This window comes from Ranitomeya imitator, chromosome 3 (genome assembly GCF_032444005.1).
Source record: "Ranitomeya imitator isolate aRanImi1 chromosome 3, aRanImi1.pri, whole genome shotgun sequence".
Classification (NCBI taxonomy): domain Eukaryota; kingdom Metazoa; phylum Chordata; class Amphibia; order Anura; family Dendrobatidae; genus Ranitomeya; species Ranitomeya imitator.
In genome coordinates this window covers 439,150,583-439,281,674 of record NC_091284.1, presented here as the reverse complement: position 1 = coordinate 439,281,674, position 131,092 = coordinate 439,150,583, and the positions used below count along the sequence as shown (strand labels likewise).

The 131,092-nt window shown below is 43.1% G+C and overlaps 1 protein-coding gene across 1 annotated transcript; it reads right to left on the bottom strand.

Annotated features, from left to right (window-relative positions):
* Nucleotides 1–23,567: 23,567 nt before the first annotated feature.
* LOC138672139 (uncharacterized) lies at nt 23,568–107,822 on the bottom strand. Its single transcript, XM_069760170.1, has 11 exons — nt 107,695–107,822; nt 98,228–98,298; nt 94,695–94,790; nt 92,181–92,223; nt 80,583–80,664; nt 77,079–77,200; nt 74,749–74,900; nt 71,748–71,844; nt 59,238–59,288; nt 34,151–34,219; nt 23,568–24,039 (listed from the first exon to the last, which is right to left on the bottom strand). Exons 2-11 carry the CDS (start codon nt 98,240–98,242, stop codon nt 24,035–24,037), a joined length of 732 nt encoding a protein of 243 aa, XP_069616271.1. The 5' UTR covers nt 98,243–98,298; nt 107,695–107,822; the 3' UTR covers nt 23,568–24,034.
* Nucleotides 107,823–131,092: the final 23,270 nt, after the last annotated feature.

Here is a 131,092-nt window from a genome sequence, read left to right as displayed (position 1 = left end):
AGATGGGGTCCTGTACTACAACTGCCGCATATACACAGCTGGTACAATGAAATTGTGAATGATCATTAAATCAGTCAATTTTGAATAAATTTTTTCTAATGCTGGCTGCAAATCGCCATAAAATTATGAACCGGTAAAAGAATGCATGGAAAGCAGCTAAGCAGCTAGTATATTGTGGAATGGGGAAGAGATGTATGTGAACACTTATTTCCAGCAGATGATACCGATCTCAAACAAGAAGAAACACAAGAAGATGGCAAAAAGCAAGAACTTGATGGTCACCTCCACATCCCTTATTTGATGCTCTCATTTTTTTAAGTGGTTTTTAGGTAAAGCACTCCCGCAAACATGTTTGTAAATTCGAACATTTGTTTTTACGCACAGTACTGTCACAGACATGGGTGCATAAGAGTAGAAAAATGTGTTTTCACGCACATGACTTCCACAGACACTGTTGCCGATTAGGAAACATTTGGGTATGCACAGTACTATGACAGACATGGGTGCAGAGTACACATAGAAAGTCTGTTTGGAAAACTGTGCACACACAAAACTTAATATTGTCCGTCACTACAGCTGGGTCCTGTCCCTACACTAAGCAGAGCACAAATAAAATAATAATAATCTTGAAACAGGAATAAGAGGTCCAAGATTGTTTTGTTGTTTTTTTTTTCTTTATTTTGTGTTTTTTTGTTTGTTTTTAAAGAACTGGCTTAAAACAGCCTAGAAGTAAAATTAAAAATATCAATCTAGAAGCAGGAGGCATAGGTCCATGTGGAGGTGGATGTTGCAATATAGGTGTAACAACTCTGCTGGCATCACGGCATGCCCTCTCATCTCTCACACTATCTTACCCACTGCTCCAGGTCATGTTGCGGTTTCTGTTTCTAGCCAGCGCCATATTCTGTGCCTCTGCCCTCTGCATGCTTCCTGGCTGTGTGTATAGGGGGGCGGCGCCTGAACTCTCTGGTTCTTATAGGAATCAGGTGCACCTGTCTAATCTGTTCCTGACCAATTACCAAGAGGCCTCCAGTATTTAGTGCAGCTCCACCCAGTGGACTGCGCCTGTGCAATGTGTTAGCTCAGTTTGTGTTTAGCTTGAGTTTGCCAGGCCTTGCTCTGTGTTAAGGTACCGTCACATTAAGCGATGCTGCAGCGATATAGACAACGAGCCGATCGCTGCAGTGTCGCTGTTTAGGTCGCTAGGAGACGTCAAACACCGTCAACAGCAGAACGATGCAGGAGCGATCCAGTGACGTACTTATCGTTCTCACTGGTTGTTGCTCCATGAAAAAACATTGCAGGCATCGTTGCTTTTGCTGTCAAACATGACGAATCACGCCGACCTGACGACCAAATAAAGTTCCGACTTTCAGCGATGACCAGCGATGTCACAGCAGGTTCCTTATCGCTGCTGCGTGTCAAACACAACGAGATCGCTATCCAGGACGCTGCAATGTCACGGATCGTTGTCATTCTCGGAAAGTTGTTCAGTGTGAAGGTACCTTTACTCCCTCTCTGGAGGCTTTTCTCCTTGCCTTGCCTTGATCTTGTTGTCCGCCCTCCAGGCGGCAGAATATCCTGGTCCCTGTGTCTTTGTCTTTTGTCTTGTTCCATTTCCTTGTCTAAACTTAGTCTTATCTCAGTCTCCTTGTCTGTGGCTTCCTTTCCTGCTGTGTCTTTCCTCGTGTTCTCAGTCTGCTTACACTCCGCACTCTTGTGGCTCTGCCTGCTCTGTACCTTTGTGGCTTTACCTCTGCTCCGCACTCCTGCAGTTCTGCTCCTTTCCGCTCTGCTTAGCTTCTGCAGCTGCAGTAATCTCTTGCTGCAGCTCCTCTCCACATTCCTTGTGACTCTGCTCTGCTTAACTTCTGCAGCTGCAGTAATCTCTTGCTTCAGCTCTTCTCCACATTCCTTGTGGCTCTGCTCAGCTTAGCTTTTATTGCTGTGCTATCTCTTGCTGCTCTACTGCTCCTATTCGCAGCCTTGCAGTTCTCTTCCAGTCTGAACAGGTCCCAACCTGTTCCTTCTTTCTCCTTTCTTTCTGGCTTGTTTCCATACCTGCATCTTCTGTGAACAGGTCCCTACCTGTGCCTCCATACTACATATCCGTACCTGCACCTCCAGTGTGAACAGGTCCCTACCTGTTCCTTCATACACATCAACCAGCCCTGTGTTCTCCGCCGTGCCTCTGCCAGCCCTGTGTTCTCTGCCGTGCCTCTGCCAGCCCTGTGTTCTCTGCCGTGTCTCTGCCAGCCCAGTGTCTCAGCCGTGCCAGCCTACTCGTCTGAGTTTCAGCCGTGCTCTTCTGCCAGTCCTGCCTGATGCCCGCACCTGTCCTAGTGTTCCTGTTCTCCAAGTGGGATCAGCAGCCACAGCCAGACATCACCCTGGAGTAGCACCTGGCAGCTGCCTGCTGCACAAGCCTGACCTCACCATCAAAGACTCCAGTGAAAACCCAGGCAGCTGTCATAGTCACGCCCCTTCCAGGGTAGTCTGGTTTGTGGCACAGTGAGGCCACAAACCCCCCGAGCTCACGCCTACCAGTCAGGGCGTGAGCGTGACAGTAGGTATAAGAGGCAAGAGAGGAGTAATTCAACATTGTTGTTTTTTTTTTAGTGTTTTTTTTTTTATAGAACTGTCTTAAGACAACCTAGAATTAACAAAACTAAAAATAGCAATCTAGAACCAGGAGGTGTAGGTCTAAATGGAGGTGGACTTGGTGGTGTAGGTGGAAGAGGCAAAGGCTGAGTAATTCAGCACTGGGTTTTTTTCCTCTTGTTTAGTGTTGTTTTTTATGGGACTGACTTAAAACAACCTAGAATTAACAAAACTAAATACAGCAAACTAGAATGAGGAGGCATATGTGTAGGTCGAGGTAGAAGTGGATGTGGCAGTGTAGGTGGAAGAGGCAAGAGAGGAGTAAGGCTGCCGTCACACTAGCAGAATTTGGTCAGTATTTTACATCAGTATTTGTAAGCCAAAATCAGGAGTGGAACAATCAGAGGAAAAGTATAATAGAAACATATGCACCACTTTTGCATTTATCACCCACTCCTGGTTTTGGCTTACAAATACTGATGTAAAATATTGACCAAATACTGCCAGTGTGACGGCAGCCTAATTCAACAGTTTTTGTTGCTTTTTTTGTTTGACTGTTTTTTTGTGTCTTTTTTTATGGAACTGACTTAAAACAACCTAGAATTAATAAAACTAAAAATTGCAATCTAGAATCAGGAGGCATAGGTCCAAGAGGAGGGGCAGGTAGATGTGGTGGTGCAAGTGGAAGAGGCAGGGGAGGAGTAATTCAACTCTGTTTTTGTGGGGGGCTTTTTGAAGGTTTTCTTATTATTTCTTTTGGGGGGATGATTTCTTTAGGGACCAAATTTAAAAGAACATACAATTAACCAAAAAGGCATCCAAATGAAATCAATGGCAAATAGAGTTGAACACTGGCTGGATGCGGTTGGTATAGTTGTCTAGTTAGCCAAAGGTATGGACAAGGTGGGAGCCACACCTCATTCATTTTAATCAATGTTAGCATTCCCGTATTGGCTGTGGACAGGAGGATGTGCCTGTTTGTGATCATACCCCAGCTGTACTAAACAACACAACAGTACACTTGCCGCAGGACAGGCCAGCACCTCCAAAGCACAAAAGGTGAGCTCAGGCCATATGTCCAATTTGAAGACCCAGGGGTTAAATGGTGCAGACTCATCAGTAAGTACTGTATGTAGAGATGTATGGACATATACAGTACTCTTCCAACATTTTGTTATAACGCTGCCTTTTGCTATTACGAACCGTATCAGATGGTGGTGTCAGATATTGTGGCGTGCTCATAATGTTTTGCAGCATTTTGGCCATGCTAACCCAGCTGCGTTGGCAACTTCCTCCTCCGCCTCGTTCTTCCCATGAGCCCCTGCTTTCTGGTGAGATAACCATCAGTAGTAGCTCTACCAGCATGTGCTTGTATTCATGAATTTTGTGATTCCGCCCCAGTGATGGAAGTATTGATGCTACATTGTCTTGTAGCAGGGATCCAGTAGGGTGGCCACCAGTAATCAACACTGGTAACAATTGGAGCAACTTGGCAGTCATTGCGCAGGCACAGCAACATGTATTGGCTCATTTGTGCCAAGCGGCAATGACAAGCTGTCCTTGGTGAGAGGTGTATCATCTGGGTCCTCTGTATGCCCCTTAGCCATGTTCCAGTGATCCCTGTGAGCTGCTTTGAGTACCACCCTGCTGTGAACACGGTTGTTCCTTCTTCTCATCCTGCCAAACTGTCCCCTGGCTGGAAAGCTGGGTATCTGGTCGCTGTTGGGATAGCAACACACCCCACGAGCCATGTGTAGTCAACAGGCCTGATAAAAGTGTGAATTGGCCCTGCCCCTCCTATGTGAACACCTCATCCATTATGCTTGAAATTATTTATTCCAGCAGGCATACAAATGGTCATATTGGTGGAGTATTCATAGCAGCACAACACGACACAAACATCCACACTCATTGGTAGTGAAGTGGTGTTGTTCCATAGAGCGACTCAGCCATGCATGCTGCAGCTAAAACTCCACTATTGCCTGCTGCTGCTCTATCAGTCTCTCCAGCATATGCAAGGTAGAGTTACACCTTGTTGGTACGTTGCATATATGGCTGTGAATGTGTAGAATGCTAGCAGGTGCATAGGATGCAGTGACACACAGGAGACAGAGCAAGAGTTAACAGGTTCTTTATATATAACAGTGATGGAATAAGCAGGGGGTAAAGGATATGAATTTGCAGATGAGAGAAAGACAAATACAAAAGGTTAACTTATCAGTCTCTGTGCACTGGAAAAAAGTGGCTGGAAGATCCCTTGGTGGTGTCGTAGGCGGCGCGAGACATCTCCGATCTGGTCCCGCAGAAAGGCAATGCACTGTCTCCTTGCGGTGATGAATCCTCCAGGTCCTTCGGCACATGATCTCCAGGTCCGGGCACACGATGCAGTAAAGATGGAGGTCCGCGGCACAGCAGATGAAGCAGAAAGTTGAGTAGACAAGGCCACAGTGGAAGCGCACAGTCCAGTGGACGCAGTCAAAGGCGCGGTCAGGTTCTCAGCGGGTACCGCAGGGATATGACTAAGCGGTGCTTCCGCAATGGTGAGCGGAGCAAAGATATGGACTCTGTACTGCTCACTACATGGTGTAGATGTCTCTTTGGGCCGTAGGTAACCTTTTTAGCAGTTTTGCTAGCTGGGTGTGAAGGCACAGCTAGCTGGTGTGGGTCCATCGAGAGGGAGTCAACCGTCTCTCTGTTCACAAGCTTGTTCCCAGCCAAGTGTCTCGCCTTCCCAGGCACACTGCTATTTAAGTTGGACCACCCCCATCAGTCAGGTGTCCTGAACAACTCTGGTCAGAAATCTCTTCCCCCCAGAATAATGGTGACAGCCCTGATAGTTCCAGCCCAGACAAGCAAGAGGGACCGTTAGCCTGGCTCTCCTCCCTACAAGTGGGAAGGCAGAAGTGATGCTGCAATGCAGACAGGTGAGCAGCAGGGTGAGAACACTGAAAGCACACAAACACTGTCCGCACTTTCAGCAGCAGCTCTCACATATATGGGGAATTTCAACGAAGCTCTGCAAACACCAAATTCAGCAAATGCGCCAGGCAAGAGATGTGCATCATGCCAGCTAGGCTCATAGCTGCTAAAAGATTTTGCCTGTTATCAAACACCAACCACTCATCTGTCTGCTGTTTGATCTCTTTCCACAGCTCCTGCGCATTGTGGGATTAGTTCCCCAAACAGATGAGTTTCAGAACAGTCTGCTGTCCTTTCCCTCTGGCTGTGCTGAACTTGGTGATGCAGGTCTTACTGTGACCAGATGAGGAGGTAGTGGAGGAAGCAGAGTAGGATGTAACTACGATAGAGAAACGTCCAGCAATTCTCGGTGGAAGTAGGACATGAGCTAGAACACCTTCAGCCTCTGTCCCAGCCACCACTGTATTTAACCAGTGGACAGTTAGGAGTGGACAGTTAGGAAGATGTAATGTCCATGGCCATGCTTACTGGTCCACGTATCGGTGGTTATGTGGACCTTGCCACTGATGGCATTGCACAGTGCGAGACAGCCACCGCCATCAGGTTTTTAAAACTTTCTGTCTCCACCAGCTGGAATGGCAGCATTTCAAAGGCCAGTAATTTGGAAGTGCTGTCATTCGGTACCATAGCTTGTGGGTGGTTAGGGGGTTATCTCCGCTTTCTCTCGAGGGTTTGGGGGATGGAGAGCTAACCACTTCCATGGGATGGTGTGGAGATGCTCGGTGACACTGGTGGTGGTGCTGTCATATCCTCTCTTTACGAGGAGGCAGATGACCCTGTTGATCATGAGCAGGAGGAAGAGGCCGAGACCACAGCAGGAGATGGAGCAGGAGGCTCAGATCTGTTATGCTTTTTAAAGTGTGTACTCCACCTCATGCTTGCACTTTAGATTTCTTGTCATGCAGGTGATGCTCAGGTTCAGAAGATTTATTCCTCGCTCCAGGTTCTCATGGCACATCATGCAAACCACCTGTCACTTGTCATCAGCACATTGTCTGAAGAGCTACACCTTGGAGCTTTTTCGAACTGCCTTTGGTGTGCTCATTTCAGCATCGCTGTGGGCAGTAGCAACCTGCTCCCTCTTTAGCTGTGCTGCTGAGGCAGGATGACCACCTCCTCTTTCTCTGAACTGTGCATTTCACTAGGATGGCCTTTACTCCATATGGGATCTAGGACCTCATCATCCCCCGCATAATCTTCCACCCAATCCTCCCCCTGCCCTCTTTGCTGGTCTTCACACTACAGAAGAATGCTGCAGTTGACATCTATGTTTCGTCATCCTCTGTGATGTGCTGCGGTTGTCCACTGACTGTGTGTATTAGCACTCCCACGTACTCATCCTCCAACCTAACAAGTGGTTGGGGTTCAGTGAACTCAGTCTCTTCCACCTCTGGGGCAGGGCCAGGTGGACGGGCCACAGAACCCGAGCCAGTGGAGTCATCAAGAAGTAGAAGAGACTGCTGTATGGCTTGAGGCTCAGACTGTTTTGCCAATTTGCAACGGGGTGAGTTGGAAGCCAGATAACCATGGTCCTCAGGTGCCAACTCTGCACTTTCTGCAGTGGACCGGGTGGAAAATAATGCAAAGGAACTGGAGGCACTCTCAACCATCCAATCTATCGCCGCCTCAACATGTTCTGGTCTCACCATTTGTGTAGCGGTACTCGGCCCTACAAAATGACACAGAACGTCCTGTCGCCTCCGTGCACCAGAGGAAGGTGTTTAATTTGTCATGTAGCAGGCACAGAATGACCACGTCCTCTCCCTGCTGCAGCTGTTATGAAAGGTAATTCAGTACCACAATGGACATAGAGGTCAGCGCACATACAGTGACCTGGCAATAACCCAAAAAACAAGAACGAGCTCTGAGACGTGGGAACTCTGTTGACCGCAATCCCTAATCCTCTCCAACCACACTAAAGGCAGCCGTGGATTGCACCTAACGCTCCCTATGCAACTCGGCACGGCCTGAGAAACTAGCTAGCCTGAAGATAGAAAATAAGCCTACCTTGCCTCAAAGAAATACCCCAAAGGAAAAGGCAGCCCCCACATATAATGACTGTGAGTTAAGATGAAAAGACAAACGTAGAGATGAAATAGATTTAGCAAAGTGAGGCCCAACTTTCTGAACAGAGCGAGGATAGGAAAGGTAACTTTGCGGTCAACACAAAACCCTACAAAAACCACGCAAAGGGGGCAAAAAGACCCTCCGTACCGAACTAACAGCACGGAGGTACACCCTCTGCGTCCCAGAGCTTCCAGCAAGCAGGAAAAAACAAATTGACAAGCTGGACAGAAAAAAACAGCAAACAAATAGCAAAGAGGAACTTAGCTATGCAGAGCAGCAGGCCACAGGAACGATCCAGGAGGAAACAGATCCAATACTAGAACATTGACTGGAGGCCAGGATCAAAGCACTAGGTGGAGTTAAATAGAGCAGCACCTAACGACTTCACCACATCACCTGAGGAAGGAAACTCAGAAGCCGCAGTACCACTTTCCTCCACCAACGGAAGCTCACAGAGAGAATCAGCCGAAGTACCACTTGTGACCACAGGAGGGAGCTCTGCCACAGAATTCACAACATGCAGCAACATAACAACGAACAGCAGCAGTTCATCAGAATGGTCACATCCCCTATTTGATGCTCTCATTTTTGGAAGTGGTTTTTAGACACACTACTGACACAGAGAAGGCGGAAGAGTAAAAAAAATTCTAGGCCCTCAACTGGTACAGACACACAGGCAGAGTAGAATAATTTTTAGGCACGTTACTCATATAGATACAGCGACAGAGTAAAATTACTTTTTAGGCCCAGAAACAACTTGTACAGACACAGTGATAGAGTAAAATTAGTTTCTTAGGCACAACCTCAACACATACACACAGCGGTAAAGTAAAATTATTTTTTAAGCTCAGCCACAACTTGTACAGACATAGCAGTATAGTTAAATTATTTTTAGGCCCACAAATGGCACGGGCACAGCGGCAGAGTAGAATTAGGCACACTATTTGCAAACACATGGCTGCAGAGTAGTTATTTTTTAGGGACACTACTCGTACAAACACAGCAGTAGAGTAAAATTTATTTTTGGTCCCGGTCACAACGTATACAGACACACCAGTAGAGTAAAATTAGTTACGTAGGCACAGCCATAACTCGTACAGAGCCGCAACTCGTACAGACACAGCATTAAAATAAAAATATTTTTTAGGACCCTCCAAGACTTGTACAGACACAACAGTATAGTAAAATTATATTTTAGGCCCAAAAAACAGCACTGGCACAGCAAAATTATACAATACATCAGATGCAGCACATTACACAAGACATAACTAAATAGTAATAATAACATTGGGGCTGTAGATGGCAGCACATACATCACAGGAGATGCTGAAGGTGGAAGCTGCAGCACATCACAGGAGAGATTTGGGGTGGTGGTTGCGGCACATACATCAAAGGAGATGCAAGAAATGGAGGCTGCAGCACATACATCATAAAAAAACATTGGAGCTGGAGGCTGCAGCACATCACAGGAGACACTGTGGCTGGAAGCTGCAGCACATTACAGGAGACACCAGGGCTGCTGCTTCATTATTCACCTGTGGGACAGGAGCGTATCACATGCTAACTCTACCCAAGAAGTACATCCTGTCACGACGTAATCCTTCATTGCACACACTGCAGTGCACAGTACTTAATATTGTGTGCGCATACTTGCAGTGCACAAATGGCCGGCGGCCTGTCGTGAGCACTGCTGTCCCCTGAAAAGTACCCGAGGGCGGAAGAAAAGGTCAAACAGCCCACGGGCCAGAGGATCCCCACTCCTGCTATAAACAGTACGTTATAGACAGCGCATCACCTATTAACTTAGGATGATGTGCTACTAACAATTTTTTTAACCATGCATAAAAGTCAAATTACCTGACCAAAGATCTTAAAAGAAGAGCAAAACTACACAAATGACTCTTGGTTAAAGTACACTTACACGAAAAGATTATTATGAATGAGTGTTCCTAGGAATGCTTGTTTCGTGATAATCTTGCAGTGGAACAGGCTGCCGATCACCTGACGAATGCGCAAAATGCTCATCAGGTGAAATGACCTTTGTGTTGCACAGATTGTTGCTCTTGTGACCTTGTTGACTACTTGCAACAAAACTTTTGATGGTTCTGTGATCATATCCCAATATCTTAGCTATATCAAGTGTGCAGCATCCCTCTGTAAGACGTTTCACAATTTTTGACTTTTCAGAATCAGTTCATTTTCGTTTTTGACCCATTTTGCCTGAGAGAAACAAGGTGCCTAATAATTATTCACACAGGGTGTTGATTTCCTTAGGTCACATCGTTCCTCATTATTAATATATACACATTCCAATTTATACAGCTTGGAGTTGGAAATATGCCTAAAAATTATGACATGGTTAAAATACTCACTTGCTTAATAATTCTGCACACAGTGTGTACAAGACCGTAAGTAATTACATTAGTACAAAAATACAGCAATTATTTTTTTTCTGTATGGTCCTGTGGAAGGAGCAAACATTGGGGCAGAACCTCTCTACTAAAGTATATGTAAGGCAAGCTGAGACGTCTTTGCTTATTTGGCTTCTACAATATATGGGAGGACACAGCTTTTTCATATTGAGAGGCTTACTTACGGTTTTGACAGGCATTTGACTACCGAATTTAGTGATATCAGTACCCAGTCCAACAGAACTCTATTGGTATTTTGCACTTTCCTTAGTATGGGAATAACGTGCACTTATAGCAACAGATTTTTCCTTACATTTTCATGATGAAAAGAAATAACATCTTTACTTTTAGGCATAAGGAAGGTTTTAGCTACATATTCTTTCATCTTGAGATTCAAAGTCAGCAAGTTCCTATACGGAAACATGGAATAATTGCCATCTTCTAAGCGACTTTATCCTTGATATAAATTGCTCAGCAAAAACATTCAGTGATAACAGATTTTCATCACTAGTTATGTGTTAAAGGAGAAGCTTTGAACCAGATAAAATGCTGTCTGTTATCAAACCTCAGTAGGCTCCACATAAGAATACTAGGGAAGAAGGAAAATATATTCAGTCAGAAGGTAGAGCAATTTTTTATTATGTATTCCTTTATCTCATAGGGAAACGTTTCACCATATTTATGCAAATCAAGACATTTCCTTGCTTGCACTAAACTAGGAATAATCTGTAGGTTATGTAGTCACCAAAGATAAAAGGAGGTAGTTAGGATGAATCACATCTCTGTCGTAGGCTCTATCTGGAGACTTCATCAATGTTGTCATGTTCAATGAGAATGGCACTGCACGCCGCACTATTCCTCAAGTCAAAATGATGACTGACACCACAATGCCTTATCATAAGTCAATGAGGTTCATCTGGTGTTGTTGGTGTCTGTCACGTCATAGATCCACTACGCGTGGTATTTCTGGTTTTCTGTTCTAGAAAACCAGAAATGATATAAAGTGTGAACTTAACCTTACCATATGGAAACTTTGTATAGATCAGTAGTGTATGGAAATAAAAGAATCTTTGCAATTAATCCTATCGGAGAAATCAGCTTCATTCTCCAGTAATAGATTCAGAAAGTATAATAATGGATGTAATGTAGGTTTTAATACATAGTAACTTAGCTTTATAGATTTATAAATGGTCTTAAAGGGAACCTGTCAGCAGGATTGTGCACAGTAAGCAACATAGTTTCAGGTTGGCGCTGTTATACTGATTGAAATGATACCTTGGTTGATGCAATCATACTTGTGGTTGTTGCTAAAGGTACCGTCACACTAAGCGACGCTGCAGCGATACCGACAACGATACGGATCGCTGCAGCGTCGCTGTTTGGTCGCTGGAGAGCTGTCACACAGACCGCTCTCCAGCGACCAACGATGCTGGTAACCAGGGTAAACATCGGGTTACTAAGCGCAGGGCCGCGCTTAGTAACCCGATGTTTACCCTGGTTACCATCGTTAAAGTAAAAAAAACAAACAGTACATACTTACCTACCGCTGTCTGTCCCCGGCGCTCTGCTTCTCTGCTCTGGCTGTGAGCGCCGGGCAGCCGGAAAGCAGAGCGGTGACGTCACCGCTCTGCTTTCCGGCCGCTGTGCTCACAGCCAGAGCAGAGAAGCAGAGCGCCAAGGACAGACAGCTGTAGGTAAGTATGTACTGTTTGTTTTTTTTACTTTAACGATGGTAACCAGGGTAAACATCGGGTTACTAAGCGCGGCCCTGCGCTTAGTAACCCGATGTTTACCCTGGTTACCAGCGAAGACATCGCTGAATCGGCGTCATACACGCCGATTCAGCGATGTCAGCGGGAGATCCAGCGACGAAACAAAGTTCTGGACTTTCTTCCCCGACCAGCGATATCACAGCAGGGGCCTGATCGCTGCTGCCTGTCACACTGGACGATATCGCTAGCCAGGACGCTGCAACGTCACGGATCGCTAGCGATATCGTCTAGTGTGACGGTAACTTTAATCTGTAATTGCAGTTTTCAGTTAATGATATGCTCGTGCTTTGGGGCGGCCTGTGGGGGGTCTTCATGTGGTGCTCTGCTTAGGTATTCATAATGAAGACTCCTGACAGGTTACTCATCCCTCAGTTACCTCCCCCCTAGTTTACATAATGAATATTATATATATACACCTAAATAAAATGGGAATGGTTGATGATATCAACTTCCTGTTTGTGGCACATTAGTATATGGGAGGGGGAAAACTTTTCAAGATGGGTGGTGACCATGGCGGCCACTTTGAAGTCAGCCATTTTGAATCCAACTTTATTTTTTCCAATGGGAAGAGGGTCAGTGACACATCAAACTTATTGAGATTTTCACAAGAAAAATAATGGTGTGCTTGGTTTTAATGTAACTGTATTCTTTCATGAGTTATTTACAAGTTTATGACCACTTATAAAATGTGTTCAATGTGCTGACCATTGTGTTGGATTGTCAATGCAACCCTCTTCTCCCACTCTTGACACACTGATAGCAACACCGCAGAAGAAATGCTAGCTCAGGCTTCCAGTATCTGTTGTTTCAGATGCTGCACATCTCGTATCTTCACAGCATAGACAATTGCCTTCAGATGATCCTAAAGATAAAAGTTTAATGGGGTCAGACAGGGAGACCTTGGTGGCCATTCAACTGGCCCATGACAACCAATCCACTTTCCAGGAAACTGTTCATGTAGGAATGCTTGGACCTGATACTCATAATGTGGTGGTGCCCCATCTTGCTGGAAAAACTCAGGGAACGTGCCATCTTCAGTGCATAAAGAGGGCAACACATCATCATGGAGCAATTTCAGATATCCAGTGGCATTGAGGTTTTCATTGATGAAGAATAGCCCCACTATCTTTGTACCCCTGAAGGCAATTGTCTATACTGTGAAAATACGAGATGTGCAGCATCTGAAACAATGGATACTGGAAGCCTGTACTAGCATTTCTTACTACAGCGCTTCTTCCCCAGTGGCTGTCCATGTGGTACTGATGTGGCACATGGGTGGCATACGGTTGCCACACCTAGTACACAGATGGACACATGGTCACACGGACATCTCCGGTACTGTTTTTCCAGTACTGGAAATATCAGGAAGTGTGAAACTGGCCTTAGATGTAGCGTAGCCAGCGTCACAGTGTTAGTGAAGACTGAACTTCTTCTAGAGAAAAAAAAAATTGTACAGAGTAGTTTTATAGGTAGCAACGTAACACGTTAGTGCAGCCGGCGTCAGTATTAGTGATGACCGATCTTTTAGAGAGAAAAAAATCGTACAGAGTAGTTTTATAGGTAGCAAGGTAGCACGTTAGTGCAGCCGGCGTCAGTGTTAGTGATGACCGATCTTTTAGAGAAAAAAAAATCGTACAGAGTAGTTTTATTGGTAGCGTGTTAGTATAGCCGGGGTCAGTGTTTGGTGATATCCGACCTTGTTTTAGAGAAAAAAAAAAAAAGTAGTTTTATAGGTAGTCTTTTTTGTTTTGCACTAAAAAAAATGCTATCACGGTGTAATTTCTAGTGCTTTAGGAGAGGGTGCGTCACATTGTTGGTGACGCCTGTTTTTCTTTTGTAAAAAAAAATGAGTTGTGTCGAGTAAATTTTTAGCGAGTGCATTAGGGAAGCGAATGTCACATTGTTGGTGATGTTTGTTTTTGTTTTGTAAAAAATAATTGCGTCAAGTAAATTATTAGTGAGTGCATTAGGGTTGCGTTGGTAACATTCGTTTTTCTTTTTTTTTTTTAAATAATTATTTGCGCTGGGTAAATTTATAGGGAGGGCATTAGTGTAGTGGACGTCTGTATTTTTTTATAGGAAGGACCCCCAGCATGGTGCTCTAGGACCCAGGCAACTCCTGCAGCAATCGATCCCATATGGATTGCACCCCCCGAAAATTATCAGCACGTCATTCCGGATTCGATCAGCAGCTCAGGAATCCATGTTGACATCACTCGCCTCACTGAAATTCTTTTTCAGTGAGGAAATAATAAATCTTACGGTGGCCCAGACAAACCTGTATGCCCTTCAATTTTTCACCCAAAATCCCACGTCATCATACGCCAGATGGACCCCTGTAAATGCAGCAGAGTTGATGACATTTTGGGGAATTGTGCTGCATATGGGCATAATCCGAAAACCAAAGCTTTGGCAATACTGGAGTACTAATATTCTCTACAGCACGTTGCTATTCCGCATGGCCATAATTGAAGCGATCCAAAAATGTTTGCATTATAGTTATAATGCGCAGTGTCCTCCCCGAGACTATCCAAACTTTGATCGTCTATATAATATTCGGTCATTGGTTGAACACTTCAGCACAAAATTTGCTGAAGCGTACACACCCCAGAGGGATATCGCTATTGATGAACCTCTGGTTCATTTCAAAGGCTAAAATTCCGACAATACCTGCCCAGTAAGAGGGCCAGGTACAGAATAAAACGAACAAACTGTGCGAGAGTACCTCTGGAACCCCTGAATGTCCCCCGTCCTGGGGGTGAGTAGTAAAGTTGTGTGGGAATTGTTGCACCCACTGCTGGATAAGGGGTATCACCTCTACAATGATAACTTTTACACCAGCATCCCGATCTTCAAGACTTCCTCTGTCAGAGGTACAGCTGCATGTGGCACCATGCGAAAAAATCAGCAAAGCCTTCCTTAGCTGCTAATTGGGCAAACGCTGAGAAATGGCGAAAGCAGAGCCCAATGCAGCAACAACATGCTGGTGGTCAAGTACAAGGACAAAAGGGATGTCCTTATCTTGACCACCATATACCGTGACAACAGCTCCCTTGTTATTGTTCGTGGGACCACAAGACAAGTCCCAAAGCTAGATTGTGTCTTGGATTACAAGTGGTGCATGGGGGGTGTAGATCTTTCAGATCAAGTCCTCAGTGCCATGTGAAAAGCCAAAGTATGGTACAAAAAATTGGCCGTGCACATTGTACAGATAGCAATGTACAATGCTTTCAGGAGGTAGTCATCAAGTCCCTAATGTTTGGCACTCAGGAAGGTGAGGGTCCCAGTACTTCTGAAACTGATAGTGCTCGTATTGTCAACATTTCCCAGGGCAGGTTCCCCTAACAGCGAGGACAGGATGATCACAAAAATGGTGCAGACTATGGTCCAAGAGGGTAGTATGAAAGGACACAACTTACCATTGTGAAACCTGCCCTGAAAAACCTGGCCTTTGCATTAAGGAAAGCACATCCACAAGTGAATAAAATTAGTTTATACCCTGTTGACACAACACACTTTTATAATCTGATGCACCCCGCACATCTTACACATAACACTACATTATAAATTCCTATACCAGTAAAACCAAAAGCATTATAATCATTACTATAAAACTGTGTCTTTAGATAAATTCCTTCAGTGGTGTTGTTTCCAAAATGGGGTCACTTGTAGGGGATTTCCACAAAACATCACTCCTTCCATTGCAAGTCCTGCCGTGTGCCCAAACAGTGGTTTTACTCCACATATGGGGTATCGGTCTACTCGGGAGAAATTGAACAGCAACTCTTTCAGTCTATTTTCTCCTATTACCCTTGGGAAAATAAAAAAATCAGGGCTAAAAGATCATTTTTGTGGAAAAAAATTGTTGTTTTTTTTCACGACTCAACTTTATAATTTTCTGTTTTCCTTACATATGGGGTATTGCTGTATTCAGGAGAAAATGTGCAACAACTTTAGTGGTCTATTTTGTTTTATCACCCTTGGGAAAATAAAAAAAAGTGGGGCTAAAAGATCATTTTTGTGGAAAAAAATGTGTTTTTTTATTTCTTTCATGACTCAACGTTATTATTTTCTGTGAGGCACTTGGAGGTTCACGGTGCTCACCATATATCTACAGTAAATAAATTACTTGGGAGGTCTAGTTTGCAAAATGGGGTCACTTGTGGGAGATTTCCACTGTTTAGGCATATCAGGGGCTCTGCAAACGCAATATGACTCCCACAGACCATTCCATTAAAGTCTGCAATCCAAAACATCACTCCTTCCATTCCAAACCCTGCTGTGCACCCAAATAGTGGTTTTTGCCCATATATGGTGTATCGGCGAACTCAGGAGAAATATCTCAACGACTTTAGTGGAATATTTTCTCCTTTTACACTTGTGAAGATAAAAAGAAGTTGCTAAAAGATCATTTTGGGGGAAAAAATGTGATTTTTTATTTTCATGGCTCTACATTCTAAACTTCTGTGAAGCACCTGGGGGTTCAAAGTGCTCACCATGCAGCGTGATAAGTTCCTTGAAGTGTCTAGTTTCCAAAAAACATCCAGGCATCTTCTGAGCTTTCCCATTGACTTATATTGTAAAATGTAGTGTATATTCCAAATGGAAAACGCTGAAAGAATGGAAAAGTTACTTCCCTTTGTGTTTTAAGAAACCTGAAACAGTTAAAATACATTAAAAAGCCTGAACATGTGCAAGTCATTTTTTAAACAGAAATGCGTATGTTCATTTCTTGAAAGTTTCTTTTAAAGGCTTTTCAGGCGCGTTCTTTAGTGGAATCAACCTGAAAAAGATGTTGTGTGCACAAAGCTACTGAGTGAAAACTTCAAGTTTTTGAGGAGCTTTGTCACCCTACTCTTTTTAAACTCAGGCAAACCTGATGAGTTGTTCAAGCAGAAGACTCTTCAGGATTTTTTTTTCCTGAAAAGTTTTTGTTCCCTTTTTTCAAAGACATTTCCTCAAAGTTTTTAAGACTTTTTTAGAGGGTCTTCCCATAGTTTTTTAAGTCTTTTTCATTGCAGTTTTTTTCAATCCATAGCACAAAAGAACCCACTAGTGGCTTTTTAATAATAAAAAAAAACATGGCAAAATGCTACAAGAAACATCCGAGCATCGGGCTTTTCTATTGACTTGTATTGTAAACTACAGAGCATCTTCTGAGCAGCAAACCCAGGAAGAATGGACATATTATTAAATTTAACCGCTTGATTTTTAGATACCTCAATAAGACAAAAGACATTCTAAGGCCAAAATATATGAACAGCAAGTCAGTTTACATAGAATTGCTTATATATTTCAGGGGGACAAAGCCAGTAAGGCCGGCGTCACACTAGCGTATTGCATACGGTGCGAGAACATCGGATGCGATATGCTAATGACACTCGGCTCCTGCTCGCAGCAGAGCTCCTGCTCGCAGCACAGCAGGAGCCGAGTGTCATGCGTCTGTGCTGCGATTCTCTCGCACAGGGAGGATCGGAGCACAGCTGCGGAGGAGGCGGAGAAATGAATTTCTCCATCTCCTCCATTACTGGGGTCCGCTTATAGCGCACATCACTCGGATGATATCCGAGTGGTGTGCGCTGTCTCACTCGCACCCATAGGCTTATATGGGTGCGAGTGAGCCGAGAGTTTTCCTCGGTCCGAGACAATCGCAGCATGCTGCGATTGTCTCGGACCGAGGAAAACGGCCGACAAAAAGTCGACTGCTGGGAGCGGCCCCATATGTTAACATTGGTCCGAGTGCAATGTGATTTTTTATCGCATTGCACTCGGCCGTTTTAAACGCCAGTGTGACGCCGGCCTAAGGGGAAACTCCAAATGTTTGTTTCCACTCAGTATCTACTCGAAAAACTTCTTGAAAAACTCTGCGTGCACATAGCCATAGAAGAGTTTTCCAAAAGAATTTTTAAGCAGGTTTTCAGGAGAATTTTGGAGATGATCTGCCCAAAAATCTTCTAAAAAGCTGTGTGCACTTGGCAAAAGGTTATGTTCTTTTCCAGAAGATTTTTGAAAAATGCCTTGTAGAAAAAAAGAAAGTGCATGTCATTTCTTTGAAGAGGATCCTGAAAGTAACCTTTCCAAACTTAGCACTGTCCAATTAAAAAACTGCAAAGAACACTTAAGGAAAGAAAATCTTCAAAACTGCTTCAAGAAACGCTTCAGAAAAAGAAAAACTTCCCGATAAAGGAGAGCTTCCTGAAGCAGCTTCTGCTTCAAAGAAATATGGTTTTTGAATTCCTAACCAAACAGTACCAGAAAGAATGCACAGATCAGCAAAATGAAAAACACTTACATAATATTGCACAGCTTTTTTTTTTTTTTTTTTGCCAAAACAGCTATGACCCTCCAATGGGAGAAGGCCACAAGACTGCTAAAGGTGTCATGTAGTATTTAGCACCATGATATTAGCGGCAGATTCTTAATGCATTGTAAGCTATGAGGTGACTGAGGACCTATGAGGGCTTATTTTTTTTCAGCATGTCCCAAAGGTATTTTTCAGCTAAGCTATGCAAACACACTGGGTCATATAAGTGATATAAAAAAACTTCAAAAATGTATCATACCTGGCAGGATTTTCCATTGCTCCATAGTCCAATTATGATGCCATAACGATTCAGAGGTGGACAGGGTCAGGTTTTGAACTGAAAAACCATTCACAGGCAAAACAAATAACATTTTTGTCATAGCAATGAGTAATCAGTCTATATACAGTAATACACTACCTTTCTTAATTTTGCCTTCCTCCTCAACAGAACGTTTCATGTAAATCTGCGGTCATGGCAATATATATCTCTCTACTAATGTCCGGAATATCTTTAAAACAGTCAGAGAAAAACTACTCTGCTTCTACCCTCAAATCACTTGACTCCCGATGACTTACTTTTATGTCAGAGATCATGCGTAGACGTTTCACATCTCATACTTGAAACGTCTACCAAGAAGCACTCTAAAATCAAAGAAGATATTTTATGTCTCACACGTCAGACAATATAGATGAAAGAAGAAAAAGGCTACTCTGGCTTTCTCGGATTAAAGAGTTAGCCAAAAGTTGCTTCAATAACAAGACGACTGAACAAAGCCCAACACTAACAGAAAAAAGAGCAAAAGGTCAAATCATACAATAGTACAAACCATGACAGGTGCAAGCAATGACGTTTATGCCTAAGTTTTGCCACCTGTGGTATGCGTCCCTTTGGGTGCTGTGCATGTAATATTCAGCACATTCAGTGGCGTAACTCGAGGCTTGTAGGCCCCAATGCAAAAGCCCCAACGGGACCATCAATTATTCTAACTCTTTAATAGCACTGGTCTTTCACATAGGTCAAAGGGACATTTGGGGCTCCTTATGCTCGAGGGCCATAGTGTGATTGCAACCCATGCACCTACGTAGTTACACACCTAAGCACAATGCATTATTGCAGCATAGGGGTATGTTAATTTGGTTTTCCCGTAGAAGTCATTAAAACCCAGTGATAACAAGTTTTTTTGGGTCCCTGATTTGAACAAAGTAGTGATCGATCATGCTCACTATTGCTCTATTCATAGTATATTCGACTGAAGGTCCATTCACAAGCACTGACCGGCAGAACGATACAACCGCTGAACTGTAAACTCTTAGTGATCAGTGGTCATTTCAATGTCTGTTTACACAGACAGACCAAAGTAAATGATGGGCACTAGCGATCTTCACACAGGACGATGCGCCGCCAGGAACGATGATCACAATGTGCAAAAAGATCATTTCGCCCAGTGAACAAGCATTTTGCTCGATCATCAGGTGATCGGTAGCTTGTTTACACGGCGAGATAATTGTAAAACAAGCATTTTTAGCAATACACGTTGACTATTATCTTGCAGTGTAAATACCCCTTAATATTGCACACTGCTGTACTCCGCCACTTCTGTCTTTCTTTCAATGTTCTTTTTTATTGAGAAAATTAGCGTATTACAAACATTCCATAAAATAACTGTGACAGTGTAAAGTCAATTAAATGTAATACAAGCATAGTATACATCAAATATCTGTCGTTATTAAACTAAATCACCGTATTTTAATGATGTACGGTTATCTTCTTGTTTGTAAATGTATTTTAAGCATCAGAGTAAGAAATAAAGTAGAAGAGGCAAGGAGAGGGGCTCCGGGTAGAGGATATAGAGAGATGGAGAGAGAGGAGGAAGGGGGGAGGAAAGATGAGGGGGAAGTAGGTGTGGGGATATTAAGGGAGCACCTTGGGATGTGATGTAGTTATCTTGAAATTGCAGCAAAGAAGGTTGTTTGAGATCTATATTGGATCCATGGTGTCCATACATTAAGAAATGTAAAGATGGTGTGGTTAACCCTTGCCGCTAGCTCTTCTACATGAAACCCGCCACTTCTGTCAGTCCCGCAATCTTTGAAATAGCATTGATTTATACAAACAGGAGCAAAGGACCCAGATCTTATGATCATTCTTGGGTCTATCAAACACTAATCCTGTGGATAATTTATAATTTTTCTTTACTGGAAATTTTAATGTAATTTTTTGGAGCAGGAATTCTTGATTTTGCAACAATGAGAAACATTGGATTAGGCTGTAAAAGTGTCCAAAAATGAGGTTACAGAAGAAAAATAACATAAAATGCTCCGAAAACATAACACACTAAACCATAATAATCTGTTGCAGGACACAAAATCTCACAATGTACCCACCTTAACCAGGTCATGATCAGGCCATTTTTCCATTGTTCAAAGCCAGGCATGTTTTTTTCCCATACATGAAGGCTGTAATGTATTTTTCATTTGGTTTTGGATAGCTGTGGCTTCCCCCTTCAAAATTTTTATTTACTTTTTTTTCTTAATCTTTATTTATTATTGTATGTGTCCTGTAAGGTAATAAAATATCATAGGGGCATTCTAACATAACTTTTTTGTTATTGTTAATTTTGAAATCCTCCTAAGGTCAATTTCACACATCCTGATATTTCCTGTACAAGAAAAAACTGTACCGGAGATATCCGTGTCTGAGTGTGTAATACTTGTGGCACATGTGTGGCAACCGTGTGAATCATCAGTACTTCACGTACCGGCGCCAGAGAAACAGCGGTACAGTTAGCGTTTCGCCGCCAGAGCAGGGGAGAATGATGAGAGCCATCTTCATCACCCGGCACTAACGGTACTGATCATTCTCAGGTGCCGGTAAGTGAGTGCACGTGTGCGGGACGTTTTGCGTCCCTTGTTGACGGTAAAAAACGGGCATGTCAGTGTGTTTTGCCCATGGACACACAGTCCTTGGATACACACTGACATGTGCACAGACACATTCACTAGAATGTCAAAACTGTCACCACAAGTACTGGAGACACTGACGTCTGAAAGAGCCCTAACACAAACTGATGAATGATTTTAGTCTGCAGCTTCCTAAGGCCTCTTTCACACGTCAGTGTCTCCGGTACATGTAGTGACAGTTTTCTCACGTACCGGAGACACTGACACACGTAGACCCATTCAAATGAATGGGTCTATGCACACGTCTCCGTGTTTTCACGGACCGCTTATCTCCGGCAGCACGGTCCGCAAAGCGTCCCGCACACGTGCACACAGAGAACAGTGTGCACTCTCCTCCGTGTGCATGTACCGCCCGCAGGAGAGACAGCGCTACAGTAAGCGCTGTCTCCCCTGCGTGTGGTGCTGAAGGCAGCATTCATCTCTTCTCCCCTGCAGGAGAGAAGAGATGAAAAATACATTTTTTTGTTAAAAATAAAGTTTGGGGGTCACTTCACGCCTCCCACCCCCCGTACGCCCGCCCACTTGCAGAGAAATACCGTATTTTTCGCTTTGTAAGACGCTCCGGATTATAAGACGCACCCCAAATTTTGAGGAGAAAAATAGGAAAAAACTATTTTTTAATAAATTGGTGGGGCGTCTTATAATCCATGCGTCTTATTACTTACCAGGGGTTGTGGTTGTGGTGGATCAGGGTCCCAGGCTCGTTGCCGGAGGCAGGAGTGGAGCATTGCTGCAGGCTGGGATGAGGGGGTCTGCAGGGGGCTCCTGTGCTGCAGGGGGGCTCCTGTGCTGCAGCCTGGGATGAGGGGTCTGCAGGGGGCTCCTTTGCTGCAGGCTGGGATGAGGGGTCTGCAGGGGGCTCCTGTGCTGTAGGGCTGTCTCCGGTGCTGCGGGGGGCTCTGGTGACATTTTGTGAAAGACCAGAGCCCCCCGGCAGTTCTTCCATGCGTTCCAGTATGACTAATTCCGGGAAAATGGCCGCCGGAATCTCGAGAGATGAGATCTCAGCGCTGAAATCTCATCTCCCGAGATTCCGGCGGCCATTTTCCCGGAGTCAGTCATACTGGAACTAACTCCGGGAAAATGGCCGCCGGAATCTCGAGAGATGAGATCTCAGCGCTGAAATCTCATCTCCCGAGATTCCGGCGGCCATTTTCCCGGAATTAGTCATACTGGAACGCATGGAAGAACTGCCGGGGGGCTCTGGTCTTTCACAAAATGTCGCCAGAGCCCCCCGCAGCACCGGAGCCTTCAGCATCACCCGGGGCAGCAGCGGACAACCCCGGCAGTGGCGGCGGACGACAGCGGCGGCAGGCGGTAGCGGCGGCGGACACCCCCTCCTCCCAGCCTGTAATGGTAAGCGGTATATCCGCTTTGTTAGACGCACCCACATTTCCCCCCCAAATTTGGGGGAAATAAAGTGCGTCTTACAAAGCGGAAAATACGGTACTCACCCAGCTCCCGCGATGTCTACTCTCAGTGCCGGCAGCTTGTCCTGTGTGAGCGGTCACGTGGTACCGCTCATTACAGTGATGAATATGCAAATATTTCTCCGGTACCGGAATTATCTGGACGTGTGAGACTGGCCTAAGGTGATTGCTGGGATGAAAGGAGAATGCACCATTACTGCTTTCTGTGTACAAAGACCAGGAAGGCAGACAGCGATCTAAGTACCAAAAGCTACAAGAACACCCTGACGATATAAGACATTTGGTGGTCAGCAAAGAGTTAAAATAGGTAATATGGTTACGCTCATCACTAATCATAAATGATAAGCCCATAAGTATTTTCAATTTAATCAAGATTCATAGAATCAAAAAAGTATTCCCCCTACTAGTCGTCGTATCTGTCATGTGTGTCACTTCCAAGACTGATTAGTATGTTTCTGTCTCATATATTAGTCGTAATGATTGACACAGATTTCCTTGAGCAAAAACACTGCTTTATTATGCCTTAGGCTTATCCACCATTCTGCTGGAAAACACATCTGTTCACGTTATGACCAAATAGGAATTATCATGTGGTAGGCCTGAATATTTGTGACTATAATTAATCTCATAGTTAGTTGCATATTTTGAATTGGATTGTATCAAGTTCACAAAACATATAATCTGCTCCATAAATAACAAGGTGTTCTAGAAGTAATGGAATATTTATTTCCATAAAGGGAGCAAAACAAAAAAAATACACCAAAAAACAGCACAGAGCCATAGTGGTAGTCTACAGGTAAATACCACTCGTTTTAAAAGTGTAGCTGTCTAAGTTGAAATACAGCTGCAAGGAGAAAATTAAAGGGGTATTCCCATCTCCAAGATCATATCCAAATATGTAGTAGGTGTAATGATAATAATATTAGCAAAAACATTCAATTAGAAATGTAATATAGTTTTTCTGATTCACTTTGTCTCTTTCCTCAAGTGCAGGCACTGCACTGGAGGACTTTAGGTATCCATGGTTACAACCACTGATATAGTGACAGTTAGCTAGTTGCTAGTGGTCGTAACCATGGATACCTAAAGTCCTCCAATGCCTGCACATGAGGAAAGTGACATAGTGAATCAGAAAAACTATACTACATTTCTAATTAGAGGTATTTTCTAATATTATTATTACACCTACTACATATTGGGATAGGATCTTGTTATTTCTTGTTTATAACAATACAATATACAACATTACATTTTCATTACTGATCGTACGCCAAATAATGTCAAAGTGACAGGTTTGACAACACTTAAAACAAGTGAAACACTAATACATCAGATTGAGCTGAAATATTCTTGAAAGAAACACAGAAAACATAACTGGAAAATAAACATCAAAACAATATCTACTAAACAGCCACTGGAAACAGGGGGGCACAAATACACCAATTAAATGCCAACAAAGTAGTCATAAGCCATTAAATGGGAAGAAAATGTAGTTCTACTTCAGGAGCGTTATCCTAAAAGATAAAAATGAAACAAAGCTTCAGTGTTACAATTATAAATATATGCTTGTACGAGGAATATTACTTGAGAATTGCATTAACGTGTAGAATATCTACTATATAAAGCTGAATGTGTGTATGTGTGTGTATGTGTGTGTGTGTGTATGTCCGGGATTGGCATCTGCACCGTCGCAGCTACAGCCACAAAATTTTGCACAGTCACACGTCTGGACCCCGAGAGCGTCATAGGCTATATTGTGAGGCGAAATATTAACCCCACGCGTTCCAATTCACCAAACAATTTTGCCCCTATCTACATAATGGGGAAAAAAGTGAAAGGAAAAGTGTTGGAAGCGTCGCAGCTACAGCAACAAAATTTTGCACAGTCACACGTCTGGACCCTGAGAGCGTCATAGGCTACGTTGTGAGGTGAAATTTTAACCCCGCGCGTTCCAATTCACCAAACAATTTTGCCCCTATCTACATAATGGGGAAAAAGTGAAAGGAAAAGTGTTGGAGGCGTCGCAGCTACAGCCACAAAATTTTGCAGTCACACGTCTGGACCCCGAGAGCGTCATAGGCTATGTTGTGAGGCGAAATTTTAACCCCGCGCGTTCCAATTCACCAAACAATTTTGCCCCTATCTACATAATGGGGAAAAAAGTGAAAGGAAAAGTGTTGGAAGCGTCGCAGCTACAGCAACAAAATTTTGCACAGTCACACGTCTGGACCCCGAGAGCGTCATAGGCTATGTTGTGAGGTGAAATTTTAACCCCGCGCTTTCCAATTCACCAAACAATTTTGCCCCTATCTACATAATGGGAAAAAATGAAAGGAAAAGTGTAGGAGGCAAATTGACAGCTGCCAGATGTGAACAAGGGGGACTTAAAGAATGAGAGAGATGGCGCCAAAGAGTATATACCGTACAGTTGCTAAGGTGGGGCCTCGACATGGGATACTCACCACACACGGGGATATGAACACACACAAAATGCGCCACACACTACCACGTGCTTGAACATATATTACCCTCAGCACACATTTCACCACAAATACACCAACCTCGCCACATAAAAGTCAAAACACAAAAGTCGCCACTCAAAACTCGCCACGCGCAGAACTCGCCACATGCAAAAACTAGGCTCTTGCAAAACTCGCCACAAGTGCAAAATTCTCCTCATGAAAAACTCGCCACACGCAAAACTTGCACACACGGAAAAATTGCCACATGCACAAAAGTTGCAACACATGCAAAAGTTGCCTCACACAAAACTAGCACATACTCAAAAGGCACCACACATAATACTCGCAACGCGCAAAACTCGCCATGCGCAAAACTTGCTGCACACAACTTACTACACTAACCTGTCACATGTAACTCGACACACAAAAAGTTGCTACACGCATGTTGCTACACAAAACTCATCTCACAAAAGTCGCTGCATGCATGTCGCCACACGCAACTCAACACACACAACTTGACAAACGAAACTCGCCCTAAAACACACACAAGTCTGGTATTATCCTTCAAAAATAAAAATCTGATTAATAAGCAGACAAACTACAACAATTGCACCATATAGGAAATACGGCAGCTGTCAGTCACATGACCTGTCTATTATGTGTATGTGTGAGCTAATATATACTGCCCGGGGGAGGGCTTCCTGTTGGCTGGGGATTTATCAGGCTGCCAATTTAGCTTACAAATACTGAGGTAAAAATACTGAGCAAATAACGTGTGAACGAGGTCTAATACAGGAGGAGATGACACACAGGTATATACTATATACAGGGGAGATGACACACAGATATATACTATATACAGGAGAGATGACACACAGGTATATACCGTATATACTCGAGTATAAGCCGAGATTTTCAGCCCATTTTTTTGGGGCTGAAAGTCCCCCTCTCGGCTTATACTCGAGTCATATACCCGGGTGTCAGCAGGGGAGGGAGAGCGGGGGCCGTGTAATCATACTTACCTGCTGCGGCGCGGTCCCTGCAGTCCCTGGCTTCTCCGGCGCTGCAGATTCTTCATGTACTGAGCGGTCACATGGCACCGCTCATTACAGAAATGAATAGGCGGCTCCACCCCCATAGGGGAGGAGCCGCATATTCATTGCTGTAAATGATCAATTACAGGAAGAAGCTGCAGCGCCGGAGAAGCCAGGGACTGCAGGGACGGCGCCGCAGCAGGTAAGGGGAGCGCAGCGCTATAATTACCTGCTCCTCGCTCCGGTACGGCTCCGTCTGCAGCGTCCTCTAGCAGTGACGCTCAGGTTAGAGGGCGCTGTGACGTAGTCAGTGCGCGCCCTCTGCTGAGCGTCAGTGCTGGAGACGGAGCCGCACGAGGAGCAGGTAATTATTGAAAGCGCCGGCGTCCTGAGAAGAGAGGTGAGTATGTGATTTTTTTTTTTTTATGGCAGCACCAGCAGCATTCTAAGGAGCACCTATGGGGCCATAATGAAAGGTGCAGAGCATATATGGGGCAGCATTCTAAGGAGCACCTATGGGGCCATAATCAAAGGTGCAGAGCATATATGGGGCACAGCATTCTAAGGAGCACCTATGGGGCCATAATCAAAGGTGCAGAGCATATACGGGGCACAGCATTCTAAGGAGCACCTATGGGGCCATAATCAAAGGTGCAGAGCATATACAGTTAGGGCCAGAAATATTTGGACAGTGACACAATTTTCGCGAGTTGGGCTCTGCATGCCACCACATTGGATTTGAAATGAAACCTCTACAACAGAATTCAAGTGCAGATTGTAACGTTTAATTTGAAGGGTTAAACAAAAATATCTGATAGAAAATGTAGGAATTGTACACATTTCTTTACAAACACTCCACATTTTAGGAGGTCAAAAGTAATTGGACAAATAAACATAACCCAAACAAAATATTTTTATTTTCAATATTTTGTTGCAAATCCTTTGGAGGCAATCACTGCCTTAAGTCTGGAACCCATGGACATCACCAAACGCTGGGTTTCCTCCTTCTTAATGCTTTGCCAGGCCTTTACAGCCGCAGCCTTCAGGTCTTGCTTGTTTGTGGGTCTTTCCGTCTTAAGTCTGGATTTGAGCAAGTGAAATGCATGCTCAATTGGGTTTAGATCTGGAGATTGACTTAGCCATTGCAGAATGTTCCACTTTTTGGCACTCATGAACTCCTAGGTAGCTTTGGATGTATGCTTGGGGTCATTGTCCATCTGTACTATGAAGCGCCGTCCAATCAACTTTGCAGCATTTGGCTGAATCTGGGCTGAAAGTATATCCCGCTACACTCCAGAATTCATCCGGCTACTCTTGTCTGCTCTTATGTCATCAATAAACACAAGTGACCCAGTGCCATTGAAAGCCATGCATGCCCATGCCATCACGTTGCCTCCACCATGTTTTACAGAGGATGTGGTGTGCCTTGGATCATGTGCCGTTCCCTTTCTTCTCCAAACTTTTTTCTTCCCATCATTCTGGTACAGGTTGATCTTTGTCTCATCTGTCCATAGAATACTTTTCCAGAACTGAGCTGGCTTCTTGAGGTGTTTTTCTGCAAATTTAACTCTGGCCTGTCTATTTTTGGTATTGATGAATGGTTTGCATCTAGATGTGAACCCTTTGTATTTACTGTCATGGAGTCTTCTCTTTACTGTTGACTTAGAGACAGATACACCTACTTCACTGAGAGTGTTCTTCAGTTCTTCAGTTGATGTTGTGAACGGGTTCTTCTTCACCAAATTAAGTATGCGGCGATCATCCACCACTGTTGTCATCCGTGGACGCCCAGGCCTTTTTGAGTTCCCAAGCTCACCAGTCAATTCCTTTTTTCTCAGAATGTACCCAACTGTTGATTTTGCTACTCCAAGCATGTCTGCTATCTCTCTGATGGATTTTTTCTTTTTTTCAGCCTCAGGATGTTCTGCTTCACCTCAATTGAGAGTTCCTTTGACCGCATGTTGTCTGCTCACAGCAACAGCTTCCAAATGCAAAACCACACACCTGGAATCCACCCCTGACCTTTTAACTACTTCATTGATTACAGGTTAACGAGGGAGACGCCTTCAGAGTTAATTGCAGCCCTTAGAGTCCATTGTCCAATTACTTTTGGTCCCTTGAAAAAGAGGACGCTATGCATTACAGAGCTATGATTCCTAAACCCTTTCTCCGATTTGGATGTGGAAACTATCATATTGCAGCTGGGAGTGTGCACTTTCAGCCCATATTATATATATAATTGTATTTCTGAACATGTTTTTGTAAACAGCTAAAATAACAAAACTTGTGTCACTGTCCAAATATTTCTGGCCCTAACTGTATGGCACAGCATTATAAGGGGCACCTATGGGGCCATAATCAAAGGTGCAGAGCATATATGGCACAGCATTCTAAGGAGCACCTATGGGGCCATAATCAAAGGTGCAGAGCATATATGGGGCACAGCATTCTAAGGAGCATTTATGGGGCCATAATCAAAGGTGCAGAGCATATATGGCACAACATTATAAGGAGCATCTATGGGGCCATAATCAAAGGTGCAGAGCATATATGGCACAACATTATAAGGAGCATTTATGGGGCCATAATCAAAGGTGCAGAGCATTATATATGGCACAGCATTATAAGGAGCATCTATGGGGCCATAATCAACGGTGCAGAGCATTCTATATAGCACAGTTGTATATGGAGCATCTATGGGGCAATAATGAACGGTATGGAGCATCTATTTTTATTTTTGAAATTCACCGGTAGCTGCTGCATTTTCTACCCTAGGCTTATACTTGAGTCAATAAGTTTTCCCAGTTTTTTGTGGCAAAATTAGGGGGGTCGGCTTATACTCGGGTCGGCTTATACTCGAGTATATACGGTACTATATAGAGGAGGAGATGACATAGGTACATATATATACAGGAGGAGATGACATACAGTTATATACTATATACAGGAGGAGATGACATACAGGTATATGCTATATATAGAAGATGACATGCAGGTATATACTATATGCAGGATGAGATGACACTCAGATATATACTGTATACAGGGGAGATGACACACAGGTATATACTATATACAGGAGGAGATGACATACAGGTATATGCTATATATAGAAGATGACATGCAGGTATATACTATATGCAGGAGGAGATGACACTCAGATATATACTATATACAGGGGAGATGACACACAGGTATATACTATATACAGGAGGAGATGACATACAGGTATATACTATATATAGAAGGAGATGACATTCAGGTATATACTATATATAGGGGAGATGACACACAGCAGGTATATACTATATACAGGGGAGATGACATACAGGTATATACTATATACAGGAGATGACATACAGATGTATACTATATATAAGGGAGATGACAAACATGTATATACTGAGGTGATGAGGTGAAAATGAGAGGTGTGAGGTGAAAATGAAAAGGTGTGAGTGCAAAATGAGAGAAGTGAGGAAAAATAGTGGAGTGATCAGAAAATGACAGATGTGAGGTTGAAATGACAAGTGTTAGGGGGAATGAGAGGAGTGAGGGAGAAAATGAGAGGTGTGAGGGAGAAAATGAGAGATGTGAGGGGGAAAATGAAAGATGTGATTGGGAAAATGAGAGGCGTGATGGGAAAATAAGAGAAGTGAGGTGCTATAACTAACCACAGATATTTACTATGCCCAGGCAACGCCGGGCTCTTCAGCTAGTCTAATATATAAAGCTGAATGTGTGTTTGTGTATGTGTGTATGTCCGGGATTAGCATCTGCACCGTCGCAGCTACAGCCACAAAATTTTGCACAGTCACACGTCTGGACCCCGAGAGCGTCATAGGCTATGTTGTGAGGCGAAATTTTAACCCTGCGCGTTCCAATTCACCAAACAATTTTGCCCCATCTACATCATGGGGAAAAAGTGAAAGGAAAAGTGTTGGAGGCAAATTGACAGCTGCCAGATGTGAACAAGGGGGACATAAAGAATGAAAGCGATGGCGCCAAAGAGTATATACGTACAGTTGCTAAGGTGGGGCCCTGACATGGGATACTCACCACACACGGGGATATGAACACACATAAAATGCGCCACACACTACCACGTGCTTGAGCACATATACCACCCTCAGCACACATTTCACCACACATACACCAACCTCGCCACATAAAAGTCAAAACACAAAAGTTGCCACTCAAAACTCGCCACACACAAAACTCGCCACATGCAAAACTAGGCTCACGCAAAACTTGCCACACGTGCAAAACTCACCTGGAAAACTCGCCACACGCAAAACTTGCACACACAGAAAAATTGCCACATGCACAAAAGTTGCAACACATGCAAAAGTTGCCTCACACAAAACTTGCACCTACTCAAAACACACATAAAACTCGCCACACGCAAAACTTGCTGCACACAACTTGCTACACTATCCTGTCACATGCAACTCGACAGACAAAAAGCCCACACAGTATCTGACTAGCGGCGGACACCGCGTTAGACTATGCCCCTTACCATCCATATATGTTACAGGCACGCTGATCCACTTGGGGCACCCTCCTTAATGTTAGTGACGTCTCCTATTGTACTCTACAAACAGGGTGAGCCTTACATTTAATATATGATTCTGGTCCATACAACATGGATTGCTCATTATATGTATATACATTTTTTAGGTCTGGCCCATACATCCTGTATATCTGGTTCACACCATATGCTTACATGGTTACTGTTCCATGACAAATCTGAAACCTTATACCTTTATGTCTCATTAGACTACTGGTTACACTTGGTTAGTATACCACTTTTTACTAGTACATTGTTTCATGCTACTACATTCATATACCTTTTCCGACACTTTATCTAACTTTTTTAGGAGAGTTTCTCTCCCGTGAGGTCTCTCTGGGTCCAGCCCCCTTCACATATGGGCCTATATTGATGTACAGTGATACCTACTAGATACTGTATACCATAAGAGCAGTCGGGTATGTAATGTATTCCCTCTCTCCCTTCCAGATTTTTCCTACCCTCACCTCCACCACTATGCACTTGTTTGGTATGAGATTTACTTTGTTATTTATTTGTTTTTTCTACTTTTTTGTATACACGGATATGTATCCTTATTATTGTTTTTCTGTATAATATTTAAATGCAGTTTACTGAAGAAGGTCTGGCTTTGACCGAAACGTTTATTTTGGACTGCAGATAAAATTCTTTCAAAGCAACAGCCATACACAAGTTGAGTGCCAAATTATTTACTTATGTTCACTGGTTTTGGAGAACCTATCTTGTGCACCAACACAGCTGTGCCACGATATACTTTATTAGGACAGAGACAGACTGCCGTATTTCTCGTGCGAGAATCGCATTGCACTCCACCACTGGCCTGGCACCTCTCTGGTCATGAGCATGACAGAGTGATGGATTACTATGCAGCTTTCAAGCTCAGGTCAGTAGAGCCGACAGCCAGTACGAGGTTTACGATGCGATTCTCGCACGATAAATACAGCAGTCTGTCTCTGCCTTTAAGGAAAGACTGATCCTTCTCTATTCTTTTGTATTCACTCATTTAACTGCAACATAACTGCATGTCAATTTGTGCTGTATGGTTCCTGTATGGGCACTTGTAGGTCATGTTCCCACATAGCATAAATGATGCATTTATTGCCACTGTTTTTTGTGCCAAAAATCTGCTGTGTTTAACAGTTCAAGCAAAGTGGATGTTATTCCATAAAAAGTCATGCCACTGTACATTTAAAGACATTGCATTTCTTATTTTCCCTAAGGGCTTTGAAATTAAGAATCCCAGTATTTCTGCAGTAAAGAAAATGGTACATCAAATTTGCACCAAAACCACACAAAAAGGGATAAATGCTGCAAAAACTGCAGATTACCTTTTGGTACTTTGTTGCACAGAAAAAACCGCAGCAGTTTTGCTGGTGGGAACATGGTCTTAGCTTACAGATAAACTAAGCTTTCACAATGATGTTTCAACAAGAACAAGGACAACTGGTTAATCCCTACAGGACGAGGGCAGTACAGTTACAACCCCTGGCAAAAGGTATTTTATTATTCCATAATTTTTCCCCTATGCTTGGTTAAAAAAGTACCGTATTTTCCAGCATATAAGACGACCTTTTAACCCCTGAAAATCTTCTTAAAAGTTGGGGGTCATCTTACACGCTGGCTGTCGTCTTATAGGGCGGGTGCGGACCAATGTGCATATGGTGGGGGGGAGTTCGACCTCATTGTGGCAGCGATGCTCTCAGCGGGTCTCTGTGCTTGGGGGTGGCGGCGGTGGCTCCTCTTTGTGCAGCGTGGGGTATCTGTGCTGGGGGGCGGTGGCGGCTCTTTGTGCAGCGTTGCGGCTCTGCCGGCATTTCCTGAAAGCCCGGAGGCCCCGGCAGCTCCATTGCTGCGATGTGGTGGCCTCCAGGAAAATGGCCGCTGGGGGCGGCGCATTCTCAGATTCAGATCTCGTCCCGAGATCTCAGGAGACAAGATCTGAAACTGAGCATGTGCCGCCCCCAGCGGCCATTTTCCTGGAGGCCACCGCAACGCAAAAATGGAGCTGCCGGGGCCTAGAGGAAATGCTGGCGGAGCTCCGACACTGTACAAAGAGCCAGTAGAGGCCCCAGCACAGAGCCCCCATACTGCTGAAAGAGGAGCCGCCGCCCAGCAGAGACCCGCAGAGAGCATCGCTGCCACAATGAGGTAATAGGGGGATACTCCACTTACACCTTCCCTGTAAGACGCCCCCTCCCTTCGTCATCGGGACCACTCCCCCCATCATATGCAGATTGGTCCGCACCCGCCCTGTAAGATGACACACGGCGTATAAGAGGACCCCCGACTTTTAAGATTTTATATTTTATACTGCAGCATTACTGTATATAGCAATCTAACAATTGCAAGCTCAAGTCCCCAAAAAACACTAAAAATAAAGTAAAAAAATAAACTTACAAATATATTTTTTAAATGTAATATAATTTTAAGTCAATCGTTTTTTCCCAGTTGAAAAAATATATATATATTTTGTATTGCTGAATCCTTTAAAATCGAATTTATCAAAAAATAGCATAAAGCAAAAAAAAATCAAACAAGAATATGATTGGCGTAAATCAAAATGTAATATGTACTATGCAAAAAACAGGACCTCACATAACTGCAGGTTAACGGTGTTAGCTGACAAGACAAATTCCCTTTAAATGGTCACTGCTGTTTTAATACTGTATAGTCTGGACAGCCAATCTAAAGCGCCAGCCATGAGATGTCTCACTTCTGTCTAACTTGCTGTCAAATGTAATTTTTCACTAGTAGATGCCGATGCAGGTAAAGGGAATAAAAGAAATGCAAGTTATTGGAATCGGAGCAAAGCATTTTGCAAAGTGAGAAAAGAAAGTTCCAGCATATATAGTACTGGCAGAATACTGGTTAAGAGGAACTGCCCACTCAAAGAGTGGATGGCAAGTTATAGGGGACCAGAACTGGGCTTGTATGTTCAAAAAGAAGTTTTAATTTGAAAATGGTTTATTCTGGTAGACCAGGGTGCCCCAAACTCCAGTACTCACTGCCCCCCAATGGTCCTTACGGCCCCCAACAGGTCAGGATTTCCTTAGTATTGCACAGGTGGTGGAAGTATCTTGAAGGCATCAGGAATTCTCTCACTTGGGTAACACCATAGAAATCCTGAAGACATGAGCTGTTTGGGTCCGTCAGGACTGGAGATTGGGAAACAGTGTGCTGACGGACTAGATGTTAACATGAATGTGAACAGCTGGTCAGTGGCTGGAGTATTAAGGTTCCCCACCAGTTGGTGATCCCAGCAGACTGGCAGGGGATGCAGCATTGAGTATAGAGGAGTGGTATTGGACTGAGAGGCGAGTATCATTCTTTAAAAAAATGTCTCACTTCCATGGGCCCATTAATAAAATAAAGGGTTGTCCAGTAGTGTTGATTTTTTCAAATTAGACATTCAGGCAATTCATCAATAAGATCTGCCTGTGTATTGAGAGACCATACAGCTGATGATCAGCTAAAAGCTGTAACCTATTCTGATCGCCATTTATGTTTTAGTTAGACCTGAAATCGTCAACCATTCTGTATCACTGATAGTTCATGAGCGTACCGCTTTCCGAATGGTCACAATCGGTGTCATTAATCAGACATGTGATTTCCATGCTCCGGCTCTGGCGATCTGTTAAAATAAAACATAGAAAACATTAACATTTCAATCATAAAAAATATATATACGGTAAATATATATATTTAAAGAAAAAGCAAACGTCTAAATGCTATAAGTCAGTGTTCCCCAAGTCTGGTCCTCAAGAGCCACCAACAGGTCATGTTTTGAGGATTTCCCTAGTATTGCCCAGGTGATGGAATTATTGCCTGTGCAGGTGATGCAATTATCACCTGTGCAATACTAAGGAAATACTGAAAACATGACCTGTTGGTGGCTCTTGAGGACCGGACTTGGGGAACACTGCTATAAGTTGTATTCCCAAGTAGTCAAAATGCAGATTTTTCTGCAGCAAAAATTTATCAGTGCTGCAGATTTGAAATCCCCAGTATGTGAACTATTCAAGCGGAAATCATTGAGTATTTCACTCTTTGCATTTCACCTTATTTGCTACGATATCGTAACTGTGAATTGGATATGGCTGTGGGAGGTCCGTAGCAAAGATGCTACATGGGGACATAGCCTTAAATGGGAGGGTCACTACCTTTGTATTGATGGCCTATCCTTATAATAGGCCATCAATATCTGATCAGTGGGGGTGCGGCACCCGGCACCTTGGCCGATCAGCTATTACCGGCGCCTATCCACTTGAACGTGAATCTGCAGTACCCGGTCATGGTCACTATAGTTTTGACTGAGCTGCTGTGTTCCAGCAGCATTAGAGAACTTCCAGCCGCTCCCAGTAATAGCTGAGCAAGAGGGTACCGGGTATAGCACTCCCGCCGATCAGATATTGATGACCTAATTATAGGCCATGAATAAAACCTCTTTAAGGTTTCTTCTGCCAATACAAGAAAAACAGGTATTTTCTACATATATCTAGCATTGTCACCTCACATCTGCCTCATCATTATAGAGTGGTAGGTGGATAATAGTACCCGATATAGGAGCTTTGTGTAACATTAAATGGGGGCCTGGAATGTTAGGCAATATATTCCTGCCGGACGCTTTCTATATAATTAGAAAGATTACAGGTCATTTTACTTTATGTTCTTTTATACTTTTGATATATGAACCATGCAATAGCACCGCAGAAGCTTGGAATAGAAAGAGAAGCAGAAGCAAGAAGCCATGGATTGATACCCTGTTTTAATACAAATATTAGGCTGCATGTATTTAGGTATAATTTCAAAAAGCTTTTTAGAATAATCTGAAGCTAAAACATGCATAATAGCTATAATTAGCGTCAACATTAACAAAAATGTGATAACATTATTAACAAGGGGGTTCAACTAAAGTTGTTTACTTAGTCCTCCATCCCGTACCTAAGTATTTTGAGAATATATCCAGATAAAACGACACAAAGATAGCTAACATCCAACATACTATCAATATGTACCACCGATGTGATTACACACGCAGGCAGAAGTAGCATTGTAGCGTATGTGTGCACATCACAGGCAGAGATGGTATTGTAGGGCTAGTGTCCACATCACAGGCAGAGATGGTATTGTAGGGTTAGTGTTCACATCACAGGCAGAGATGGTATTGTAGGGTTAGTTTCCACATCACAGGCAGAGATGGTATTGTAGGGTTAGTGTCCACATCACTGGCAGAGATGGTATTGTAGGGTTAGTGTCCACATCACAGGCAGAGATGGTATTGTAGGGTTAGTTTCCACATCACAGGCAGAGATGGTATTGTAGGGCTAGTGTCCACATCACAGGCAGAGATGGTATTTTAGGGCTAGTATCCACATCACAGGCAGAGATGGTATTGTAGGGTTAGCGTCCACATCACAGGCAGAGATGGTATTGTAGGGTTAGTGTCCACATTACAGGCAGAGATCGTATTGTAGCGATAGTGTCCACATCACAGGCAGAGATGGTATTGAAGGGTTAGTGTCCACATCACAGGCAGAGATGGTATTGTAGGGTTAGTGTCCACATCACAGGCAGAGATGGTATTGAAGGGTTAGTGTCCACATCACAGGCAGAGATGGTATTGAAGGGTTAGTGTCCACATCACAGGCAGAGATGGTATTGCAGGGATAGTGTCCGCATCACAGGCAGAGATGGTATTTTAGGGTTAGTGTCCACATCACAGGCAGAGATGATATTGTAGGGTTAGTTTCCACATCACAGGCAGAGATGGTATTGTAGGGTTAGTGTCCACATCACTGGCAGAGATGGTATTGCAGGGTTAGTGTCCACATCACAGGCAGAGATGGCATTGTAGGGTTAGTGGCCACATCACAGGCAGAGGTGGCATTGTAGGGTTAGTGTCCACATCACAGACACATACAGGTCACTTAACCTTCTCTTGGATTGCAGGCGCAGCAGACATAACCTTCTACTAAATAGGGAAGAAAGTAGCAGCACCACACAAGTCTTCCGATTAAAAAAACCTTTGTCCTTTATTTCAACAACGTGCGGTGGACATGGTTACAGAGGGCAGGATAGTTGCAGAACAAGCTGGTTAGGTTAATGGACTACGGCCGTTTCACATGTTACACGCTTCAACGGGTCCAGATGAAACAGATGGTGTGTCATTTCCTTTTAAACGTCATCACATGACCTCATAGAATTTAAAATAATTAAAACATGTGAAACACATGAGCAAGACATATAACATGTGTTTCACATGTTTTAATTATTTTAAATTCTATGAGGTCATGTGACGACGTTTAAAAGGAAATGACACACCATCTGTTTCATCTGGACCCGTTGAAGTGTGTAACACGTGAAACGGCCGTAGTCCATTAACCTAACCAGCTTGTTCTGCAACTATCCTGCCCTCTGTAACCAACTCCACAGCACGTTGTTGAAATAAAGGACAAAGGATTTTTTAACGGAAGACTTGTGTGGTGCTGCTACTTTCTTCCCTATTTGGATTTCCACATATGCTTCTTCAAGCAAGCACGCCGTGGATTACCGATTGGTAGGGTTGTTGACTCAGCTAAACCTACTGGACTCTGCTAAACCCGCTCAAACAGTGAGTACTCACCTGTTTCTTAGTACCATTCAGCAATTTTTCTTGATTTTTATAACCTTCTACTAGACTGCAGGTTTGTTGGTACATTGATGTCAGAAAACATCTCTGTAGACTTAGTATCTTTGTCGATCACTGTCATTTCTCAGTGGGCAGTCCCTAATATTTACTACAATTAAATTTTCAAACATACAATTATGGCTTGAAGCAAGCTAAATCATAGTAACATAGTAACATAGTAACATAGTTAGTAAGGCCGAAAAAAGACATTTGTCCATCCAGTTCAGCCTATATTCCATCATAATAAATCAGTAATAAATAAATCAGTAATTGAAGATTTCAGAAGACACAAAATAAATAACTATTTTAAAATTGTCTAAAAAGAAAAGACAAGGTTCAATCTGCCACTACCATCTGTGACCAGCTAATGTGTAAATGCAATAATGTTCCCCTAATTTAGTTACGTCACTAAACTGCTGCATAACGCACCGGGAAACAACTGTCTCTGGAGACATCTGACATACTGTTCTTCACAAAGTATTTTATTTTGCTCTTAGGGAGAACATTCTCAGACATACCATTACCTATTAACATCCATGCCAAACAGAATAGAGTAAAAAAAAAAAAACAACAACAAAAACAGCTTGGAGCCTATTGTCATTATTTATAAAGGGCTTAATACACAGGCTAATTTCTTACGTTTCTTGACTAATAAAAGTTATCTTTTATTTTTTTAGTTTTACTGTTTTCTGCTTGATTGTTTTATCCATTTAAATTCAAGACAACGTGCAGGCATTTGCTTAAAGTGAACCCATCAGCTGATACATGCTGCCCAAACCGTGAGCAGCATTTATAAGCTTCTGGCTGTATGATCACAGCTATATATGCTGTGGTGTTTAAGAGAAAAACAGACTTTTATTAGCCGCAGGCAGGGCTGCCACTAGGAATTTTGGGGCCCCATACTGGCAAAATTTTCGGGGCCCCCTTGAGACTCCAACCAGGCTCCACCGCAGCCCTGCCTCCACCCCTCGAACTGTCCACAGTCCCACCGATCTCTCTTGGAAAAACTCCATTTATCACCAATCACACATTAATAGTTCCCATCACCAGATCACACATAGAGCCAGCTCTTGTTTTGGCCAAAAGATTTTTTAAATTTGCCACCACGACAAGGTAGACTCTTTTGGCCTGGCCCTACTCTACTCTAACTTATTAAACATTTGTTAAAATATGCAATACAATTTAGGTATGTTTTTATTTATTTTTCAATTCTTAAAATGACCAATAATTCTTCCTCACCAAGACACCAAGGAGAGCAGACGTGTCTGTCTGCTCTCTGCTAGATGAGGACAATAAGGCGCCGTGCTAGTGGCAGCCCATTGCAGCAGCAATAGTTTTGTTTTGTTTTAGTTTTGTTTTATTTTGTTTTGTTTTACTTTACTTTATTTTGGAATTATTTTTGTTATGTGTGAACCTTTTTCTTTCTGAACCTCAGCTTTTTTGGTACTCCTAAGGAATTTTCTTTTCCCCAGTACCTTCTCCTTCTGAACTTGGATCCGCTGGAATGCTTCCCTTGGATTTATGCAGAACCCTTGGATTTATGCTGAACCCTTGGATTTCCCCTTGGCTGGTTGCTTCTGAACCTGGGATCCTCTGATTTGTTTCCCCTGGATGCATACTGCTACCCACAGCTTTCTGGATGTATGCTTCTGATCCTTGGCTCCCCTGGAAGGTTTCCCTTGGATGTTTGCTGCTACCCGCAGCTATCTGGATTTACAGTGCATTTGTGATCACCTTGCAGCCTAGGACTGGTATTATACTACCTACTGCCAGGCGGCCACTACCTGTCTGGGAATTGGCACAGCTATGTCTGGAGGAGTGCCTTCTCCTGCAATGTGTAGACCACGTGTCCCGTGTGAGGTAAGGCGACCCTACAGAGGCTGCAGAGCGGGCAAAAAACTTAAGGCAAGGCGAAGACGGCTTAAACCTGTAGTTCCGTCCATCATCATGGGGAATGTTCAATCACTGGGTAATAAGTCGGATGAACTGCTGGCATTAATACGGACCCAGAGGGAATACAAAGAATGCAGTTTGATATGTTTTACTGAAACATGGTTACGTGGCGAGATCCCGGACTCAAGTGTTTCAGTACCAGGATTTCACATGGTCCGGGCAGATAGAGACACTATGAAGAGCGGCAAAAAAAAGGGCGGTGGAGTTATACTCTACATAAACAATGGTTGGTGCAATCAGAGGCACACATGGATTTTTCCTCTCTGAACCCTGTTCACACAGGTAATATACAGATGATCAGGTTTTTAAATACATCAGATAGGGATTGCATACATTAGTTAGGACTGCTCTGATAAGGGTATACCGTGAAGTTTGGTAGAGCAGCTTTGTATACATTTTTTGCAAAAAACGTATCAACCAAATACCCTGTTTTTTACATCTTTTACTAGCACTTGCGGATTACTGCAACATTTTTTCAAACTGAGTGTTTTTGGTTTTACTATTCTCTTTTGTGTCTTCAGGTTTCTTGGTGGTGTGTGAACATGATCATACAGACTTGTTCACTGTGCAAGTAGCCCATGTGTTCCTGTTTCCATAATTGTTCTCTTGTGTCTACAAGACTGGGGAGTTCCACCACTCCTCTTGGGCTATCTGCACAAAAGCTGTTCTACCCTGTATGCACACATGGATTTTTCCTCTCTGAACCCTGTTCACACAGGTAATATACAGATGATCAGGTTTTTAAATACATCAGATAGGGATTGCATACATTAGTTAGGACTGCTCTGATAAGGGTATACCGTGAAGTTTGGTAGAGCAGCTTAGTATACATTTTTTGCAAAAAACGTATCAACCAAATACCCTGTTTTTTACATCTTTTACTAGCACTTGCGGATTACTGCAACATTTTTTCAAACTGAGTGTTTTTGGTTTTACTATTCTCTTTTGTGTCTTCAGGTTTCTTGGTGGTGTGTGAACATGATCATACAGACTTGTTCACTGTGCAAGTAGCCCATGTGTTCCTGTTTCCATAATTGTTCTCTTGTGTCTACAAGACTGGGGAGTTCCACCACACCTCTTGGGCTATCTGCACAAAAGCTGTTCTACCCTGTATGCACACATGGATTTTTCCTCTCTGAACCCTGTTCACACAGGTAATATACAGATGATCAGGTTTTTAAATACATCAGATAGGGATTGCATACATTAGTTAGGACTGCTCTGATAAGGGAATACCGTGAAGTTTGGTAGAGCAGCTTAGTATACATTTTTTGCAAAAAACGTATCAACCAAATACCCTGTTTTTTACATCTTTTACTAGCACTTGCGGATTACTGCAACATTTTTTCAAACTGAGTGTTTTTGGTTTTACTATTCTCTTTTGTGTCTTCAGGTTTCTTGGTGGTGTGTGAACATGATCATACAGACTTGTTCACTGTGCAAGTAGCCCATGTGTTCCTGTTTCCATAATTGTTCTCTTGTGTCTACAAGACTGGGGAGTTCCACCACTCCTCTTGGGCTATCTGCACAAAAGCTGTTCTACCCTGTATGCACACATGGATTTTTCCTCTCTGAACCCTGTTCACACAGGTAATATACAGATGATCAGGTTTTTAAATACATCAGATAGGGATTGCATACATTAGTTAGGACTGCTCTGATAAGGGTATACCGTGAAGTTTGGTAGAGCAGCTTAGTATACATTTTTTGCAAAAAACGTATCAACCAAATACCCTGTTTTTTACATCTTTTACTAGCACTTGCGGATTACTGCAACATTTTTTCAAACTGAGTGTTTTTGGTTTTACTATTCTCTTTTGTGTCTTCAGGTTTCTTGGTGGTGTGTGAACATGATCATACAGACTTGTTCACTGTGCAAGTAGCCCATGTGTTCCTGTTTCCATAATTGTTCTCTTGTGTCTACAAGACTGGGGAGTTCCACCACTCCTCTTGGGCTATCTGCACAAAAGCTGTTCTACCCTGTATGCACACATGGATTTTTCCTCTCTGAACCCTGTTCACACAAGTAATATACAGATGATCAGGTTTTTAAATACATCAGATAGGGATTGCATACATTAGTTAGGACTGCTCTGATAAGGGTATACCGTGAAGTTTGGTAGAGCAGCTTAGTATACATTTTTTGCAAAAAACGTATCAACCAAATACCCTGTTTTTTACATCTTTTACTAGCACTTGCGGATTACTGCAACATTTTTTCAAACTGAGTGTTTTTGGTTTTACTATTCTCTTTTGTGTCTTCAGGTTTCTTGGTGGTGTGTGAACATGATCATACAGACTTGTTCACTGTGCAAGTAGCCCATGTGTTCCTGTTTCCATAATTGTTCTCTTGTGTCTACAAGACTGGGGAGTTCCACCACTCCTCTTGGGCTATCTGCACAAAAGCTGTTCTACCCTGTATGCACACATGGATTTTTCCTCTCTGAACCCTGTTCACACAGGTAATATACAGATGATCAGGTTTTTAAATACATCAGATAGGGATTGCATACATTAGTTAGGACTGCTCTGATAAGGGTATACCGTGAAGTTTGGTAGAGCAGCTTAGTATACATTTTTTGCAAAAAACGTATCAACCAAATACCCTGTTTTTTACATCTTTTACTAGCACTTGCGGATTACTGCAACGTTTTTTCAAACTGAGTGTTTTTGGTTTTACTATTCTCTTTTGTGTCTTCAGGTTTCTTGGTGGTGTGTGAACATGATCATACAGACTTGTTCACTGTGCAAGTAGCCCATGTGTTCCTGTTTCCATAATTGTTCTCTTGTGTCTACAAGACTGGGGAGTTCCACCACTCCTCTTGGGCTATCTGCACAAAAGCTGTTCTACCCTGTATGCACACATGGATTTTTCCTCTCTGAACCCTGTTCACACAGGTAATATACAGATGATCAGGTTTTTAAATACATCAGATAGGGATTGCATACATTAGTTAGGACTGCACTGATAAGGGTATACCGTGAAGTTTGGTAGAGCAGCTTAGTATACATTTTTTGCAAAAAACGTATCAACCAAATACCCTGTTTTTTACATCTTTTACTAGCACTTGCGGATTACTGCAACATTTTTTCAAACTGAGTGTTTTTGGTTTTACTATTCTCTTTTGTGTCTTCAGGTTTCTTGGTGGTGTGTGAACATGATCATACAGACTTGTTCACTGTGCAAGTAGCCCATGTGTTCCTGTTTCCATAATTGTTCTCTTGTGTCTATAAGACTGGGGAGTTCCACCACTCCTCTTGGGCTATCTGCACAAAAGCTGTTCTACCCTGTATGCACACATGGATTTTTCCTCTCTGAACCCTGTTCACACAGGTAATATACAGATGATCAGGTTTTTAAATACATCAGATAGGGATTGCATACATTAGTTAGGACTGCTCTGATAAGGGTATACCGTGAAGTTTGGTAGAGCAGCTTAGTATACATTTTTTGCAAAAAACGTATCAACCAAATACCCTGTTTTTTACATCTTTTACTAGCACTTGCGGATTACTGCAACATTTTTTCAAACTGAGTGTTTTTGGTTTTACTATTCTCTTTTGTGTCTTCAGGTTTCTTGGTGGTGTGTGAACATGATCATACAGACTTGTTCACTGTGCAAGTAGCCCATGTGTTCCTGTTTCCATAATTGTTCTCTTGTGTCTACAAGACTGGGGAGTTCCACCACTCCTCTTGGGCTATCTGCACAAAAGCTGTTCTACCCTGTATGTACACATGGATTTTTCCTCTCTGAACCCTGTTCACACAGGTAATATACAGATGATCAGGTTTTTAAATACATCAGATAGGGATTGCATACATTAGTTAGGACTGCTCTGATAAGGGTATACCGTGAAGTTTGGTAGAGCAGCTTAGTATACATTTTTTGCAAAAAACGTATCAACCAAATACCCTGTTTTTTACATCTTTTACTAGCACTTGCGGATTACTGCAACATTTTTTCAAACTGAGTGTTTTTGGTTTTACTATTCTCTTTTGTGTCTTCAGGTTTCTTGGTGGTGTGTGAACATGATCATACAGACTTGTTCACTGTGCAAGTAGCCCATGTGTTCCTGTTTCCATAATTGTTCTCTTGTGTCTACAAGACTGGGGAGTTCCACCACTCCTCTTGGGCTATCTGCACAAAAGCTGTTCTACCCTGTATGCACACATGGATTTTTCCTCTCTGAACCCTGTTCACACAGGTAATATACAGATGATCAGGTTTTTAAATACATCAGATAGGGATTGCATACATTAGTTAGGACTGCTCTGATAAGGGTATACCGTGAAGTTTGGTAGAGCAGCTTAGTATACATTTTTTGCAAAAAACGTATCAACCAAATACCCTGTTTTTTAGATCTTTTACTAGCACTTGCGGATTACTGCAACATTTTTTCAAACTGAGTGTTTTTGGTTTTACTATTCTCTTTTGTGTCTTCAGATTTGTTAAAATATGCAATACAATTTAGGTATATTTTTATTTATTTTTCAATTCTTAAAATGACCAATAATTTTTCCTCACCAAGACACCAAGGAGAGCAGACGTGTCTGTCTGCTCTCTGCTGGATGAGGACAATAAGGCGCCGTGCTAGTGGCAGCCCATTGCAGCAGCAATAGTTTTGTTTTGTTTTAGTTTTGTTTTATTTTGTTTTACTTTACTTTAGTTTATTTTGGAATTATTTTTGTTATGTGTGAACCTTTTTCTTTCTGAACCTCAGCTTTTTTGGTACTCCTAAGGAATTTTCTTTTCCCCAGTACCTTCTCCTTCTGAACTTGGATCCGCTGGAATGCTTCCCTTGGATTTATGCTGAACCCTTGGATTTATGCTGAACCCTTGGATTTCCCCTTGGCTGGTTGCTTCTGAACCTGGGATCCTCTGATTTGTTTCCCCTGGATGCATACTGCTACCCACAGCTTTCTGGATGTATGCTTCTGATCCTTGGCTCCCCTGGAAGGTTTCCCTTGGATGTTTGCTGCTACCCGCAGCTATCTGGATTTACAGTGCATTTGTGATCACCTAGCAGCCTAGGACTGGTATTATACGCACCTACTGCCAGGCGGCCACTACCTGTCTGGAAATTGGCACAGCTATGTCTGGAGGAGTGCACTGTATACCTCCCTACACGGACAGTCTTAGTGCGACTAACATGGGCAAGGTTTTGATTGATGTCCCTAAGTCTGTTCATAAACGTGTTGCTTACTCAAGGGGCCAACTTCTGGAGCTGCGCAGGCTAATGCCTTCTCCTGCAGTGTGTAGACCACGTGTCCCGTGTGAGGTAAGGCGACCCTACAGAGGCTGCAGAGCGGGCAAAAAACTTAAGGCAAGGCGAAGACGGTTTAAACCTGTAGTTCCGTCCATCATCATGGGGAATGTTTAATCACTGGGTAATAAGTCGGATGAACTGCTGGCATTAATACGGACCCAGAGGGAATACAAAGAATGCAGTTTGATATGTTTTACTGAAACATGGTTACGTGGCGAGATCCCGGACTCAAGTGTTTCAGTACCAGGATTTCACATGGTCCGGGCGGATAGAGACACTATGAAGAGCGGCAAAAAAAAGGGCGGTGGAGTTATACTCTACATAAACAATGGTTGGTGCAATCAGAGGCATGTGACTGCAAGGGAGCGCCATTGTTGTCCGAACATTGAATTGCTAGCTGTTGGCCTCAGACCTTACTATATTCCTAGAGAATTCTCGCTTGTTAGTGCAATAGTATTGTACATACCACCAACTGCAAACCATGAGGCTGCAGGTGAAGTGCTGTCAGGAGTCATTGCCCGGCTCCAGATGAAACACCCCAACTCGCTTACTGTAATCTCTGGGGATTTTAACCGGGCTAAAATGTCTACTGCCTTACCTAAATTCTATCAATTTGTTAAATGTACAACACGTGACAAAATTACGTTGGACTTACTCTATGCGAATGTCAAGAATGCTTATTCATAGTCTACCCTGCCGCCCTTGGGGAAGTCTGATCACAATCTTGTACTATTGTCACCAGTCTACCAACCTGTTGTTAGTAAACAGCCTGCTAAGATTAAATCAGTTAGAATGTGGAGTCCAACAAATGAACAGGCTTTACAGGATTGCTTTCATCTTACAGACTGGGATGTGCTGCTTGGGACAATGGACGAGTATACAAATGTTAATGAAGTGGTTGGTAGAGTGACTGACTACATTAACTTCTGCACTGATATGTTGGTGCCCACTAAAAAGATTAGGTGTTTTGCAAACAACAAGCCATGGATAACAAAGGAATTGAAGCATTTGCTCAACAGGAAAAAAAAGGCATTTAAACTAGGTGACAAAGAGGAAATTAAAATGATACAGCATGAATTGAAGCATAAAATAAAGGAGGCCCAGGAAGCCTTCAGAATTAAACTTGAAAAGAAACTGTCCCACAATAATACCAGAGAGGTTTGGTCAGGAATGAAATTACTGACTGGGCTTAAGGTGAGGCCTGAAAATGATCCAGGAACAATGGACAAGGCTAATGAGATGAATGAGTATTTCAATAGATTTAGCAGTACATGTGTACTGCCAACTGATAGTGGATGGGAACTGGGTGCAAATTCTGCAACATCGATATTGAAGGATGAGCAGACCAATTTTAGAGTATCCGAAAATGATGTGAGGAGGCAGTTTAAGTCACTTAACATTGGTAAAGCTGCAGGACCAGATGGACTCAGCTCACGTGTCCTTAAAGTTTGTGCAGACCAGCTGTGTACTGTCTTTACGCGCCTATTTAATGGAAGTCTACAAACACAGAGGGTACCAGTGTTATGGAAAACTTCCTGTCTGGTGCCGGTACCCAAGATGACTTCTCCTGCAACCCTAAATGACTATCGTCCTGTAGCCTTAACATCTCACGCTATGAAGGCCTTGGAAAGATTAGTGCTTGCTCACTTAAGACCAAGGGTCAATGCTTTTATCGTTCCCCTTCAGTTTGCTTACCGACATAGATTGGGGGTGGATGATGCTATCCTTTCTCTGTTACATAGGGTACATTCATTTCTGGAGACTGACGGAACCATGGTGCGAGCGATGTTCTTCGATTTCTCGAGTGCATTTAACTCCCTGCAGCCACTTTTACTACACAAAAAGATGACTGATATGAAGGTTGAGGAGGGGATGAGAAATTGGATAACTGACTACCTATCAGATCTACCACAGTTTGTACAGATGGGAGCAGTTGTGTCAAGCAGATTACTGAGCAGTGTAGGTGCCCCCCAAGGAACGGTGCTTGCGCCCTTTCTATTCACACTGTATACTTCAGACTTTCAGTATAAATCTGAACTTTGCCACCTTCAAAAATTTTCAGATGACTCTGTGGTTGTGGGATGCATTTGGGGAGATCAGGGGGATGAGGAATATAGAAGGGTGGTGTCGAATTTCGTGGATTGGTGCAATGGTAACTATCTACAACTAAATGTTAAGAAAACTAAGGAGTTGGTGGCCAACTATAGCAGGATAAAGATGGAATGCTTACCGATCACTATTGCTGGTCAGGAGGTAGAGCAGGTGGAGAGTTACAAATATTTGGGGGTCCATTTGGATAGCAAACTGGACTGGAGATGCCACTCAGAGTTTGTCTACAAGAAGGGGATGAGCAGACTGTATTTCCTAAGGAAACTGAGGTCTTTTAATGTGTGTAGCAAAATGTTAGAAATGTTCTACCAATCTGTGGTGGCAAGTGCCATCTTTTTTGCAATCACGTGCTGGGGTAGTAGTGTGCGGGCCTCTGATGCTAATAAGCTGAATAAGATTATTAAGAAGACAAGTTCTGCTGTCGGCTGTAATCTGGACTCTTTTGGGGAGGTAGTGGAGAAAAGAACTCTGAAAAAGTGTATGGCAATTATGAACAATAATGCACATCCACTATATGAGCTATTCATGAGACAGAAGAGCACCTTCAGTAACCGGCTAATACTTCTGAGGTGTAAGAAGGAAAAATATAGGAAATCGTTTGTGCCAACTGCCATGGGAATGTACAACAATAACATTAGGGTTAAACCACCAAGGTGAATGTCTACTTATTTCTCTACATTTCAGTTCACTTGTTGTGTATGTCCTATTCTAATGTATAATGTTCTTCTGTCAACAAACTGTCATGTCAACTATGTAATTCCTTTATGATTTTTATGATTTAAGTCGTGCTGCTGTGATACCATAATTTCCCACGGGATCAATAAAGTGTATCGTATCGTAATATCACATACAAAGGACAAATACCCCCGTACCATGACCAGACACCATATTAGCACAACATAGTGACCTATAATACCACATACAAGGCACAAATACTGCCACACCATGTCCAGACCACATATTACCACCACAGTGACCCAATAATATCACATACAAGGGACAAATACCATTGCACCATGTACAGACCACATTTTACCACCACATGGTGACCAATAATACTACATACAAGGAACAAATACCAACACAACATGATCAGATTACATATTACAACCACACAGTGACCGAATAATAGCACATACAAGGGATAAACACCACTACACCATGACCAGACCACATATTACCACCACATAGTGACCAAATAATAGCACATACAAGAAACAAATACTGCCACACCATGGCCTGTCAACATATTACCACCACATAGTGACTGAATACTACAATACTGACCATTAATAAAAATAAACAATACTATCACCATAAGTGCCATTATACACAGGAGATCTGTACTTAGTATGCAGTGTCTGTGTACAGGTAATGCAGTGATCACCGGTGACATTATACACAGGAGCTCTGTATATAGTGTCAGTATACAGGTAATACAGTAATCACCAGTGACATTATACACAGTAGATTATTATTATTTATATAGCACCATTGATTCCATGGTGCTTTACATGAGAAGGGGTTACATACAAGTTACAGATATCACTTACAGTAAACAAAATAACAATGACAGACTGATACAGAGGGGAGAGGACCCTGCCCTTGTGGGCTTACATTCTACAAATCTGTATATAGTGTCAGTGTACAAGTAATACAGGGATCACCAGTGACATTCTACACAGGAGATCTGTATATAGTGTCAGTGTACAGGTAATACAGGGATCACCAGTGACGTTCTACACAGGAGATCTGTATATAGTGTCAGTGTACAGGTAATACTGGGATCACCAGTTACATTATACACAGTAGATCTGTATATAGTGTATAGTGTACAGGTAATACAGTGATCACCAGTTACATTATACACAGTAGATCTGTATATAGTGTCAGTGTACAGGTAATACAGGGATCACCAGTGACATTCTACACAGGAGATCTGTATATAGTGTCAATGTACAGGTAATACAGGGATCACCAGTGACATTATACACAGGAGCACTGTATGTAGTGTATAGTGTACAGGTAATATTGGGATCACCAGTTACATTATACACAGTAGATCTGTATAGAGTGTATAGTGTACAGGTAATACAGTGATCACCAGTGACATTATACACAGGAAATCTGTACTTGGTATGCAGCGTCTGTGTACAGGTAATGCAGTGATCACCGGTGACATTATACACAGAAGCTCTGTATATAGTGTCAGTGTAAAGGTAATACAGTGATCACCAGTGACATTATACACAATAGATCTGTATATAGTGTCAGTGAACAGGTAATACAGGGATCACCAGTGACGTTATACACAGGAGCGCATGAAGAGAAGGACAAAAAGGCTTGAAAAAGGTCCACGGACCGAAACGTTGCAGATGGCAGAGTAAATACGGGAGCTGTTTTTTCACAATTGCTGTGGTGCTGTCCTTCTCTTCATGCGCTTCTGGATTTACCTACTGGGATGGATCCCCTGGTGAGGACGTGCACTCTGCTGTCCATAGAGACATTGCCATTATAGGGTGCGGCTTTACTATTAATATTTGATACTTGTTATACACAGGAGATCTGTATATAGTGTCAGTGTACAGGTAATACAGGGATCACCAGTGACATTATACACAGGCGCACTGTATATAGTGTATAGTGTACAGGTAATACTGGGATCACCAGTGACATTATAAACAGGAGCTCTGTATATAGTGTCAGTGTACAGACAGTGATCACCAGTTACATTATACACAGGAGCTCTGTATATAGTGTCAGTGTACAGGTAATACAAGGATCACCAGTGACATTATACACAGGAGCTCTGTATATAGTGTTAGTGTACAGTTAATACAGTGATCACCAGTGACATTATACACAGGAGCTCTGTATATAGTGTCAGTGTATAGGTAATACAAGGATAACCAGTGACAAAATACACAGGAGCTCTGTATATAGTGTCAGTGTAAAGGTAATACAGTGATCCCTGGTGACACTGCAGATAGGACCTCTGTATATAGTATACAGTGTATAGTGTCATTGTACAGGTAACACACTTACTCACCAGTGACGTCTCTATGTGAAGTCCTTCATCTTCGCTTTTCATCTTTATCCAGCACAGATCACCATCACTTCTTCCAGCCAGGGATTGTCTCTGCAGGAAATAACACAGTTATCTAGAACTCCGCTTGCAGAACACATTACTTAATTTTTTCCCAACTTCTACACTATACCAGATGAAGGAAAAAAGGCAACACAGTGTCGCTCTGCCCAGTAACAGGACCACCCCCTCCATTTAAAACAGTGTCCTCAAAAAATAAAATAAATGCATCACTGCTGTAATAACATCCCTTAAATCTGTGGCCTCCCTGTTAACACCCTCACACCTCACGTAATCTCCGGTCCTCCCAAGACCACTTTCTCTCCTTCACACTTATTTGCTCCTCACCCAACCACCTCCAAGTCTTCTCCCGAATATCCCCCATCCTCTGCAATTCTTTGTCCAACCACATTCGGATCCTTCAGACTGAACCCACCTCTTCAAGAAAACTTACAGCCTGCAATGATCCCGCTGCCTCCTCACCACTGCCAGAGCTACTGCCTCACTAACACTGGAGCTGCTGCAACCCTCAACCTACTGTCTCCTTCTCCACCATCCTGTAGAATGTAAGTCCTCAAGGGCAGGGTCATCTCTCCTCTGTATCAGTCTGTGATTGTTAGTTTGTTTACTGTAAGTGATATCTCTAATTTGTATGTAACCCCTTCTCATGTACAGCACCATGGAATCAATTGTGCTATATAAATAAATAATAATAATACTAATAACTAGCCCCTATGGTAATAATATCCCCCTTCCTGACCCAGTTTATCTCATTCCTGGCTCCAGCCATATGTTCTCCCATCCTGCCCTCATGAATATCCATTCTGCCCCCATATGATCTCCTCATCTGTCTCCATTCTGCCCCACCTTTCCCATGATCCTGCTCCATCTGTCCCATGACTCTGCCCCATCTGTCCCATGATCCTGCCCCATCTGTCTCCATCGTATCCATCCTGCCCCATGATCCTGCACAATGTGTCTCCATCCTGCACCATGATCTTGCCCCATCTGTCTTCATCCTGCCCCATAACCCTGGCCAATCTGTCTCCATCCTGCCCCATCTGTCTCCATCCTGCCCCATATTCCTGCCCAATCTGTCTCCATCCTGCCCCATTTGTCTCCAGCCTTTCCTGTGTCTCCATCCTGCCCCATGTCTCCATCCTGCCACGTGTCTCCATTCTGCCCCCTCGTCTCCATTCTGTCCATGACTCCATTGTGCACCATGTGTTTACATCCTGCCATCGTGTCTCCCATCCTGCCCTGTGTCTCCATCCTGCCCCTGTGTCTCCATCCTGCCCCTGTGTCTCCATTTTGCCCCGGTGTCTCCATTCTGCACCATGTCTTTACATCCTTCCCTGTGTCTCCATTCTGCCCCAAGTCTCCATTCTGCACCATGTGTTTACATCCTTCCCCCGTGTCTCCCATCCTGCCCCCATGTCACCCATCCTGCCCCCATGTCACTCATCCTGCCCCCATGTCTCCCATCCTGCCCCTGTGTCTCCCATCCTGCCCCATGTCTCCATTCTGCCCCATGTCTCCATCCTGCCCCCGCGTCTCCATTCTGTCCCACGACCTCATTGTGCACCATGTATTTACATCCTGCCCTCGTGTCTCCCATCCTGCCCTGTGTCTCCATCCTGCCCATGTTTCCATTCTGCCCCCGTGTCTCCATTCTGTACCATGTCTTTACACCCTTCCCTGTGTCTCCATCCTGCCCCGTGTCTCCATTCTCCTCCATGTCTCCATTCTGCACCATGTGTTTACATCCTGCTCCCGTGTCTCCCATCCTGCCCCCATGTCTCCATCCTACCCAGTGTCTCCTTTTTGCCCCATATCTCCATTTTGCACCATGTGTTTACTGTTGTGAATTCTGTTGTCAAGCTCCCTCCTGTGGTCATGAATGGTACTTCGGCTTCTGAGTTTCCTTCCACAGGTGACAAGGTTAATTCGTTAGCTGGCTGCTCTATTTAACTCCACTTAGATCATTGCTCCATGCCACCTGTCAATGTTCCAGTATTGGTCTAGTTCACTCCTGGATCGTTCTTGTGACCAGTCTTCCCAGCAGAAGCTAAGTTCCTGCTTGTTTTTCTTTGTTTGCTATTTTTCTGTCCAGCTTGCTATTTTGATTTTTGTCTTGCTTGCTGGAAGCTCTGGGACGCAGAGGGAGCGCCTCCGCACCGTGAGTCGGTGCGGAGGGTCTTTTGCGCCCTCTGCGTGGTCTTTTTGTAGTTTTTTGTGCTGACCGCAAAGTTACCTTTCCTATCCTCAGTCTGTTCAGTAAGTCGGGCCTCACTTTGCTAAATCTATTTCATCTCTGTGTTTGTATTTTCATCTTTACTCACAGTCATTATATGTGGGGGGCTGCGTTTTCCTTTGGGGAATTTCTCTGAGGCAAGGTAGGCTTTATTTTTCTATCTTCAGGGCTAGCTAGTTCCTTAGGCTGTGCCGAGTTGCATAGGGAGCGTTAGGAGCAATCCATGGCTATTTCTAGTGTGTGTGATAGGATTAGGGATTGCGGTCAGCAGAGTTCCCACGTCTCAGAGCTCGTCCTATATTATTTGTAACTATCAGGTCATTCAGTGTGCTCTTAACCACCAGGTCCATTATTGTCCTTACCACCAGGTCATAACAGTACAGGTGGCACAAAGTATTAATGCATCTCAATAGAGGGATAAGAGAAGTTCTGAGACCATTTTTTTTTTCTTTGCAGTGTGTTTTGTCTCTCATTTCCCCTTTACCTCTGGGTGGTTCAGGATACAGGTGTAGATATGGACATTCAAGGTCTGTCCTTTTGTATGAATAATCTCACTGCAAGGGTACAAAACATTCAAGATTTTGTGGTTCAGGATCTGATGTTAGAGCCTAGGATTCCAATTCCTGATTTGTTTTTGGGGGATAGATCTAAGTTTCTGAATTTCAAAAATAATTGTAAATTGTTTCTTGCTCTGAAACCTCGCTCCTCAGGTGACCCTGTTCAACAAGTGAAAATCATTATTTCTTTGTTACGTGGCGACCCTCAAGACTGGGCATTTTTCCTTGCGCCAGGAGATTCGGCATTGCGTGATGTTGATGCGTTTTTTCTGGTGCTCGGATTGCTTTATGATGAACCTAATTCAGTGGATCAGGCAGAGAAAATCTCGCTGGCTCTGTGTCAGGGTCAGGATGAGGTAGAGATATATTGTCAGAAGTTTAGGAAGTGGTCTGTACTCACTCAGTGGAATGAATGTGCCCTGGCAGCAATTTTCAGAAAGGGTCTCTCTGAAGCCCTTAAGGATGTCATGGTGGGATTCCCCATGCCTGCTGGTCTGAATGAGTCTATGTCTTTGGCCATTCAGATCGATCGACCCTTGCGTGAGCGTAAAGCTGTGCACCATTTGGCGGTATTATCTGAGCATAGACCTGAGCCTATGCAATGTGATAGGACTTTGACCAGAGCTGAACGGCAAGAACACAGACGTCGGAATGGGCTGTGTTTTTGCTGTGGTGATTCCACTCATGCTATCTCCGATTGTCCTAAGCGCACTAAGCGTTTCGCTAGGTCTGCCACCATTTGGTACGGTACAGTCGAAATTTCTTTTGTCCGTTACTCTGATTTGCTCTTTGTCATCCTATTCTGTTATGGCATTTGTGGATTCAGGCGCTGCCCTGAATTTGATGGACTTGGAGTTTGCCAGGCGCTGTGGTTTTTTCTTGGAGCTCTTGCAGTATCCTATTCCATTGAGAGGAATTGATGCTACGCCTTTGGCCAAGAATAAGCCTCAGTACTGGACCCAATTGACCATGTGCATGGCTCCTGCACATCAGGAGGATATTCGCTTTTTGGTGTTGCATAATCTGCATGATGTGGTCGTTTTGGGGTTGCCATGGCTACAGGTCCATAATCCAGTATTGGATTGGAAATCAATGTCTATGTCCAGCTGGGGTTGTCAGGGGGTACATGGTGATGTTCCATTTTTGTCTATTTCGTCATCCACCCCTTCTGAAGTCCCGGAGTTTTTGTCGGATTACCGGGATGTATTTGATGAGCCCAAATCCAGTGCCCTACCTCCTCATAGGGATTGCGATTGTGCTATCAATTTGATTCCTGGTAGTAAGTTTCCTAAGGGCCGACTGTTCAATTCATCTGTGCCAGAGCACGCCGCTATGCGGAGTTATGTAAAGGAATCCTTGGAGAAGGGTCATATTCGCCCGTCGTCGTCACCATTGGGAGCTGGGTTCTTTTTTTGTGGCCAAGAAGGATGGTTCTTTGAGACCTTGTATTGATTACCGCCTTCTTAATAAGATCACAGTCAAATTTCAGTATCCTTTGCCGCTGCTGTCTGATTTATTTGCTCGAATTAAGGGGGCTTGTTGGTTCACCAAGATAGATCTTCGTGGTGTGTATAATCTTGTGCGTATTAAACAGGGCGATGAATGGAAAACAGCATTTAATACGCCCGAGGGCCATTTTGAGTACCTGGTTATGCCATTTGGGCTTTCCAATGCTCCATCAGTATTTCAGTCCTTTATGCATGACATCTTCCGAGAGTACCTGGATAAATTCCTGATTGTATATTTGGATGATATTTTGGTCTTTTCGGATGATTGGGAGTCTCACGTGAAGCAGGTCAGAATGGTGTTCCAGGTCCTTCGTGCGAATTCTTTGTTTGTGAAGGGGTCAAAGTGTCTCTTTGGAGTTCAGAAGGTTTCATTTTTGGGTTTCATTTTTTCCCCTTCTACTATCGAGATGGACCCTGTTAAAGTCCAGGCCATTTATGATTGGACTCAGCCGACATCTGTGAAGAGTCTGCAAAAGTTCCTGGGCTTTGCTAATTTTTATCGTCGCTTCATCAGTAATTTTTCTAGTGTTGCTAAACCGTTGACTGATTTGACCAAGAAGGGTGCTGATGTGGTCAATTGGTCTTCTGCGGCTGTGGAAGCTTTTCAGGAGTTGAAGCGTCATTTTTCTTCTTCCCCTGTGTTGTGCCAGCCAGATGTTTCGCTCCCGTTTCAGGTTGAGGTTGATGCTTCTGAGATTGGAGCAGGGGCTGTTTTGTCGCAAAGAAGTTCTGATGGCTCGGTGATGAAACCATGTGCCTTCTTTTCTAGAAAGTTTTCGCCTGCTGAGTGCAATTATGATGTTGGCAATCGAGAGTTGTTGGCCATGAAGTGGGCATTCGAGGAGTGGCGTCATTGGCTTGAAGGAGCCAAGCATCGCGTGGTGGTCTTGACGGATCACAAGAATTTGACTTATCTCGAGTCTGCCAAACGGTTGAATCCTAGACAGGCTCGTTGGTCGCTATTTTTCTCCCGCTTTGATTTTGTGGTTTCGTACCTTCCAGGCTCTAAGAATGTGAAGGCTGATGCCCTGTCAAGGAGTTTTGTGCCCGACTCTCCGGGTGTTCCTGAGCCGGCGGGTATTCTCAAAGAGGGGGTAATTTTGTCTGCCATCTCCCCTGATTTGCGGCGGGTGCTGCAAAAATTTCAGGCTGATAGACCTGACCGTTGCCCAGCGGAGAAACTGTTTGTACCTGATAAATGGACTAGTAGAGTTATCTCTGAGGTTCATTGTTCGGTGTTGGCTGGTCATCCTGGAATCTTTGGTACCAGAGATTTGGTGGCTAGATCCTTTTGGTGGCCGTCTTTGTCGCGGGATGTGAGTTCATTTGTGCAGTCCTGTGGGACTTGTGCTCGGGCTAAGCCCTGCTGTTCTCGTGCCAGTGGGTTGCTTTTGCCCTTTGGGTGGTTTGTGATCGCTTCTCTAAGATGGTCCATTTGGTACCCTTGTCTAAATTGCCTTCCTCCTCTGATTTGGTGCCATTGTTTTTCCAGCATGTGGTTCGTTTACATGGCATTCCGGAGAACATCGTTTCGGACAGAGGTTCCCAGTTTGTTTCGAGGTTTTGGCGAGCCTTTTGTGCTAGGATGGGCATTGATTTGTCTTTTTCCTCGGCTTTCCATCCTCAGACAAATGGCCAAACCGAACGAACAAATCAGACTTTGGAAACATATCTGAAATGCTTTGTTTCTGCTGATCAGGATGATTGGGTGTCCTTTTTGCTTTTGGCTGAGTTCGCCCTTAATAATCGGGCCAGCTCGGCTACTTTGGTTTCGCCGTTTTTCTGCAATTCTGGTTTCCATCCTCGTTTCTCTTCAGGGCAGGTTGAATCTTCGGACTGTCCTGGTGTAGATACTGTGGTGGATAGGTTGCAGCAGATTTGGACTCATGTGGTGGACAATTTAACATTGTCCCAGGAGAAGGCTCAACGTTTCGCTAACCGCCGGCGCTGTGTGGGTCCCCGACTTCGTGTTGGGGATTTGGTTTGGTTGTCGTCTCGTTATGTTCCTATGAAGGTTTACTCTCCTAAGTTTAAGCCTCGTTTCATTGGTCCGTATAGGATTTCTGAGGTTCTCAATCCTGTGTCGTTTCGTTTGACCCTTCCGGCTTCTTTTGCCATCCATAATGTATTCCATAGGTCGTTGTTGCGGAAGTACGTGGCGCCTGTGGTGCCATCCGTTGATCCTCCTGCCCCGGTGTTGGTTGAGGGGGAGTTGGAGTATGTGGTGGAGAAGATTTTGGATTCTCGTATTTCGAGACGGAAACTCCAGTACCTGGTCAAGTGGAAGGGTTATGGTCAGGAAGATAATTCCTGGGTCTTTGCCTCCGATGTTCATGCTGCCGATCTGGTTCGTGCCTTTCATTTGGCTCGTCCTGGTCGGCCTGGGGGCTCTTGTGAGGGTTCGGTGACCCCTCCTCAAGGGGGGGTACTGTTGTGAATTCTGTTGTCAAGCTCCCTCCTGTGGTCATGAATGGTACTTCGGCTTCTGAGTTTCCTTCCACAGGTGACGAGGTTAATTCGTTAGCTGGCTGCTCTATTTAACTCCACTTAGATCATTGCTCCATGCCACCTGTCAATGTTCCAGTATTGGTCTAGTTCACTCCTGGATCGTTCTTGTGACCTGTCTTCCCAGCAGAAGCTAAGTTCCTGCTTGTTTTTCTTTGTTTGCTATTTTTCTGTCCAGCTTGCTATTTTAATTTTTGTCTTGCTTGCTGGAAGGTAGGCTTTATTTTTCTATCTTCAGGGCTAGCTAGTTCCTTAGGCTGTGCCGAGTTGCATAGGGAGCGTTAGGAGCAATCCACGGCTATTTCTAGTGTGTGTGATAGGATTAGGGATTGCGGTCAGCAGAGTTCCCACGTCTCAGAGCTCGTCCTATATTATTTGTAACTATCAGTTCATTCAGTGTGCTCTTAACCACCAGGTCCATTATTGTCCTTATCACCAGGTCATAACAGTTTACATCCTGCCCCCGTGTCTCCCATCCTGCTCCGGTGTCTCCATTCTGCTCCGTGTCTCCATTCTGCTCCGTGTCTCCATTCTGTCCCGTGTCTCCATTCTGCCCTGTGTCTCCATTCTGCCCCGTTTCTCCATTCTGCCCCGAGTTTGTCGCTTTCAATAAAAATAAAAACAAAAACTTTCTCCTTACCTGGCCGCATTCCTGCGGCGATGTTCCCTCCAGACATTTCAAGCACGGACTCACCGGCAAATGACAATGACGTCATACCCTGGCAACATGCGTGCTGACGTCAGGTGGCAGCCTCCGATTGGCTGGTGGCTATTAGGGTATGTGCACACGCTGCGGATTTTGCTGCGGATCCGCAGTGGATTGGCCGCTGCGGATTCGCAGCAGCTTTCCATGCGTTTACAGTACAATGTAAACCTATGGAAAACAAAATCTGCAGTGCAGCATGTCAATAATTTGTGCGGATTCTGCAGCAGTTTACATCTGCTCCATAACAGGAATCTGCACAAAATACGCAAAAATATTGCGGTAAATCTGCGGTAGTTCCACAGGTAATCCACAGTGCGGTTTACCTGCGGATTTACCAAGATCAGTCCGGAAAAATCTGCAGGACTTTCCGCAACGTGTGCACGTAGCCTTACTGTGCGGGCCCGCATGGCAATAGAGTTGAACGGAACCTCCGTCTTGGACACAGGTTCAATTTCTGCACCGACAGAATCCTGCTGCTGGGGCCCGATGAGCAGAAGAGACAGGGCCTGATGCGGGCCCTTTCTGCTCATCGGGCCACATATGCCAGTCAGGGCACAAATGCCCTGATGGCAGCCCTGGCCGCGGGGACCGAGCACTATTGACTAGTTGTACAGGTGTGTCCCCGGGGGATTTTCCCGTCCCGCTGATACTGATTGGCAAGCTTCTGCCTACGTGCACGTATAGGCAACCACCAGGGACCTGCTTTAAGGACTAGTCAATAGTGCCGTTCAGTCCCCTGCGGCTAATAAAAGTCTGTTTTTCTCTGAAATGCTGCAGCGTATATAGCTGTGATCATACAGCCAGAGGCTGATAATGTACATGCTTGCTCACGGTTTGGGCAGCATGTATCAGCTGATAGGTTCACTTTAAAGCTGTTACCTTGTCATGAGAGATTTTACTGTAGGCAGTATAAAATAATATAAAATGGCAGTCATTCAATACATGGTCATCCATGTATCATGAGTGTGTCAGAACAAGAGAGGCTTCCTACTTTGCTGTATGTTTGCATTCCCTTTTTGCACTGATCGTAGTAAGAACACAGAGATGTGACAGACGAGGAATGATAATGGGATGGACAGAAGAGAGAAAATGGAATCGTCTGCCAAAACAATAGGTGACTATGTGACACAGCTCCTCATAGCCTCCAGAATGTCTAACAATGATGGCCATGTTCTTTCCCAGCTTTGAGTAGGAAGATCAGTTACAGAGCAATGCCTTGAGTTACATGTACTATAATTTGAGAACCTAGGCGCAATAACACAAAGTTTAATGTGTGTTCAAGGCTATTATTAACCAAGAACTAAGGTGATTTACAGTCAGGCTCGGACTGGCCAATAGGGGAACAGTGGAATCCCCGGTGGGCCCCTGTGCAGACATTGGCCCCCAACCTTCCTGCATGGGCAGTACTTGTCATAATTCACTTAATTCACTCTGTACAGAAAAAAAGCTGCATCTCATCATTCATTAACCAAACTACGCAATTTATAATTATATACTGTAGAAATGTAGTTACATTTGTGAACCAGGATTGTGTAATATTTGTATGCAGGTGAAAAGTGGGACCCCAAAGTCAATGTTATTGGTGGGCCCTTGGCACCCCAGTCTGACACTGTTTATGGTAGAATGAGTATTTTCATAGAATATTAGAACATTAAGAATATTGGAGAAACATAACAACTACAAATCCCTTTTTCTGCATTGCAAATATCTAAATATGAACTAAAACTATGACGGTAGTTTGTATAATCTCAAAGTTGTCTTCTATTCATTGAGACAGGTGGTCTCATACTTTGATTTAGTCCACTGTTTATTAACAAACATAGCAACCTTAAATAACAGAAATTATCCCCAAGATACTTCTAAATAAACAGCTGTAATGCCTCAGCTCATTGTGTATAGAGCACCAGATTTAGGTGACACCTCTGTGTCAAGCATTAATAAATGTGAACCTTTGGTCTGATGAACACAAGCATGAAAAAAACACATTTAGTATTCCTAACCAACTTACAAAATGCAACTTCATGACAAATTGCTTACCAGTTTTGTTCAGTGAACCCTGAGGTGCAGGCAGTGCATTTTCATCAGACCCTACAATAAAGGAATATATCAATATAATAGATTATCATTATAAATGCAGCCGGGAGCGTCTTGGCCATTTTTCAGCTCCCAATATGCGCTGAAGTAGGGAGTAGGATGATTAGGCTAATAGTTGCTTCAATGAATCAAAATTATTCAGTATTGCTTAAAGAGGAACATTCACCAGTTTGAGCATGCTAAACTGTCCACTTCATTAAATAGTGGCTGAGCATATTGGCAAAACGTAATTTTTATTTTATTTATTTATTTTCTCCAGTGCAGAGATATTAGCTTGTAACATTTAGGTTATAATTTATGTCATAGTACAACTGGGTATTAACAGAGTTGTCACTGGGTGTGTTTACTGCTTCCCCTGCATGAGGTTGACCAATCATAAGCAGGCAGGGACATGCAGGGAAAAGAACATGTCCAAGCAATAGATTAGCCACAGTTTTCTCTTGTGTGAGACAAGTAATGACAAATACAGCTCTGGCAAAAATTAAGAGACCACTGCAAAAGTTCAGTTTGTCTGATTTTTCTCTTTATAGGTATATTTTTGAGTAAAATGTAAATTGTTCTTTTATTCTATAAATTTCTGACATGTCTCCGAATTTCCAAGCAATAAATTTTGTATTTTTTTTCTGAAAAGGAGAAATGGTAAAAATTAAAAAAAAAACCTCAGTACTTTCAGACCTCAAAAAATGCAAAGAAAACAAGTTCATAATCATAATCATCAAACAACAATAATAATGTTTTAACTCAGGAAGAGTTCAGAAATCAATATTTTGTGGAATAACCATGATTTTTAATCACAGCTTTCATGCATCTTGGCATGCTTTCCACCAGTCTTTCATACTGCTCCTGGTGCAAAAATGTAAGCAGTTCTTCTTTGTTTGATGGCTTGTGACTATCCATCATCCTCTTGATTACATTTCAGAGGTTTTCAATGGGGTTCAGGTCTGGAGATTGGGCTGCCCATGACAGGGTTCTGATGTGGTGGTCTCTTAATTTTTGCCAGAGCTGTAGTCTGTTTTCCTCACTGATCTCACTGCAGAGCTGTGTTTCATTACAAAGTGACAGGAGTAAAGTACAGATGAGCTCTCAGGTCAAGGTAGTGAGTGTGAGTGTAACTGCAGTTCAGCAAAGCTGACCTCATTGTGAGAGGAAAGCTGCTTGGATTGTTTATAATGAGACAAAACTCAGCTCTGCTGTACTGCCCCTCCCCTCACACTGATTGCCATGAGCTGAAAGCTGAAAGCTGTTTGTAATCAGACTCATGTCTGCTCTCTTCCTCCTGACACTTTGTAATCATACACAGCTCTGCAATGAGATCAGTGAGGAAAGCAGATTCTCTTATGTGAGACATGTAATGACAGACAGTCTGCTCTCCTCACAGATCTCACAGCAGTGTCTGATTATAAAGTGCCAGGAGCAGAGCAGAGATGAGTTTGATTATAGACACTTTTCAGCTTTCATCTCACTGCAGTCATTGTGGGGGGATGAAATCACACTCATTTCTGCTCTGCTTCAGGCACTTTGGTAACATTACAGAGCTCTGTTTGATTACAATGAGAACAGGGCTGTCTGTCGTTACATGTCTCCTACTAAGAAAACTGGTTTAAGCTATTGTAGGGGCTTGTTCTTCTTTCCCTTGTATGTTGCTGCTTGCTCATGATTGGTCAACATCATGAAGGGGGCAGAAGTATGCATCCCCAGAGAAGAAGCTCAGGTAAGGCCACCATAAAAACCTATAAATTTACAAGTGAATATCTCAACAACAAAGAGGATAAATTAGAAAAACATTTGTTTCATACACCTCTGCAGCCATTATTTCACAATCTGGTCAGTTTAACAGGCCAAAACTGGTGAAAGGTCCTCTTTAAAAAGTTTTAGTTGTAGACCATGTGACTTTAAGAACATGTTTCTCAAAAAAGGTAATGACAGGCTGGTACATGAAGACCTGAGAACATTAGGTTTCCTACCAATATACCAAAATATCTTAGAAGTAGGTGCATGCGAGTTAACTAAGGTGATTTTAAAAGATTTCACAAAGAACCGCTTTCATGGCACATCTATGGGATAAGCCATAAAAGTCTGACTGGTTGGGCTATAGATGGACCATACTCTTTATCATAGTATTTGGAAATATAGAAGTGGCAAATGAGTTCTGCCAATCAGAATTCTAATGCATATCCACTAGAAAGATAACCAATATTGCCAATGCAATGTGTGACAACATTGGTGGAAATGTATGAATCTTTATGTGTATCGTAAGCACCTAATTCAAGAGATGGTGCTCGATATAGACAGAATTACAGATAATGTGTAGGTGTTAAATTCATCTCCTCTGGTATCAGCAGCATAAGATGAAGGTTTGCAGTAGGTAAAGCTATTTTATTAATAACAATTATATAAGCAATACATAAAAGAATGTGGTGACAGGAAAATTACACTTAAAACATAATTACAGTCATTATATTTTTCCATTATGTTCAGTCTCTGAAGGGATAATTTTACTGAGAAGGCTTACAGCCCATGTATGAGACGTACACTATTAGATGTACTTTGTAGGGGCTGGGAGTTTTTACTGAAGAGATTATTTCAAAAACTGAAAAAATGAGTAAAAATCTTGGGTAAAATGCATCTTATTATTTTAAAGGGTTGCTCCACTATTTTTATATTGATAGCCTATGGATCTCATCAATGTCAGATCAGTGGAGGTCCGACACCAGGCACCCCTATTGATCAGCCATTGTTGTGCTGTCAGCAGCCAAATTTTAGCAGTTGCAGAGCTGAGCAGCACAGATCTGACAACCGCGCAATAGCCGTTGAAAGATACTGTATGTCCATAGGGGCGGATTTGCAGTACTCGAGAGCGCCTGCTATGCAGATGTGGTATTTAGCTCTGCAACTGCTAACATCTGGCTGCTGCCAGCACCAAGAACAGCTGATAGGTGGGGATGTCAGGTATTGAATCTCTATTGATCTGATATTAATTACCTATCACGGTGGGCAGCACGTTGGCTCAGTAGTTTGCACTGCAGCCTTGCAGCGCTGGAGTCCTGGGTTCAAATCCTAACAAGGACAACATCTGCAAGGAGTTTGTATGTTCTCCCCGTGTTTGTGTGGGTTTCCTCCCACATTGCAAAGACAAACTGACAGGGAATTTAGATTGGGACAGTGATGATAATGTATTCAAAACTGTAGAGCGCTGCGGAATATGTTAGCGCTATATTAAAATAAAGATAATTATTACCTATCCTACAGTGTCATTTCCACCCATTCAGCCGTTTACATATATATGTAAATACTAGCTGAAGAGCCCGGCGTTGCCTGGGCATAGTAAATATCTGTGGTTAGTTATAGCACCTCAGTTCTCTTATTTTCCCATCACGCTTCTCATTTAGCACATCACTTCTCTCATTTTCCCATCATGCCTCACATTTCCCCCTCACATCTCTCATTTTCTCCCTCACACCTCTCATTTTCCCCCTCCTCTTATTTTCCCCCTCACTCCTCTCATTCCCCCCTACTTGTCATTTCGACCTTACATCTGTCATTTTCCGATCACTCCACTAATTTCCCTCGCTCCTCTCATTTTGCACTCACACCTTTTCATTTTCACCTCACACCTCTCATTTTCACCTCACATTTTCCCCTCAGTATATACATGTTTGTCATCTCCCTTACATATAGTATACACCTGTATGTCATCTCCTGTATATAGTACTGTATATACCTATATGTCATCTCCCCTGTATATAGTAAATACCTGTATGTCATCTCCCCTGTAAATAGTATATACCTGCTGTATGTCATCTCCTCCTGTATATTGTATATACCTATGTGTCATCTCCTCCTGTATACAGTATATACCTGTATGTCACCTCTTCTGTATATAGTATATACTTGTATATCATCTCCTCCTATATATAATATATACCTGTATGTCATCTCCTGTATATAGTATATACATGTATGTCATCTCCCCTGAATAAAGTATACACTGTTAAGATCAGGTGACCTTGGAGCAGCATGAAAACTTTCACTAGAGTAGGTGGTAACTATAATGACCGCAAACCCTGATCTTATCACCGCCACTAGAAGTAGCCGTGGGGTGTGCCTAACAAAACCTAGACACCTCGACACAGCCGGAGAACTATATATCCCTAAAGATGGAAATAGGAATACTATCTTGCCTCAGAGCAGAACCCCAAAGGATAGGCAGCCCCCCACAAATAATGACTGTGAGTAGTAGAGGAAAAGACAAACTCAGGCAGAAAACAGGATTTAGCAAAGGAGGCCACTTCTAGCTAAATAGGAAAGGATAGGACAGGACACTAAGCGGTCAGCATTAAAATCCTTCCAAAATATCCACAGCAGAAAATACAAAAATAAACTCCACCACCTAAATAAAGGTGTGGAGCGTATATCTGCAACTCCAGAGAATCCAACCAGACTGAGAAAACACTGACACAGTCTAAGCTGGACAATAGAAAAACAAACGAACAGCACTGAAAATAAGTACACTGCATGTGTGCCACAGGAAAAGAAACAGACACTTATCTTTGCTGAACTGGCAGCTAGGCAGGAGAGGCCAGGAGAGATCCAACACTTCCCAAGAAACATTGACAACTGGCCAGGAGTAAAGAGTCCAGAAAACCTAAATACCCCAGTCAGAATTGCAATCAACAGATACACCTGTGCAAGACTGCAGCCCAGGGACAACTGCATTACCACTTACAACCACCGGAGGGAGCCCAAAAGCAGAATTCACAACAGTACCCGCCCCTTGAGAAGGGGTCACCGAACTCTCACCAGAGCCCCCAGGCCGATCAGGATGAGCCAGATGAAAGGTACGAACCAAATCAGCGGCATGGACATCAGAGGCAAAAACCCAAGAATTATCCTCCTGGCCATAACCCTTCCATTTGACAAGGTACTGAAGCTTCCGCCTCGAAAAACGGGAATCCAAAATCTTCTCAACCTCATATTCCAACTCCCCATCAACCAACACAGGGGCCGGAGGATCCACAGAGGGAACAACGGGCTCCACATATTTCCGCAATAAAGATCTATGGAAGACATTATGGATAGCAAAGGAGGCCGGAAGCGCCAGTCGAAAAGACACTGGATTAATAATCTCAGAAATCTTATAAGGACCAATAAACCGAGGCCTAAACTTAGGAGAAGAAACCTTCATAGGAACATGACGGGAAGACAACCCGACCAGATCCCCAACCCGAAGCCAGGAACCAACACACCGACGACGGTTAGCAAAACGTTGAGCCTCCTCCTGAGACAATACCAAATTGTCCACCACGTGAGCCCAAATCTGCTGCAACCTGTCAACCATAGAATCCACACCAGGACAGTCAGAAGGCTGAACCTGCCCAGAAGAAAAACGAGGATGAAAACCAAAATTACAAAAGAAAGGCGAAACCAAAGTAGCCGAACTAGCCCGATTATTAAGGGCAAACTCGGCCAATGGCAAAAAAGCCACCCAATCATCCTGATCAACAGACACAAAGCATCTCAAATAAGTCTCCAAAGTCTGATTAGTTCGCTCGGTCTGGCCATTTGTCTGAGGATGAAATGCAGAAGAAAAAGACAAATCAATGCCCAGCTTAGCACAAAAGGCCCGCCAAAACCTGGAAACAAACTGGGAACCTCTGTCGGACACAATATTCTCCGGAATACCATGCAAACGGACCACATGCTGAAAAAACAATGGAACCAAATCCGAAGAGGAAGGTAATTTAGGCAAAGGCACCAAATGAACCATCTTAGAGAATCGGTCACAAACAACCCAGATAACCGACATCCTCTGGGAAACAGGAAGATCGAAAATAAAATCCATAGAAATATGCGTCCAGGGCCTCTCAGGGACCGGCAATGGCAAAAGCAACCCACTAGCACGGGAGCAACAAGGCTTGGCCCGCGCACAAATCCCACAGGACTGCACAAAAGAACGCACATCACGCGACAAAGAAGGCCCCCAAAAGGACCTACCAACCAAGTCTCTGGTACCAAAAATGCCAGGATGACCAGCCAACACAGAACAGTGAACCTCAGAAATCACTCTACTAGTCCATCTGTCAGGAACAAACAGTTTCCCCACAGGACAGCGGTCAGGTTTGTCAGCCTGAAATTCCTGAAGAACACGTCGTAAATCAGGGGAAATGGCGGAAAGGACCACCCCTTCTTTCAGAATACCGACCGGTTCCAAGACCTCAGGAGAATCAGGCAAAAAACTCCTAGAGAGGGCATCAGCCTTAATATTCTTAGAACCCGGAAGGTACAAGACCACGAAATCAAAACGGGAAAAAAACAAGGACCATCGAGCCTGTCTAGGATTCAGCCGTTTGGCAGACTCGAGGTAAATCAAATTCTTATGATCGGTCAAGACCACAATACGGTGCTTAGCTCCTTCAAGCCAATGTCGCCACTCCTCAAACGCCCACTTCATAGCCAACAACTCCCGATTGCCGACATCATAATTGCGTTCAGCAGGCGAAAACTTACGGGAAAAGAAGTCACACGGTTTCATTAAGGAACCAACAGGATCCCTCTGAGACAAAACGGCCCCTGCCCCAATCTCAGAAGCGTCCACCTCAACCTGAAACGGAAGAGAAACATCCGGTTGGCGCAACACCGGAGAAGTAAATCGACGTTTAAGTTCCTGAAAGGCAGAGACAGCCGCAGAGGACCAATTCGCCACATCAGCGCCTTTCTTCGTCAAATCGGTCAAGGGTTTAACCACGCTGGAAAAATTAGCAATGAAACGGCAATAAAAATTAGCAAAACCCCAAAATTTCTGAAGGCTCTTCACGGATGTGGGCTGAATCCAATCATGAATGGCCGGAACCTTAACCGGATCCATCTCTATAGACGAGGGAGAAAAAATAAAGCCCAAAAAAGAAACCTTCTGCACCCTAAAAAGACACTTAGACCCTTTCACAAACAAGGCATTGTCACGAAGGATCTGAAATACCATCCTGACCTGTTGCACATGAGACTCCCAATCATTGGAAAAAATCAAAATATACAATCAAGAATTTATCAAGATAATTCCGGAAGATATCATGCATGAAGGACTGAAAAACAGATGGAGCATTAGAGAGTCCGAATGGCATCACAAGGTATTCAAAATGGCCTTCGAGCGTGTTAAACGCAGTTTTCCATTCATCTCCCTGCTTAATACGAACAAGATTATATGCCTCCCGAAGGTCAATCTTAGTAAACCAACTAGCTCCCTTAATCCTAGCAAACAAATCGGAAAGCAAAGGCAAGGGGTATTGAAGGTAAAGGGTATTGAAACTTGACCGTGATCTTATTCAAGAGGCGATAATCAATACAGGGTCTTAAGGAACCATCTTTTTTAGCAACAAAAAAGAACCCCGCTCCCAACGGTGAAGAAGATGGTCGAATATGCCCTTTCTCCAAAGACTCCTTAATACAGCTCCGCATGGCGGTATGTTCAGGTACAGACAGGTTGAAAAGTCGACCCTTAGGAAACTTACAGCCTGGAATCAAGTCAATAGCACAATCGCAGTCCCTGTGCGGTGGAAGGAAACTGGACTTGGGCTCATCGAATACATCCTGAAAATCAGACAAAAACTCTGGAATTTCAGAAGAGGAAGAAGAGGCGATTGACATCAAAGGAACCTCATTATGAACCCCCTGACAACCCCAACTAGTCACAGACATAGACTTCCAGTCCAACACAGGATTATGTACCTGCAACCACGGAAAACCCAGCACGATAGCATCATGCAAATTATGCAACACCAGAAATGGACAATCTTCCTGATGGGCTGGTGCCATGCGCATGGTCACCTGTGTCCAGAACTGGGGTTTATTTTTAGCCAAGGGTGTAGCATCAATGCCCCTTTTAAAGGAATAGGGTTCTGCAAAGGCTGCAAGGGAAAACCACAACGCCTAGCAAACTCAAAGTCCATTAGGTTCAAGGCGGCGCCTGAATCCACAAACGCCATGACAGAAAATGATGACAATGAGCAGATCAAGGACACAGATAACAGAAATTTAGGTTGTACAGTACTGATGGTAAACGAGCTGGCGATCCTCTTTGTCCGCTTAGGGCAGACAGCAATGACATGAGAAGCGTCGCCACAATAATAACACAACCTATTCTGACGTCTGAAACCTTGTCGTTCCATTCTAGACAGAATCCTAACACACTGCATGGGCTCAGGAATTTGCTCTGAGGATAACGCCACAGCGCGCACAGTTCTGCGCTCCCGCAAGCGCCGGTCAATCTGAATGGCCAGAGACATAGAATCACTCAGACCGGAAGGCGTGGGAAACCCCACCATAACATCTTTAACGGATTCAGAAAGACCTTTTCTGAAAATTGCCGCCAAAGCATCATCATTCCATTTAGTCAACACAGACCATTTTCTGAATTTCTGACAATGCAATTCAGCCGCCTCTTGACCCTGAGACAGGGCCAACAAGGTCTTCTCAGCTTGATCCACAGAATTAGGTTCATTATATAATAATCCTAGGGCCTGAAAGAAGGAGTCTACATTAAGCAAAGCCGGATTCCCAGTTTCCAGGGAAAATGCCCAATCCTGCGGGTCACCACGCAGCAGGGAGATGACGATTTTAACCCGCTGAATGGAATCACCAGATGATCGAGGTCTCAAAGCAAAAAACAGTTTACAGTTGTTTTTAAAACTCAAAAATTTGGACCTGTCACCAAAAAACAAATCAGGAGTAGGAATCTTCGGTTCTAAAACAGGAGTCTGAACAATGTAATCAGAAATACCCTGTACTCTAGCAGCAAGCTGGTCTACACGAGAAGCTAATTCCTGAACATTCATGCTAGCACAAGGCTCTTCAGCCACCCAGGGATTAAGAGGGAGGAGTAGAAAAAGTAGACTGAAGAAAAAAAAAAGGCTCAAGACCTTTCTTCCCTTCTTCTGAGATGCATTTAACTCATTATTGGCCAGTTGTACTGTTATGATCAGGTGACCTTGGAGCAGCATGAAAACTTTCACTGGAGTAGGTGGTAACTATAATGACCGCAAACCCTGATCTTATCACCGCCACTAGAAGTAGCCGTGGGGTGTGCCTAACAAAACCTAGACACCTCGACACAGCCGGAGAACTATATATCCCTAAAGATGGAAATAGGAATACTATCTTGCCTCAGAGCAGAACCCCAAAGGATAGGCAGCCCCCCACAAATAATGACTGTGAATAGTAGCGGAAAAGACAAACTCAGGCAGAAAACAGGATTTAGCAAAGGAGGCCACTTCTAGCTAAATAGGAAAGGATAGGACAGGACACTAAGCGGTCAGCATTAAAATCCTTCCAAAATATCCACAGCAGAAAATACAAAAATAAACTCCACCACCTAACTAAAGGTGTGGAGCGTATATCTGCAACTCCAGAAAATCCAACCAGACTGAGAAAACACTGACACAGTCTAAGCTGGACAATAGAAAAACAAACGAACAGCACTGAAAATAAGCACACTGCATGTGTGCCACAGGAAAAGAAACAGACACTTATCTTTGCTGAACTGGCAGCTAGGCAGGAGAGGCCAGGAGAGATCCAACACTTCCCAAGAAACATTGACAACTGGCCAGGAGTAAAGAGTCCAGAAAACCTAAATACCCCAGTCAGAATTGCAATCAACAGATACACCTGTGCAAGACTGCAGCCCAGGGACAACTGCATTACCACTTACAACCACCGGAGGGAGCCCAAAAGCAGAATTCACAACAATATACCTGCTGTATGTCATCTCCTCCTATATATACAGTACCTATGTGTCATCTCCTTTTATATAGTATATATCTGTATGTCATCGCCTCCTGTATATAATACATACCTGTATGTCATCTCCTCCTATATATATATAGTATATACCTGTATGTCATCTCCTCCTGTATATAATATATACCTGTAAGTCATCTCCTCCTGTATATAGTATATACCTGTGTGTCATCTGCTCCTGTGTGTCATCTCCCCTGTATATAGTATATACCTGTATGTCATCACCCCTGTATATAGTATATACCTGCTGTATGTCATCTCCTCCTGTATATACCTATGTGTCATCTCATCTTTTATATAGTATATACCTGTATGTCATCTCCTCTTGTATATAACAGTATGTCATTTCCTCCTGTATATAGTATATGCCTGTATGTCATCTCCTCCTATATATAGTATATACCTGTATGTCATCTCCTCCTGTATATTGTATATACCTATGTGTCGTCTCCTCCTGTATATAGTAAATACCTGTATGTCATCTCTTCTGTATATAGTATGTACCCGTATGTCATCTCCTCCTGTATATAGTATATATCTGTGTGTCATCTCCTCCTGTATTAGACCTCGTTCACACGTTATTTGGTCAGTATTTTTACCTCAGTATTTGTAAGCTAAATTGGCAGCCTGATAAATCCCCAGCCAAGAGGAAGCTCTCCCCCCTGGCAGTATATATTAGCTCACACATACACAAAATAGACAGGTCAAGTGACTGACAGCTGCCGTAGTTCCTATATGGTACATTTGTTGCTCTTGTAGTTTGTCTGCTTATTAATCAGACTTTTATTTTTGAAGGATAATACCAGACTTGTGTGTATTATAGGGCGAGTTTCATGTGTCAAGTTGTGTGTGTTGAGTTGCGTGTGGCGACATGCATGTAGCGACTTTTGTGAGATGAGTTTTGTGTGGCGACATGCGTGTAGCAACTTTTTGTGTCGAGTTGCATGTGACAGGTTAGTGTAGCAAGTTATGTGCAGCAAGTTTTGCGCATGGTGAGTTTTGCGCGTGGCGAGTTTTATGTGTGGTGCGTTTTGAGTATGTGCAAGTTTTGTGTGAGGCAACTTTTGCATGTGTTGCAACTTTTGTGCATGTGGCAAATTTTCCGCTTGTGCTAGTTTTGCGTTTGGAGAGTTTTCCTTGAGTTGAGTTTTGCACGTGTGGCGAATTTTGCGTGAGCCTAATTTTGCATGTAGAGAGTTTTGCATGTGGCGACTTTTGGGCGTGGCGAGTTTTGAGCAGTGACTTTTGTGTTTCGACTTGTGTGGCAAGGTTGGTGTATGTGTGGTGAAATGTGTGCTGAGGGTGGTATATGTGTTCAAGCACGTGGTAGTGTGTGGCTCATTTTGTGTGTGTTCATATCCCCGTGTGTGGTGAGTATCCCATGTCGGGGCCCCACCTTTGCAACTGTACACTATATACTCTTTGGCGCCATCGCTCTCACTCTTTAAGTCCCCCTTTTTCACATTTGGCAGCTGTCAATTTGCCTCCAACACTTTTCCTTTCACTTTTTCCCCATTATGTAGATAGGGGCAAAACTGTTTGGTGAATTGGGACGCGCGGGGTTTCAATTTCGCTTCACAACATAGCCTATGATGCTCTCGGGGTCCAGACGTGTGACTGTGCAAATTTTTGTGGCTGTAGCTGCGACGGTGCAGATGCCAATCCCGGACATACACACATACATGTACATACACACACACACACACACACATTCAGCTTTATATATTAGATACAAGATTAGATTGAAAGAGGCAGCACTCCTGTCTACTAAAAAAAAAAGGTGAAAAAAGTTTCTTTTTTTTCATTAAATTCTTTTAGTAATTTTATGTGTATTACATTGTATTGTTTTTATTGTCTACACATGTCCATGCGTAATTGTAAAGCGCGGAATATGTTGGCGCTACATAAATAAAAATTATTATTATTATATATTATTATCTTCTGTATCCAATAATGACTATATATATATATATATAAATATAAATATCTATCTGTATCTCTCATCACCTCACGCTCATCCTCGCTCGCTATATCCACCTCATACCTCCATTTATTCTGTCGTTACTGCACAGTATTGACCTCTTTTAGATAACTACACAACATGATGCAGGAGGCAATATATATGTAATACATATACAGTACAAAAATCCACACTATTTTTAAAAAATGTATATTGTTAATAGACTTCATCTGACAAATCCTATTTAGTTTCATGCAACAGTTTTAATGGAACAACACCTTTAGATTATGCCAAATTATGGGTTAGGACCGAAATTTTTTGTTCACGCAATGCAAAATTGAGTGCCACATTTTTCTCATTATATTTATGAACTGGACCCCTACTGGAGCACCATATTCTCCTTGACGGAATGCAGTATATTTCTATAACATGGTACAAAGATATAAATACCTTCATGAATTGGTTCATATAAGTTCACATGCTCGGGGTGTTTTGAGTGCCAGGTCCAACTCATATGCATAGTTTTTTCTCACTAGGTTCTGTCAATTACCTCCAACACAGTTCTTTGATATAACTTTTTATTTTAGACTTTTTTCTGAAAGGTTTTTTTACTCTAAGCAAATAATCTTATCTGTGAGGAGATACTGATGCAAAGTACTGAAAGGAATTCTGACATGATAATCAGAGGAACATCTCTACTACACCTGACTCCTGGTTCTTGACAGATGTGATATTTATGTTCTCATCTTTCGTAGTGGATATTTCTTCCTGACATGAGCTCATGAAGTCAGTTGAGTGACACTACACAAACATATCACAAAGAATAAGTAACTGGCAGATACAATATGAGCTTTGGAAACATACCCAGCTTATATCCTTATATCCTCTCTCTTTTTGCTCTTGTAGCTGGGTCTAGCAATTATCTAGCCAATATCAACCAAATCTAAAGGCTATGGGCGTGATAATTTTGTCTAAACCTTGGCTTAATATTATGTTTCAGTGATAGTGTGGCACAATGACTGTCCACTAATAGTGCAATAAATGAGGAACACTCACATGGCAGAGAGAAATGACAGCCACTTGAAATATGGTTTGGCTGGTGAAGGTAAATAGGTTGTCTACTTGACAATCCTTTTTCTTAGAAGGATCCCCCAACAATAAGCTGAACCCAGCAGCATTGATTCAATTTTACTGCAGCGCCATCACAAGGAAAGTGATGCATTACATAGTTCTCATTAAAATTACTGTACTGGGAGCAGCTTTGCAGCTTTTCTCCACTTCAGCTAATTAAAGCAGTTATGTGGGTGTATTTTATTTTTATCCTATGGGCCTAAGAACTTACAGTCAGGTAGTTGCTAATTGGTGTCTGTGTTTTCATACAGTGTGACTATTCTGACAAGGTGGCTCTTTTAGTTATTGGTGCTGTAAATGCCGAAATTATGCGTTTTGTAATTTCTCCAAAATACCTGTCTTCAGTCCTGGAGGCAGGTCTTTCCCCCCCGCTGCACACGCCACACTGCCGTCACTCAACTGTCTTCTTGGCGCCGCCTCCTCAGTGCTGTTTTCAAATCATCCGGCGCCTGCGCTCTTTTGTCCTGCCTGGGGCAGGCACAGTGAGCGCTGCCCGTCTGACCTCATATGCAGTCTCGCAGACTGCGCCTGTGCGGCCGCCCTGCTTGTGAATCCCAGCCCCGCAGTGTCTTATGATTTATTCATGTTGCGGGGCTGGGATTCACAAGCAGGGCGGCCTCACAGGTGCAGTCTGCGAGACTGCATATGAGGTTAGACGGGCAGCGCTCACTGCCAGCTCTGACAAAGATCTGCAAAGATCGAAACGCGTAGCTCGTTTCCTATTGTGCTGTGGAGAGTTATTCAGCTTGTGCTTTTATCATGTACTAATAAAGGACTCAATTTTAAATTTTGGAGCTGGAACAAAGCTTTTTTCGTCTTCCTATGCAACACTACGTGGATCAACGTGGAAGTTCCGTGCACCTGCTACAAGCTGCTTGGTGAGCTGGCTTTTTGTTTTTCTCCAGCGCTCACTGCGCCTGCCTCAGACAGGATAAAAGAGCGCAGGCGCCGGATGATTTGAAAACAGCGCTGAGGAGGCGGCGCACAGCGCCGAGAAGACAGTTGAGTGACGGCAGTGTGGCATGTGCAGCAGGGGGGGAAAGACCTGCCTCCAGGACTGAAGACAGGTATTTCGGAGATATTACAAAACGCATTATTTCGGCATTTACAGCACCAATAACTAAAAGAGCCACCTTGTTAGAATGCAGCATTACTGCTGCACAAGGTTGCTTTTTTAGTTTATAACACTTGGGGGCGGCAGGTTCCCTTTAAGGCTGGGGGGGCTATATCCATGGCCCCTCACCAGCCTGAGAATACCAGCCCCCAGCTGTCTGCTTTGCTGGTTAACAAAAATACAGGAGAACACGCTGTTTTTTAAAATTATTTATTTACAGCGCAGGAGCGGCTGATAAATACTCCCATCTGCCGCTCCTGCTCTCGCTGTTATTAGCGGCAGCAGGTGTCGGATGATGGGAGCAGTTGTCCCATCAACTGACACCAGTGACCGGAGGTAAACTTTATACCTCCGATCACAGCTGAGGACTCCCGTTGTCTTTTGACAGCATGGGAACAGCGGCTCTCTAATCGGCGGGGATGGTTTCACTGCCAATCAGAAGCGGTGTTTGCCGCAGTGTCATGCACATGACAGCACAGAAAACACTAGATGTTCGGTCCCCCTATTCAAGAGAATGAGGTCCAGGTTCGGGTCCTGCTCTGGTACCCGAACACAAACTTTTTGTAACTGTTCAGCCGAAATCCCCCCCCCCCCCCCCGCCCTCCCGGACGTGAACATCCAGGTGTCCACCCATCTCTAGTCATAGCACCATGAGAAAAAAATATGATAGAACTGGGTAACTCCTTTAATATAGGTTCCATGTGAGGGATACCTCCATTGTTGGATCACAATACTATAATAGGTACTGGCTAATAGTTTTGTAATCTCACAAACCCTTTAACGATAGGAAGGTCAAAATTCTCTCAAAACTAGGAATCATGACACACTGGGTAACATCAAGAGGACGTTAACACAAGGCAGATCTGCCGCAGAAATTTCTTCTACTGAAGACCAGTTTCACACTTCAGAATGGGGTAGTTTTGATATCAAGAACATGAATTTCTGCAAGCCACATTAAGGCCCTGTTCACACTGCATTTCTGCAATGCATTCAGGGATTCTGCCCGAGTCCTCCTAAAAACAGGATTCATACGTACCCCCTACGAGGCCATAGGCTGCTAAATGAGTTCATATTAACTCAGCCTGTGTTCTTTTACTGAAAGTGTCCATTAGTTCAGATGGGCACAAAAACATGGTACACTACATTTCTGTGCCCATCTGAACAGGAACTTTCAGAAAAAAAAATAGTTTATTTCACCTCTGTTTATATTATTGCACCCTATGGCCCGGCCCCGTCAGGATTCATTTAAATCCCGTTTTTAGGAGGATTCAGGAGAAAACCCTGAAAGCACTGCAGAAACACAGTGTGCACAGGGTCTTATTCAACAGATCTGCTGTGTGAGAATTCACCCTTCCAAATGCTGATGCACAGCCTAGGGGTATGAATTACAAGTCTACTGTGCAACGTATTCCTCAAACAACACTTTTTAAGTGAAGAAAAGTTTGGAAACTTCACATTACCATAGCAGACACAAAGCATTCTGATGTTTTACTTGAAACATTTCTGTTTGATGACGGAGATGCAAAACTTCTCTCAATAGCAGTATTAGGGCTTTTTAACTGCTTTTCTAGAAAAAATCTTCTTTTAGAGGTATCACCAGGCATCAGTTTTCCTATAATGTCAACAAATGTAACTATTTAGCACAAACTAAAGGGCCATACAATTAGTCACAAACACATTTCGCATAATCATTCCAGTCCACATATTTTATCTCCAAGATCTCCTGTTGCGACCTGGAAACAGTCAGCAAGTTGTACATGATGCATATACTGTGTGTTACGACAGCTGCTTTACCGAACTGTGTATCATATTTGAAAGGATCATTAAAAAGTTGGCCTGTTTACATTTTTTTTGTCCTTATTTAGTCCAAGTGAAGATGAGCGGATCGATTCTCGAGACTCCGATCCGAAGTTCGGGGACCAGGTCAGTGCTACCTGGCAACTAGATGATAGGCTTGCAAATCTCTTACCTTCTAGCGTCCTGTGGTTGACTCGCTCACTCGGTTGCTCACAAAGGTAGACACAGTTTATTAAAAAGTACAGCATAAACCATCAAAGTTTGTCAAAATAAACACGGCCTTTGTGGCATAGTGGGAAGACAAAAGAAAACATACAGCACAATCCATGTGGTTGCGGGTATCTTCCAGCTCAGGAACAACAACAGAGTTCTCCTTTAGTATAAACACAGCTCTGGAGGTCTTGCCTCCAGACACACAGAGCACTGAATGATTCAGAAGCCTGACTATTTACCTCCTAAACCACACCCTGGGGTGGAGATATGGTGAACAGTCTCCCACACACTCTACAGTTGTTCACTAAACTTAGCCCTTAACATGGCCGATCAAGCCCTCTCAGCACTTAGTGTGCTGGAGCATTTTTCTAGGTTCATATCAGTGAAGCTCCTAACCTCAGTGATGCATGTCACCAGTCCAGCACTTTCCCCAGAGCATTATTTAATTTGTTGGTGTTGGTGCAATGTCATCTGTACAACATGACATACAGATGATGTCACGCTAGCTCCGGCTAAACAAAACCAGTGCTGGAGACACCAGAAAATAAGAGGTTTGTGGGCCTCTCATCCAGCTGCCAGGTACCACTGACCTGGACAAGAGTCCTGCAAATCGATTTGCTCTCCTCTACATCCAAGCCTATAAAGTAACAAATTGCGCTTTTACTTACTCTCCTCCGATCCACCGATGCCTCTTCGTCACTGCTCCGGTGTTTGTTCATCGGCTAAGAATTAGAGACAGGTGGTTCAACAAGCAAGTGACGCTTAAAGGTGTATTACCATCTCCATGATCCTATGCAAATATTTAGAGGTTGTAATAATAATAATAATAATAATAATAATAATAATCTGTTTAATACCTCCAATTAAAAATGTAGTATAGTTATTCTGATTCGCTATGTAGATTACTCCATCTGCAGGCATTGCAGTAGCTTAGGTATCCATGGTTATAACCATTAACAGCTTACTGTCACTATATGAGTGGTCGTAACCATGGATACCTAAGCTACTGCAATGCCCTGAACATGGGTTAAGCAAATCAGAAGAACTATACATTTCTAATAATATTATTACACCTACTACACATAGGATCGTGGAGATGGGAATACCCTTTAATGCTTATTTTGTTGTTTTAAAGAATTAAGAGCCCTGGCTCCAATTTTGACTGAAAATTGACAATCACTGCCATGTCAAAATGTCACATCCTTCCTGTAAAGAACAAAAATGCAAAAATGTCTATATTAAATATTTATATACTCACTACCGAACATTAAATAATAATTTAGGGTTACTGCAAACTAAGCAAGTTTGAAACAGAAAATAATTTAAGTTTAGTTTTAGGCCAGCTGCAGACGAGCATATAAGTTTAATTCGGAAAACTGGGGCGATTTTTATCTAATTGTATCCGTTTTTATCCGTGTGACGTCTGTGTGCGATCCATTTTCATACTTCTACATTAAAAAATATACATGATCAAATACAATTGTCTAGGTTTATAATACAAATGTATTCGTAAAAATCATTTACTGAAATGGGCGAGTCTCATCTCCGATTAATGCGCTCGTCTGCGAGCAAAAAGAGTTACGGTACTTTACGACTTGCTTGGACCAAAAACTATTCAAGATGTTATTTATTCCTCATTAATTCCTGATGCTACAAGGTATTTGATCTTGTGAAATTTCTAAACAGATTTCTAGCTACAAAAATAACTAGAAATGCAATATTATCTGAGCAGCAGAACCCAAATACTACATGAAACAAGTGAATATAAACCTGTCCATACCTGGGCTGATTGGAGTGCTGTGTCTCGCTGAAGTTTCACCGTTTCCGGGAGTAGTACATTGCAATGGAGAATTTTTCTGATCGATTGAAATACTTGACAATTCATCCACATTTATAAGAGACCTAAATAATATGATACAAACTAAATGTTTCACTGTTCATTCTACAAATGTTGCAATAAGTTACAGCAAAGTATAATCTGATTAGCAGTGGGGAATACAGAAAATATCTAATTCGGCCATGTTCGCCATGAAAAATCGGCGTTGAGGGAAAGGGCGAGGTTGTAAGTATGGTTTAATTAAGATTTATTAAAGGAGTCTGTGTCATTTTTTTCAATTAAAGGACTTCTTTTTCTGGGTGTCTGTGTTTTCATACAATGTGACTATGGGTTTAGTAATGGGGGCATCTTATTGACACCTCTCCATTACTAACCTCGGGGCTTGCTGTCACCTGACAATACAAAGGTGACATGAACTCCCCCCCCCCAAACTATTACCCCACTTGCCACCGCTTCAGGTCAAGTGGGAAGAGCGAGGCTAAGTGACAGAATTGGCGCATAATAGAGATGCGCCTTTTTGGAGGCGGCTGATTGCTGATGTTTTCAGCCTGGGGGACCAGTATCCATGCCCCCTTTGTAGGCTATTAATATCAGCCCGCAGATGTCTGCATAGCCTTTGCTGGTTTTTAATTATAGGGGGACCCTACGTCATGTTTTTTAGGGTCCCCCATTTTAATAGCTAGTAAAGGCTAAGTATACAGTTGTGAGCTGATATTAATAGCCTGGGAAGCTCCATGGGTATTACCCCCTTCCCAGGCTATAAACATTGGCTCCCAAACATTGGCTTTCCATCTGCTCTGCTGGTTCCGAAAACTGCATGCCACAAAATCCTTTTCCAAAAAATAATTTTTTATTAATTAAATACATGTACAGTAAGCTGCATACACACTGGACTAATTGTATTTGTCACCACTGACATCTATTTATCTATTATATATGTATTTACTGTATGTAATCCATCTATTCTATCCTGTTGGCTCCTGCAGTGACTTTACTGACTTTTGCCGGCTTTTCTTCTATCTATGTAATATATATACATACATATATATGTGTGTGTCACTGACTTCTATATATCTATGTATTCTATGTGTATATATCTATTCTATTCTAACCTGTCAGTGTGATTTTACTGATCGCGGCACATGAAATACCGGCTTTTCTTCTATCTATCTAATACATTGGCATTACATCCTGGCAATGAGGATCGCTTTAACGTAACTGCCAGGTACACGTGAATAGCACACCACTTAGCCCTTTGATGGGTAACACCTGATAAAGGCTCTGGTCCGGAGGCAAAAACTGGTTTGCGATCCAGAACACTTAAGGTACCTTCACACATAACGATTTCGTTACCGATATCGTTGCAACCTCACGCTTTTTGTGACGTAGCAACGATCCCGCTAACAATCTCGTTATGTGTGACAGCGACAAACGATCAGGCCTCTGCTGGGAGATCGTTGGTCACTGGGGAATGATCAGGACCTTTTTTTGGTCGCTGATCACCCGCTGTCATACTCACATTCCGATGTCTGTCACGTCCCCCGGCGTCAGCTTCCCTGCACTGACTGTAAGCGTCGGCCGTAAAGCAGAGCACAGCGGTGACGTCACCGCTGTGCTCTGCTTTACGGCCGGCGCTGACACAGTCAGTGCAGGGAAGCTGACGCCGGGGGACGTGACAGACATCGGAATGTGAGTAAGTACTGTTTTTTTTTTTTTACTTTTTTTTTAACTTTTACAATGGTAACCAGGGTAAATATCGGGTCACTAAGCGCGGCCCTGCGCTTAGTAACCCGATGTTTACCCTGGTTACCCGGGGACTTCGGCATCGTTGAAGACAGTTTCAACGATGCCAAAGTCGTTCCCCTGATCGTTGGTCGCTGGAGAGAGCTGTGTGACATCTCTCCAGCGACCACACAACGACTTACCAACGATCACGGCCAGGTCGTATCGCTGGTCGTGATCGTTGGTAAGTCCTTTAGAATAAAGTTATCTACATTTACCTTTCAAGTCTTCACTATCCTCCTTGGCAGCACACCAGCACCCCATTCTTTAATGATCACATTCTATCTGCTCTATCCCCTGAATGGGAATCCAATTGGAGCTGCCTCCTACTCCTCTATTGTGTATGTGCCCCAACCCCACACCACCAAAATGATTAGACCTTTCAGTGCCACCATAACCTCTTTATTCTTAAAGTCTCAGACAGTGGCATTTAACCACACAGGGACTGACATCACAGCCAGAGAGTGCACAGTCTTACATGTGTTACCATGGCAGTCGTGAGCCTTTTGAAGGCCGCTGTCACTAGATAGTCCTTCTCTGAAACCCAAAGGAGATGTCGATTTTCACCATATACTTCAATACTGCAATATTGTAGTATATAGAATAAGTGATAAGACGATCAAAAGTTCAAGTCCCTTAAGGGGACTAAAAAATAAAGTGACCAGTTAAAACATTTTAATCTCAGAATTTTACCCCATTAAAAATAAAGAAGTTAAAAAAATAAAAAAATAAAAATTTTGCATTATGTCTATAAAAGTCCAATCTATCAAAATATAAAATAAATTAACACGATCGGTAAAGGCAGTAATGAGAAAAAAAATCAAGACGCCAGAATTTAGATTTTTCAGTCATCACACGTCCTTAAAAATTACAATTCAGCACGTCGTAAATAACCCAACATTTATCAACGAAAATGCCAGCTCATCAGTCAAAGAACAAGCCTTCAGACAGCTCCATTTTTGACAAAGTAAAAATGTTACCGTTCTTAGAAAATGGCGACACAAACCAAAATTTTTTTTTTTTTCAAACTTCTGAACTTTTTTTATTAAACACTTACATAAAAAAATGTAAGTTTGGTATTTCCATAATCCTACAGACCTGGGGAATCCGGTTTCCATTTTTACAGCACAATGATTGTATTGTATTTTTACAGCACAATCATAAAAACAAAACGCAAAAAATGTCATAATTGAATATTTTCATCATTTCACAACACCTTTGTTATATGCTTGTAAGTGCTTTGAAGCCGTCCAGATCTACGGTAGTTATAATACCCCTGCGCTCCTTTGATGCTGCAGAGGAAAAGCCTCTTGTGCTTGCATCATCAGAGGGTGCATAGTTTGGGCCAGCAGAGCAGCCATGCCGCCAACCCAAACTATCAATCAGCACCAACCACCGGCATGCAGGAGGATGGCAGACAATCCCATCACAGCCGGCTATACACCTCATCAAATAGCTGTTCATCAAATGGAACATTTTCACCTTTTGCACTTAAACTTGTACATCAACTACACCTCAAAGAGAAATAACAACTGTATGTTGCAGATATTACACTCTGGTTGTTAAAGGAGAATTGGTAGACGATAATGGAATATCTATGGCCAAGCTTTTCTGCTAATTTAGATAACAAAAACTTGAAAATCGGAAATCAATATTCCCTATTACCTGGTATTCATTGATAGGCCCAAGGTGGTAAGTCCAAGTAACCTCTTTTCCGTGGTACTTTCTCCAGTCAATAATGTTTTATCTACATGTATGCAAACAAGTATAATTAATTGTAACAATGATGAATGAAGGTGCTTTATAACATTCTCAAAATAAAAAGGTAGCACTGATCCTGTTACTTATAGCTCTTAGCAACACCTGATATATAACACACTGGTACCTCAAATGTTGGGTCCCATATTTGGTGCACGTTCACAAACTGGCTGTGTTACTCATATAAAGCACACAATCCAGGGGCCCACTGCCCCCCTTTCTATGGTTTAAATGCAGGGTGATGATGGGCGACCATAGCCATGCTCTGCCATGGTGATGCTCCTGGGCTTTATAGGAGTCTGTGATTATTGCTATACTAGAAATAGGCCTGATGCTATTGCATCGGGAGTGCGGTAAACTAATATCAGTGTATGCTTAGTGGTGCTAACAGGAGCAGCGGACATGTCTCACACCGTTTGCACTTTCCTACATATCTGTTCTATATCATCCCTCTGCATTTTTGCCCAAGCGCAAGTGACATGCACGTTACCGCTATTCCCGCGCATGCGTGGTAACGACGTAGCTGTTACTGTGCTTGTGTGGGAATAGCGGAGACGTGTATGTCACTTGTGCAAGTGACACTGCTGCGGTGCCTTATGGGATTCGGGGACAGCGGCCGGAAGTCCCAACTGGCGATTATATATATAGACTAGATGGTGGCCCGATTCTAACGCATCGAGTATTCTAGAATATGTATGTATGTATGTACGTCGCGCAGTGAGTGGGTGTTAAATTCCACGCCAATATCGCTAATTGGTCGCGCCCGGCTGGCTGATCAGTGAAACATGGTTCATATCTGGCACCAATTCGCGGCCGGACTGCGCCTGTCGCTGATTGGTCGCGCCGGCCGGGCACGACCAATGACCGAAGCAGTGTTTAAATACCACGCCAATATCGTTGATTGGATGCGGCCGGCCGTGAGCTACCAATCACTGAAGCGGTGTTTAAATACCGTGCCAATATCGCTGATTGGTCGCGGCAGGCAGTGCACGACCAATCACTGAAGCGGTGTTTAAATCCCGTGCCAATATCGCTGATTGGTCACGGCCGGCCAGGAGCGACCAATCAGCGAAGCGTGGTTTAAATCCCGCATCAATTCGCGGCTGGACTGCGTCTGTCGCTGATTGGTCGAAGGATGTCGGGGGTTCGGGGTGCTGGATGTTGGGGATTCGGGGTGTAGGATATAGTACAGCTACGTAGTATATAACACAGCCACGTAGTATATAGCACAGCCACGTAGTATGTAGTATATAGCATAGCCATGTAGTATATAACACAGCCACGTAGTATATAGCAGCCACGTAGTATATAGCATAGCCCATAGTATATAGCACAGCCAGGTAGTATATAGCAGCCACATAGTATATAGCAGCCACATAGTATATAGCAGCCACGTAGTATATAGCAGCCACATAGTATATAGCAGCCACGTTGTATACAGCACAGCCACGTAGTATATAGTGCAGACACGTAGTATATAGCACAGCCACGTAGTATATGACACAGCCACGTAGTATATAGCAGTCACGTAGTATATAGCACAGCCACGTAGTATATAACACAGCCCACGTACTATATAACACAGACAGCCACGTAGTACTGTATATAGCAGAGCCACGTAGTATATAGCAGAGCCACGTAGTATATAGCAGCCACATAGTATATAGCAGCCACATAGTATATAGCAGCCACATAGTATATAGCACAGCCATGTGGTATATAGCAGCCACGTAGCATATAACACAGCCCACGCAGTATATAACACTGCCCACGTAGTATATATCAGTCACGCAGTATATAACAAAGCCCATGTAGTATACAGCAGTGTGGGCACCATACCTCTGTTAAAAAAAGAATTAAAATAAAAAAGTTATATACTCACCCTCCGGCTTCCACCGAAGTTGTCCCGATGTCTCGCGAGACCGCTAAGTCATCTGGGTAATTTCGCAATGCATCTGTGGGAACGGAAGCTAGCGGCAGCCTCGCCGCTCGCGCGCATCGGTGGACGGCGGAAGGTGAGAATGGCACCATTTTTTTTGTACTTATTTTTAATATTATATCTTTTTACTATTGAGGCTGCATAGGCTGCCTCAATAGTAAAAAGTTGGTCACACAGTGTTAATAGCAGCGTTAACAGACTGTGTTACACCGCGTTACACAAGCAGCCCTATAAGCCAGTTACTAAGCTGTAGTACCCAGTAATGGGCTAGCAGATGACTGACGGTTAAGAGATCAAGCAAATTTTCAGTGATTATTATGAGGACACATACAGAGCCCCTGCCAACCTCCCAGCGATTAACTCCATTTTTAATTCAATTAATCTCCCATCTCTGATCACTGAGCAACAAGTGAAGTTAGACTCAATAATAATGGAGGACGAAGTGAGACAGGCTATAACTGACGCTTTCAATGTTAAGACCCCAGACCCTGATGGTCTCTTTGCAGAATATTATAAGATTCTATCTGATGACTTAGCTCCCATTTTGACTAACCTTTTCAATGCAGCTTTCCCTCAAGGGGCTTCTATCGATTGAAACACTGACTCACGAACTATAGTTATCCCTAAACCTAACGGAGACCCATTACTTCCACAATCATACCGCCCAATCTCACTCCTCAACCATGACTGTAAGCTTCTGGAGAAGATCTTAGCAAACCATCTGCAAATGTTGCTGCCTGGCCTTCTTTGTGGGGCTCAGACTGGCTTTACCCAGGGATGGAGCAGTGTGGCAAATATACGCCTGGAGGTCGTAGCCACGGTCTTGGCCCAAGACGCATCACGACATTCCGCAATGCTGATGAGTCTGGATGCCGAAAAGGCCTTTGATAAGGTGGCATGGCCTTTTTTGTATGAAGTTCTAGGCAGGGGAAATGTTGGCCCGAGATTCCTGCAATATATTCAATACCTTCATATAAATGCAAATACTTGTGTGACGGTTAATGGTTGTGGTGCACCAGCAATAGATCTCTTTCGGGCAGCCAAACAGGGATATCCTCTGCCACCCCTTCTATTTAACCTCTCTATAGACTCCTTACTATGCCACCTATTGCAGATCCCTACTTTTAGGGGACTTATGGTGGGCTCTAGAGAGTTAAAGGTCACGGCATTTGCAGATGATATTTTGCTGATAGTAACTAACCCCAAACAGGTCCTGCATTCCCTTATACGAAAATTAGAAGAGGTGGAAGTCTTGATGGGCTATAATATCAAATGAGACAAAACAATAAATTAATTGCTCATTAAAAAATCTGATAAGACACCTGCTAATTATTCAAAACCAATACAAATTTATATCTCAATAACTTAGAATCCACCTTCGATAAATGAAAGGATTTTAATCTGTCATACCTAGGCAGAGCCATTTTAATCAAAATGATAGAATTACTGCGTCTTCTCTATCTTTTTCATACTCTCCCAATCTATTTAGCTCCTAAAGCAGGGGTCCCCAACCCGTAGCTCGCGAGCCACATGTGGCTCGCCTGCTCCAGGCATGTGGCTCGCCGATGGTCACTGAAAAAAAGGTCCCCAAAGAGCCGCCCCGCCGGCTGTAATACCCGCCCCGCTGCGTTAATACCCGCCCGCCACCTGCTCCTGGTATGTGGGGAAAGGAGCCGCCCCGCCGGCTTTAATACCTGCCCCGCTGCGTTAATACCCGCCCGCCACCTGCTCCTGGTATGTGGGGAAAGGAGCCGCCCCGCCGGCTGTAATACCCGCCCCGCTGTGTATAATACCCGCCCCGCCACCTGCTCCTGCTATGTGAGAAAGGAGCCGCCCCGCCGCTTGCAATACCTGCCCTGTCCTGCGTCAGCAACTGCATTCACTCCTGGGCAGTGAAGCAGGTCACTGTGATCTGTTAAAGTCGCACAAAGTCTCGCGAGACTTCACAAATCTCGCAAGACTTTGTACTGCACCATTAATCGCTGCAATGTCCGGGTCTGTGTGACATTCTGATACAGGTACTTCACATGCTCCTGGCCCCCATATTATGTGCGCTGGCCTCCAAATGTGCAGGGAGCCTCATTATCTCTGGAGCCTGTCACATGACCGCACAATATTAGTTTATGGCACAGGGTCACCAGTAGTTTCGTTGGATGTCAATATAATGACATTACCTGTCCTGTAGGATTCCGGGATCACAGACGTCTGCATTTCATATAATCTCATTCCCCAGGGGCGCTGATTCTATTTGAGGGGAAGATAGTGCGGGCAGACACCGAAACAGACATCACCCCCCAATATCAAGTGCTGAATCGCGTATTATGCTACTTTCACACTTGCGTTGTGCACTGCACGTCGCTATGCGTCGTTTAGGTGAAAAAACGCATCCTGCAAAATTGCTAGCAGGATGCGTTTTTTCTCCATTGACTAACATTAGCGACGCATTGCGACGCTTTGCCACACTTCGCAACCGTTGTGCGACGGTTGCGTCGTGTTGCGGTGGACCGTCGGCTGCAAAAAACGTTACATGTAACGTTTTTTGCAGTGTTGTGTCCGCCATTTCCGACTGTAACAGATATCGTATACGATGTGCGCATAGTAACCAACGGCTTCTACATCGCACATACGTCATGAAATTATCGCTCCAGCGTCGTACATTGCAAAGTGTGACAGCAGTCTACGACGCTGGAGCGATATTGTTACGATGCTGAAGCGTCACGGATCGTACCATCGTAGCGATCAAAATGCCACTGTGTGACGGTACCCTAAGGCTGCATTCTCTGAAGGTGGCTCTTATGTTTTTTTATCACGAGTAATGCAGAAATACAAATATAATTGCGCGCCATACCTGTATTGAGTCAGGGAGGTAAGTTTTCTCCCCCTGACTCAAGCGCCTCGCTGCCATCCATCATCCCCCTCAGTCCCCCGGGCGCCGCCTCCTCTGTCTCCTCACGTCACCGGCACCTACGCTGTGCAATCATTTTTCGGGCATGCGCCGTGCGCGCTGCCCTGGAACTTACATCCACTGATGTATGGAGATCAGGCCTGCATGTAGCTGAGGCCCCAGATCCCACCCCACAGTGGGTTATGATTTATGCACACTATGGGGCTGGGAATCTGGCGCTTGCGCAGTAAGTCTCTTTGCGGCTGTCCTCATCTGCCTCCTGCGGGGCTGAATCTGTTGCCTGTCTAGTGCAGATCTCTGCACCTGTAATACGTCGGAAATAGGCGGATGGAGATGGGGACAGGCGCAGAGACTCGCTGTGCAGGCACCAGATTTCCAGCCCCGCAGTGTGAAAAAATCATAACACACTGCAGGGTGGGATCTGGGGCCTCTGCTACACGCAGGTGCGATATCAGTACATCAGTGGATGTAAGTTCCAGGGCAGCGTGGATGGCGCATGCCTGAATAATGATTGTACAGTACAGGCGCCGCTGACTTGAGGAGACACAGAGGCTCCCGGGGGCCAGAGGGGCATGATGAATGGATGCAAGGTGCTTGAGTCGGAGAGAAAACACCTCCCTGACTCAAAACAGGTATGGCGCGAAATTTATAAAAGTCAGTATTTCTGGGGTAATAGGGATAAAAAAACATAACAGCCACCTTCATAGAATGCAGCCTTAAGGTACAGTCACACATAACGATATCGTTACCGATATCGTTGCTTTTTGTGACGTAGCAACGATATCGTTAAGGAAATCGTTATGTGTGACAGCGACCAACGATCAGGCCCCTGCTGGGAGATCGTTGATCGCTGAGGAAAGTCCAGAACTTTATTTCGTCGCTGGATCTCCCGCTGACATCGCTGGATCGGCGTGTGTGACACCGATCCAGAGATGTCTTCACTGGTAACCAGGGTAAACATCGGGTAACTAAGCGCAGGGCCGCGCTTAGTAACCCGATGTTTACCCTGGTTACCAGAGTGAAAGTGAAAATCTGCATGTTATTATTTGTGCCTTCTCTAGGTTTTCCTATGGCCGTGGAATATGAAAAGCACAAAAAAAAAATGACGCCATTGTCGAAACAACTTCCCTCCATTACTGGGAAATTAGAGGACAGCAATAAGCACTACAGAGGTAAGTATTAATTGCAGTGGGAAGTGCTCATCTAAATGTGCAGTTTTGGACACTCATAACACAAATTCTTGTCTCTCTGCTACAGGATCCAAATTTTTTTAAGGTCTGCATCTGGGGGAAGAGGCAGTGAACAGCAGCACTTACAAAAGAAGACTAGAGTTCCTGCATAGAAACGTGCAAAGAACAGCTCTACAGAGGTAAGAAATAATGATCCTTACCCGAACCAAAAGTATGTGCTATAAAGCTATATTTATAGGTTAACCAGAGACTTACACATTGTGATAGTATTTATCATCCACATTTCAGGTTCAGAACCCATCCAAATCATGGCTTCTGTTAACGAAGGTCCTTCACAAAAAAAGAAGCGCTCATACTCATACAGTTTTCATGAAGAATGGGAAGAACAATATCTTTTTACTCATTTTAGGGACAAGTGTATCTGCCTTATATGTCAGGCCACTGTATCCATTGGGAAAAAGTGCAATGTCGAGCGTCATTACACAACAACACACAAGAAGTTTGACCAGGAATATCCAAAGGGCACTAATCTAAGAAAGATAAAAGTCGAAGATTTGAAGTGTGCTTTGACTGCCCAACAAGCTGTATTTAGAAAGCCACGCAATAAATCTAAAGCAGCTACAATTGCATCCTTTAAAGTTGCACATATTCTTGCCCAAAGGAAAAAACCATTTGAGGATGGAGAAATAGTTAAAGATGCCATGCTTGCAGCCGCAGATTCACTATTCCAAGATTTTAAGAAAAACTCCGATATTATTTCTGCTATAAAAAGCCTTCAACTATCTGGAAACACTATAACTCGGAGAATTGAATCTATGTCTGAAGATATACGTCACCAGCTGAAGAGAGACTTAGAAAAGTGTGACTTCATCAGCTTGCAGTTTGACGAATCCTTGGATGTAGTCGACACAGCTCAACTTAACATTTATATACGAATGGTGTTTGAAGACCTGAGTGTAAAAGAAGATTTGCTAGCAGTAATATCATTAAAGGAGAAAACCAGAGGGGAAGATATTTACACTGCTTTCAAGACTTATGTACAAGAGCACAACATACCTCTCCAGAAGCTAGTATCCATTACAACTGATGGTGCACCTGCAATGATTGGGTCTAAAATTGGTTTTGTCACATTATGCAGGAATGACCATGACTTTCCTCACTTTCTTAATTATCATTGCATTATTCACCAGGAGTCTCTATGTACCAAAGTCATTAACTTCCAGCATGTTATGAAAGTAGTTGTGAAGATTGTGAACTCTATACGAGCTAGACCACTTCAGCATAGACTCTTTAAGTCTTTTCTTGAAGAGCTTGATAGCCAATACAAAGACCTTCTTTTGTACACTGAAGTACGTTGGCTAAGCAGAGGGAAACTGTTAGAACGTTTTCAGAGCCTTTTACCAGAAATCATTCAGTTTTTAGAACTGAAAGATGACCTCTGTGCTGAAATCTCAGACTCCCAGTGGCAGGCAGACCTGGCATTTTTAACTGATATAACATCAAAATTAAATGACCTCAACCGTGAGCTTCAGGGTAAAGACAAAACAATAACTGAAATGATTGGGGCAGTAAACGCTTTTACACAAAAGCTAAAATTGTGCCAAACTCAGCTACAAAAAGGTGTGTTTCATCATTTCCCAAGTTTGCAACATTTGTTAAAGGAGAACACCCCATTTGATAAAAATGTCTACCTTGAAAGTTGTGAAAAACTTAACAAAGAATTTGAGAAACGTTTTTCAGAGTTTCATTGTGTTGAAGCCATAGCTTTATTTATGTCCAATCCATTTATGACCACTGATATTTCTGTAATTTCATCAGAAATTGCAACTGCTTTTCAAATGGACACCTCTCAACTTGAAAATGAGATTATAACATTGAACACTGATCTGTTGCTCAAATCCAGGTCTCAGGAGGATAACTTCTGGAGATTAGTTGAACGCTGCAAGTACCCTCTTCTGAAATCTGTTTCGAAACGACTGCATGCCTGCTTTGGATCAACATATCTTTGTGAATCAGGTTTTTCAGCTCTGAAAATATTAAAATCTAAATACAGATCTCGCTTGACTGATGAACACCTGGATGACTGCATGCGCATGGCTCTCACTAATTACAACCCAGATTTTGAAACACTGGCAGAAAACATGCAGTGCCAGATTTCACACTGAACTATTAAGTTGGACATTTTCAAGTTTCATAGCACTGTTGAAGTTCTACTACATGTTAGCTTCCATTTGTTTCTTGTTTTTTACTAGTAAATTGGTTTGACTACGTCTTTATCTGCATTGTGGCTCTCGACCAACTTTCATAGCGGAATGTGGCTCTCAAGGTAAGAAAGGTTGGGGACCCCTGTCCTAAAGAGAAGAAATGTATCAACTATTTATGTGTTGTCTCACACTGCAGCTGGCTCTTCCTGCCCTCTTACACCTCTCTTATACAAAATTGCTGGTTGAGGTAAGATCAAACCCATTTCTGATATGTACATGGAAGGCATGGCAGAAAATACACCAACAGTTTCGACTCTCTCCCTGGGCATCTCTCCTTCTCCCACTAGTTAATAACTCTCATTTTCAACATGGACATTCTCACCCTGTCTTTTATAGGTGGCACCCTCAAGATATAATATCTATTAAACACCTGTTGCACTTAGAGGAACTCCGTGTGTACTCAATGGAGGAGATGCAGTCTAAATAACCTACCACTATATTCCCTTCTTTGCAATACCTACAAGCTAAGACTTACATAACAAAAACAAAAATACATAACAAATAGACTTACATAACAAAAATACTAACACATCTTCCTGAGCAAGAGTGGAGACGATAACTGCTTAGATGGTTCGCTAAATCTAATTCTTCATCTGGCCAAATAGCCACCAATTACAAGTTCATCCATATAGCCTTGGAATATGATCAATCTCAATTTCCGCTAACAAAGTGGCAGATCGAGGACCACACCTTGTCCTGCAGTGCCATTCTGGAAGCTTTAGATGAAGCCTTCAGCTTGTTTTCTAGAAATGAGACTGAAAATCTGTCATAGATCCTATTTATCTCCACAAAAAGGATACAAAATAGGGCTATACACAACCTCCAGGTGTTTTAAGTGCCACTCCCCCAAGCCAATTTGTTTCACTGCCTGTGGACATGCCCGGTCAATCGAGCCTTTCGGGTTAGAGTGCATCAGTTCACCACCACACATCTGACAAGCTTTACTCCTAATGAGACCCTATGGGCCATCTTTGGATATTTAAAACAAGATAAAATACATGTGCTCTCCAGGGACCCATAAACTACTACATATGGTGGCGGCAGTCGGTATTAAAGCCATTCTGCAAGTATGGATTCACGACCAGGCTCCTCCTTTCAAGATCTTTCTAGACAAGCTGTCGTTTCTGCTTCGGATGGACTGGGCTGAGGCCTCCTTACATAAAGAGGGACGTGTGCAGTCCTTTTTTGAAACTTGTGAAAGTTTCATCTCCATGATTCCACGATGCATTCAGGATGACATTAGAACTTATTTTCAACCAACAATATGGTATCAAGAGCAATTACAGTTAGAAGCGCATATATAGAAATATTTTTTAGGAGAACCACTGCATAAAGACATTTCTAGGTGTTGGGAGTCTACTCTGGTGTTGGTGGGTCCTGCACAGCTCTCATAGAGAGTTTAAGGTTACGCGTCCATGATGGGTGACCAATATGTAAGAGATGTACCTGTCTCAGACATGTTCTTCTCTCCCCTCCTCGCGGTATGCGTAAGCACTGAACGTATACCGCGATCTCCGAAGAAGAAGCAGGGACGTGCCAGGAGGGTGAGTATGCGATACTCACCTGTCCCCGTTCCACCGCCAGGCTCTGTCTTCCGCATCCTCAGCCAGAGGACCCGAAAGACAGAGCGGTGCGGCAGTGGAACGGGGACAGATGAATATCTCAAGTGCCAGGGGCCTGAGCCAGCGGCGACTCCCGCACCTGACCCCATAGTGCACTGGTGTCCCCGCCTGCTCAGGCCCCCAGCACACGGTGCCCAGCGAAGAGAGGTATGTCATTTTTTTTTTATCGCAGCAGCATACGGGGCATTTTATGTCATATGAGCATTTTATGAGGCCACTAATCTTTATGGAGCAGCACATGGGGCATATTATGCTATGGGGCATCGTTTGGGGCCATCAACCTTTATGGAGCATTATATGGAGCATATTATGCTATGGAGCATGTTATGGGGGCCATCTTTATGGAGCAGCATACCGGGCATATTATGCTATGGAGCATCTTATGGGGGCCATCAACCTTTATGGAGCAGCATACGGGGCATATGGATGGGAGCAGCACATGACAGAATGGGGGCACAGGATGGGACCAGCACATGACAGAATGGGGGCGCATGATTGGAGCAGCACATGACAGGATGGTGGCACAGGATGGGAGCAGCACATGACAGAATGAGGGCAGCACATGACAGGATGGGGCGCAGGATGTGAGCAGCACATGACAGGATGGGGGGCACAAGATGGGTGCAGCACATTACAGAATGGGGGGGCAGGATGGGAGCAGCACATGACAGAATGGGGGTGCAGGACGAGAAAGATGGGAGCAGCATATGACAGGATGGGGTGCAGGATGGGAGCAGCACATGTCAAGATGGGGGTGCAGGATGGGACCAGCACACGACAGGATGGGGGCGCAGGATGGGAGCAGCACAAGACAGGATGGGGGCGCAGGATGGGAGCAGCACATGTCAAGATGGGGTGCAGGATGGGAGCAGCACATGACAGCATGGGGGTGCAGGATGGGAGCACCACATGAAAGGATGGGAGCACCACATGACAGGATGGGAGCACCACATGACAGGATTGCGGCGCAGGATGGGAGCACATGACTGGATGAGGGCACAGGAAGAGAGTAGCACATGACAAGATGGAGGCGAACAAAACAGGATGAGGGCGCAGAATGGGGGCTGCTCATAACAGGAAGGGGGCGCAGGATGGGAGCAGTATATGACAGGATGGGGGTGCAAGATGGTAGCAGCACATGACAAGATTAGGGAGCAGGATGGAAGCAACACATACCAGGATTGAGACCATAGAGCAATATAAATGCTCGCAACCCAGGCGTAGAACGGGTTCAATAGCTAGTATAATTATATCTGGAATAGATACTCTGTTACCCATCATCTCATAACAACATAACTCACATATGATAATATGCTTTGGTTAATCTTTGTCGTTAATATATATGCTTCTGGTAATATTTTCATTGATGTAGAAATATTGTGCAGTCAAGCGTAGTTTGTGAATCCACATTTAGCCACACTGCCTGGTTTCACTCCCTGAAATCCCATCCAAAAAGCCTCTTTTATGACTGGAAAATTAGTTGGTTTTGCAGCATCATAAAACTTTCTGCAATTACCTTAAACCTTCAGTCAATTTGGAGAAACTGTATAGCGGTTGTATATGCTTAACTTACTGCTTCACTTACCAAAGCAAAAATTGGAGCTTGATCCACCGCACACATTCAGCGTCTAAAATTAAGTTAAGCAACAATAAAGAACTGTCATTCAAACATTATGTGTGATATATGTTTCTAAAAGATTAAAAGCTGTTCTTCCCCTGTAAATATAGTCTCAAACCGCACAATACCACCCTTCCCCAATTCTCCTGTCGAGATTCTTCCACAGCTCCCGGTATGTAGCAAGTGCTGCGGCATTGACGTCACATCAACTGTACAGCAGCCAATCAGTGAGTTAAGACACTTGAAGATGAGCATTCTGTCTACACTAGAATGCCTATGTCAGATCCACTGAGTTCACTGATTGGCTGCCACTATAATCAAGGTAATATCAGTGCCACAGCCAATGCCATATTCTCATGAGCAGTGGCGAAGGCTCAAGGGGATATCAGGGAAGGTGAGTATAGTGCGGCATATTTTTTTTTAAAACAAAAAATACTGAGGAAAGAATGAATTATATTTGAAATGGAATAATTCCTTTATGATCAGTGAATGATTATTGAAATACTACTGGTTTCACTGGGAAGCCATGAACATAACTGTGATATGTCAAAGACGCATGGCACTTGGCCAGGCTGTGTGGTCCCTACAGTTATATGAAAAAGTTTGGGCAGCCCTATTAATCTTAAGCTTAATGTTTTATAAAAATTGTTTTTTTTGCAACAGCTATTTCAGTTTCATATATCTAATAACTGTTGGACACAGTAATGTTTCTGCCTTGAAATGAGGTTTATTGTACTAACAGAAAATGTGCAATCTGCATTCAAACAAAATTTGACAGGTGCATAAGTATGGGCACCCCACCAGAAAAGTGACATTAATATTTAGTAGATCCTCCTTTTGCAAATATAACAGCCTCTAGTCGCTTCCTGTAGCTTTTAATGAGTTCCTGGATCCTGGATGAAGGTATTTTTGACCATTCTTCTTTACAAAACAATTCCAGTTCAGTTAAGTTTGATGGTCGCCGAGCATGGACAGCCCTCTTCAAATGATCCCACAGATGTTCAATGATATTCAGGCCTGGGGACTGGGATGGCCATTCCAGAACAGTGTAATTGTTCCTCTGCATGAATGCCTGAGTAGATTTGGAGCGGTGTTTTGGATCATTGTCTTGCTGAAAGATCCATCCCCTGCGTAACTTCAACTTTGTCACTGATTCATGAACATTATTGTCAAGAATCTGCTGATACTGAGAGGAATCCATGCGTCCCTCAACTTTAACAAGATTCTCGCTGCCGGCATTGGCCACACAGCCCCAAAGCATGATGGAACCTCCACCAAATTTTACTGTGGGTAGCAAGTGTTTTTCTTGGAATGCTGTGTTTTTTGGCCGCCATGCATAACGCCTTTTTGTATGACCAAACAACTCAATCTTGGTTTCAACAGTCCACAGGACCTTCTTCCAAAAATAAATTGGCTTCTCCAAATGTGCTTTTGCATACCTCAGCCGACTCTGTTTGTGGTGTGCTTGCAGAAACGGCTTCTTTCGCATCACTCTCCCATACAGCTTCTCCTTGTGCAAAGTGCGTTGTATAGTTGACCGATGCACAGTGACACTATCTGCAGCAAGCTGATGCTGCAGCTCTCTAGAGGTGGTCTGAGGATTGTCCTTGACTGATCTCACCATTCTTCTTCTCTGCCTTTCTGATGTTTTTCTTGGCCTGCCACTTCTGGCCTTAACAAGAACTGTACCTGTGTTCTTCCATTTCCTTACTATGTTCCTCACAGTGGAAATTGACAGGTTAAATCTCTGAGACAGCTTTTTGTATCCTTCCACTGAACAACTATGTTGAATAATCTTTGTTTTCAGATCATTAGACAGTTGTTTTGAGGAGCCCATGATGCCACTCTTCAGAGGAGATTCAAACAGGAGAACAACTTGCAAGTGGCCACTTTAAGTAGCTTTTCTCATGATTGCATACACCTGGCTATGAAGTTCAAAGCTTAATGAGGTTAGAAAACCAAAAAAAGTGCTTTAGTAAGTCAGTAAAAGTAGGTAGGAGTATTTAAAACAAGAAAATGATAAGGGTGCCCATACTTATGCACCTGTCAAATTTTGTTTGAATGCAGATTGCACATTTTCTGTTAGTACAATAAACCTCATTTCAAGGCAGAAACATTACTGTGTCCAACAGTTATTAGATATATGAAACTGAAATAGCTGTTGCAAAAAAAACAAACATTAAGCTTAAGATTAATAGTTGTGCCCAAACTTTTTCATACAACTGTATGTTCATTAAATTGGTGGAGTGCAAAGCCTCTCACTGTTGCCATCTACCGATATGTTGAATGACAGGTCAGAAGAAAGGAACACATACACTGTAATGTCATTGAAAAAAAGCGCCCAAAATCATATTCACACTGCTAACCAAGTGCTTTCCCAACCAGTAAAAAATCACTACTGAAGTAAATCATGCAGTAACAAAATGAGGACAAGATGCAATTTTGGGGAGACTAGGAGAAATAAAGAAAGTGGTTTCATGCCTCTTGTTCCGTCTTCTCAAACAAATCATCAATTTCCGCAGTGAAGTAACTGGTTTCCGTGCTAAGATTTGAGCGATCTGTGTCTTCAGAATCGTCCTGTTTAAAAAAAAAAAAAAACACATAATAAAAAAAATTGTGTACAATTTCCATGAATTTATCTCACCTCCTGATGCGCCTGTTGTGGTGAAACACTTAGAGGTTACCAGCTACACATCTGATAAGTAGCCCCTTCTGTCTGTCTTCATTTAATGGCTTGATCAAATTTTCCCTATTATTATTATTATTATTTATTGTTATAGCGCCATTTATTCCATGGCGCTTTACATGTGAGGAGGGGTATACATAATAAAAACAAGTACAATAATCTTAAACAATACAAGTCATAACTGGTACAGGAGGACTGAGGACCCTGCCCGCGAAGGCTCACAATCTACAAGGGATGGGTGAGAATACAGTAGGTGAGGGTAGAGCTGGTCATGCAGACCAGCCAGAGGGAAGCAAGCACACGCTTTCTGGGGGCTGCCCGGCAACTAAGTTTTGGACCTGCGGAATGCTGCGCCCCCCCGGCTTCCACAAGCGACCTTCAACCTGGTAAATTGACCTCCAGCCTTATACCTTTAAGCCTTGTATTATTATTGTTATATTGTACTCTGACTGTAACTCTTGATATATTGTGATTGTATATTTCTTGTAATTATCTAGTGCGCCCTTAAGGCAATTAAATCATAAATTAATTTTGGGCTGATCCTTTTACTATGATTGCGAATCTTAGAATACCCAGTGTGGGTAACAGGGCAGTCTCTCCGGCGGCCATTTGCTCTAGGTGCAGTTCCCTTACTGACCTGAGAGACAAAGGGGGCGCCGGAGAGCTGGGCCTGTGTAGTGACGTCACGGATTGGTGACGTGGGAAGAAGGGGTAATCCTTCACAGTGGAGGTTGTACATATATGGGGCAGGACTATACTATCGGAATGTGGGACCTGCTGTTTGCAAGTGTGGAATTTTAGCCTTTTTGCCTATAGACATATATACACTCTCCCTGGGAATATATATTTAGAATAGGGCTTCCCAGGGTACGCCGCCGTGAAGAGGCCATAGCCGCTGTCAAGTAGGGTGCCAACCTCCGCTGTCTAGGCAGGTATTCAGTTTAGGTGAGTTTAGTGTCTAAAGAGGGGTCTTGTTTATCTTATCTTATATCATTTAAGACGTCTCAGGATTGTGCACTGAGGTTTCCTCTTTTAGGGGTTTACCATAATTTGTTTGCCTATATTCCCCCTTTTTGCTCCTTTGCCCTGGCAGTCTATTCATGAATGACCACTAGCATGACGTGAATGGGTGCCTGTCATCACTTATATACAGGGTTTTCCAGGGGAGAGAGGGACAGAAGCCGTGGCGCCAATTGCATGGTAACTGATGTAGAGTGCCAACCTCCGCTTGCAGGCAGGTTCTGAGACGAAGGAATTTATCACAGGGTTAACTTAGAGCGTACTTTTTAGTGTGGTGTCTGTATTGATTTGTTTATTGTTACTCTTTTTTATGTTTACTCTCAATAAAAGTTATATTTTATTACTATTCTTTTGGGGCTCCTTTTATGTTAGCATTCGCATTCTTGATTCTGAACCTTCTAGTCTATTATTCAACACATCTAACGTGGCGTAAAACAAGATCTACATAGAGCGTACTTCTTTATTTGGAGCAATGTCAATCCTATACATTAAGGATATACAAACCTCTGAAGGATCTGTTCACCTTACTACCAGGATAAATAAATATTGCTGTATATGGACCATAGTACTGCCCTACAATGCCACTTTTGACATAAAGATGTGGTCAATGACATGGTTAGCTATAATTGAAGAATTGATATACATAAAGCACAGTGCATGCTGTGATATGGCCCCCCTATCAGGAGTGAGGAGGTTGTCCAGTTAGTGCAACAGTAACCAATATCTTCCTTAAATGTATCAAACATACCGTATATACTCGAGTATAAGCCGAGATTTTCAGCCCAAATTTTTGGGCTGAAAGTGCCCCTCTCGGCTTATACTCGAGTCACGGTCGGCGGTGGGGTCGGCGGATGAGGGGGAGAGAGGTCTGAGGCATACTTACCTAGTCCTGGCGATCCTGGCGCTGTCCCTGCAGTCCCACGGTCTTCGGGTGCCGCAGTTCTTCCCCTGTTCAGCGGTCACGTGGGACCGCTCATTAGAGAAATGAATATGGACTCCACTCCCATAGGGGTGGAGCCGCATATTCATTTCTCTAATCAGCGGTAACGGTGACCGCTGATAGAGGAAGAAGTTGCAGCACCGAAGACCAGCTATCCGGGGGAAGGAGCGGGACGCCGGGAGCAGGTAAGTATCGCATATTCACCTATCCCCGTTCCACACACCGGGCGCCGCTCCATCTTCCCGGCGTCTCACCGCACTGACTGTGCAGGTCAGAGGGCGCGATGACGCATATAGTGTGCGCCGTCCTCTGCCTGATCAGTCAGTGCGGAGAGACGCCGGGATGAGACGCCGGGAGCTGCAAGCAAGAGAGGTGAGTATGGCATTCCTTTTTTTTATTGCAGCAGCCGCAGGCAGCATTATATATACCGGTAGCACAGCTTTATAAGGAGCATCTATGGGGCACAAATGAACGGTGCAGAGCACTATATGGCAGAGCTTTATAAGGAGCATCTATGGGGCAATAATGAACGGTGCAGAGCACTATATGGCAGAGCTTTATAAGGAGCATCTATGGGGCAATAATGAATGGTGCAGAGCACTATATGGCACAGTTTTATATGGCACATCTATGGGGCAATAATGAATGGTGAAGAGCACTATATGGCACAGTTTTATATGGCACATCTATGGGGCCATAATGAACGGTGCAGAGCACTATATGGCACATCTATGGGGCAATAATGAACGGTGCAGAGCACTATATGGCACAGCTATGGGGCAATAATGAACGGTGCAGAGCACTATATGGCACAGCTTTATATGGCACATCTATGGGGCAATAATGAACAGTGCAGAGCATATATGTGGCACAGCTTTATATGGAGCTTCTATGGGGCAATAATGAACAATATGGAGCATTATATGTGGCACAGCTTTATACAGAGCATCTATGGGGCAATAATGAACGGTATGCAGCATTGTATGTGGCACAGCTTTATACAGAGCATCTATGGGGCAATAATGAACGGTATGCAGCATTATATGTGGCACAGCTTTATATGGAGCATCTTATGGGGCAATAATGAACGGTATGGAGCATCTATTTTTATTTTTGAAATTCACCAGTAGCTGCTGCATTTCCTACCCTAGGCTTATACTTGAGTCAATAAGTTTTCCCAGTTTTTTGTGGCAAAATTAGGGGGGTCGGCTTATATTCGGGTCGGCTTATACTCGAGTATATACGGTATGTACTCAGAGACTTCTGCTTTTCCTACAGCAGATTAGAGTTTTATCACCTTTTCTAAATCTCAATTACATGTGCGAAAATATAGGATATGCCACGAAATGTTCTTTGTATGATGCTTACTTGGCATGACTTCATTCCCACTGGTAGGACCTCATTGTAGTCTTCATTCACTAGAATCTGGTATTTTCTACCTAATTGAAAAAAAAAACAGCTTTACAATACAGTATGCACTCCACCCATCAGCCCGTGGCGGTTTTAATTACAGCAGGATCCTACCTATCGATATAAATGTAGTCTTCAGCCTAGCAGAGGATTCACATTAAGTTAGGTTCCCAGCAATGAAGGTCGCCTTATTGTGGCTGCTGGGTGTGAATGAATTGTTCAAATTATGCGCTAAGTATCTTCAATTTTTCCCATTTTTTAGAGAGGTAATGCAATTCAAATTTCATTTATTTCATGTTTACATGCTATAGCGTTACAGAGTGCAACTTTGTAAGAGTGTATGGAGATGGCCACTCTTAGTATGCACCTGTACACACCAGTTTCCTGTTTGGAAATGATAAGTCTTTTGATATCCCTTTGCCAGATATGTCCTGGCTTCTCCTCTGATGTAAATGTCCTGGAGACTCCTATGATGTTTATGCCCCAGCCTCTCCTGTGATGTATATGTCCCAGCCCCTCCTGTAATCTATATGCCCCGGTGTCTTCTATGATGTATGTGCCCCAGTACTGCAGCATATACTGTATATTACACAGAAGATGCTAGGACATAGCATCTTCTGTGTAATGTACAGTATATGCTGCAGTCCCAGTGTCTCCTACGTGATGTACATACGGTAGTCTGTGTCTTCTATGTGATGTATGTAGAGCAGTCTCAATGTCTCCTATGTGATGAAAATACAGTACACCTCCCACTGCTTGAGTTCTATAAATGTTACATGAGCAGTGATGAATTTCCCACTGTGAAAATACCTGCAGTGTATTATACATCTGTGTTCAGAACTTATTGCTGTGAATTTTTTTTTAAATTCATGGCGAAGAGCTGAATCTGCTTTAGACCGATGTAAATCTGGAAAAGCAGTTGCAAGCAGCAACATCACCAATACCACCTAACATTGTCACACTAACGAGAAGGAGTTCCAGCCATCACATTAGGGGTGAGTTAATTAAATGTTTGACCACACATAGCAGGATAAATTTCAAGTTGATATTTTTGTACCTCCCTCGAGTTATTGTACACCTTATTTTTTGGACTATATAATGCACTTTTTTCCCCAAAAGAATTTGGGTAAAATGGGGGTACATCTTATAGTCGGAGCGTACTTACAGTTAGTGTGGTGGCAGCAGGAGTCAGGTGATTCTTCCAGTGGTCCGACGCAGCAGGGCGATGATCCTGCTCCCATCCCAGCCTGGTGCGGCCGGTTTGACGGTGCTCGGTGGTGCGGGGGGCTCCTGCGACATTTTGTGGAAGCCCGGAGCCCCTGAACTTCCATTGCCTCGATGCTGTTGCATCCGGTAAAATGGCTACCGCAGGCGGTGCATGCGCAGATTGAGATCTCGACTCCGAGATCTCATCTATCTCATTGCCGAGATATCAATCTGCGCCTGAGGAATGAATCTGGCCTCTGAAAAAATGGCCGCAGGAGGGAGTGCATGCGCAGATTGAGATGTCGGCGATGAGATCTGCTCTCCCGAGATCTCGGGACAAGATCTCGTTGCCAAGATCTCAATCTGCACCTAGGGAATCAATCTGGCCTCTGGGAAAATGGCTGCCGGAGGCGGCACATGCACAGATTGAGATCTCGGCTCCGAAATCTCGGCTCCCGAGATCTCGGGACGAGATCTTGTTGCCGAGATCTCAATCTGCGCATGCGCCGCTTCTGGCGGACAATTTCCCAGAGGCCACAGCATCAGGCAATAGAAGTGCGGGGACTTTGGAATTTCACAAAATGCCCCAGCACCACCGCGCACCTCCGAACTTGCAGCACCAGACTGGGATGGGATTTCCCGGAGACCACCGCATTGCAGCAACGGATGTGCGGGGTCTCCGGGCTTTCACAAAATGTTGCCACAGCCATCCACACCACCGAACCTGAGCACCAGTCTGGGTCAAATCATCGCCGGACCACCAAACACCCCCTATGACTCCGCTCCACCAGCGCTGCCAATCCCCCTGGGTAAGCTGAATTCAGGACTGTAAGACAGACCCCAATTTGATGCATTAATTTTTTTCCCCCATTTTCCTACTGAAAATTTGGGGTGTGTCTTATGGTCCGGTGCGTCTTATAGTCCAAAAAATATGGTTGGTAAATATTCAAATGGCCCCTGATAGAAAAAAGGTTCCACATCCCTGTCATACAGAAGTTCTTGCAGATAGCTAACAATCTTAGCTAATACTCAGTTAAGAAATCCCTTACACTTATCATCTATATTGGTGGATATCACAAAACGGACAGATTGAGCAATATTATGCACAGTGGCATACACATTTCAGCATTCAATCATAGGGCTCATTTATTTTTCAATGTTTTTGGATCATTAGTGCTTTGGATCGGAGTTTCATCAGTGTTTGGTTAGTGTATCAGTTTTTCCCATCAGTGTTTCAAAAGCAATTTTCACGTATGAAAAAAATACTAAGCTTCTCCTATACATTACAATCTTAATCACGGACAGCTGATGGACTGCACACGGATTCCATCTGTGTGCTATGCATAGCCTTCTCATCCATGATGCTGGTGAAAAACAGCCATATATGGACTGAAATCGTACTTGCATAACGGACGTCTGAATGAGGCCTTAGGCAAAGTTCATATGGATTTCTTGCAAAGTCACATCCACATATTGCAGACATGATTTGCTCTGTGTGCAGCTCCCTGTCACATAGCAGACGGGTACAGAGGCTGCCTGTGGAATAACTCCACGTACAGTCAGCACCACCGTAGCATGAGTACGCGTCATTTTCTTTTCTACTATTGTTTACATACAGTAATCGGGTAAGTAATTCGTTATAAAATAATACAACTGCAATTTTTCTAGACAGACCAGAAAATCGCTAATGTGAACAAGTCTCACTCATAGATAAGCAATGATCACAACTGTTAAACTCGTCAGCATAAAAGTGGTGTGTGACGTAACTTACCTAATCAGTTATGCTCTAACATTCCAGTGTCCTACGGATTCTTAGTGTCCTATATATGACATTAGACATCTAAAGCCATTTTACAGTGACTACATAGGATTTCCAGTTAACCTTACCAGTATGTACTTGTACCTATACATTACCATATATACAGTATATCTACAAATACAGTACCAGTTAAAAGTTAGAACACAATTGTTCATGCAATGGTTTTCCTTGTTCTAACGGGAATGTTCACATTTCAGATTCAGACTGAAGCTAGCTAAACCGTGAAGGAGCATATATGGCAAAAAGGACTAAAGAAACACATGTGAAACAAACCAAAATATGTGTTAAACCTTAGATTTCTCAAAGTACCTACAGTTCTACTCAAAAGTTTACATACCCCAGCAGAATTTTTGCTTTCTTGGCCTTTTTTGAGAGAATATGGATGAACACCAAAACTTTTTCTCCACTCATGGCTAGTGGTTGGGCGAAGCCATTTATTGTCAAACTAGATGGTAGCCCGATTCTAACGTATCGGGTATTCTAGAATATGCATGTCCACGTAGTATATTGCACAGCCACGTAGTATGTTACCCAGCCACGTAGTATATTGCACAGGCCGCGTAGTATATTGCACAGCCCACGTAGTATATTGCACAGCCCATGTAGTATATGCTCACCTTCCGTCCGCAGCTGTCACCGACGCATGTGCTGCGCTGTTTCCTGCTGTCGCGGCCGTCATCAATGACCGCGGCCGCTAATTTAGTCCCCGGCTTTTGGCCGCGGTAGGCCCAACAGCGCCCATGGTCCCGGCCGGCTCCGCCCTCCTCATGGCGACTCCACCCCCTTTGCAGCGCTTCTGGCCGGGCCTGTACGGAGTGGGCGGGGACTCGCTCTGCATACTTCCTGGCCTCCCTTGCCCTTTTGTCTACTCCCACTGGCTGGCCGTGACTAGTGAATATCCGTGATAGACAGACAGACAGAAGTGACCCTTAGACAATTATATAGTAGACTATGGTGTTTTCTCTTTTTAAATCATAATGACAACCCAAAACATCCAAATGACCCTGATCAAAAGGTCAAACACCCCACTTCTTAATACCGTGTGTTGCCCCCTCTAAGAATCAATGACAGCTAGTCTTTTGTGATAGTTGTGGATAAAGTTCTTTATTTTCTCAGATGGTAAGGCTGCCCACTCTTCTTGGCAAAAAACCTCCAGTTCCTGTAAATTCCTGGGCTATCTAGCATGAACTGTGTCCTTGAGATCGCCCCAGAGTTGCTCAATGATACTGAGGTCAGGAGACAGATGGCCATTCCAGAACTTTCACTTTGTTCTGCTGTAGCCAATGACAGGTCGACTTGGCCTTGTGTTTTGGATCGTTGTCATGTTGGAACCTCTCTCTAAATGTAACATTTATGGTTGTTGCCAAAACGTTCCATTTTGGTCTCATCACTCCAAATTACCTTGTTCCAGAAGTTTTGAGGCTCATCTCTGTGCTGTTTTGTATATTGTAGGCGAGATACTTTGTGGCATTTGTGCAGTAATGGCTTTCTTCTGGTGACTCGACCATGCAGCCCATTTTTCTTCAAGTACCTCCTTATTGTGCATCTTAAAACAGTCACACCGCTAGTTTTCAGAGAGTCCTGTATTTCAGCTGATGTTATTTGTGGGGTTTTCTTTGCATCCCGAACTATTTTCCTGGCAGTTGTGGACGACATTTTTGTTGGTCTGCCTGACCGTGGTTTTGTTTTTACAGAGTTTTCCATTTGTTAATCACAGTTTGAACTGCTGACTGGCATGATCAATTCCTTGGATATCTTTTTGTATCCCTTTCCTGTTTTATGCAGTTCAACTAAATTCTTTTGCTTTCCCCATGACTCACAATCCAGAAACATCACTGGCTGGATGAAAGATGCAAGAGTCAGTCTAAATCCCAGAAACTCACTCAGCTTTTATGCACACACACTGATTACAAGCAAACAGGTCACAGGTGAGGATGCTACCTTTAGTAGCCATTCAAACCCATTTGTGTTTGCAGAGCCCCTGATGTGGCTAAACAGTAGAAACCCCCCACAACTGACCCCATTTTGGAAACTAGACCCCGAAAGGAACTTATCTAGATGTGAGGTGAGCACTTTGAACCCCCAAGTGCTTCACAGAAGTTTATAACGCAGAGCCGTGAAAATAATAAATATGTTTTCTTTCCTCAAAAATAATTTTTTAGCCCAGAATTTTTTTAATTTTCCCAAGGGTAACAGGAGAAATTTGACCCCAATATTTGTTGTCCAGTTTCTCCTGAGTACGGTGATACCCCATATGTGGGGGTAAACTACTGTTTGGGCACATGCCGGGGCTCGGAAGTGAAGTAGTGACGTTTTGAAATGCAGACTTTGAAGGAATGCTCTACGGGCGTCACGTTGCGTTTGCAGAGCCCCTGATGTGGCTAAACAGTAGAAACCCCCCACAACTGACCCCATTTTGGAAACTAGACCCCGAAATGAACTTATCTAGATATGTGGTGAGCACTTTGAACCCCCAAGTGCTTCACAGAAGTTTATAACGCAGAGCCGTGAAAATAAATACGTTTTCTTTCCTCAAAGATAATTTTTTAGCCCAGAATTTTTTATTTTCCCAAGGGTTACAGGAGAAATTGGACCCCAAAAGTTGTTGTCCAGTTTCTCCTGAGTACGCTCATACCACATGTGTGGGGGTAAACCACTGTTTGGGCACACGTCGGGGCTCAGAAAAGAAGTAGTGACTTTTGAAATGCAGACTTTGATGGAATGGTCTGCGGACGTCACGTTGCGTTTGCAGAGCCCCTAGTGTGCCTAAACAGTAGAACCCCCCCACAAGTGACCCCATTTTGTAAACTAGACCCCCCAAGGAACTTATCTAGATATGTAGTGAGCACTTTGAACCCCGAAGTGCTTCACAGACGTTAACAACGCAGAGCCGTGAAAATAAAAAATCATTTTTCTTTCCTCAAAAATGATGTTTTAGCAAGCAATTTTTTATTTTCTCAAGGGTATCAGGAGAAATTGGACCCCAGTAATTGTTGCGCAGTTTGTCCTGAGTATGCTGTTACCCCATATGTGGGGGTAAACCACTGTTTGGGCACAAGTCGGGGCTTGGAAGTGAGGGAGCACCATTTGACTTTTTGAATACAAGATTGGCTGGAATCAATGGTGGCGCCATGTTGCGTTTGGAGACCCCCTGATGTGCCTAAACAGTGGAAACCCCTCAATTCTAACTCCAACACACCCCTAATCCTTATCCCAACTGTAGCCATAACCCTAATCACAACCCTAACCCCAACACACCCCTAACCCTAACCACAACCCTAATTCCAACCCAACCCTAACCCTAAGGCTATGTGCCCACGTTGCGGATTTGTGTGAGATTTTTCAGCACCATTTTTGAAAAATCCGCGGGTAAAAGGCAATGCGTTTTACCTGCGGATTTACCGCGGATTTCCAGTGTTCTTTGTGCGGATTTCACCTGCGGATTCCTATTGAGGAACAGGTGTAAAACGCTGCGAAATCCGCACAAAGAATTGACATGCTGTGGAAAATACAACGCAGCGTTTCCGCGCAGTATTTTCCGCACCATGGGCACAGCGGATTTGGTTTTCCATAGGTTTACATGGTACTGTAAACCTGATGGAACACTGCTGCGAATCCGCAGCGGCCATTCCGCTTCGGATCCGCAGCCAAATCCACACCGTGTGCACATAGCCTAATTCTAAAGGTATGTGCACACACTGCGGAAAACGCTGCGGATCCGCAGCAGTTTCCCATGAGTTTACAGTTCAATGTAAACCTATGGGAAACAAAAATCGCTGTACACACGCTGCAGAAAAACTGCACGGAAACGCAGCGGTTTACATTCCACAGCATGTCACTTCTTTCTGCGGATTCCGCAGCGGTTTTACAACTGCTCCAATAGAAAATCGCAGTTGTAAAACTGCAGTGAAATGCGCAGAAAAACCGCTGTAAATCCGCGATAAATCCACAGCGGTTTAGCACTGCGGATTTATCAAATCCGCTGCGGAAAAATCCGCAGAGGACCAGAATACGTGTGCACATACCCAACCCTAACCCTAACCTTAACCCTAGTATTAACTCCAACCTTAGTGGGAAAAAACAATTCTTTATTTTATTATTGTCCCTACCTATGGGGGTGACAAAGGGGGGGGGGTCATTTACTGTTCTCTTTATTTTGAGCACTGTGATAGGTTTTATCACAGTGATCAAAATTCATATTGGAACAAATCTGCCGGCCGATTCGGCGGGCGCACTGCGCATGCGCCCGCCATTTTGAAAGATGGCGGCGCCCATGGAGAAGACGGACGGACCCCGGGAGGCTCAGTAAGTATGATGGCGTGGGGGGAAGAGCACGGGGGGTGGATCGGAGCATGGGGGGTGGATCGGAATACGGGAGGTGGATCGGAGCACGGGGGGGTGGATTGGAGCACGGGGGTGGATCGCAGTGCGGGGGGGTGGATCGCAGTGCGGGGGGGTGGATCGGAGTGCAGGGGGTTGGATTGGAGCACGGGGGGTGGGATTGGAGCACGGGGGGAGCGGACAGGAGGACGGGGGAGCGGAGCACAGGACAGATGGGAGCGGACCACAGATCGGAGGGCTGGGGGGGGGAGATCGGTGGGGTGGGGGGGCTTACATCAGTGTTTCCAGCCATGGCCGATGATATTGCAGCATCGGCCATGGCTGGATTGTAATACTTCACCAGTTTTTTAGGTGAAATATTACAAATCGCTCTGATTGGCAGTTTCACTTTCAACAGCGAATCAGTGCGATCGTAGCCAGGGGGGGGTGAAGCCACCCCCCCTGGGCTAAAGTACAACTCCTCCTGTCCCTGCAGGCCGGGTGAAATTACAGTTAACCCTTTCACCCGGCCTGCAGGAGCCCAATCCGGCCATGACGCATATGCTGCGTCACAGGTCGGAATGGCACAGGTTTTCATGACGCATATGGTGCGTCAAAGGTCGGGAAGGGGTTAAGATGGTTGTCGAAACACTTTGGTTGAAACGCTGCACTATGTGTATGTGGCTGTAACATGCTGTATTATTTTTGTGGTTCACCATCAGTGACAATATTTTTTCTATTTTAATGGCTCATTAAAAGCTATATTTTAATTCAAAAGACACAGTCTGTCGCTGAATTACTCCTGACTCCTATTAGTCTACAACCAGCTGCTCAGCCTCTTTCCGTGCGAGTGTGGATGTGGAGAAATCCGTTTACCAGATGAGCTGACTATTTTGCACCTTTTTTCACATACAAAGGAATCACCTAAAATTAGTCACTCTTTATTTATTAATGTAAACAATTATTGTTTTTATATTAATATAAATCATCCCAAACAAAAACGTGCAACACAAAGACACTGTATAAAATTAATTTAATTTTATTAATAATAATACAAATTTTAAAGAAATAACATACACAAATAAAGCTCATAAAATTAGAGCACACTATAATGGTATGATAGGACACCTCAAAGACTAGAACCTATATGGCACAAAAAATATGAAAAATATAAAGTAATACCCAGATACAAAATATATTATATTAGATGTATGCACAAGAATAAGAAAGTGTGAAAATAAAAATTTTAAAATTTACTAAAACAGTGTATATGAAAAAACAATATGGTAAATACAAAATTTTATAAAAAAATATATTAATATTTGAAAAAAATAATAATATATATATTGCACAACCCAAATATGATATATATATATGTGCAAAAAAGTGCTAGAGAGTCAAGTGCAAAAATGAGATATGTAGAAAAAAATAATAATAAATAAGATATGCAAAAAAATCCCTGCATATAGTATAAGATGTGCCAATATAAAGTGCAACAGTGCTAATTTAATAAATTCACCTGGATCCCTAATTTGTGCAAATTCATAAAAATATAAATAGTACCAAACGCTAGAAAGTGCAAAACAAACCATATAATATGTAATGCATACAATATACTATGTACCGCCAATGAAATGCAGGTATGCTGAAAGCTAACACTAGGTATTTTGTATTGCACAATGCCACGCTGGAACTCACAACACAGAGTATAGCAGCGATAATAAGGTAACACTAAAGTGCAACAGTGCTAATTCAATAAATTCACCTGGGTCCCTAATTTGTGCAAATACATACAAATATAACTAGTACCAGAGGCTAGAAAGTGCAAAACAAACCATATAATATGTAATACATATAATATACTATGTACCGCCAATGAAATGCAAGTATGCTGAAAGCTAACACTAGGTATTTTGTATTGCACAATGCCACGCTGTAACTCACAACACAGAGTATAGCAGCGATAATAATGTAACACTAAAGTGCAAACAGTGCCTAAATATAACCGCCGCTATTGTACACTAGCAGCGGCATGGATAACATAAATAAGGTCTGAATAATTACAAGAGGCTCCACATACCTATAGGTGCTCAGTCCCTACGTACGTTTCGGCTGAATGCCTTCTTCCGGGGGCGTATACAAAGGCTGATTAGGGTCAGTTTATATAGCGTGTTAATTGCCCCTGAATGAGTGAAGCTGAGCGGTATATTGGCGCATGCGCAGTTGCCCGGACCATGGACCCATCCACCCGGCGTCACCCCGGCAACGCGCACACCACCAAACCCCGCCCACATAGATCACGTGGTAGGGGAAGGCGGGGAACACGTCACCAGGGAGAAAGACACCGCTCTGAATGAAGCCAGAGACAGGGAAAACCGCGCATGCGCACGGCCGCCGAGCTGCAACTCGGGGGAACAATAAAGCGGCAGAGAACAAATACTCTAATCCAGATTGCGCTGTGCCAATATATAAATAAGAGCCATAATCTTACTCATAACACACATGACGACAATATAAACATATATAAAATAATGGACATATACACCAAAGAATATACATATAATAATATCTAATATCACAATCTTCAAAAACTGGTACATCTTCCAACGAACTCCAAATCTTCGCTCAAGAAGCTGATACGATTCTTGCATAAAGGAATTACGTTCAGATATAATATCTTAGAAACCAATACTGTAAAATATGCAAAAATAAAAATTAAGAATAAAAATTAAGTAATAGCGCATGACAACAGTTATACAAAATAACAATAAATGGATAAAAAACATTTCTTGTTAAGAGCAGCTAAAATATGATGACTAATAAAACAATTAAAACAATTTCTTTATATTATAAAAAGGAAAATTAAAAATGATCAGAGAAATGAAGAATAATTTAAAGCCTCATTGAGACCCAGAGGTTGAAGAGTACGGAGGGTCCATATCCATCTGCTTTCTTTTTGAGCAAGCCTACGGCTAACATTACCTCCGCGTAAATCGGTAACAATCCTATCTATACCGATCACGCGGAGACCGGTTGGATCACATCCATGATGAATTTTAAAATGCCGTGGAAGCGTTTTTAAATGTTCCACAGTTTTTTCCTTTTCTGCTGCTCTAATGTCTCTAACGTGTTCACGCACACATAATTTCAAAGGTCTGGTAGTAAGTCCCACATAAATCTTTGAACACGGACATGTTGCATGATAAATTACTGCTTTTGTGTTGCATGTGATTGTCTGTGTAATTTTATATGGTTTATTATCCGAACCAACAAAACTGGTAGCACAGTCTATATTGGGACATGCAACACAATTGCCGCAAGGGGCACAACCCCATTTCTCAATAGGCTTAGGGTACCGTCACACAGTGCAATTTTCATCGCTACGACGGTACGATCCGTGACGCTCCAGCGTCGTAACAATATCGCTCCAGCGTCGTAGACTGCTGTCACACTTTGCAATCTACGACGCTGGAGCGATAATTTCATGACGTATGTGCGATGTAGAAGCCGTTGGTTACTATGCGCACATCGTATACGATATATGTTACACCATGCAATCATGCCGCCACAGCGGGACACTAGACGACGAAAGAAAGTTTCAAACGATCTGCTACGACGTACGATTCTCAGCGGGGTCCCTGATCGCAGGAGCGTGTCAGACACTGCGATATCGTAACTATATCGCTCGAACGTCACGAATCGTGCCGTCGTAGCGATCAAAATTGCACTGTGTGACGGTACCCTTAGAGACAAGAGAGGGAAAGAGTAATGACTGATCATTAACCGGATAAAGGGGGTAATATTGTAGTCTGGCCTTGTGTTATGTATGAGCAAGAAATGAACCGGCTATTAAAAGATCGCCAATGTTATAAGAAATTAACGTTTAATCCCCTTTTATCCTATAGATCGCAACTTGGGGCACTTTTACAGAACGCAAGGGATTTAAATCTCATTACAAAGGAGATACAGGACTTGCTTTACATTAAGGAACCAGCTATATCTACTATCTATTTATTACCGAAGATCCATAAAGATCCATTGTGCCCCCCAGGTAGGCCTATTATATCTGGTGTTGGAGCCCTGACTGAGAATGTCTGCCGGTATATTGATTCACATCTGAAGCCACTCGTTGAAACTCTACCGTCATATTTATGTGACACCACAGACCTTTTGCGCAAAATTGAATCTATGGTAATTGACGATGATATGTTACTAGTTACTTGTGACGTTGAGGCACTATACACAAGTATTAAACATGAGGATGGGCTCAAGGCATCTAGATATTTTTTAAGCATGCTAAATTTTAAAGCTGAAGAAACAGATTTTATTATTTTGCTTTTAAAATTTGTTTTAACCCATAATTTTTTTTACTTTTAATGGCTCCTTCTTCCTGCAGCTCCAGGGAACAGCTATGGGTGTAGCTTGTGCGCCTTCTTACGCAAATCTGTTCCTGGGGCTGTGGGAGAGGGAGCTTTTTTCTACCGATGCCATGGATCGGGTGGTTTTTTGGACCCGTTTTATTGATGACATATTTTTTATCTGGCGTGGTACTTCGGTTGAACTTTTAGATTTTATCAAATTTTTAAATACTAATCAGCTTAATATTAAATTGACATGTCACTCTGATACCAATTCTGTTGATTTTTTAGACATAACTATTAAGCGTGACAATTTTAGAATGCTGCAGACTGATCTGTTTCGTAAAAAAACGGCAGTAAATTCAGTCTTGCATGCCTCTTCGTCACACCCGAAACATGTCATTAATGCTATACCTATTGGGCAATTTTTATGGCTTAGACGGGTGTGTTCATCTTTTGAGGATTTTAAAATGAGAGCAGAAGAAATGAAAAAAAGATTTTTAGATCGTGGGTATAGCCACAGAAGTGTAAAGAAAGCTTATTTTCGTGCTTTGAAAACAGAACGGAATAATCTAATCTTCTCTACAAGCAAGCCTCAGAAAGAAATTAAAACGAGATTCATTACAGAGTATCACTCCCATTGGGAGTTGACGCGGGAGATTTTATCCAAACATTGGTTCATACTCACGAGTGATCCTGTTTTGAAGCAATATGTACCTGAGCGTCCGTGTGTTACGGCACGCCGTGCACGCAATTTGAAAGACCATCTCACCAAAAGCTTCTATCCGGTTAATGATCAGTCATTACTCTTTCCCTCTCTTGTCTCTAAACCTATTGAGAAATGGGGTTGTGCCCCTTGCGGCAATTGTGTTGCATGTCCCAATATAGACTGTGCTACCAGTTTTGTTGGTTCGGATAATAAACCATATAAAATTACACAGACAATCACGTGCAACACAAAAGCAGTAATTTATCATGCAACATGTCCGTGTTCAAAGATTTATGTGGGACTTACTACCAGACCTTTGAAATTACGTGTGGGTGAACACGTTAGAGACATTAGAGCAGCAGAAAAGGAAGAAACTGTGGAACATTTAAAAACGCTACCACGGCATTTTAAAATTCATCATGGATGTGATCCAACCGGTCTCCGCGTGATCGGTATAGATAGGATTGTTACCGATTTACGCGGAGGTAATGTTAGCCGTAGGCTTGCTCAAAAAGAAAGCAGATGGATATGGACCCTCCGTACTCTTCAACCTCTGGGTCTCAATGAGGCTTTAAATTATTCTTCATTTCTCTGATCATTTTTAATTTTCCTTTTCATAATATAAAGAAATTGTTTTAATTGTTTTATTAGTCATCATATTTTAGCTGCTCTTAACAAGAAATGTTTTTTATCCATTTATTGCTATTTTGTATAACTGTTGTCATTCGCTATTACTTAATTTTTATTTTTGCATATTTGACAGTATTGGTTTCTAAGATATTATATCTGAACGTAATTCCTTTATGCAAGAATCGTATCAGCTTCTTGAGCAAAGATTTGGAGTTCGTTGGAAGATGTACCAGTTTTTGAAGATTGTGATATTAGATATTATTATATGTATATTCTTTGGTGTATATGTCCATTATTTTATATATGTTTATATTGTCGTCATGTGTGTTATGAGTAAGATTATGGCTCTTATTTATATATTGGCACAGCGCAATCTGGATTAGAGTATTTGTTCTCTGCCGCTTTATTGTTCCCCCGAGTTGCAGCTCGGCGGCCGTGCGCATGCGCGGTTTTCCCTGTCTCTGGCTTCATTCAGAGCGGCGTCTTTCTCCCTGGTGACGTGTTCCCCGCCTTCCCCTACCACATGATCTACGTGGGCGGGGTTTGGTGGTGTGCGCGTTGCCGGGGTGACGCCGGGTGGATGGGTCCATGGTCCGGGCAACTGCGCATGCGCCAATATACCGCTCAGCTTCACTCATTCAGGGGCAATTAACACGCTATATAAACTGACCCTAATCAGCCTTTGTATACGCCCCCGGAAGAAGGCATTCAGCCGAAACGTACGTAGGGACTGAGCACCTATAGGTATGTGGAGCCTCTTGTAATTATTCAGACCTTATTTATGTTATCCATGCCGCTGCTAGTGTACAATAGCGGCGGTTATATTTAGGCACTGTTTGCACTTTAGTGTTACATTATTATCGCTGCTATACTCTGTGTTATGAGTTCCAGCGTGGCATTGTGCAATACAAAATACCGTATATACTCGAGTATAAGCCGAGATTTTCAGCCCAAATTTTTGGGCTGAAAGTGCCCCCCTCGGCTTATACTCGAGTCACGGTAGCGGTGGGGTCGGCGGGTGAGGGGGAGAGGGCGCTGAGGTATACCTACCTAGTCCCAGCGATCCTCGCGCTGTCCCTGCCGTCCCATGGGCTTCGGCGCTGCAGCTTCTTCCTCTCTTCAGCGGTCACGTGGGACCGCTCATTAGAAAAATGAATAGGCAGCTCCACCTCCCATAGGGGCGGAGCCGCCTATTCATTTCTCTAATCAGCGGTGCCGGTGACCGCTGATAGAGAAAGAAGCTGCGGCACCGAAGACAGTTGTGACAGGCGGGGACAGCGCGAGGATCGCCAGGACTAGGTGAGTATGTTATATTCACCTGTCCACGTTCCAGCCGCCGGGCGCCGATCCATCTTCCCGGCGTCTATCTGCGCTCTGACTGTTCAGGTCAGAGGGCGCGATGACGCACTAGTGTGCGCGGCGCCCTCTGCCGGATCAGTCAGTGCAGAGAGACGCCGGGACCTGACGCTGGGAGCTGCAATCAGCGAGGTGAGTATGGCTTTTTTTTTTTTATTGCAGCAGCAGCGGCCATGGCACAGACTTATACCGAGCATCTATGGTGCAATATGAACGCAGCAGAGCACAGTATGGGGCAGATATGGGGATATATGAACGCAGCAGAGCACAGTATGGGGCAGATATGGGGATATATGAACGCAGCAGAGCACAGTATGGGGCAGATATGGGGATATATGAACGCAGCAGAGCACAGTATGGGGCAGATATGGGGATATATGAACGCAGCAGAGCACAGTATGGGGCAGATATGGGGATATATGAACGCAGCAGAGCACAGTATGGGGCAGATATGGGGATATATGAACGCAGCAGAGCACAGTATGGGGCAGATATGGGGATATATGAACGCAGCAGAGCACAGTATGGGGCAGATATGGGGATATATGAACGCAGCTACTGATGTCTCAATTAATTTTACTTTTATTGGTATCTATTTTTATTTTTGAAATTCACCGGTAGTTGCTGCATTTCCACCCTAGGCTTATACTCGAGTCAATAAGTTTTCCCAGTTTTTTGTGGCAAAATTAGGGGGGTCGGCTTATACTCGGGTCGGCTTATACTCGAGTATATACGGTACCTAGTGTTAGCTTTCAGCATACTTGCATTTCATTGGCGGTATATAGTATATTATATGTATTACATATTATATGGTTTGTTTTGCACTTTCTAGCGTCTGGTACTAGTTATATTTGTATGTATTTGCACAAATTAGGGACCCAGGTGAATTTATTGAATTAGCACTGTTGCACTTTAGTGTTACCTTATTATCGCTGCTATACTCTGTGTTGTGAGTTCCAGCGTGGCATTGTGCAATGCAAAATACCTAGTGTTAGCTTTCAGCATACCTGCATTTCATTGGCGGTACATAGTATATTGTATGCATTACATATTATATGGTTTGTTTTGCACTTTCTAGCGTTTGGTACTATTTATATTTTATGTATTTGCACAAATTAGGGATCCAGGTGAATTTATTAAATTAGCACTGTTGCACTTTATATTGGCACATCTTATACTATATGCAGGGATTTTTTTGCATATCTTATTTATTATTATTTTTTTCTACATATCTCATTTTTGCACTTGACTCTCTAGCACTTTTTTGCACATATACATATATATCATATTTGGGTTGTGCAATATATATATTATTAATTTTTTCAAATATTAATATATTTTTAATAAAATTTTGTATTTACCATATTGTTTTTTCATATACACTGTTTTAGTAAATTTTAAAATTTTTATTTTCACACTTTCTTATTCTTGTGCATACATCTAATATAATATATTTTGTATCTGGGTATTACTTTATATTTTTCATATTTTTTGTGCATTTTTTGTGCCATATAGGTTCTAGTCTTTGAGGTGTCCTATCATACCATTATAGTGTGCTCTAATTTTATGAGCTTTATTTGTGTATGTTATTTCTTTAAAATTTGTATTATTATTAATAAAATTAAATTAATTTTATACAGTGTCTTTGTGTTGCACGTTTTTGTTTGGGATGATTTATGCCTATTAGTGCATGACATTTATTTTGCATACAAGTGGTTATTTATTGGATTAATTGTTTTTATATTGTAGCATGCTTTTATCTGCAAATTAATAAACAGTGACCAATATTAGGTGATCCCTTTGTGTAAAAGCAGGCCTTCAGAAACCTTTCTAAGCCAGGAAAAAGCAAGAGCAATTCAACTAAGTACAGTAAACCAAATTGCCAATCCATCATTATTTATTATGTGAATGTCAGAAAATCCCCAAAATTGCTACAACCTTGAAGCAATCTTCAAATATAGTCATGAAAAAATCAATCACTGTGATAAAACTGGCTCTCATGAGGACGGACCCTGGATAGAAAGCCTAAGATGACCTGTGCTGCAGAGAATAACTTGATCGTCAGACTTGGCATAAGCCATAAACTTGGCAAATTCCAGAGAAACCCCAATGCCCTTTAACTAAGGTGCAAGGATCTGGTTTTATAACAGGACCCAGTGGGTGGCTACCACGGAAGGGCTGCCATGTAGAAGTGTGAAACTACAGGTTGGAATAATCGCCAATCAGGGTCAAAGCCAAGAGGCCAAAATCTCATCAGGGCCAAAATCGTAAAGCTAGCGGGAAATCAAAAGTCAAGCTGGGTTCAGGAAAAGGATAAGTCCGGAAAAAACACCAGATGCACAGCACACAGGTAAAGATAAGGTAGCACAAGCACTGACTGACAGTGGGAACTGGCACTTAGGAGCTTTTATAGTAATAGCCCCACCCAGAGCTGACAGCTGCTAGAAACCCAAATGCACAGAAATAACCCTGTAGCTTCTGAACTGGCCAGAGTCACAAGTCCCAGGAATAATAAAGGATTCATGCTGTCAAGCAACACCTGCAACAACAGGAAAGTGCCACATAGTGGCTGAAACAGATGTTACAATCAGAAACCACAAATTGACAGTACCTCATCTATCACATCTCAACATGAAGTGTCCAGAGCAAACTATGAAAAGTACAAATAGATACAGAAAGGACAGGCTAACGGAGCGCCAGGCTGGCGGTCAGGGGAGATGTTGATTGAGAAAGGTCCGATGCAGCTCCTGCCGGGTGCCTCAGGAGAGGAATAAACTGTAAGTTGCAAAATACTCCGGTCACATGGAAGCGCACAGGACACAGATGAAATGATTAAAAGTTTCTTTGTTTATTGAAATCCACAACGCGTTTCGACGGAACAGCTCCGTCTTCATCAGGTGGCAGTATACAGAGAGTGGGCCAGAGTGAGTATATAAAGAAGCACCAACCAATGAGATTTAAGGAGCAATTGTTCAGAACACATGATTAGGTGGGATCACATGATTAATTAAGATACAAGTCGAACGCAGTTTAAAAGCATATACAGTATATCAAAAAAGATTAAAAAACGGATACAGCATAATAATATAAACTCAACTAAAATAATACCAATAAAATGCATAAAAATAATAATAAAAAAAAAAACAGGGCAAAAATGCAGCCATTATGTGACCTTTTCAATGATGAGATTTAACCCCTCAGGTGCCAGTGTGCCGAGTTTAAAAATCCAATAACTTTCTCTTCTTACTAAATTGGTAAAGCGATCAGGCATATCCTTTGGTATCTGATCTATGATGGTAAGCTTTAGTGAACTTAGGTTCCTATTATGTACTGTGAGGAAGTGTTTTGACAGACTATGCATTAAATACCCATTCCGGATGTTCTGACGGTGTTTATTTATCCTTGCATGCATAGCCTGTATCGTCCGCCCGACATATTGCAGCCCACAACCACATTCGATCAGATAAACTACATAACTAGAGCGGCAGTTTACATGACAGTTAATATTAAAACTGGTGCCCGTAGTATATGACCGAAATTCTTTCGCTCCATTACTGATGGAACCACAACATAAACACTTAGCTGCCCTGCAAGCAAAGCAACCCGGATTATGTTGTGTCCGGCAAGTAGATGTGGATGCACACTCACGAGTTACGTTGCTGGGAGCAACGATGTTACAAAGGGTGCGATTTTTTCTGAAGATGGTTCTAGGTTGCGCAGGAATATGTGTTGATAAAACTGGATCCCCTTTCAAGATGAACCAATATTTTTTCAAAAGGTTTCGTACGACCCCAATGTGATTGATTAAAGGTAGTTATAAAACTCCATTTAGTGAAATCAGAGGGTTTAACAGACCTATTATTCTTATTTTTAATCTGCTCAATGCATTCTTTTTGTGTGAAGGCTCTGGCTCTTGTGAATGCATCAGAAACCAATTTTTTAGGGTACCCTTTACTCTTAAAACGATGTTTCAGGATATCGGCTTCTTTGAAGAAATCACTGTCTTTAGTGCAGTTCTTCCTGATCCTCCAGTACTGCCCATAAGGGATATTTAAAATCCAATTAGGGAGGTGACCACTGCTAAAATTTAGATAGCTATTCACGTCTACCCTTTTGAAATGCGTGGATGTTGAAAAGTGACCATGTGGGTCAACATGTACCAATAAATCTAGAAATTGGATTGCTGTACTAGATAAGTTGGCTGTGAATTTTAGTCCCCAAGAATTCATATTCAGGGACTGAACAAAATCCAGTGCTTCTAGTTCGGAACCCGTCCAGATAATAAAAAGATCATCAATAAAACGGCGGTAGAGGGCAATTTTGCCAACCGCCAGTGGGGACTGCGCGATGAAGACGGACTGCCCTCTACCGCCGTTTTATTGATGATCTTTTTATTATCTGGACGGGTTCCGAACTAGAAGCACTGGATTTTGTTCAGTCCCTGAATATGAATTCTTGGGGACTAAAATTCACAGCCAACTTATATAGTACAGCAATCCAATTTCTAGATTTATTGGTACATGTTGACCCACATGGTCACTTTTCAACATCCACGCATTTCAAAAGGGTAGACGTGAATAGCTATCTAAATTTTAGCAGTGGTCACCTCCCTAATTGGATTTTAAATATCCCTTATGGGCAGTACTGGAGGATCAGGAAGAACTGCACTAAAGACAGTGATTTCTTCAAAGAAGCCGATATCCTGAAACATCGTTTTAAGAGTAAAGGGTACCCTAAAAAATTGGTTTCTGATGCATTCACAAGAGCCAGAGCCTTCACACAAAAAGAATGCATTGAGCAGATTAAAAATAAGAATAATAGGTCTGTTAAACCCTCTGATTTCACTAAATGGAGTTTTATAACTACCTTTAATCAATCACATGGGGTCGTACGAAACCTTTTGAAAAAATATTGGTTCATCTTGAAATGGGATCCAGTTTTATCAACACATATTCCTGCGCAACCTAGAACCATCTTCAGAAAAAATCGCACCCTTTGTAACATCGTTGCTCCCAGCAACGTAACTCGTGAGTGTGCATCCACATCTACTTGCCGGACACAACATAATCCGGGTTGCTTTGCTTGCAGGGCAGCTAAGTGTTTATGTTGTGGTTCCATCAGTAATGGAGCGAAAGAATTTCGGTCATATACTACGGGCACCAGTTTTAATATTAACTGTCATGTAAACTGCCGCCCTAGTTATGTAGTTTATCTAAACTGATCGAATGTGGTTGTGGGCTGCAATATGTCGGGCGATACAGGCTATGCATGCAAGGATGAATAAACACCGTCAGAACATCCGGAATGGGTATTTAATGCAGTCTGTCAAAACACTTCCTCACAGTACATAATAGGAACCTAAGTTCACTAAAGCTTACCATCATAGATCAGATACCAAAGGATATGCCTGATCGCTTTACCAATTTAGTAAGAAGAGAAAGTTATTGGATTTTTAAACTCGGCACACTGGCACCTGAGGGGTTAAATCTCATCATTGAAAAGGTCACATAATGGCTGCATTTTTGCCCTGTTTTTTTTTTTTATTATTATTTTTATGCATTTTATTGGTTTTATTTTAGTTGATTTTATATTATTATGCTGTGTCCGTTTTTTTTTAATCTTTTTTGATATACTGTATATGCTTTTAAACTGCGTTCGACTTGTATCTTAATTAATCATGTGATCCCACCTAATCATGTGTTCTGAACAATTGCGCCTTAAATCTCATTGGTTGGTGCTTCTTTATATACTCACTCTGGCCCACTCTCTGTATACTGCCACCTGATGAAGACGGAGCTGTTCTGTCGAAACGCGTTGTGGATTTCAATAAACAAAGAAACTTTTAATCCTTTCATCTGTGTCCTGTGCGCTTCCATGTGACCGGAGTATTTTGCAACTAACTATGAAAAGTAGGCCTTTGTTACGTGTTACGGAACCCAACAGCACCCAGATTATGTTGAGTTATATGTATGTATAATAGGTTCCATGTGAGATGTATCAGCCCACAGGCTGCGCCCCTGGGCAGAGGGGACAAGATATCCCCCTTCTGTCCTTCCCCCACCTTTGTAATTCCCACAGTAAATATCGGCAGGCTCCGGCCCCCTGCGGCTATTGTAATGTATGTCTGGCCTGCTGCTTTTCTATTGGCCTGCCCTCTGTATCTGTGTGATATATTCTGTGTCCTGTGAATAAAGGGTTATCAGACTGGAAATACGTGGAGAAGCAGTGAGATTTTATATGCGCCCATGTAATCAAGGAAATCCAGCCAGCGTCCTTCATTCAGACTCCAGCCAAAGAAGAGTGGACCTCCTAAAACACTGGGTGGTACTGAAAAAGGTATCCCAGCTTGGTAGACCCCGTTACAGCCTTTATGAGCAAATTGCTGCCAAAAAGCTACTACTGAGGGCAACAAGCAAGACGAAGAGATTTGCTTGGTTTAATCACACAAAGACTGTAAGGTGAATCAGTGGAAATCTGTACTGTGGTCTGATTAGTCAAAATTTGAGATTTTTGTTAACAAACGTTAACGATGGTTTCTATATGTGAGGTGCCCATAGTGAAACTTGAAGGAGGTGGTGAGATGGTGCTTTGCTGGTGACATTGTTGGTGATTTATTTCAAATTCACGCTTGATGGCCTCCACAATCACCTGACCTTAATTTAATGAAGATAGTTTGTGATGAATTGGACCAGATAATGAATGTAAAGCAGAGAACAAGTGCTTAGCACCTTTGGGAACTTAAAGGGACACTGTCACCTGAATTTGGAGGGAACAATCCTCAGCCATGGAGGCGGGGTTTTTGGGTAAGGAAAGGGTGAATCAAACACCCAAAAACCCCGCCTCCATGGCTGAAGATTGTTCCCTCCAAATTCAGGTGACAGTGTCCCTTTAAGACTGTTGGAAAGCAATTCCAGGTGACTACCTAATGAAGCTGCTTGAGAGAATTTCAAGGGTACATAAAGCAGTGGCTACTTTGTAGAATCTAAAGTTTAACACATATTCTGGTTTTTTTTACACGTTTCTTTACTCCTTGTTTCTCTTTTGTCCCTTCATGGCTTTGATGTCATCAGTCTGAATCTACAATGTGCACATTCCAATAAGAACAAAAAAATACTGCATCAATGGGTGTGTCCAAACTTTTGACTGGCATTAGAGATGTACTGTATTGAAATAGCATACATAGCAACAGAGATTTTTTTTAAACTTTACTGCCATTTTCTGTTTCACGTATAAAGGAAATAAAACCTGAAAAATAGCGAAATAGTTTCTCCAGTTTAGTTTCTTCACTGTCCTCACAACAAGCTGTATTACTTTTCTGCTCTTGCTTGTTCTGCTCATCTTCGTCACTGTCGCAGATAAGTTCACATGGCTTCTTTTTCCTCAGACTCTCTGCCTTTACTACATTGGAGAGAAACAATTAACTTTGCTATTTTTAACTACCGTACATGTTATACGACGTGCTTAAAAAGAGATTGGCACAAGTTAAAAATAATGGCAAAACTTTATCAAAGACCATCAGCAAAGGATGAGATTGTTGGAATGTGAAGAGAAAAAATAAGGTCTTATGTAGGCCTAATTGTTCTTTAACCCCCTTTACCAACATGTACATATAAGGCGCAAGTCGGTAGCGAGAGTATGGATCACACTCACAGGGTGAGTCTGAACCAGGGACGGGCAATTCATTTTCCTTAGAGGCTAAATGAGAGACCATGACTGTTGTGGGGGACGAACAAATAGGCTGAAATTAATTGTGCTCAATATTGATATTATCATATTAATTATCATTATATTATTTAATATTAATAGTATCACTTAATATTTAGCAGAATTAACTATGCTGACATCCCCCTATATGCCGTATGAGCCCCCTCACAGCCCCTATATACTGTTTGAGCCCACACACAGGCCCCTAGAAACAGTGAGACCCCACAGCCCTTCTATAAACAGTATGAGTCCCCACATAGCCCACTGTATACAATATGAGAACCCACATATCCCCCTGTATACATTGTGAGCACTCACATAGCCCCCTGTATATAGTGTGAACAACCGGTCTATCTATAAACAGTATGAGACTCCACATAGCTCCCTGTATACAGTGTGAGCATCCACATAGCCCCCTATATATAGTGTGAGCACCCACAGCCTCTCTATATACAGTATGAGACCCTACATATCACCTTACAAACAGTATGAGTCCCCACATAACCTCAATATATATTATATATAATATGAGCCATCACATAGACCCTATTTATAGTATGAGCCCCACATAGCCCTCTATTAATAGTATAAGCCCCTAGATAGGCGCCCTAAATACAGTATGAGTAACCACATAGCGCTCCAAATACAGTATGAGCCCCAACATAGTCACTTAAATACCGTATGAGCCAGCACATAGCCTTCTATATACAGTATCAGCCATCACATAACCCCCTAAATACAGTATGAGCCCACACATAGCCCCTTTATACATGCAAACATCCCATAAACATATTTTAAAAAATACACATCACGTTTCCGTTCCCTTGGTGATCTCCTCCTGCCTCTGGATAACTGACTCTTTACGTACAGCAGACGCGCTAAAGTGATGTCATTGCTTCTGCTGGCTCAGTCGCACACGCTGATCAGTGAAAGAAGGAACCGGTGGCTCCATCTTCCACCAATGTATTCCCCACTATCGGCATCCTGAGGATGCAGATAACGGTGACAGCAGGCAGCGGTGGTGGACAGACAGAGCGAGGGCATGGTGTGGCGCATAGGCCACTGTTTAAGCACTTTGGCTTACTCGGTCAGAGGGCTAGATGAGCCCGCAGGCCACAGTTTGCCCAGCTCTGGTCTGACCCCTCTAATAGACTTACAGAATACGAATGCCATATTACATTTCTAAATCCCACAAGGTGCCAAGACACCAGAAACCCCTTAAAAGTGACCCCATATTGAAAATTAAGCTCCTCAAGAAATTGAACTTGGGGTGTTGTGATTCACAGGTGCTTTACGAAAATGTTATTTATTGGGACATGAAAATGAAAAATGTTGGTTTTTCTACGAAAATGTTATTTTAGCCCCATGTATTTCCCTTTCATAAGGGTAACAGGTGAAAATGGACAGCACAACTTGTAAATCAATGACTGATGAGTACACCACTACCTCATAACTACTCTTTGGGCACATGGCAGGACTCAGAAGGGAAGGTGTGCTGTTTGAAATTTGGAGCACATTTTTGGCTGGAATAAATCGTGGACGCTGTGTCACATTTTTAGTGCCTCCAAGGTGTCAAAACAGTAGAAATACCCAACAAATTACTCCATTTTGGAATCTACATTCCACAAGAAATTTGTCGAGTATAGTATGGTAATAATTTTGTTTATGGTTTAAAACATTGGGAAGCAAAAATGAAAAATTACATTTTTCGATTAACCACTTAACCCCGAAGATTTTTTTGGTTTTTGTTTTTCGCTCCCCTCCTTCCCAGAGACATAACTTTTTTATTTTTACGTCAATATGGCCTTGTGAGGGCTTTTATTGGGGGACGAGTTGTACTTTGGAATGACACCATTAGTTTTACCATGTCGTGTACTAGAAAACGGGAAAAAAATTCCAAGTGAGGTGAAATTGCAAAAAAAGTGCAATCCCACACTAGTTTTTTGTTTGGCTTTTTTGCTAGGTTCACTAAATGCTAAAACTGACCCACCTTTATGATTCACCAGGTGATTAGGAGTTCATAGACACCAAACATGTCTAGGTTATATTTTATCTACGTGGTAAAAAAATTCCAAACTTTGGTTAAAAAAAAATGTGCAATTTCCGAGACCCGTAGAGTCTCTATTTTTCGTGATCTCGGGTTGGGTGAGGGCTTATTTTGTGCTTTCCGAGCTGACGTTTTTAATGATACCATTTCAGTGTTGATACGTTCTTTTGATCGTATGATATTGCATTTTAATGCAATGTCGCGGCGACAAAAAAAAAGGAATTCTGGCATTTTGAATTTTTTTTCGCTACGCCATTTAGCGATCGGGTTAATTCTTTGACAGATCTGGCGATTCTGAATGCAGCCATACCAAATATGTGTAGGTTTGATTTTTTTTATTTTATATTGAATGGAGCGAAAGGAAGGTGATTTGAACTTTTATATTTTTTTATTTTTTTCATATTTTTAAAAACATTTTTTTTACTTTTGCCATGCTTCAATAGCCTCCATGCGAGGCTAGAAGTTGGCATAGCCTGATCGGCTCTGCTACATAGTAGCAATGCTCAGATCGCCCTTATGTAGCTAAATTACAGCATTGCTATGAGAGCTGACCACAGGGTGGCGCTCACAGAAATCTGGCATCAACAGCCATAGAGGTCTGCAGGAGACCTCTGGGTGTTATGCCAAAGAACCGATGACCCCCGATCATGTGACGGGGGACACCAGTGCACGCATTTCCGTCCGGATGGCCGGAAGCGCTTGTTAAATGCCGCAGTCAGAGTTTGACATTTCACAGTGGTTTCACAACTGCTGATGGGACACACCGCTTGGTTCAGAAGGAAATAAACGCTATTTGGCTTTTAGAGTGCAGATATGTCTAGAATAGTTTGGGGGTGCAAATTTCAGAACCGTCAAGGTACAAAAATAGCAAAAAATCCTTGAAAGTGACCTCTTTTTGGAAACTAAACTCCTCTAAAAAAAATATATTTTTTCCACGAAAAAGGTAATTTTAACCCCAAATTTTTTATTTTCACAAAGAATAATAGGAAGACGTGGACTCCCACATTTATAAACAAATTTCTTACAAATGCAGCAATATCCAATATGTCCTGTCCTGTCCAATGATTTATGAATCATACAGACAGATTTTTATTTTCATTGTGCTGCTGTTTTACAAGTCTGGCCTTCCTCTCTCCCTGTAGCTCTGATGTCAGTAAACCCTCCCTTCTTCTTCCTCATTCTACAAGCCAGCCATGTTAAGAAGCATATCTGTGTGGAGACACGAGGGTTAGTGGGTGCTTTCGTCTGCTGGTCTGGCTTTCTTTAGGAAGACCACAAGGGCCAGGGCTCATCCCATTGAACACCCGTACTCCTTTCCCATGGGAAGAACACTACTCAGACAACACAGACTGAGGGTGCTATACTAAGACTTTATTGGATCACCAATAGTCAAAAACATATAGAACATTGCTAGCAAGTACACAAGATGGTGCAAAATGAGTCTCACCCTTCTGGAGGCTCACCAGGGATTAGAACCTCTGTGACTTCTGTGCATCCAGGGCCAAATACCCCAACAAGTAGCACCCCGCTTTTGGCAGGCACCTACAAAGAAGAGGTAGCGGCAAGCTTAGGAAGCTGACTGAGCAAAGTGAAGTATTTGGCCGGGTAACCTGATTGTCCCAACTTGGGTTTTCCAAACTACTTTATGGACTCAGTGATGGGAAGTGGAGCAGATCTGTATTCCACCAGCTGGAAATGTGGTTTCTGTGCGGACGTCCTGTAGTGTTTATATCTCATTGCTCTTTCAGGTCATTGTCCCACAGGATTGGGGATAGGTGGGTGGAGGTAATCCCTCATTGTTCAATCAGACTGCATATTTGTCCTCCAAGTTGTGCAGTCTATTACACTGCACAATTTAACATACAAGAGTCAACAGACAGTCTCATATGAAACAATGACTCGTGTCCCCTGACCTACTGAACAAAAGAACAATATGTCTGGCATAATTAAGAATAAATCACCCCTGACCCAGTGGCCAGAGTGACACTGTGTCCTCATAGTCTGCATCTTTAATTCAGAATAATTTCTTTTTATCTACAATAATTGTGCATAACTACAATAATTCAGCTGGACAAAATAAACCTTCTTCTGAAATCTTCACATGTGCCTTTGCAGTCGAGTCAAACTATCTGATGAAATAATTTTGGAAGTAACGATACAAAGAGAGCCACAGAAACGGTTTCTCAAGCGTCCTACACTCGCAGTCTAGTTATGGAGTCAGAATAGTAAAAATAACTTCTACCAGATACATCTGTAAAGACAGTCTACAGCTTCCATGTTATGGTAAATATGAACTTTCATGTGATGTATCAGACCAAAAGTTTGGACACACCTTCTCATTTAAAGATTTTTTTGTATTTTCATAACTATGAAAATTGTACATTCACACTGAAGGCATCAAAACTATGAATTAACACATGTGGAATTATATACTTAACAAAAAAGTGTGAAATAATTGAAATTATGTCTTATATTCAAGGTTCTTCAAAGTAGCCACCTTTTGCTTTGGTGACTGCTTTGCACACTCTTGGCATTCTCTTGATGAGCTTCAAGAGGTAGTCACCGGGAATGGTTTTCAATTCACAGGTGTGCCCTATCAGGTTTAATAAGTGGGATTTCTTGCCTTATAAATGGGGTTGGGACCATCAGTTGTGTTATGCAGAAGTCTGGTGGATACACAGCTGATAGTCCTACTGAATAGACTGTTAGAATTTGTATTTTGGCAAGAAAAAAGCAGCTAAGTAAAGAAAAACGAGTGGCCATCATTACTTTAACCCCTTTACCCCCAAGGGTGGTTTGCACGTTATGGACCGGGCCAATTTTTACAATTCTGACCACTGTCCCTTTATGAGGTTATAACTCTGGAACGCTTCAACGGATCCCGGTGATTCTGACATTGTTTTCTCATGACATATTGTACTTCATGATAGTGGTAAAATTTCTTTGATATTACCTGCGTTTATTTGTAAAAAAAACGGAAATTTGGCGAAAATTTTGAAAATTTCGCAATTTTCCAACTTTGAATTTTTATGCAATTAAATCACAGAGATATGTCACACAAAATACTTAATAAGTAACATTTCCCACATGTCTACTTTACATCAGCACAATTTTGGAACCAAAATTTTTTTTGTTAGGGAGTTATAAGGGTTAAAAGTTGACCAGCAATTTCTCATTTTTACAACACCATTTTATTTTAGGGACCACATCTCATTTGAAGTCATTTTGAGGGGTCTATATGATAGAAAATACCCAAGTGTGACACCATTCTAAAAACTGCACCCCTCATGGTGCTCAAAACCATATTCAAGAAGTTTATTAACCCTTCAGGTGCTTCACAGGAATTTTTGGAATGTTTAAATAAAAATTAACATTTAACTTTTTTTCACAAAAAATTTACTTCAGCTCCAATTTGTTTTATTTTACCAAGGGTAACAGGAGAAAATGGACCCCAAAAGTTGTTGTACAATTTGTCCTGAGTATGCTGATACCCCATATGTGGGGGTTAACCACAGTTTGGGCGCATGGCAGAGCTCGGAAGGGAAGGAGCGCCATTTGACTTTTCAATGCAAAATTGACTGGAATTGAGATGGGACGCCATGTTGCATTTGGAGAGCCACTGATGTGCCTAAACATTGAAACCCCCCACAAGTGACACCATTTTGGAAAGTAGACCCCCTAAGGAACTTATCTAGAGGTGTGGTGAGCACTTTGACCCACCAAGTGCTTCACAGAAGTTTATAATGCAGAAACGTAAAAATAAAAAATCATTTTTTTTCACAAACATTATCTTTACGCCCCCAATTTTTTATTTTCCCAATGGTAAGAGAAGAAATTGGACCACAAAAGTTGTGGCACAATTTGTCCTGAGTACTCTGATACCCCATATGTGGGGGTAAACCATTGTTTGGGCGCATGGGAGAGCTCGGAAGGGAAGGAGCGCCGTTTGACCTTTCAATGCAAAATTGACAGGAATTGAGATGGGACGCCATGTTGCGTTTGGAGAGCCACTGATGTGCCTAAACATTGAAACCCCCCACAAGTGACACCATTTTGGAAAGTAGACCCCCTAAGGAACTTATCTAGAGGTGTGGTGAGCACTTTGACACACCAAGTGCTTCACAGAAGTTTATAATGCAGAACCGTAAAAATAAAAAATCATTTTTTTTCACAAAAAAAAATCTTTTCGCCCCCAATTTTTTATTTTACCAATGGTAAGAGAAGAAATTGGACCACAAAAGTTGTGGCACAATTTGTCCTGAGTACTCTGATACCCCATATGTGGGGGTAAACCATTGTTTGGGCGCATGGGAGAGCTCGGAAGGGAAGGAGCGCCGTTTGACCTTTCAATGCAAAATTGACAGGAATTGAGATTGGACGCCATGTTGCGTTTGGAGAGCCACTGATGTACCTAAACATTGAAACCCCCCACAAGGGACACCATTTTGAAAAGTAGACCCCCTAAGGAACTTATCTAGATGTGTGGTGAGCACTTTGACCCAATAAGAGCTTCACAGAAGTTTATAATGCAGAGCCGTAAAAATAAAACAACATTTTTTTCCCACAAAAATAATTTTTTAGCCCCCAGTTTTGTATTTTCCTGAGGGTAACAGGAGAAATTGGACCCCAAAAGTTGTTGTGCAATTTGTCCTGAGTGCGCTGATACCCTATATGTGGGGGAGAACCAGCGTTTGGGCGCATGGGAGGGCTCGGAAGGGAAGGAGTGCCATTTGGAATACAGACTTAGATGGAATGGTCTGCAGGCGTCACATTGTGTTTGCAGAGCCCCTAATGTACCTAAACAGTAGAAACCCCCCACAAGTGACCCCATATTGGAAACTAGACCCCCCAAGGAACTTATCTAGATGTGTTGTGAGAACTTTGAGCCCCCAAGTATTTCACTACAGTTTATAACGCAGAGCCGTGAAAATAAAAAAAACTATTTCCCCTCAAAATTATTTTTTAGCCCCCAGTTTTGTATTTTCTCGAGGGTAAAAGGAGAAATTGGACCCCAAAAGTTGTTGTCCAATTTGTCCTGAGTGCGTTGATACCCCATATGTGGGGGGGAACCAGCGTTTGGGCGCATGGGAGGGCTCGGAAGGGAAGGAGCGCCATTTGGCATACAGACTTAGATGGAATGGTCTGCAGGCGTCACATTGTGTTTGCAGAGCCCCTAATGTACCTAAACAGTAGAAACCCCCCACAAGTGACCCCATATTGGAAACTAGACCCCCCAAGGAACTTATCTAGATGTGTTGTGAGAACTTTGAGCCCCCAAGTATTTCACTACAGTTTATAACGCAGAGCCGTGAAAATAAAAAAAAAAAATTTCCCCTCAAAATTATTTTTTAGCCCCCAGTTTTGTATTTTCTCGAGGGTAAAAGGAGAAATTGGACCCTAAAAGTTGTTGTCCAATTTGTCCTGAGTGCGTTGATACCCCATATGTGGGGGGGAACCAGCGTTTGGGCGCATGGGAGGGCTCGGAAGGGAAGGAGCGCCATTTGGAATGCAGACTTAAATGGAATGGTCTGCAGGCGTCACATTGCGTTTGCAGAGTCCCTAATATACCTAAACAGTAGAAACCCCCACAAGTGACCCCATATTGGAAACTAGACCCCCCCACGAACTTATCTAGATGTGTTGTGAGAACTTTGAGCCCCCAAGTGTTTCACTACAGTTTATAACGCAGAGCCGTGAAAATAAAAAATCTCTTTTTTTCCCACAAAAATTATTTTTTAGCCCCCAGTTTTGTATTTTCCCAAGGGTAACAGGAGAAATTGGACCCCAAAAGTTGTTGTCCAATTTGTCCTGAGTACGCTGATACCCCATATGTTGGGGTAAACTCCTGTTTGGGCACACGGGAGAGCTCGGAAGGGAAGGAGCACTGTTTTACTTTTTCAATGCAGAATTGGATGGAATTTAGATCGGTCGCCATGTCGCGTTTGGAGATCCCCCTGATGTGCCTAAACAGTGGAAACCCCCCAATTATAACTGAAACCCTAATGCAAACACACCCCTAACCCTAATCCCAATGGTAACCCTAACCACACCTCTAACCCTGACACACTCCTAACCCTAATCCCAACCCTATTCCAACCATAAATGTAATCTAAACCCTAATCGTAACTTTAGCCCCAACCCTAACTGTAGCCTTAACCCTAACCCTAGCCCTAACCCTAGCCCTAACCCTAGCCCCAACCCTAACCCTAGCCCTAACCCTAACCCTAGTCCCAACCCTAGCCCTAGCCCTAACCCTAGCCCTAACCCTAGCCCTAACCCTAACCCTAGCCCTAACCCTAACCCTAGCCCTAACCCTAACCCTAGCCCTAACCCTAGCCCTAACCCTAGCCCTAACCCTAGCCCTAACCCTAGCCCTAAACCTAACCCTAGCCCTAACCCTAGCCCTAACCCTAGCCCTAACCCTAGCCCTAACCCTAATGGGAAAATGGAAATAAATACATTTTTTTCATTTACTTTTATAGCGGGTTTTTTAGCGGATTTTTATGATTGGCAGCCGTCACACACTGAAAGACGCTTTTTATTGCAAAAAATATTTTTTGCGTTACCACATTTTGAGAGCTATAATTTTTCCATATTTGAGTCCACAGAGTCATGTGAGGTCTTGTTTTTTGCGGGACGAGTTGACGTTTTTATTGGTAACATTTTCGGGCACGTGACATTTTTTGATCGCTTTTTATTCCGATTTTTGTGAGGCAGAATGACCAAAAACCAGCTATTCATGAATTACTTTTGGGGTAGGCGTTTATACCGTTCCGCGTTTGGTAAAATTGATAAAGCAGTTTTAATCTTCGGGTCAGTACGATTACAGCGACACCTCATTTATATCATTTTTTTTATGTTTTGGCGCTTTTATACGATAAAAACTATTTTATAGAAAAAAATAATTATTTTTGCATCGCTTTATTCTGAGGACTATAACTTTTTTATTTTTTTGCTGATGTTGCTGTATGGCAGCTCATTTTTTGCGGGACAAGATGACGCTTTCAGCGGTACCATGGTTATTTATATCTGTCTTTTTGATCATGTGTTATTCCACTTTTTGTTCGGCGGTATGATAATAAAGCGTTGTTTTTTGCCTCGTTTTTTTTTTTTTTTCTTACGGTGTTTACTGAAGGGGTTAACTAGTGGGCCAGGTTTATAGGTCGGGCCGTTACGGACGCGGCAATACTAAATATGTGTACTTTTATTGTTTGTTTTTTTTAATTTAGATAAAGAAATGTATTTATGGGAATAATATATTTTTTTTTTCATTATTTAGGATTTTTTTTTTTTTTTTACACACTTGGAAATTTTTTTTTTTACTTTTTTACTTTGTCCCAGGGGGGGGACAATACAGATCGGTGATCTGCCAGTTTGCACAGCACTCTGACAGATCACCGATCTGTCTGAGAGCAGTGCAGCGTTACCAAGTGCCTGCTCTAAGCAGGCACTTGGTAAGCCACCTCCCTCCCTGCAGGACCCGGATCCGCGGCCATTTTGGATCCGGGACTTACTGCAGGGAGGGAGGTGGGAGACCCCCGGAGCAACGCGATCACATCGCGTTGCTGCGGGGGTCTCAGGGAAGCACGCAGGGAGCCCCCTCCCTGCGCGATGCTTCCCTACACCGCCGGCACATCGCGATCATCTTTGATCGCGGTGTGCCGGGGGTTAATGTGCCGGGGGCGGTCCGTGACCGCTCCTGGCACATAGCGCCGGATGTCAGCTGCGATAAGCAGCTGACACCCGGCCGCGATCGGCGGCGCTCCCCCCGTGAGCGCGGCCGATCGCGCTGGACGTAATATTCCGTCCTTGGGAATTAAGGCCCACCCCACATGGACGGAATATTACGTCCAATGGCAGAAAGGGGTTAAGAAATGAAGGTCAGTCAGTCCGAAAAATTGGGCACACTTTGAAAGTATCCCCAAGTGCAGTGGCAAAAACCATCAAGCGCTACAAAAAAACTGGCTCACATGAGGACCGCCCCAGGAAAGGAAGACCAAGAGTCACCTCTGCTTCTGAGGATAAGTTTATCCGAATCACCAGCCTCAGAAATCGCGGGTTAACAGCAGCTCAGATTAGAGACCAGGTCAATGCCACACAAAGTTCTAGTAGCAGACACAGCTCTACAACAACTGTTAAGAGGAGACTTTGTGCAGAAGGCCTTCATGGTAAAATAGCTGCTAGGAAACCACTGCTAAGGACAGGCAACAAGCAGAAGAGACTTGTTTGGGCTAAAGAACACAAGGAATGGACATTAGACCAGTGGAAATCTGTGCTTTGGTCTGATGAGTCCAAATTTGAGATCTTTGGTTCCAACCACGGTGTCTTTGTGCGACGCAGACAAGGTGAACGGATGGACTCTACATGCCTGGTTCCCATCGTGAAGCATGGTGGAGGTGTGATAGTGCTTTTCTGGAGACACTGTTGGGGATTTATTCAAACTTGAAGGAATACTGAACCAGAATGGCTACCACAGCATCTTGCAGAGGCATGCTATTCCATCCGGTTTGCATTTAGTTGGACCATCATTTATTTTTCAACAAGACAATGACCCCAAACACACCTCCAGGCTGCGTAAGGGTTATTTGACCAACAAGGAGAGAGATTGGGTGCTACGCCAGATGACCTGGCCTCCACAGTCACCAGACCTTAACCCAATCGAGATGGTTTGGGG

Coding starts and splice junctions, on each gene's coding strand:
- LOC138672139 (XM_069760170.1), bottom strand. Junction 92,224..94,694: donor TTGAGAAGACGGAACAAGAG/GCATGAAACCAC, acceptor ACTTAATTTTAG/ACGCTGAATGTGTGCGGTGG. Junction 34,220..59,237: donor GGGTTCACTGAACAAAACTG/GTAAGCAATTTG, acceptor TTATTTTAACAG/ATCGCCAGAGCCGGAGCATG.